The 144,179-nt window shown below is 44.2% G+C and overlaps 1 protein-coding gene and 2 long non-coding RNA genes across 3 annotated transcripts; 1 reads left to right on the top strand and 2 right to left on the bottom strand.

Annotated features, from left to right (window-relative positions):
• Window positions 1–68,099: 68,099 nt before the first annotated feature.
• On the top strand, window positions 68,100–73,512 carry LOC137095499 (uncharacterized). Its single transcript, XR_010908860.1, has 2 exons — window positions 68,100–68,232; window positions 70,841–73,512. It is a non-coding gene; the product is annotated as an uncharacterized lncRNA (long non-coding RNA).
• Window positions 73,513–77,101: 3,589 nt separating this feature from the next.
• On the bottom strand, window positions 77,102–113,063 carry LOC132765497 (synaptonemal complex central element protein 2). Its single transcript, XM_067461933.1, has 5 exons — window positions 113,001–113,063; window positions 93,133–93,210; window positions 91,733–91,802; window positions 78,651–78,772; window positions 77,102–77,440 (listed from the first exon to the last, which is right to left on the bottom strand). Exons 2-5 carry the CDS (start codon window positions 93,157–93,159, stop codon window positions 77,282–77,284), a joined length of 378 nt encoding a protein of 125 aa, XP_067318034.1. The 5' UTR covers window positions 93,160–93,210; window positions 113,001–113,063; the 3' UTR covers window positions 77,102–77,281.
• A 13,300-nt stretch (window positions 113,064–126,363) lies between these two features.
• LOC132780180 (uncharacterized) lies at window positions 126,364–134,673 on the bottom strand. Its single transcript, XR_010908841.1, has 4 exons — window positions 134,402–134,673; window positions 131,357–131,509; window positions 128,716–128,856; window positions 126,364–127,094 (listed from the first exon to the last, which is right to left on the bottom strand). It is a non-coding gene; the product is annotated as an uncharacterized lncRNA (long non-coding RNA).
• Between the last annotated feature and the right edge of the window lie 9,506 nt (window positions 134,674–144,179).

Here is a 144,179-nt window from a genome sequence, read left to right as displayed (position 1 = left end):
GTATCAAGGTTGGTCTTTATCAGTTATTTATATGGCTCGCAGTTGTCTCAGGAAGTTAGTGAAGGTACTGCGAGTCCCATCATCTGTGGTCCATCCTCCTCCAAATTGCACCAGAATGGAGAGTGGGTCATGTGGGCTCTGTGTGCCAAGTTTTGTTCTTGATCAATCATTGGATGAGGGTCACAGTGGTCTCAGAAAGTGAGTTTAGGTACTGCAAGTCCCATCATCCATAGTCTGTTCTCCCCCAAACCTCACCAGAATGTTGAGTTGGCCAAGCGGGCTCTCTGTGCCAAGTTTGGTCTTTCTTGGTATTTGGATAAGTGTCACTGTGGTTTCAGGAAGTGAGTGAGGGTACAGGAAGTCCCATCATCCATCGTCCGTCCTCTTCCAAACAGCATCGGGATGTAGAGTGGGTCATGGGGTCTCGACACGCAGAGACCCCATGACCCACTCGACATCCCGATGCTGTTTGGAAGAGGACGGACGATGGATGATGTGTGTCAAGTTTGGTGTTGATCGGACATTAGATGAGGGCTGCAGCCGTCTTGGAGTCCCATCATCCATGGTCTGTCCTCCTCGAAAGTGCACCAGGATGTAGAGTGGGTCATAGGGACTCTGTGTGCCAAGTTTGGTCTTGATCAGTCATTGGCGAGGGTCTCAGTGGTCTCAGGAAGTGAGTGAAGTGACTGCAAGTCCCATCATCCATTGTCAAATTCTTCCAAACCGCAGCAGGATGTAGAGTGGCTCTCTGTGTAAATTGTGGTCCTGATCCATCATTGTTGGCAGTTGTAATGGTCTTAGGCATACAAATGGTCTGCCGCATACAAACTTTGACTTTTATTATATGGATAGATAGATAGATAGATAGATAGATAGATAGAGATTCCCATCCAAACCCAAGTAACGAAGGTGGAGGCATTACTTTTCATTCAGCTCTCGTACAATGACCTGTGGAGTTATGGTGACCCCAGAAGTTTCATAAGGTTTTCTTAGTCAAGAAATATTCTGAGGTGATTTTGTCAGTTCTTTCTTCTGAAGCACACACACTAAAAAAAATAATCTGGAATCCATTTGTAGTCTCCCATCCAAATAGTACTCAGGACTGATCCTGCTTAGTTTTCAAAATAAGGTGAGATGTTTTGCCTTTAGCCTATTTAGACCACTTTACTGAAAAATATGCTTTGCTCCACTCAGAAAAACTCCCACAATTAAATTTGAAGTTAATACAATCTTGTTAGCAAACCATGAACAGGGGAGTTTTTCTAACCTCCCTACCAGCTATACACGCTTTGTTTCTTCTCCCTTTTTGTGCTATCTGGTTTAACAGAGATCTCTTAACCCATTCATGCCCCCAAAGACTACCCACCCCTGAAGGATACAGCCTCCATAACAGGACTTCCCAACCCCTGTACAGCTGGGTCTGGGAAGGAAATTTGCCTCCTCTCCCGGAGAAGAGGCAGGAAAGTAGATTCGGCTGGATCTACTTTCCAGAGGGGGTGGGGTCAAAAGGCTGGCTTCTGCTCCCTCTGGCCTCACTTCGTAAGAAGACTTCGACGCACCCTCCAGATAGGATTTTTTCCCCCTATGTTCTAGGAATTGTTTGTTTGTTTGTTTTGTTTTGTTTTGTTTTTTTGTTTTTTTGCGTACCCTATACTGTTAAAAGACAGATTGGAAGCTTGGGGGTTTAAATAGGCTACTGCAGAATTGGAAGACATTGACATATTTTGATGTACACTCATAGGCACCCTTGCCGTAGGACAGGAGCGAAAATCCTAATCTGTGCTTCTTATGGACCAGGTGAGGGCGTACGCAAATGGTCTTGAAACGGGAGACTCTGACCTCAATTTCCTTGGGACAGAATTATCCATTGCATTTCTCCACAGGGTCATCCTGAATTACTTTACCCGAAGATCTGGTGTTTCACCCAAATTTAGCCGAGGGGTATCTCGGAAAGGAACGCTACCTTGGCTTTAGCCCTCACCAAATTATTATCTCAATTTTATGTTAGTAAAATTGCAAGTTTGAGGTTTAATTAGGTAACATTAAATAAAGTTGCCCTTAGTTTACTCCATTTATGTGTCTGAATTCCACCAATGATGGAATTGAACCAAACTTGGCACACAGTTCTTCCATGACCAAGAGAAAATACTGGGTTTGGTGGGCAGTGTCCTTTGGTTTTGGAGTTGTAGTTCACCTACATCCTGAGATCACTGTGGACTCAAACAATGATGGATCTGGAGCAAACTCTACATGAATACTCAACATGCCCAAATATGAACACTGGTGGAGTTTGGGGAAAATAGAATCTTGACATTTGGGAGTTGTAGTTGCTGGGATTTATAGTTCACCTACAATCACAGAGCATTCTGAATCCCACCAATAATAGAATTGGGCCAAACCTCTCACACAGAACCCCCATGTGGGCCACAGCAACATGTGGCAGGGGACGCCTAGTAAATAAATAAATAAATAAATAAGGCAGGGCAACTTTCCTTCCTGCAAAATGTCAAAGATGCTCCACACACCACACATACAGTCAGTGTCCAGCCCCACTATTTCACTTCTTTAACTGGCAGCAATTGGGGGGGGGGGGGATTCCCCTCTCCTTCCCATAATTTTTGGCAATGGCATGGTTTGTCCTTATATCCTTCATTATGACCACCGGAGTTACTTAAGATACCACTCCTTCTGTGGTGCTTTCCTCTCCGTCTGCAGAAGAGAATTAGGTTTAAAAACAGGGTTTAAGCTACCACTATTTCTGTGATGCTTTCCTCTCCATCTGCAGAAGAGAACTGGGTTACTTTAAAGACAGGGTTTAAGTTACCACTATTTCTGTGATGCTTTCCTCTCCATTTGCAGAAGACAACTAGGTTACTTTAAATACAGGATTTAAGCTACCACTTCTCCTGTGATCCATCTGCAGAAGAGAGGTGATGAGTGACAGGTGGGCAAGACAAGGCAGGCAGCAGGCAAGGTGGACCCAACAGGCAGGGCTCAGAGGGAGCCATGTTAGGCAAGACCTAAACTGCCAGGTCTCGATGCTAGGGAATTTTGCTGAGTCTTGTGAGTAACCATATCCTTGGTGAGAAAATGCTGAAGAACTTGTGAAACTACAACTCCCACAATCCCATAGCACTGATCTGTAGAGCCATGGCAGTTGAAGTGGTGTCCAAATGCATTAATTCAACAGTGTGGATGATTGTTAATGGAGGAGAAGCAAGCAGTTGGAGGGATGTGCCAACGAAGGACAAAGCTGGAGCTATAGAAACTTTGCTGCAACATGAAAAATAAAAAATGGGGAGGGGGACCCTCTGAGTAATAAATTGTCAACATGTTTCAACAAACTTTGAAAGGGTCAAAAAGAAAAGACAGGAAATGATGACCTTCTTTAGAGAAACAGGGTGAGACACCACTCTGTCTCTGTTCTTTGTTCTTTCACGTGGCAGGGTGGACCTTTTATTTTTCAATCCCACGTGCTGCCACCATTAATTACAGGACGCAAGGCTAGACCAAATCTTCAAGCAGAGTGGCCTTTTTATACCCTCCCAGCACTGGCCACAGGCATGTAGCCGGGAGGGGGGGGGGGCTTGAGGGGCTTCAGCCCCCCCCCCCCCCCGAAATTCTCATGGTGGTTCGCGAAAAGGCCTTACTGGTGCATTATGTAAACTGTTATGTTTATTCATATCATGATCTGATCACCATACTCAATATATCCCATATGCATGGGGGTATTGGGGTAATGATACAAAAGGTTTGCTAAGGCAGACCCTATTTCACTCAGACTCAGCCCCCCCCCCAAAAAAAACTCACTCCCCCCCGAAACGCCTCCTGAAAAAAACTCTCACACACACCCCCGAAACGAAATCCTGGCTATGGGCCTGACTGGCCACCACTAAATATGGGAGACACTCCCTGGTCTCATGACCTGGCTGAAGGGATCTCTTATTTGCTTATCAAATCAGAATACAACTGTTTGGTTTGCTCCTGACACGATAAATAAATAAATCAAATCAGAAATGTAAAATGATCAGGACGGTGACTGGCTGATAGTATGAGCAAAAGAAGACAATAAGGAGCAAAGGTTTGTTTTCTTCTTCTCCTTTCTTTAAAGTTCCTCAAACTGGAAGCAATACATGGTGAGAGGGAGTTGTTTGAAGGTAAAATAGTTACTTAGTTTATTTATATAATTCTTATGATATACTAGCCGTCCCCTGCCAGGCATTGCTGTGGCCCACATGGGGTTCTGTGTGAGAGGTTTGGCCCAATTCTATAGTTGGTGGGGTTCAGAATGCTCTGTGATTGTAGGTGAACTATAAATCCCAGCAACTACAACTCCCAAATGTCAAGATTCTATTTTCCCCAATCTCCACCAGTGTTCACATTTGGGCATATTGAGCATTTGTGTAGAGTTTGGTCCAGATCCATCATTTGGTCCAGATCCATCATTTGGTCCATGAGTTCACAGTGATCTCTGGATGTAGGCGAACTACAACTCCAAAACCAAAGGACACTGCCCACCAAACCCTTCCAGTATTTTCTCTTGGTCATGGGAGAACTGTGTGCCAAGTTTGGTTCAATTCCATTGTTGGTGGGGTTCAGAATGCTCTTTCATTGTAGGTGAACTATAAATCCCAGCAACTACAACTCCCAAATGACAAAATCAATTTTTTGAGTGAAGGACATACATTGGGTTGTTAGGTGTCTTGTGTCCAAATTTGGTGTGAATTCGTCCAGTGGTTTTTGAGTTCTGTGAATACCACAAACGAAAATTCCATTTTTATTTATATAGAAGATGTGTAGTGTTTGGGTTAAACCCCTGTGCCAGCAGGACTGAAGACCGTCAGGTTGCAGGTTTGAATCCGGGGATAGCGCAGATGAGCTCCCTCTATCAGCTCCAGCTCCTCTTGCAGGGACATGAGATAAGCCTCCCACAAGGATGATAAAACATGAAAACATCCGGGCGTCCCCTGAGCAACGTCCTTGCAGAAGGCCAATTCTCTCACACCAGAAGCGACTTGCAGTTTCTCAAGTCACTCCTGACACAACAAAAAAATGTTTTGATATGAGTTTCTCTCAAACTATTCACTTCTTCATAAAAGACTGTTATGTGAATACATAAGAACTGGGTTCAAACTATATTTAACTTCTTTCTTTAACCAATTTCTCAGCTGTTCCTCAGCTTCTTCCTTTCAGACCTTAACTCACTGAAGGAATCCCGCTGGAGCATTGCAGCGCACCCAAATACCTGGGAGTCACTCTGGACCATGCTCTGACCTACAAGAAGCACTGCCTGAATATGAAGCAAAAAGTGAGTGCTAGAAACAATATCATACGAAAGCTGACTGGCACAACCTGGGGATCACAACCAGACACAGTGAAGACATCTGCCCTTGTGCTATGCTACTCTGCTGCTGAGTATGCACGCCCAGTGTGGAACACATCTCACCACACTAAAACAGTGAATGTGGTTCTTAATGAGACATGCCGCATTATCACGGGGTGTCTGCACCCTACACATCTGAAGAAATTACACTGTTTAGCCGATATTGCACCACCTGACATCCGCTGGGAAGTAGCAGCCAATAGTGAAAGGACCAAGGCAGTGACATCTCCAGCTCATCCCCAGTTTGGGTATCAGCCAGCACGTCAACAACTTAAATCAAGAAATAGTTTTCTAAGATCTACAGAGACACTCGCTGGAACACAACAGCAAGCAAGAGTCCAAAAGTGGCAGGCTCAAACCCAGAACCTCAAGCAATGGCTGATACCAAATGAGAGACCCCCCCCCCCCCGGGCACACAGAAAACTGGGCGACTTGGAAGGAGCTGAACAGACTGTGCTCTGGCACCACGAGATGCAGAGCCAACCTTAAGAAATGGGGCTACAAAGTGGAATCCACAACATGCGAATGTGGAGAGGAGCAAACCACAGACCACCTGCTGCAATGCAACCTGAGCCCTGCCACATGCACAATGGAGGACCTCCTTGCGACAACACCAGAGGCACTCCAAGTGGTCAGATACTGGTCAAAGGACATTTAATCAACTACCAAGCTTGCAAACTTTGTGTTTTGTCTGTTTGTTTGTTTTGTTAAAAATGTAATACAACTGTTTGGTTGCTCCTGACACAATAAATAAATAAACTAACTTTCCTGGACTGCCTAAAGCAGCCTCCCCAACTGTCACATAATCTTCAGTTGGGCTTTTCCCAACTGTTGCCTTGCTTCTTCCCCCTTTCAAAACGTGGCACCCGCTCATTTACATATGACCAATTATGTAGCAAATGGCTTCCCCACCAGAAACACAAAATGGCTCTCTGGGCAGCACAAAATGGCTGTTCGCCCGCCCTCTAGGGTAGGTCTCTTATTCACTTTTTAAAATGAGCTAAATTCACTACACAAGGCATTGGAACAGTGGGGGAGGGGAGGTGAAGGAGGCGGAGGGGGAGAGAGAAGAGTGAGGTATTTCCCCCTCTGACCTCACTTTTGGAGGAGGGGCCAGGTGAGAGAGGAAGAGAAGGCAGAAGAAGAGGTGTATGGAGAAGGTGATCTGAAAATCAGCCAAATTCAAGGTGCATCTTATGACCTATAAAGTCCTAAATGGTTCGGGCCCCACCTATCTTCGCGATCGCATCTCCCTCTATGAACTGGCGTGAACTTTAAGATCTTCCGGGGAGGCTCTCCTCTCGCTTCCATCACTGTCACAAGCACGTTTGGTGGGGACGAGAGAGAGGGCCTTCTCAGTGGTGGCCCCCCGCCTCTGGAACGCCCTTCCTGGAGAAATAAGACAGGCCCCATCCCTCCCCTCCTTTCGTAAGAGCCTGAAGACCTGGTGGTTTAAACAAACCTTTGAGAATGACTAGTTCTAGCTCCGCCCCAGATACTGTTGAAATTGGCCATATCTTTTTCTACCAATTACCCAGGTCACTTTCTTCTATTAGGCCCTGGAAATGTACAGCCATAGACTCTACCTAATTTCCCGGGCCCTCTAAAATCGCACCAGCCCAGTCCGGCCTTTTAAACCACCTTGAACAGGCAAGATTATTTTAAATATATCTGCTATTGTGGTTTTTAATGCTTATCTTTTCTTGTTAATTTTATGTTTATGCTATTTTCTTTGTATGTATTGATTATGTTACTTAGAAACTGCTGAATCACCTTGGGGAGATAGAGCGGTATATAAATAAAGTGTTGTTGTTGTTGTTGTAACTAAACAGTACCCGTTCCCACTTTCTTTCATTTTGAGGTTATTTTCGAACCGGGGAAGGGGGGGGTACCATTTTATGCCCTCCAAATGAAACCAAAGGAAGTAAACAATGGATGAAATGGGACAAATGGTTATCACGCACATGACTAGTAAATATGTGTGCACATTGTTATTATATAATACTTTGTTAGGAAGTCAAATGCTTTGATAAAGGCTTTCTGAAATGCCACTTTCTCTCCATTCCATCTTCTCTACATGTGCTCGATGTTCCCACTTAGAACGGTATCACATTTGAATTCTAAAGCATAGGTCCAAGTTTCCCAGAATCCTGCAGAGGCAAACCGAGCCACCCTGTGAGTAGACACAGGCTTTATGAGAGTGGAGGCCAGGGTGTGTGTGGCCATACTCAACCTCTGGCTCAGACTATCCCATGCACCCCTTGGTCTTGCCCCACTAACCATGGAGGATGACATCCAATCCACATGGAAGTAGGCGTTAGCATCCAAAATCTCCTCATTGGGATTTTCTCCAGGTCTACTATCTGTTATGGATTACAATCAAACCAAAGCACTTATTAAACAACTTATTACAGACACAGAGTGCCAACTAGATCTGGCCTCAGTTCCAACCTTCCTTATCAATGAAGAGAGCAGATACCTTCCCTCCCCTATGACATATTTAACAAACGTAGAGGTTCCTATTCATCAAAGGGCTTTCACCCTGGCTCAATGCCACGCTCTCCCATCAGCTGTACTCGAAGGCCGCTACCGGAAGATCCCTTTCCCAGAGAGACTCTGCCTCTGTGACTCGGGTCATGTAGAAACAATAGAACATGTGCTTCTTCAGTGCCCGTTCTACAGGGATATCCGTGCCAGGCTTAATATCTTATCTCTGATATACAAACACCCAGGCCATTCAGGACAATTTTATATCTCCCTGCTACTTGTAGATACTAATTCAACTACAACGTACAATGTTGCAAAGTTCTGTGCAGCTGCATACAAAATCCGCCAGGGCATGACTAGTCCCAAAAGTTAACTGCGTGTCCAGTAATCATCTTCCCTGAATCTATAATTTGGTGATGGATCTGTGCATTGTATGTCTTTACCCTGTTTCCCCTTCCGCTCCCTCACCCATATCGTGGTTCAGTAGTTATATTTATATTTATGTTTTTAATTTACTAAACGTACCAAGTTTGTATGAAAATGTGACTTCTATTTCCTGTGCTGGTCTATGACTGAAATAAATGATTTGATTGATTGAAACCGAGCGATAGGAATTGTGGACCACTGCTTTGGAACTCTAATGTGAAATTGGTCGTATTCCTTCTGTCAAACACACATGACAAGACAATTTTTATGTTGTCTTATGGATAATGTTATATGTTTATTGTCTATGTTTTATTTTAATTGCTTGTATTGTTGTGTTTGGGCTCGGCCTCATGTAAGCCACACCGAGTCCCTTGGGGAGATGGTAGCGGGGTACAAATAAAGTGTTGTTGTTATTATTATTATTATTATTATTATTATTATTATTATAGATCAGAGCAGACTAGAGCTTCCCTATAAGAGACAGGAGAACATCCTTAGGGACAGACAGAAAGAGAATTGGTGTGAGTCTTGAGACAAATTTCACAAATTTCACAAAAATGAGATAAATGAATTCATTTGATCCAGGTAAAAGAAAGACGGACCACTCTACGGCATTATTCATTTTAATCAGCATACAGAGAACAAACTGCTGTTTCTCTTTAATTTTTTCCCTTTTCAATTCACTTGTCAAGTCATAATTCACCCCTTTTCCCACAGATTGGCACATTTGCTTATTTCAAAATCAGATGTTTAGGAACAATTGTTGAAGTTGTCAGCAAGCGTATAATTTTTTTTCAGTATTTGTTTTACTTAGCATTAGTGTACATTAGCATCAGTGAAGGTTATATACACGTTATATATTTTAGATTTTTTTTCCATTATAGTATGAGGAGTTCAGGTAACAATATCAAAATGTGAAAAATTAACGGGTGGCTCGCAACACAAACAGTGTCAGAGAATGATGGCAAACAAGGAAGATATCAGTGTTTACGAGGAGCTGGGCTGCAATTAGGGATACCACCCTGACGGTAAAAATATATTGCAAATGACCCACTGTCCTTTCTACAGAGTTTTTCTGTAGCACAGCCCCACTTATGGAAGATCACAATGGTGCCATCACCTGGAGAAAAAAAGGAAAGTCAGACAGTCAGAAAAGAAAAAGAAAACATTGGATTCATAACACTATGTAACACATTGTGTTATGAATCCAATGAACACTATGTGTTATGAACACTATGTAACACATCCTAATTGGTTCTATAATAAAACATCCTGCAGCACATTTTTCTATAGTTTTTCAGTTATTGTATCTCCCAGAGCTTCGACCAATTCAAAATGTTAGATGTATTGTTGAAGGCTTTCATGGCTGGAATCACTGGGTTGTTCTAGGTTTTTTCGGGCTATATGGCCATGTTCTAGAGGCATTCTCTCATGATGTTTCACCTGCATCTATGGCAAGCATCCCCAGAGGTTGTGAGGTCTGTTGAAACTAGAAAATAGGGTTTATATATCTGTGGAATGGCCAGGGTGGGACAAAGAACTCTTGTCTGTTGGAGCTAGGTGTGAATGTTTCAACTGACATCCTTGATTAGCATTTGATGATCTGGCAGTTTTTTGGTGTGGCTTGTTAGTGCCTGGGGGAATCTTTTGTTGAGATGTGTTTAGCTGTACAAGCTCCCGGTGGTGCAGTGGATTAAACCCCTGTGCTGGCAGGACTGAAGACTGACAGGTTGCAGGTTCAAATCTGGGGAGAGGCGGATGAGCTCCCTCTATCAGCTCATTTGGTATCAGCCATTGGTTGAGGTTCTAGGTTTGAGCCTGCCACTTTTGGACTCTTGCTTGCTGAGCTGTTCCAGCGAGTGTCTCTGTAGATCTTAGAAAACTATTTCTTGATTTAAGTCGTTGACGTGCTGGCTGATACCCAAACAAGGGATGAGCTGGAGATGTCTCTGCCTTGGTCCTTTCACTATTGGCTGCTACTTCCCGGCGGATGTCAGGAGGGTGAAATAACTGCTGGGGTAATAAAGGAGCAAAAGGCTACTCCTTGCTGAAGAATTGGACAGTTGGATTTCTGAGAGGCTTGTGTCTTGAGGAGACTGAAGGTTAGATTATCAAGAAGAATTGGACTAAAAAAACCCAGCCTTCTGCAAGTAAGAAGTCTCCAGTCATCTGGAAGTATCAAGTAAAGAAGGGTGGAGAAGTATTCCAGTCTTCAACCACTGTAAATTGACTCTGTGTTTATATAAATGCTCTGTTTGTCGTGAGTACATTAAAAACAAAAAACTCTGAACGAAATCACAACAAATTTGGCCACAAAACTCCTCAGGAGTGACCATCACTAACAAAAACCATAAACACAAAGCGACAAAGACCGAACGACCCAAAATAGATAAAACAGAATATAGCGCATGCACTACAAATACTCCCTAAGCCCTTTATCAGAGGCTGTGTTACCTGGGGCAGGATCGCTTCAAAAGTACAAATTCAGACATTCTTCATCATTCATCTCACAAACAGCTTGTGTTAGATAGATCCATTGTATGATACCAGCTAATAATGCTTGCAGGTCTAGAAATGTGGAATTACCTTTTTTATGGTATTGCTGTGCTTTCATGCAGTGGAATTCATTTCCTGAACAATCTACTTTGGCTAATCCACAGTCAGAAATGTTGGTGGACAAACAGGTTGGACATTCCTTCCCATTGGGCATGATGAACCCTGGTTGGACTGAAACAAAATAGAAAGAGTTAATCATCTGCACAGGTAAAAGTGGTATGTCTGCTTGAACCCATGAAGCCAGGCTACATGAGCAAATAACCACTAAGCTCATTCTCCAAAATTAGATGAAAATCCCAATAAGACACTAATAGGTAAAGGTAAAGGTTTTCCCCTGACATGAAGTCCAGTCGTGTCCGACTCTGGGGTATGGTGCTCATTTTCATTTCTAAGCAGAAGAGCCGGTTGTCCATAGACACCTCCAAGTTCATGTGGCCGGCATGACTGCATGGAGCACCGTTGCCTTCCCGCCGGAGCGGCACCTATTGATCTACTCACCTATTGATCTACTCACATTTGCATGTTTTTGAACTGCTAGTTTGGCAGAAGCTGGGGCTGACAGCGGAAGCTCACGCCGCTTCCCGGATTCAAACCTGCAACCTTTCGGTCAACAAGCTCAGCAGCTCAGTGCTTTAACCCACTGCACCACCGGGGGCTCTAAGACACTGATAGTGTGTTCAAATATATATGTATCCGTACAGTATGGATTAAAAAGTATATGCAAGATCAGGAGGGTCTGCATTCACACATTATTTCAGAAAGCACAAATTAGTCAAATATATATATACATCACACATGAAAAATGCCAACAGCTACATTGTCGACAAGGAAAAAATGATGCTTTGCTGCAACGGACACCTAAACCGGTGAATTAGTACACATCCAGGCCCTTTTTCTATAGATGGGTATGCATCAAGAAGCATTTGGATGAAAAGCTTGTATGGAGAAGAGCTGTAGGTATCCACCTGTTCTCTGCCTAACATGGAAAAGGTGTGTCTGCCTCTCTGTGTATGTTTGTGTGTCTCTGTGTGTGTATTGGGGGACAGGGGCTTAACAGTTTACACAGAAGGATTTGGCAATAGTATTATCAGTATTATCAGCCTCTGTAACTACATCTGGAAATGGACCTTTTCATGCAGTATTTCAGCCAAAGCACCAGATTATCAGATCAATAATCCCTATACCAGTGGTTCTCAACCTGGGGATCGCGACCCCCAGGGGGGTCATTGGGCCATTTTCTGGGGGTCACGACAGCACCTAGGTTAGCCCCACCCCCTCTTCAAAATGGCTGCTGGCCAAACAGCCAGGTACTCCAGGTCGGCTCCTCCTCCTCTTCCCACAAGGCTGCATGGAGTCAGGAGGAGGAGCTTAGAGGCAAAGGCGCACAAGGGAGAAGGTCCGCCATTTTTTTAAGACCTTCTTGAGCCCTCGCCCCCTGGTGAGCTTGGAAGGGCCAGGGGTTGAGCGGAAGGGCTGGCTTTTGCTGCCCAAGTTTGATCCAGGTCCATCATCGGGGGAGGTTGATTTCTCTGGTGTGGGTGAACTACAACTCACAGAAACTAAGGTCAATTCCCCCCAAAGCCCTCCAATAATCAAATCTCAGCATATTAGTATGTGTTCCAAATTTGGTCCAGTTTACCCTATCATCCCAACAAGTCCCAAATGCCAAGGTCTATTTTTCTCAAACCTCTCCAGTGTTTTATGTTGGTCATGGGAGTTCTGCAGGCCAAGTTTGGTCCAATTTCAGTGTTTTTGGAGTTCAGAATGCTCTTTGATGGCTGGGGAACTAAACATCCCAACAAGTCCCAAATGCCAAGGTCTATTTTTCCCAAACCTCTTCAGTATTTTCTGTTGGGCATGGGAGTTCTGTAGGTCAACTTTGGTTCACTTGCATTATTGTTGGGTTTCAGAATGCTCTTTGATGGCAGAGGAACTATACATCCCAGAAACTCCCAAATACCAAGGTCTATTTCCCCCAAACTCCATCAGTCTTCAGATTTGGGCATATTGAGTATTTGTGCCAAGTTCTGTCCAGATCCATAGTTGTTTGGGTTCACAGTGCTCTCAGGATGTAGGCGAACTACCTCTCCCGTAATTCACTATCAATTCCCCCCAACCTCCTCCAGTATTTTCTATTGGTCTTTGGGGTTCTGTGTGCCAAGTTTGGTCCAGGTCTGTAATTCGTGGGGGTCTCAGTGGTCTGTGGAAGTCAGAGCTGCATCGGTTGAAGGTACTGCAGATCCCATCATCCAAACATATTGGGTTTTTTATTAATCACTATGCTTTAATTATGTTCAATTTGTAACAATGAAAATACATTCTGCATATCAGACATTTACATTACAATTCATAACTGTAGGAAAATTACCGTTATGAAGTAGCAACGAAAATATGGTTGGGGGTCACCACAACATGAGGAACTTTATTTAGGGGTCACAGAATTAGAAAGGTTGAGAACCACTGCCCTATACAAAAGAGTCGTGTTAATGTGCCTATTTATCATCTTGTGGCAATGATGCGAACTCTCTCCAGCCAATAAGGAGTTAATCTCCTGCTTAGGTTGGCAAAAATGTTACATAAGATCAAAGGGGAAACCATTTGCCAACTAGGTTTGATGGGATGATGCTATTTGTCCATTATTTCAAGCTTCCCTGTTGAGATCATTTTGGTAAGGTAAGGATTTTTGTTATCTTACCCTATCCTGTGACTAGCTTTCTGTGAATTCCAATGTGTTTGTTTCTCTAATACTGCAACTTTCCAAGCAGTGTTTGGAGAAGGACCATACAAGATATGATGCATTGCTCCTAGACCTGATTAAATCTTTCATGTTTGGAATAAAACCTAAACTCTCTGTAAGGTCTTTGAGGTACCATTGAGTATGAGAGTAGGAGTGGGAATATTCTGTTGGCCAGCTCTGTATCCTTTGCCCAAAGCTCCACCTAGAGGCGGCCCTAGGTAATTTTCAATGGTAAGCAAACAGTATTTTGGCGCCCCCCCCCCCCCCCCAACCAATCATTGATATATATTTTCTGTTCGTCGTGGGAGTTCTGTATGCCGTATTTGGTTCAATTCCATCATTGGTGGAGTTCAGAATGCTCTTTGATTGTAGGTGAACTATACATCCCAGTAACTACACTTGCCACACTTGCTCCCTTGCCTGGCCCTCTTTGGGTCCAGAGGCATGCCTGAAGACTCCCGGCGTGTGCACCAAAATCACCTCTTCTCCTGACTTTCTCCTCAGCCATTGGGACCGAGAGAGAGAGAGAGAGAGGTGGAGATGCCCACCTTTCCTGAAGGTAGGCACAAAAACAAAGGAGGGAGCGGAGGTGGGAGGTACCTCCAGCCGGAGGGGCTCTCTCTCTCTCTCTCTCTTGGTCCCAGTGGCTAAAGAGGCGACTTTTGGTGTGCACGCTGGGGTCTTCAGACATGCCTCCAGACCTGAAGCAGGCCAGGCATGGCGGCTCCGCCCCTTGGCCCACTCGTGGATTGGGGAGAGGAGAGGAGGCTGGTGGAGCGCCGGGGGATCAGGAAAGGGAGCCGGTCATGGGGAAAGGATCCAACGCGGAGAACGATTGAGCGCCGGCTCTGCTTGCGCACCCGGTGGCCGGGTGGAGCAGGAACGAGAGGGGCTAGGCGAGGCTCAAGGGCCCGGCCCTTGAGGATCACCTGGCAGCGAGGCAAGAAAGCCGAGGCTCCCCCCGGACTGCTAGGGCTGTTGTGAGCTGAGGGGGCGCTCCTCAAGTGGCGGTCGAGGAGCATTTACAGAGGCGCCTCTGTACCCCTGGCAAAAAAAAGTGTTCTGCGACCGCTTACTTCACGTAATGGACGAGCCGCCCCTGGCTCCACCTAAAGCAGAGATGGGAATTGCAGAGCCCACCTTTCATTACTCAACCTGATTCCAATGCCCTGCAAACTTTTGCCCAGCGACTCCTGGAGAGCTGCAAAGTTAATGTATAGGGTACTTACATCGAGGACGACGATACTTGCATAACCATCCTTCACAACAAAGGATACTTGTCCGTTCATATCTCCCTTGACCCATATTCAGATACTGAAATGGCGACTCGCAAATACTTGTGTTCTCACAGTTTCTCATTGACACAAATTCAGGTTTTCCCCCTGCAAATAAGCAATTTACTTCCTTAAACTGGGAAAATATCCATTCTCATTTGTTCATGCCTCCCTGGAATCAATCAACAAAAAATCTCATTCCATGTATCTGTTATTTGTCTGGCTAACTCTCCCTGCCCTCAAGCAGCAAATAATGCATTTTACTTCATTCCCCAGACAACATTGCCATGTGCATGTTAATGGAAAACTATAGCTAGAGCTCTGTGACTCCATAACACCCCCTTCCTCGTCATCAGGCCCCCGCACAGCCATGGCTGCATCTTTCAGGAGTTTCAAAGCTGCCTGGAGGAGGAATGGGGCAGACACAGGTGAATACTTGCTTTGCATTATTGAACAAAAGAACACTCACAAGCAAATATGAATTACTAATTAGCATATTAATGTCATTTTCTTACCAGCATTTCAGCACTACACTACGATCTTAACAATTTCACCTCACTTCATTCTTTTATTGAGTCTAAATATTTTACTGAAATATCAAAAACTCATTTATCTCAACAAAACACTTACTAAATGTATGTTCAATTAATGCTGTAATGCAGACTTGAAGGTCAGCTCTACATCTCGTTTTCCAAATCGTATAACATTCCGGTCCTTCATCATTACAAACGTCACAAAACAGAGAATTAGCTGAAAAACAGAGAAAGAAAACAGATCTGTATCCGCCTGTACAGATGTGTATAATTCTTGTTTTCTTCTGCTTTTTCCTTGCAACAACGTAAGTCTTCCTCAATAGGGTTAGATGTTGCAATGTCTATGGACTGTATGAACTACAAGTTGTAATTAACAAACTGCAGTGTAAATCTTTTTAACAGTGAGTAAAACTTTGCTATTTATGGCCATAAATATTTAGAGAAAGCCATCAGATTCCAATAACAATATATCACTTCCAATACTTTCTGTATGAATTATAATCTCCAGTTGAAGCATCAAATTATGAAAAGTACTGAAATCTTTGTAGGCTCCTGGGACATTAAGAAAAATAACAATCTTTTTTTAATTTAAAAAAAAGATGTGAAACCCTTCCCTTTACCACTCCTTTGAAGTGCGAGGATGAGGAAAAATCCCAGAAAAGTCTTCACGATGATGGGAAACATCCTAGGAGAAGCAAGGTCAGAAGGATATCTGATTAAGTGATATGGTATCAGCATTAGGTGGCACACCACAGTTCCCTTCTACCATGGGGGAGGCTAGTGTTTATTCATCATTTCCTCCCTCTGCTTCCTGCAGGTGCTTCTTCCACCTACTTTTCCATCCCCATTCTTAGCTATATTAAAAACTTTTTGCATGTGCCTTACAATGACCTGTGGAATTATGGTGATCCCAGGAATTTCATAAGGGTTTCTTAGTCAAGGAATACTCAGATGTGGTTGTGCAGGTTCCTTCTTCTGAAATATACTCTAAAGCAGTGGTTCTCAACCTGTGGGTCTCCAAATGTTGTGGCCTTCAACTCCCAGAAATCCTGACAGCTGGTAAACTGGCTAGAACGTCTGGGAGTTGTAGGCCAAAACACCTGAGGACCTACAGGTTGCGAACCACTGCCTTTAAGAACCTGTGATTCATGGGTAGTCTCCTATCCAAGTAGTACTGAAGGCTGATCGTGCTTAGCTTCCATGATCATGTAAGCCATACCAAAACAGAACGGTCCTTTCACATCTTAAGGATGCAACCTCTTTAACTGGGATTTTGCTAAGCACATCTATATGCCCAAATTGGAGTTACATGCATTCAGAACTTTCTTGCATTCCATGTCTTCCCCTGTTGCAAGACTGTGTTAGCAGACAGGTATGTGATTGTTTAGCCATCTAAAGCAGTGGTTCTTAACCTGTGGGTCCCCAGGTGTTTTGGCCTACAACTCCCAGAAATCCCAACCAGTTTACCAGCTGTTAGGATTTCTGGGAGTTGAAGACCAAAATATCTGGGGACCCACAGGTTGAGAACCACTAATCCAATGGTTCTCAACCTGGGGGTCCCTAGATGTTTTGGCCTACAAATCCCAGAAATCCCAGCCAGTTTACCAGCTGTTTCTGGGAGTTGAAGGCCAAAACATCTGGGGACCCACAGATTGAGAACCACTGCACTAATCTAAAGGGTGATAATTCAATAGGGTAACACATGGGGTGCCTGAACATCTAGCTACAGATACAAGAGAAAAGATTGCATTCCTAGGTGTGCCCTTCAAGAAGATACTGGATGGTCCCCACGACCCTTGCAGTTTTCCAAGCTAGGAAAATGGAGAGAACAACAGCCTGACACATTCACAGGAACAGAGCCCTATAGTGATAGTAGGGAAGCAGGATTTCATCCAGGGCATACCTTTCCAGTTGTATTTTTCCAGCAATCAGTCAATCTAGAAGTTAAAGAAAGTTGGCTTAAACCGAGTCAGAACAATGATCTACCAAACCCAGGAAAACCTGGGTTTGCATCCACGTGTGGCACATTTTTCTGGCATACTTTTACAAGGACTATTTGCCCACTTTCCTCCCCAACTCCCCAAACCCTCTTAGCATCCCAGATCCTAAAATCAAGTTTTAAACAGCCAATATTTCTCCCTTCCCTTACTGATTACATTTATGAAAAATTGAGTGAGCTTACGCCTCAAAATGGTCTCAGAGGAAGGGATGATAAAAGAAATAGACACCTTACCACTTAGCACTTCCTAACTGGGCAAATCCAGACCTCTGTGTTGCAAGTCTCTCAGCCCACCTGCAACCAAGGACCAGAGAGTGCCAGGAGCTCTCCAGCCTCAACTTGCTTCTTCAAGGGCTCTGTCCCAAAGGAATCAAATTCCGATGTCCAATTACAATTAATCTGAGAAATCACGTGTTTTATTTGTCATTATGATTCTTTGTCGTAGTGACAAAGAATGAAGAGCTTGCAGAATTAAAAGTCTGTTTTTAGGATCTAGCTAGACATGCAAGCCAGGATTCTGCATATCCTGGCTTGCATTCACCGAGTATAAGAGTTTTGAATGCGGAAGTGGCTGGCTTGAGTAGGCAAGTATGTGCTCCCTTGGCCATTTAAGGGAATGGTAATTCAGTAAGGTAAGGCACTGAGTACCTGAGCAACATCTAGCTACAGATACAGTAGAGTCTTACTTATCCAACCTTGGTTTATCCAACATTGTGTATTATCCAAAGCAGTCTGCCTCCTGTCCGGATCCTTGGATGAGGGAAGTGGAGTGTATATTTACCTGTGGAATAATGTCCAGGGTGGGAGAAAAAATAACCCTTGTCTGTTATGGTGCTAAATTCACAAATACAGTAATTATTACATAATGTTACTGTGTATTGAACTGCCTTTTCTGTCAATTTGTTGTAAAACAAGATGTTTTGGTGCTTAATTTGTAATTCATAGGCTTTTTCTTAATCTCTCCTTATTATCCGACATTTTCACTTATCCAATTTTTCTGCTGGCCCATTTATGTTGGATAAGTGAGACTCTGCTGTATAAGGAAAGAAAAAAGATTGCATTCCTAGATGCTCCCTTCCAGAATCTGTTGGATGTTTTGCAGTACCCTAGAAAGGTGAGAACAACAGCCCAATATAACTACAGTGATAGAAGGGAGACAGGATTTCATCTAAGGCATTTCTACCTTTCTAGTTGAATATGTCAAGCAATCAATCAATTTAGAAGTCAAAAGAAGCTGCTTTAGATTAAGTTATAAAGTTCTATCAAATCAGTACAATCCATGACACTGGGGAGAACAGTATGGCCCAAAGGCCACATGTAGGATGCACCGCACCACTACACGGCACTGATATCCCTGCTTTCCCCCCAATATCTCTTTGCAACCTAGATTCCAAAATAAAGCCTAAAGCATCAAATACTTCTTCATTTGCTTATTGATTAAATTTCTGGAAAAGTGAATAAGCTTATACCTGGTAATAGTCTCAGGGTGAGGGAGGATCAAAGAAAGGGACATCTTATCACTTGGCACCTCTTAGATAGGCAATTCCACTCCTTTATGGTGCAGATTTTATCTGCCCACCTGCAACCAACAACCACAGGTGCTGTCCAGTTTCATCTGGCTTCTTAAAGTGCTGCTTTCTCCCACTCTGGACATTATTCCACATTATTGTAGTAGAAGTAAGGGAATGGAAAGCATACATTCATGCTTTCCATTCCCTTACTTCTACCACAATAATGTTCCACATTAAGTCTAAAAACTAAAAAGAGTAGTTTAAAATAAATGTGGAAATTGAAATCCAGTAAAGTCCTCCTGCGTCATCTGATGGGCCCCTTTATACATTGTTTCCTTTCTGTATTAAGAGTGTTTACAAAAGGGTGGTGGCAGCAGCAGGGGTGGTGGTGGAATCCAATACAATCCAAGACATGATTAGTGTAGATCTGACCACCATTTTAGGAAAAGAAACTTTTAAATTGATGCACAGAATTCACGAAGCTTGGAAAGTTGGGGGGAGGGGATCAGGAAACATCACACTCATCTGCAGCATAATCTATCTATACATATAATAAAAGTCTATGTTTGTATATATGTGGAGGTGTATGTGGCAGCTTTCTGATTGGCTGCCATTTTCACAGGCCACTGTGACCAGCACGGGTGACGGACTTGGACCAAACTTGGCACACACAACCCCCATGACCCCCCTTACGTCCTGGTCAGAGTTGGGGGGAGGATGGACAATGGATGATGGGATTTGTAGTACTTTCAAACCCTACAGTTCCCACAGGCCACTGTGGCCTCCAACAAAGAAAGATAAAGACCAAACTTGGCACACAGAGCCCCCATGACCCACTCTACATTCTGGTGCAGTTTGGAGGAGGATGGACCAAGGATGATGGGATTTGAAGTACCTTCACTCACTACGCAAGACTGCTGCAACCCACATGTAATGACTGATGAGGACCAAACATCACACACAGAGCCCCCATGACTCACACTACATCCTGGTGCTGTTTGGAGAAGGATGGACCATGGACGATGGGACTTGCAATACCTTCACTAACTTCCTGAGACCACTGCGAGCCATATAAATAACTGATAAAGATGAACCTTGGCACACAGTGCCTTTTTCAAATAACCCAGGCACCGCTGGGTCCCCAAGCTAGTTAATAATAAATATAACACTTTACCAATACCCCCAGTAGTGCAGCAGGTTGAACTGCTGAGCTGAACTTACAGACCAAAAGAATATATGACTTAAGAGTTTGTGTGATTCTTGAGAAATCCTTCTCAGTTATTTCTCAAAAATATAAATTCTTTATTTGTTCTTTTCTTGGTAAAAAAAAATTACAGGCATCTTGATGGTGTTGCACATTTTAATCAACGGAGATAGGCATTCAAATAATATTTTTCTCTCTCAAAACTTTTCTATTGACTTCCACACAATGTCAGAACGTATTCCTGTCCCCATAGATTGGTACATCTTCTTATTGCAGGTAAATACATGGTTAGGAACAAATTTTGAATGTGACAACAAATGGTGTTAGGGTAAAAATTGGAGAGAAATTTGAATTATTGGAATGCTTAACATAATGCTATTAAAATCAGCTTTTTCGTATCAAAACAACTCGAGAAACTGCAAGTCATTTCTGGTATGAGAGAATTGGCTGTCTGCAAGGATGTTGCCGGGGACGTCCGGATGTTTTATCATCCTGTGGGAGGCTTCTCTCATGTCCCTGCATGAGGAGCTGGAGCTGACAGACAGGAGATCACACCGTTTCCCAGATTCGAACCGCCAACCTTTTGGTCAGCAGTCCCACCAACACAAGGGTTTAACCCATTGCACCACCAAAACCAGCTAAATACTGAAAAGTCTGATAAATGACCTAACCCTGCAAACTCCATATTTCAATTGCCTTGGCAAAATTCCATTCCCATTTTTCAAGCAATTTTTGTTTTGCTTTTAAAACATGATTTACTGGTAATCTCAGGACTAAAAGTGATGAAGGCATGATGAAAATACATAATACACATATTGAAAAATATATATTGGATGTAACCGTATTAGAAATAAGAATTAGAAAATATATATGAAATCACAAAGGGGTATGTATATGCATGAACTTCACTTCACTTAAGAAAATATTCTCTTCCTAAAAGCTGCAAATTACATGCCACAAAGAGGCCAGGGTCTATGGAAAGGAATGTCTAAGGCTTCTGGCAAATATCAAGAGACCCATCTCATATTAAGCAGGGCTTATCATAAGATTAATGATGTAGCCTGACTACCAAGAAGCCCTCGTACCAGGAAAGCACTTATCTTAAGATGGCTGGAAGTTCATGCCATCAGTAGACACTCTGACGCTATGGGGTACAGGATGGTCCGCTAATAGTAGCTCTTTAGATAAAGGTGCTTATTGGAAGATTAAAGGTGTTGAAGTTAAAATATGCTATTGAAGACAATGCAAAAGTGGAATTTTGTGACACACATTGTGCTGCTTGTGTGATGTATGAATATAAACCAAGGCAATTCCTTTGTTCATCATCCTATTTTCCGGAATACCATCAGGGTCCATCTCCGGTTGGCGCCAACTGATAATAAACCGTGCTTTTACAGACCTCAGGAACTCTCTTTTCCTCAAACCTTCTCCCTGATATTTCAAAAGAAGCTACATTTTCAAGCCCCTAAAGCACTGGTGAAAACATGTATCAATATTTAGACCATTGACAGGAAAATTGTAGGCCAACTTGTTAATACATTTATTTCTCATTCTTTTTTCTTTCTGTAGCATGTAAAGTGTGTGGATTTCTTTTCTTAGTAGCAGTTTTATTAGTTTGTAGTATAGGAGCCCCTTGTGATGCAGCAGGTTAAACCGCTGAGCTGCTGAACTTGCTGACTAAAAGATTGACAGTTGAAATCCGGGGAGCGGGGTGAGCTCCCACTGTTAGCCTAGCAGTTCGAAAAGATGCAAGTGTGAGTAGATCAATAGGTACCACTTTAGTAGAAAGGCAACAGAGCTCCATGCAGTCATGCTGGCCACATGATCTTGGAGACATCTACAGACAATGCTGGCTCTTCGTCTTAGAAATGGAGTTGAGCATCATCCCCCATAGTTGGACACGACTAAACTTAATGTCAGGGGAAAACATTCACCCTTTACTAGCATAGGTTAGAAGTAGTCATCATTATGTATTCACATTACTTATTGGTCTTTTTCAAGTTCTGTATGTGGATTGTAGTCTATAAAATTAAAATATGTTTTTGAAACAGGTGAACTGCAATGCAAAGTCAGTTCAGAGTCAGAGTATTGAGAGGAGCTAGGAGAACTTAGCCTGTAGGAGAAGCTGGGGTGCATTCAGTTTTAGTAATTTCAGTTCCATGGCTTATAAAGTATGTTCCACCCTTCATTGAACAGAGATGTGTAGTAACACAGCCCTTCTTGTAGAATTCTGTAGCATAGAAACCTAGTAAAGAAAGTCAAGGCAGTCAGTCAGAAAAGGTTCCATAACCATGTCTCTCTCACAGAGATTTATAAAATTGCATCTTTCTGAAAAGCAATTAGATTCAATTTATTTGCCCTCATCCAGTCTTTTTCTAATGTCATCCACTGGTTTAGAACCAGAATAGCTGCTTTGGCTTTGGGTGGAAAGGATTACTAGAGTTGAGTGTCATCTCCATGTAGTTTCATGTAGATGTTAAACAGCATGGGCAACATAAAAGAACCTGGAGGGATGGCCAAAGGCTCAAATAGGGATTACCCAACACCACTTTCTAGGGACCCTTCCACACAGCCCTATAGCCCAGAATATCAAGGCAGAAAATCCCACATTATCTGAGTGTGGACTCAGATAACCCTGTTCAAAGCAGATACTGAGGGATTTTCTGCCCTGATATTCTGGGATATAGGGCTGTGTGGAAGGGCTCTAGGTTCCCCCCATGGTGAGAACCTGGTGTAGACCAGGCATAGGCAAACATTTTTCCATTTGAGTCTCATGCTGAAAGACTGAAAGGGTGGGCAGAGGGTGGGGCATTCTGCCATGATGGACAGGAGGAGGCATGCCTTCCCAAGTAGCAAAACCCAATGGCATATTAGGGATGCTCACAGAGGGAGGAAGGGAGCCAATGGAGGGTGAGGATGGTGTGGCTTTGTGAGTGTGGGTGTGTTGTGTCGGAGTGAAGTCTCCTTCGGGCTCCTCTCTGTCTCCCTCCCCATCTATCCAGCAAATTGAACCTGCAGCTTGTCCTTCTTGCGCTGACAAAAAAAGCAGCAGTTAAAGGGGAGAAAGTGGGCACAAGGGCAGGCGGTATGTGCTGAGAAAGAAGCCGCTTGCTCCTCCTTGCCTCTCCTCCACAATGCTTCCAGAGACTCTCCATCTCTTGGCAGCCACATGATTCTGCCTCAGCCCTCCTCTCAGCATGGGGATGTGGAGGGCCATTTTATCTGCATGCTGAGAAAAGAGCTGAAGCAGACGAGGAAAGTGCCCATGGGGCTGCATCCAGCTTGCAAGCCTGGGTTTGCCCATGTCATCAGGTAAACTAGTGGTTCCCAACCTGTGGTGTACCCAGATGTTTTGGCCTTCCAGAAATCCTACCAGATGGTAAACTGGCTGGGATTTCTGGGAATTGTAGGCCAAAACACCTGGGACCCACAGGTTGAGAACCACTGAAGCAAACACTAGCCCAAGTTGGGTCAAATTGGCTTTGAGCCAACATTGTTCTAGTTTCCATCTCACTTGCTTCATCGCCACACAATTCCCTAGAAAAACAGGGGATTGGTCTGACTCCACCCTGTAAGAGGAGATGCTCAGGAGCAATTGTGTCTACTGCCCTATTTGTTTCTCCATTTTAGAGTTCAGACACATCTTTAACAGAATCACCTGCAAAGTTCACAAGAAAATCCCCAAGAACCATCAGGATTCCATCCAGATCCATCAGCCTCCTGACGCAGACCATCGTAATTGGTCCCCCACCCTGATAGAAGTTTTTAGTCCCAGTGAGTCTAATACTGACCATGTGATGACCATGACAATCAAACTGCAAGTTCCACTGTAAAAAAGTTGCTTCTTCATCAAATGCTTTGTTAACTGAGGCACACCTGCATAAAATGTACCAGTTCAGAGTTTCTTCATCATTGTCCTCACAAGCATCTTGTGTTCAATAGGTCCGCTGTGCATCACCAGATAATAGTTACATACAAATCTTGACATTTGGAATTACCTAGACTACGTTTTTCCACTACATCAAGGCAACTGGTCTCGTCTCCTGAACGATCTACCATTCCGGATCCACACGGAGAATACTGACTGCCAACACAGGCCGGGCACTGCTTCCCATTGGATTCAATGAACCCTAGTGGGACTGAAACCATACAGAAAGAGCAGGTAAATGTGGCATCTGTGGTTAATCCTTTCAAGTCAGATTACCATGAGGTATACTCAAAATGGATAGGCATGCAGCATGGATTCCAAAGCATATGCATGACCAGGACGGTCTGCTTCTACAAATTATTCGAAAAAGCACAAATCATCCCAAAACCTCAGATGAAACATATGTCACTCCTCAAAACAGCAACAGCTTCCTTGTCCATAAGGCAAAAAGGTAGCTTAGGTCTAGCAAACATTCAAAACTGATGGAGAATGCAGAAACTTCCAACTCTTTTCCTAGACGCACATGTAGCAACAGGCATCTGGATGAAAAAAATGTTCAAGTATGGATAGAGAGATAGAGACTTCCCTTTGCTCTCTGCCAATATGGAAAACTTGTGTCTATGTGTGTTTATTAGGAAATGGGGGGCTGAATAGCTTACCAGGTAGAATTTAGAACAAGTAAGAGCAGGTGCAGCTATGCCTAGCTACATCTGTAACTGTGGTATCTTAGCCAAAGTTCCAGATTGCCAGATCAATAATCCTTCCACTGAGGAATTTTAACCTGTTCTTGTAAGCCGCTCCGAGCCCCAGGGGAGTGGCGGCATATAAGTTTGAATAATTAATTAATTAATTAATTAATTGTGCGAATGTTCCTATAAATTATGTTGTGGTTATGAGGCAAGTTATATCCAGATAACAAGGAGTTAGTGTGCTACTTAGGGTGGCAAAAGGTTACATAAGACTTAGGAATCCATCATTGTTGAGTCCACAGAGCTCACTGGATTTAGGTGAACTACAACTCCAAAACTCAAGGTCAATGCCCACCAAACCCTTCCAGTATTTTCTGTTGGTCATGGGAGTTCTGTTTGCCAAGTTTAGTTCAATTCCATCATTGGTGGAGTTCAAAATGTTCTTTGATTGTAGGTGAACTATAAATCCCAGCAACTACAACTCCCAAATGACAAAATCAATCCCCTTCAACCCCACCAGTATTCAAATTTCGATATATCGAGTATTTGTGTCAAATTTGGTAATATAAACATCTGTTCTGTGATCTGCTCTGAGTTCCCTTCAGGGTGAGAAGGGCAGAATATAAATACTATAAATAAATACATAAATAAATAAATAAATAAATAAATAAATATACTTTAGCCAAGATTCTGTATTATGCTAGACAGCAAAAATCTCTAGCAGCCCAGCATGTACTGTGATGGACATTTGCCAGGAGGGTAAAACATGGCAGAATAATCTAACCGTTCTCTTTTTTTTTGGCCATCAATGACCCTTTATTGAAAAATCCAGAAATGCTAAATCACTAACTTACTTTGATTCCCACCTCCTAGGAAAGACAGTTTGTTCTTAAAGTAATCAGTGAGTAATTTATTTCCTCATATCTCTTTCTGTTGTGTTATTAGAATTAGTATTAGAAAATCATGCACTTTTGAAGGCTATTCACAGTTCAAGATTTATTCAGGACAATATTTACATGTTGCAATTTGGTACAGAATGTAATCTTTTTGCATTTTGAACTGCGTTTCCACTAATTAAAGCAAGCTAAGAACAAAGGTGGAACTAAGAGGAGGAGAGTGAAACTGGGACTTTTTAAAAGCAGCTGGAAATGTGGGAAGGCAGAGGATTAATCAGGAATACCCTTGACAGTTTGGAACAGTTGGAGGCTGTGAATATTCAGCTACAACAAAAAATTGAACTTTTCTTAATGAAATTAAGAACAGCAATCAGAGAAAAGATTTTTATTATCATTTTTTTGTCTACAAATCAAAGCTCTTAGAAGAAGAAAGTGGCTTGTAAAATGTATCAAGAAAAGTATAATTGTATAAAGTTAATTTCTGACAGTTCTAATAATTGCCTAGTGCCCAGTAAACTGGGGCTCTTAGAAAACATAATCTAAAAGGAAATAACTCTGGCAAAACAAACAATCAATGAAAGAAAAGAAGGCATTATTGTAGCCCAAAACCAGTCGGTCAGAAGCTCTTGTCACAATCCAGAAGCTGAAGCGGTGAAGGAATCATTCAAGCAGCAACAGAAGCTGGAGTACAAGTCACCTTAGCAATATTGGTATGAACATTTCCAGAAGTGACTTCGCCTTCTTTTGAGGCACACAGAGCTTCTGTAACACATCCCTTCATGGTGAGGTCAATGACAAATTTACCTGCAAATGAAATTCATGGAAGGTGGTGAGAAAAGGAAGACATAAACAGCTACCCCAAACCAATTCTTCATTCAAGGATGTAGATCAGACATGGGCAAACTTTCTAACTTGGGGACAGCATGGCAGGTCGGAGTGGGGTGGATGGGCCAGGAGGGTTGGGGTTCTCCCAAAGTTCCCTCTCTATTAGGGCTGGGTGGTTTCGTTCGTTAATTTCGTAATTCGTTATTGATTCGTATTTAAATTAGCTTACGATCCGATATTGAGCCATGCAGGAGCAACTAAAAATCAAAACGAATTTTTCAATTTATTTCGTAATTGTTTCGTAATTGTTTCGAAATCGTTTCAAAATCGTTTTGAAATTGTTTCGTTATTATTTCCGTATGTCTGGTGCAAGTTTTATAGTTGTTGTTTGTTTTATCAGTGATAAAAAAAAATTATCACACCAACAGTCAACAACAGAGGGAGAGGGAAGCTTCAGAAGTTCCCCCTGTCCCATTTGAAGGTTTTTTTTAGCGTATTGCGCAATCGCGTCCGCCATTAACGAATCAATTCAAAATTTACGAAATTTTGTAAATAACGAAATTTTTAAAAAGAAAAATTTGGAATTCTTTTAAAAAACGAAATGCAATGGACCCCCTAAAAACGAAACGAGTTTAGAAACAATGTTTTCCGTTGTTACCCAGCCCTACTCTCTATCCTTTCCTCCTCTTCCTCTCCTCTTTTGGACACAGAAAGTGAAAGAAATATGGGAACCGTTTGGATCCCAAAAGGTTTGGCCTTGGTCAGGATGAGATGGTGCATGGGAGAGAAAAAGTGTATCCATTAGAACCCATCTTGCCTGCTCCTGATATGTAATCCTAGAATCCTAGAGCTGGAAGAGACCCCCACGGACCCTCCAGTCCAACCCCCTGCCATGCAGGAAGGCACAATCAAAGCATTCCCAATAGACAGTAAAGCCCCCAGAAGAGGAGATTCCACCACACTCCGAAGCAGCCTATGCCATTCCCCAGGAAATTCTTGCTAATCTTTTCAGTTGAATCTCATTCCCTGCCATTTGAACCCATTGCTTCCTTGTGCCCTGGTCTCTAGAGCAGCAGAAAGTCAATTTTTCCCCTCCCTCTTCCTCCTCAATGGGACACGCCTTTAAATCTAGAAACATGATTCTGGTGTTCCCTCTCTACCTTCTCTTCTCCCAGATAAACATCCCCAGGAGGAAAGGAAAAAGAGAAGGAAGGGAAGGGAAGGATGGGAGGGAGGGAGGAACGAAGGAACAAAGGAAGGTTGGAGGGGAATGGGGGGAGGGCGGAAAGAAAGAAGGAAGGAAAGGGGGGAAGAAAGAAGGAAGGGCAGAAGGAAGGAAAAAAGGGTGGAAGGGAAGGAGGGAGGGAGAAAGAAGGAGGTAAGGAAAGAAGGGAGTGAGGGAAGTAGGTTAGGAAAGAAAGAAGGATGGAAGAATAAGATGGTGAGAGAGAGAGAGAGGAAGGCCACTCTGGCCCCAGGCCTGGGTTTCCCCGTACCTGATGAAGACATGACAATGTGAAAAACCCACATCTCAATCAGTATGGAAGTGTTTAATGGCTATTTAATCAAAGTGGAAAGGAAAGAAACCACTTGGGGTGGATGACCAACATCCGGGTTAATCAAGAGTAGTGATGTTTGGGAGGGAGATTAAATTAATGAAGTCTCCCACAGGAACTACGAGGACATCTAGAATGTCTCCACATTTGACATCATAGTGGTGGCATAGGAGAAGGTCCTCACATTGATGGCATAGGTGCAGATAAATGGAAATCCCCATAGATACCAATTTCTGGGGAAAATAAATCATACATCACACAATGTAACATGACTTTTGTTTCTGCATTATAAATGCCATTTTCAAATTGGATTTATCATATGAACATGAAAAAAATTTATTAAACTCCAACAGTTTTTGTGGGACATCCTGGAGCACATTTTGCTATAGTTTTTCATTGAATATCTCATTGAGTCTCAACCCATTCAACATAGTTTGTGGAAACCACAAAAACAAAGTTTATGGGGTTTAACAACTACTTTCAAAGTAAGTGCCTAACATCTATTTTCTGATGCCATCAGTATTTTATTCTTGCCGATCTGAAATTCAGAAATTACCGTATGTTACTTTTTCCACCATGTCAAGGCAGTAGTTCTCAGGTCCAACACAATCCACCACTTCTGTTTCACACCCATAGGGTGAGAAGGAAAAGCAGGCTGGGCATTGCTTCCCATTGGGTTTGTGCATTACTGGCGCCACTGAAACCAAAGAGAAAGAGCTGGTGAGGTGATCAGGCAGGTGGAAAGATGATGCCTGGTGCAATGAAGCTGGGCTGCTAAGAGCAGGTCAGTGCCCACTTCAAGCTGCTCAAACTTTTGTAATGGTACTCTGGTTGATTAGTGGAATAGGGGAGGTTTCAGCTCTACAAGCATGATGAATATTCTTTATTTCGCCAGCCCCCAAGGAGTAATCCAATTTCTGAAACACTTTTTGGCAAACAATATGCTTTTGTATTTTACAACACCATAAAAATGCCGAAGGTCAAAGAAAAAGGAGAAAATACTACAATCAAAACAGCTCGGCATCATAGTGGATGAAGCAACAACACCCTCATGTAGCCAGAATCGAGCATAACCTCCAGGTGCTGAAAATGGAAAATGCCAAAATACCTCTGTCTGTCTGTCTTGTAAGTCTTAAAAACAGCATTTAATGTTTGCCGTGTATGTGTGCATTGTGATCTGCCCTGAGTCCCCTTCAGCGTGAGAAAGGTGGAATATATAAATAGTTCATTTTATAAGAATTGATAGGGTGAATAATGCTGGCAAACACACATTTTGGTCTCTCAAACATTAGACTTGTTTCTGGGTATATTTGACTTACTGATTTCAGAGGTGACATCAGTTTTCCCCTATTAGCTCTAGTTACGGAAATACAGAACATATGCCATCTACCATATGTCAATTCTGTAGCTGTGTATAAGTTTGTGTGTGTGTGTGTGTGTCTATCTATGAAATGTATTCATTTACTGTATTTTTGTTAATCTGATTTTTTAATTTGTTGCACTCTGCGTCAAGTCATCAGAAGAGGTAATCAATTAAAAATTGTTGTTGTTGTTGTTATTCTTACCAGTCACCAGCTACCTGCTAATAGAAAATCATGACAACAATATCTAAGAAACTACAGCTGATGCAATCTATACAACTTTTAATCGTGTCAGGAGCGACTTGAGAAATTGCAAGTCGCTTCTGGTGTGAGAGAATTGGCCGTCCGAATTGCCTAATTACTACTTTTGATGCCTAATTACTACTGTGACTCTTTGCACTGAAGTTATGTGCTTTGGAAGTCTGTTTTTGTTCAATAAAGCTGTGTTTTGAACTCTTATCTTGTGTTTGGCTCTAATTGAGGCTTCTGGGTTTTGACAAAGAAGAAATAGAAGAAGAAGAGAAAGAAGACGGAAATACAACAGAAGAGGAAAGAGAACAAAAAGAAGAAGAAATATGCTAGATGTCTTAAAATTCCAATTCTTCTCTGGCCAGGTGCCAGAGCCTGCTGATGCAAGGATGTGTTGGTAAGAGGGGTGGGATTGCCCCTGCTCATGCTTCCACCTCCTTTCTGACCCAACCAGAGTGTCCCGCCAGTCCAGATGCCTCACAGGTGCGCCCGCTCAGCTAGGGAGACAGGGGTAGACCGCGAGCCCCCATCCCACGTTCCGATGGAGCCCCATGTCATCACGGTGGCCACCGGCAACGAAAAGGCCCTGGCCAAGTGCGACAAGTACGTGCAAACTGAGGGGCTGGATCCAGATGGGAAGATTGCCTCCAAGCCGATTGAGGTAATGGTGGTCAAGGGGGGAAAGCATAGAGACAGTTGAACATCAGCCCGACTGGGAATGGGGAGTTTGTCTGTCAAGAAAGCCCCAGAGCCTCTGCCTTAATGTTAAATTTGTCTTGATAGACCTCTGTTTGTCTTACTTGCTAGTATGGGTGTGTGTGTGTGTGTTGCCAACTACGTCTTTGCTTTTCTTCCTCCTCTGCTTGAAAGTTTGGATCTGGAACTTCCCTTTGCCTTCCCAGATTGAACTAATGGAAATGTACCAATTACATTTAGAGCTGGAGAACAAGCTGCATCGAACAAAAGACAGCAAAAGGGAGGCCCACCTGAAGTGGCCAAAAGAATTTGTAAGTGCCGCTGAGGGAGGCCTCTTCTGAAAGGGAAGGAGCCCCTCCTCACCTGCCATCAGGCAGTCCTAGGAGTGGGTGAGAAGGGTTTGCTCCCTCCCTCCCCCCCTCCCTGTGGGATACACCATTGTTGGGTCCAGTCAGACCCTGTGTATGCTGGGGGGGGGGGGTGCTCTAACACTCCTGGATTCATCTAAAACTCTACACCAAAGCCCATCCTGTGTTTTGACGATTCGTGAGCTCAAAGCATCGCGTAGAATCATCCTGGAGGATGTAGCGAGTTCCACCCATACTTCCATAGGGGGGGAATATTCCCAGAGTCAGTGAAATCAAGCCTGTGAGAAAGGGGGGAGGGAGCGTTGAGGCTGCGATGGGGGCTCTTCTTGAGTCCAATCCTTCTGGAGCGGCAGTGGGTGCTGTGGGGAGGGGTTTGTTTTTGATTCCTAATTGCCTAATTACTACTTTTCATGCCTAATTACTACTGTGACTCTTTGCACTGAAGTTAAGTGATTTGAAAGTCTGTTTTTGTTTATTAAAGCTGTGTTTTGAACTCTTATCCTGTGTTTGGCTCTAATTGAGGCTTCTGGGTTTTGACAAGAAGAAATAGAAGAAGAAGAGGAAGAAGAAGATGGAAATACAACAGAAGAGGAAAGAGAACAAAAAGAAGAAGAAATATGCTAGATGTCTCAAAATTCCAATTCTTCTCTGGCCAGGTGCCAGAGCCTGCTGCTGCAAGGATGTGTTGGTAAGAGGGGTGGGATTGCCCCTGCTCATGCTTCCTCCTCCTTTCTGACCCGACCAGAGTGCCCCGCCAGTCCGGATGCCTCACAGGCGCGCCCGCTCAGCTAGGGAGAGGGGGGTAGACCGCGAGCCCCCTTCCCACGTTCCGATGGAGCCCCATGTCATCACGGTGGCCTCCGGTAACGAAAAGTGTGACAAGTACGTGCAAACACAGGCGCTGGATTCAGATAGGGAGATTGCCTCCAAGCCGATTAAGGTAATAGTGGTCAAGGGGGGAAGCATAGAGACAGTTGAACATCAGCCCGACTGGGAATGGGGAGCTTGTCTGTCAAGAAAGCCCCAGAGCCTCTGCCTTAATGTTAAATTTGTCTTGATAGACCTCTGTTTGTCTTACTTGCTAGTATGTGTGTGTGTGTGAGTCTGTGTGTGTGAGTTGCCAACTACGTCCTTGCTTTCCTTCCTCTTCTGCTTGAAAGTTTTGGATCTGGAACTTCCCTTTGCCTTCCCAGATTGAACTATTGGAAATGTACCAATTACATTTAGAGCTGGAGAACAAGCTGCATCGAACCAAAGACCGCGAAAGGGAGGCCCAGCTGAAGTGGCCAAAAGAATTTGTAAGTGCCGCCGAGGGAGGCCTCTTCTGAAAGGGAAGGAGCCCCTCCTCACCTGCCATCAGGCAGTCCTAGGAGTGGGTGAGAAGGGTTTGCTCCCTCCCTCCCCCCCCCTCCCTGTGGGATACACCATTGTTGGGTCCAGTCAGACCCTGTGTATGCTGGGGGGGGGGGGGTGGGGTGCTCCAAGACTCCTGGATTCATCTAAAACTCTACACCAAAGCCCATCCTGTGTTTTGACGATTCGTGAGCTCAAAGCGTCGCGTAGAATCATCCTGGAGGATGTAGCGAGTTCCACCCATACTTCCATAGGGGGGGAGTATTTCCAGAGTCAGTGAAATCAAGCCTGTGAGAAAGGGGGGAGGGAGCGTTGAGGCTGCGATGGGGTCTCTTCTTGACTCCAATCCTTCTGGAGCGGCAGTGGGTGCTGTGGGGAGGGGTTTGTTTTTGATTCCTAATTGCCTAATTACTACTTTTCATGCCTAATTACTACTGTGACTCTTTGCACTGAAGTTAAGTGATTTGAAAGTCTGTTTTTGTTTAATAAAGCTGTGTTTTGAACTCTTATCCTGTGTTTGGCTCTAATTGAGGCTTCTGGGTTTTGACAAAGAAGAAATAGAAGAAGAAGAGGAAGAAGAAGATGGAAATACAACAGAAGAGGAAAGAGAACAAAAAGAAGAAGAAATATGCTAGATGTCTCAAAATTCCAATTCTTCTCTGGCCAGGTGCCAGAGCCTGCTGCTGCAAGGATGTGTTGGTAAGAGGGGTGGGATTGCCCCTGCTCATGCTTCCTCCTCCTTTCTGACCCGACCAGAGTGCCCCGCCAGTCCGGATGCCTCACAGGCGCGCCCGCTCAGCTAGGGAGAGGGGGGTAGACCGCGAGCCCCCTTCCCACGTTCCGATGGAGCCCCATGTCATCACGGTGGCCTCCGGTAACGAAAAGTGTGACAAGTACGTGCAAACTCAGGCGCTGGATTCAGATAGGGAGATTGCCTCCAAGCCGATTAAGGTAATAGTGTTCAAGGGGGGAAGCATAGAGACAGTTGAACATCAGCCCGACTGGGAATGGGGAGCTTGTCTGTCAAGAAAGCCCCAGAGCCTCTGCCTTAATGTTAAATTTGTCTTGATAGACCTCTGTTTGTCTTACTTGCTAGTATGTGTGTGTGTGTGTGTGTGTTGCCAACTACATCCTTGCTTTCCTTCCTCCTCTGCTTGAAAGATTTGGATCTGGTACTTCCCTTTGCCTTCCCAGATTGAACTATTGGAAATGTACCAATTACATTTAGAGCTGTAGAACAAGCTGGATCGAACAAAAGACCGCGAAATGGAGGCCCAGCTGAAGTGGCCAAAAGAATTTGTATGTGCCGCCGAGGGAGGCCTCTTCTGAATGGGAAGGAGCCCCTCCTCACCTGCTATCAGGCAGTCCTAGGAGTGGGTGAGAAGGGTTTGCTCCCTCCCTCCCCCCCTCCCTGTGGGGTACACCATTGTTGGGTCCAGTCACACCCTGTGTATGCTGGGGGGGGGGGGGCGGTGCTCTAAGACTCCTGGATTCATCTAAAACTCTACACCAAAGCCCATCCTGTGTTTTGACGATTCGTGAGCTCAAAGCGTCGCGTAGAATCATCCTGGAGGATGTAGCGAGTTCCACCCATACTTCCATGGGGGGGAATATTTCCAGAGTCAGTGAAATCAAGCCTGTGAGAAAGGGGGGAGGGAGCGTTGAGGCTGCGAGGGGGTCTATTCTTGATTCCAATGCTTTTGGAGCAGCAGTGGGTGCTGTGGGGAGGGGTTTGTTTTTGATGCCTAATAGCCTAATTACTACTTTTCATGCTTAATTACTACTGTGACTCTGAAGTTGCTTTGAAAGTCTGTTTTTGTTTAATAAAGCTGTGTTTTGAACTCTTATCTTGTGTTTGGCTCTAATTGAGGCTTCTGGGTTTTGACAAAGAAGAAATAGAAGAAGAAGAGGAAGAAGATGGAAATACAACAGAAGAGGAAAGAGAACAAAAAGAAGAAGAAATATGCTAGATGTCTCAAAATTCCAATTCTTCTCTGGCCAGGTGCCAGAGCCTGCTGCTGCAAGGATGTGTTGGGAAGAGGGGTGGGATTGCCCCTGCTCATGCTTCCTCCTCCTTTCTGACCCGACCAGAGTGCCCCGCCAGTCCGGATGCCTCACAGGTGCGCCCGCTCAGCTAGGGAGAGGGGGGTAGACCGCGAGCCCCCTTCCCACGTGCTGATGGAGCCCCATGTCATCACGGTGGCCTCCGGTAACGAAAAGTGCGACAGGTACGTGCAAACTCAGGCGCTGGATTCAGATAGGGAGATTGCCTCCAAGCCGATTAAGGAAATAGTGGTCAAGGGGGGAAGCATAGAGACAGTTGAACATCAGCCCGACTGGGAATGGGGAGCTTGTCTGTCAAGAAAGCCCCAGAGCCTCTGCCTTAATGTTAAATTTGTCTTGATAGACCTCTGTTTGTCTTACTTGCTAGTATGTGTGTGTGTGTGTGTGTGTGAGTTGCCAACTACGTGCTTGCTTTCCTTCCTCTTCTGCTTGAAAGTTTTGGATCTGGAACTTCCCTTTGCCTTGCCAGATTGAACTATTGGAAATGTACGAATTACATTTAGAGCTGGAGAACAAGCTGCATCGAACAAAAGACCGCGAAAGGGAGGCCCAGCTGAAGTGGCCAAAAGAATTTGTAAGTGCCGCCGAGGGAGGCCTCTTCTGAAAGGGAAGGAGCCCCTCCTCACCTCCATCAGGCAGTCCTAGGAGTGGGTGAGAAGGGTTTCCTCCCTCCCTCCCCCCCCTCCCTGTGGGGTACACCATTGTTGGGTCCAGTCAGACCCTGTGTATGCTGGGGGGGGGGGGGGGGAAGGTTGCTCTAAGACTCCTGGATTCATCTAAAACTCTACACCAAAGCCCATCCTGTGTTTTGACGATTCGTGAGCTCAAAGCGTCGCATAGAATCATCCTGGAGGATGTAGCGAGTTCCACCCATACTTCCATAGGGGGGGAATATTCCCAGAGTCAGTGAAATCAAGCCTGTGAGAAAGGGGGGAGGGAGCGTTGAGGCTGCGAGGGGGTCTCTTCTTGATTCCAATGCTTTTGGAGCGGCAGTGGGTGCTGTGGGGAGGGGTTTGTTTTTGATACCTAATTGCCTAATTACTACTTTTGATGCCTAATTACTACTGTGACTCTTTGCACTGAAGTTAAGAGCTTTGAAAGTCTGTTTTTGTTTAATAAAGCTGTATTTTGAACTCTTATCTTGTGTTTGGCTCTAATTGAGGCTTCTGGGTTTCTGACCCAACCAGAGTGCCCCGCCATCCAGATGCCTCACCGGCGTGCCCGCTCAGCTAGGTAGAGGGGGGTAAACCGCGAGCCCCCTTCCCACGTTCTGATGGAGCCCCATGTCATCACGGTGGCCTCCGGTAACGAAAAGTGAGACAAGTACGTGCAAACTCAGGCGCTGGATTCAGATGGGGAGATTGCCTCCATGCCGATTAAGGTAATAGTGGTCACGGGGGGAAGCATACAGACAGTTGAAATATTCTTGTTTATATAAAGTCCAAGGTCTAACAATGACACATTTCTTGTCTTTCTTCCTGTTCTATGGTTTCTTTGGCAGGACTTGGGTTTCTGCTTCCAATGGTGTTTCTGTGCCTTCCTTTGAAGCCAAGAGAGTATGACTGCATGGCTTCCAGACCAGAGCAGATCTGATGATGACTTCTAGTTTGTTAGGCCATGAAGGCTCCAAGCAGGACCTGGAGGGCCTTTCTCTCAGGTACAGAAGACCATGTGACATAGCCCCCTTCAGAAGGGCCCCAGGCACCACCAGCCCAAAGGCATAAGGTCTGAAAAAAATGGAGACCTCCAAATGCAGGCTTCCTAATATACTGGCAAAGCTGGAAAGCTGAATGCGAGGCCTAGAAGAAGATGGAGCCTCCCAATATTTGCCATTACATTTAAAGCCTACGACCTTTTAAAGCAATCCCAAATTATCATAGTTGTTATATACCTGAAAATATTGTAAATTATATTTGTATGGAGTTTTTTTGGGATTGCAGTCCCCCCAGATGGATGAGGCTTGGCATAAGATAAAACCACAGCCCTGAAAGACATGCCAGGATATTCACCACAATGAATATAAGTTATATAATGAAGATTTATATTTAATCTGAGTGTATGTATCTTACTCTATGGCTGAGAGAGCGCGACTGCTTAACTTTTGTGCCTTTCAGGGGGTGAGATTATGAGCCTGAGCAAGCAAGGCCTGGTAACTCCTGTAGAACACTGTAGAAAATGGCACCCCCTGAGCCAGCAAAGCAAATAGCCTCTTTCAGGAGGGGCACCCCAACATGAGGTGAAAATACAGGCCTGAATGCCACAGCCAGCATACCTGGAACCCACCCAAACCTGGGAATTGGCCACATAATCAAGATTTGTGCTTCCAGTGGTGTTTCTGTGCCTTGCTATGAAGCCAAGGGAGGATGACTGCATGGCTTCCAGAACAGAGCAGATCTGATTCTTGTTTATATAAAGTCCAAGGTCTAACAATGACATAGCCTCTTGTCTTTCCTGGTGTTCTATTGTTTCTTTGGCAGGACTTGGGTTTGTGCTTCTAATGGTGTTTTTGTGCCTTGCATTGAAGCCAAGAGACTATGACTGCATGGCTTCCAGAACAGAGCAGATCTGATGCTGCCTCCAAGTTTGTTAGGCCATGAAGGCTCCAGGCAGGACCTGGAGGGCCTCTCTCTCAGGTACAGAAGACCATGTGACATAGCCCCCTTCAGAAGGGCCCCAGGCACCAACAGCCCAAAGGCAAAAGGTCTGAAAAAATGGAGACCTCCAAATGAAGGCTTCCTAATATACTGGCTTCCTAATATACTGGCAAGGCTGGAAAGCTGAATGCGAGGCCTAGAACAAGATGGAGCCTCCCAATATTTGCCATTACATTTAAAGCCTCAAGACGCCTGCTACAAAAGAGAACCCCCCTCATCAAATTTAATGGCTAGAGCTTAAAGCTTAACATGAGGCTAAAGCTTAACTCCTAACACGAGACATGCAATAAAATGTAGGCCTCAGAATGTGGTGACACAGTTAATGTGTGGAGTTGCCTGTTCCTTCCTGGGGCTGTTTTTTGCTGAAATATTTTGGGCTCGGCCTTTTGTAAGCCGCACTGAGTCCTGCGGGAGATGGTAGCGGGGTGTAAATAAAGGTTTATTATTATATTATTATTATTATAATCAAATCTATAACTGTGTTCACATTTCACAAAACATGTTGATTAGAATAAGAGATACCGCATTTTGAAATATCGTTTATACACATACACTTCAAACTGGCATATCTAAAAATCAAGATCAATGACCCATAAATACTATCAAGTTTTTTGAAACTACATAAAATACCTTTAATCTGGTACCTAATTATTTGGAAATTATTGATAGTTTAGGGGAAATGAAAATATAAACTTTTAAAGCAATCCCAAAGTGTCATAGTTGTTATATACCTGGAAATATTGTAAATTATATTTGAATGGAGTGTTTTTGGGATTGCAATCCCCACAGATGGATGAGGCTTGGCATAAGATAAACCCACAGCCCTGAAAGACATGCCAGGATATTCACCACAATGAATATAAGTTATATAATGAAGATTTATATTTAATCTGAGTGTATGTATCTTACTCTATGGCTGAGAGAGCACGACTGCTTAACTTTTGTGCCTTTCAGGGGGTGAGATTATGAGCCTGAGCAAGGAAGGCCTGGTAACTCCTGTAGAACACTGTAGAAAATGGCACCCCCTGAGCCAGCAAAGCAAATAGCCTCTTTCAGGAGGGGCACCCCAACATGAGGTGAAAATACAGGCCTGAATGCCACAGCCAGCATACCTGGTACCCACCCAAACCTGGGAATTGGCCAGATAATCAAGATTTGGGCTTCCAATGGTGTTTCTGTGCCTTGCTTTGAAGCCAAGAGACTATGACTGCATGGCTTCCAGAACAGAGCAGCTCTGATGCTGCCTTCTAGTTTGTTAGGCCATGAAGGCTCCAGGCAGGACCTGGAGGGCCTCTCTCTCAGGTATAGAAGACCATTTGACATAGCCCCCTTCAGAAGGGCCTCAGGCACCAACAGCCCAAAGGTATAAGGTCTGAAAAAAATGGAGACCTCCAAATGAAGGCTTCCTAATATACTGGCAAGGCTGGAAAGCTGAATGCGAGGCCTAGAACAAGATGGAGCCTCCCAATATTTGCCATTACATTTAAAGCCTCAAGACGCCTGCCACAAAAGAGAACCCCCCTCATCAATTATAATGGCTAGAGCTTAAAGCTTAACATGAGGCTAAAGCTTAACTCCTAACACGAGACATGCAATAAAATGTAGGCCTCAGAATGTGGTGACACAGTTAATGTGTGGAGTTGCCTGTTCCTTCCTGGGGCTGTTTTTTGCTGAAATATTTTGGGCTCGGCCTTTTGTAAGCCGCACTGAGTCCTGCGGGAGATGGTAGCGGTGTGTAAATAAAGGTTTATTATTACATTATTATTATTATAATCAAATCTATAACTGTGTTCACATTTCACAAAACATGTTGATTAGAATAAGAGATACCGCATTTTGAAATATCGTTTATACACATACACTTCAAACTGGCATATCTAAAAATCAAGATCAATGACCCATAAATACTATCAAGTTTTTTGAAACTACATAAAATACCTTTAATCTGGTACCTAATTATTTGGAAATTATTGATAGTTTAGGGGAAATGAAAATATAAACTTTTAAAGCAATCCCACATTATCATAGTTGTTATATACCTGGAAATATTGTAAATTATATTTGTATGGAATGTTTTTGGGATTGCAGTCCCCCCAAATGGATGAGGCTTGGCATAAGATAAAACCACAGCCCTGAAAGACATGCCAGGATATTCACCACAATGAATATAAGTTATATAATGAAGATTTATATTTAATCTGAGTGTATGTATCTTACTCTATGGCTGAGAGAGCGCGACTGCTTAACTTTTGTGCCTTTCAGGGGGTGAGATTATGAGCCTGAGCAAGGAAGGCCTGGTAACTCCTGTAGAACACTGTAGAAAATGGCACCCCCTGAGCCAGCAAAGCAAATAGCCTCTTTCAGGAGGGGCACCCCAACATGAGGTGAAAATACAGGCCTGAATGCCACAGCCAGCATACCTGGTACCCACCCAAACCTGGGAATTGGCCAGATAATCAAGATTTGGGCTTCCAATGGTGTTTCTGTGCCTTGCTTTGAAGCCAAGAGAGTATGACTGCATGGCTTCCAGAACAGAGCAGATCTGATGCTGCCTTCTAGTTTGTTAGGCCATGAAGGCTCCAGGCAGGACCTGGAGGGCCTCTCTCTCAGGTACAGAAGACCATGTGACATAGCCCCCTTCAGAAGGGGCCCAGGCACCAACAGCCCAAAGCCATAAGGTCTGAAAAAAATGGAGACCTCCAAATGAAGGCTTCCTAATATACTGGCTTCCTAATATACTGGCAAGGCTGAATGCGAGGCCTAGAACAAGATGGAGCCTCCCAATATTTGCCATTACATTTAATGCCTAACAAGACGCCTGCCACAAAAGAGAGCCCCCCTCATCAAATATAATGGCTAAAGCTTAAAGCTTAACATGAGGCTAAAGCTTAACTCCTAACGCGAGACATGCAATAAAATGTAGGCCTCAGAATGTGGTGACTCAGTTAATGTGTGGAATTGCCTGTGCCTTCCTGGGGCTTTTTTTTGCTGATGTATTTTGGGCTCGGCCTTTTGGCCTTTTGTAAGCCGCACCGAGTCCTGCGGGAGATGGTAGCGGTGTGTAAATAAAGGTTTATTATAATTTTATTATTATTATCAAATCTATAACTGTGTTCACATTTCACAAAACATGTTGATTGGAATAAGAGATACCGCATTTTGAAATATCGTTTATACACATACACTTCAAAATGGCATATCTAAATATTAAGGTCAATGACCCATACATATTATCAAGTTTTTTGAAACTACATAAAATACCTTTAATCTGGTACCTAATTATTTGGAAATTACTTGATAGTTTAGGGGAAATGAAAATATAAACTTTTAAAGCAATCCCACATTATCATAGTTGTTATATACCTGGAAATATTGTAAATTATATCTGTATGGAGTTCTTTTGGGATTGCAATCCCCCCAAATGGATGAGGCTTGGCATAAGATAAAACCACAGCCCTGAAAGACATGCCAGGATATTCACCACAATGAATATAAGTTATATAATGAAGATTTATATTTAATCTGAGTGTATGTATCTTACTCTATGGCTGAGAGAGCGCGACTGCTTAACTTTTGTGCCTTTCAGGGGGTGAGATTATGAGCCTGAGCAAGGAAGGCCTGGTAACTCCTGTAGAACACTGTAGAAAATGGCACCCCCTGAGCCAGCAAAGCAAATAGCCTCTTTCAGGAGGGGCACCCCAACATGAGGTGAAAATACAGGCCTGAATGCCACGGCCAGCATACCTGGTACCCACCCAAACCTGGGAATTGGCCAGATAATCAAGATTTGGGCTTCTAATGGTGTTTCTGTGCCTTGCTTGGAAGCCAAAAGAGTATGACTGCCTGGCTTCCAGAACAGAGCAGATCTCTGCCAGCCTGCCTTCCTCCCTTGTCTCCTCCCCTGGCTTTGCCTGGTTTTGACTTTTTGAAGCTGTGAAAGGACATCCTCTTAAACTTCTTTTAACTGTTACAGGGCAAAGCCAAAAAAGCAAAGAAAGAACCAAATTCCCTTGTAGGAATGGTCATTAATATTTCAATAAAAGGCAAGACACAAAGTTATAATAAACTGGGTTAAGGCCAGTGTGATTCGCTTTATTTTCAGTTCAATTGCTTCCTTGATAGGACTTCAAGGTGATAGGACTTGTTTGGCCCCTCCCCCACCCTGTTTCTTTCACCGCTAGGCATGTTGGCTGTGGGGCCTTTCTGCCCTGGCTCAGCGCTTATGGATCTGGCCTGCCTGTTAGGCCAAGCGCTGGCGGCACACCCTCCATCCACCCTTAGGAGCTTCTTGGCTGGCCTCCTGATTGCCTGATGATGCCAGTTGCTTGTGGACAGGACATCACTGTGCACGTGGCAGTCGGCCATCTTGGCCCCAGCAGCCATTTTATATACTGAAGCCATCTATAGCCCCATGGCTGGCAGCCATTTTATGGTGGTTGACTGACACCGAGACAGCCACTTAATTACACAGTGGCTGCACGACCTAGGCTGTTTTGGACAGCACATAGATGAAGGTGAATCACACCAATTACTCACCAGGTTTTTACTGTTTTAAGTTATGAATAAATTAGCCACAACGCATGTTACTATCGTTTGTCACAAATGCATGTTGGTTTTATTTAAAAACACATTAATAAACCCTTGGGCTGTGAGGACTGAAGACCAACAGGTCGCAGGTTCGGATCTGGGGAGAGGCTGATGAGCTCCCTCTATCAGCTCCAGCTCCTCATGCGGGGACATGGAAAAAGCCTCCCGCAAGGATAACAAACATCAAACCATCTGTGCCTCCCCTGGTCAATGTCCTTGCAGACGGCCAATTCCTTCTGTGGCTAACTAAGGTTTTATTTCTAATTTTATTTATTTATTTGTTTATTTTTAACCATTTTTACAACACAATGTCAACAATAATGACTGTTGTCATTATATGGGATTGTGGCGCAGCTGGCTGAGTGTCACCTGCATTAAGATCACTCTGACCAAAAGGTCATGAGTTCGAAGCCAGCCCGGGTTGGAGTGGGCTTCCAACCAATTGTGTAGCCTGTTGTTGACCTTTGCAACCCAAAAGACAGTTGCATCTGTCAAGTAGGAAGATTAGGTACCACCTTGTGTGGGGAGGCTAAATTAATGAGGCCATAAAAAAGACTCCAGCAAAGCACTTCAGCAAAACCATGAGGGGAATGCGGAAGTACTTTCATCAGTGTCGCAGATGGACGATGAAAGCGACAGCTCCCCTGGCAGCCAAGAAAAATTAAATAGCCTCTGTGTATGTCTGTATACGTTGTATGTCAAATTGGCATTGAATGTTTGCCATATATGTGTACATTGTAATCTGCCCTTAGTCCCCTGCGGAGTGAGAAGGGCGGGATGTAAATACTGTAAATAAATAAATAAATAATAAACATACACAATATTATAAAATAAATAAAGTTACTCCTGGTCACTGAAGCCATTCCATATGCTGTATCCATTGCACCGAGCTCCAGGATAACCCAAACAGCAAAGTAAAAGTACATTTTATTTTGGAAAACATTCAGTCCATCTGCGTCCATTGAAATAAATCACCACTGGTGACCCTGGAGCCTCAAAGGCCATCACTAACATGTTGTCTCTAGCCCTGTCTCCAGGAGGAGACAATATTGAGTTTTAAATTTATTTTAACCAGCCAAAGGTCAGCTCTGGTCAAATATATCACTCTGACCAAATGGGGCGACCGTGTGTGTGTGTGAGATGACATCACAAAACAAAAAAGGCTTGGCCTGACGCTACAACTTTAGAACAATTTTCCTTTTTTGTTTAATTAATCTATAAAAGTCACTGAGGGCGTGGTTAAACAAACTAAATGTATGAGGCCTCCCATTCTCATTAATTATTGTCATTAGCCCATGGTAGTCTTAGGCAACTGAAAGTTGTTAACAGAATCCAACTAGACATATATAGGACTGATCTCAGTTAACTACATCATGGAAATCACCAGATAGTATTATAGAGCTTTATGGCTGACATGTTTTGAAGTGTCTACTTCAGAGCTTATAAATATGTGTGTGTGTATGTGTGTGTGTGTATAATAAGTATCCCGTACGTCCTGGAAAGGGGAAAATGTTAATTAATTTTAAATTTTGCAGATCAGGCTTTATCTGAAATGGAAACCATAACGAAAAACCATTAACAATTAGCAAGCTGTGGCCATATTATGTAGCCTTAAATCATTTTTCGATTGTATCGGCCCCATAGCTGGGGGCCTTCACAAAGGGAAGAAGGATCAGGGCTCTCTCTTAGTAATATAGTGTCTCCTGGGTTGAGGAGTAAGCCCCAGAACAAGGGCTAATGACTGAGAAATCACGATTTCTAGTTGCGAAGTCTCACTAATCTGAGTATTTGCAACCCGTTGCCTTTGGCACCAGGGCTGTAGTGGGAAAGCAATTATCGCAAGGAGTGTCATTGCAGTAATAGTTTGTATATAGTGCCTATCATATGTCTTTTTTGCATTTTGTTAATCAAGCAATAGGTGTTAAAGCACCCAAGCTGTTTAAACAAGCTCTGAACATGAGTGGGGCCGCCCGCTGAACGGAATAACACCAACATGTTTGGTGATTGGAGGCTGTTTTGGAGATGCCCGGTCATCGATTCCTTGCCGTGGGTGGCATGTTGGTGGCGATGTCCAGAAGCTGGCTAAATCAAGATGGGAGCCAAGTGTTTTTTGTACTGACCCAAGATAAAGGGGGCTCACTGGCTATACAGTGGTTTGACTTGAAACAGATGGTATCCATCTTTCTGATTTTACCAACACGTGTGGTGTTGGGAGACGGTTTTGAGATGTCCCGGTCATCGATGATTCCATCGATGATTGGGAGGTGCTTCATCTTCATTGCTACTTCATAACTGTGATTTTGTATCAACACCAGTGGTCCTCATCCTTCCGAATGCCGCGACCCCTTAATACAGTTCCTCATGTTGTGGTGATCTCCAAACATCTATATCAGGGGTCCTCAAACTAAGGCCCGGGGGCCAGATGCGACCCTCCAAGGTCATTTACCCGGCCCTCACTCAGGGTCAACCTAAGTCTGAAACGGCTTGAAAGCACACAACAACGACAACAATCCTATCTCATGGGCCAAAAGCAGGCCCACACTTCCCATTGAGATACTAATAAGTTTATATTTGTTAAATTGTTCTTCATTTTAATTATTGCATTGTTTTAAAGTGATTTTTGCACTACAAATAAGATATGTGGTATGCATAGGAATTCATTCATGTTTTTTTCAAATTATCATTTGGCCCTCCAACAGTTTGAGGAACTGTGACCTTGGCCCTCTGTTTAAAAAGTTTGTGGACTCCTGATCTACATAAATAAAAATGTAATGTTCGTTTGTGGGATTAACATAACCCAAAAAACACTGGACTAATTGCCACCAAATTTGGACACAATACACCTACTACCCCAAGGAGTGACCATCACTAAAAAAAATGGATTTTCTAATTTGGGAGTTGTAGGTGCTGGGATTTATAGTTCACCTACAATCAAAGAGCATTCTGAACTCCACCAATTATGGCATTGAACCAACACGTGGCACACAGGACTCCCATGACCAACAGAAAACACTAGAAGGGTTTGAGGGGCATTGACCTTGAGTTTGGGAGCTGTAGTTCACCTACATTCAGAGAGCACTGTGGACTCAAACAGTGATGGATCTGGACCAAACTTGGCATTATTTTCATTGCTACTTCATAACTGTGATTTTGAATCTACACTAGTGGTCCTCATCCTTCCGAATGCCGCAACCCCTTAATACAGTTCCTCATGTTGTGGTGACCTCCAAACATCTATATCAGGGGTCCTCAAACTAAGGACCGGGGGCCAGATGCGACTCTCCAAGGTCATTTACCCGGCCCTCACTCAGGGTCAACCTAAGTCTGACTTGGAAGGGGGCGGTGCCCGGCTCCAGGCACTGGCCTGCCCCCTTCCTCATTCTGAAACACAACTTCGAGGGAGGAGGGCGCGCAGAGGTCTGTCCCGGGGCACGTGGGAGGGGGCTTGGTGGCTCCCCCCGGTTGCCCTCTCTGGCCCAGCTTGGATCCGCTGCCTGGGTGGGAGGTGGCTTGGCTCCCAGTCCCCGTCGCTTTCTCCTCCTCAAGGTGGCCTTTCTCCATTATCCCTCCTTATTCCTTTCTAGTGAGGGCTTGCTGGGGCTCGGCCTTTCTTCCACAGAGGAATGCTTTTGTGGCCTGCAGGCCAGGCTGTCCCACTCGGGGTGTTGCGACAAAATGGAGGCCTGGGGGCGCGACAGGCGTGTGCCCACAGCCAAATGGCTGCGTTGAGCCATGACCGGTTTGCCTGCCTGTTTGGTGGCCACCTCTGCTACCTGGCTGGCAGCCATCTTAGCCACATGGTCGGCTGCTATTTTGATGGCATGGTCGGCAGCCATTTTGACGGCATGGTCGGCAGCCATTTTGATGACATGGTCAGCAGCCATTTTGACGACATGGTCAGCAGCCATTTTGTCTCGGGACCAGCTGCCAATGTATTATATAGACCGGATAGCCGCCTCCCCCCCCCCCCCCCCGTTTCTTATTACCTCTGATAGTTGAGTTTTCTGTTCTGAATGTAGTGTCAATTGGCCCAGAGTTTTGTAAAGTATATAAACTTTATATACTCAAACAATCATTACAATTTTGTTGATATAGATATATAATTTTAAACAACAATGATACAAATAAGTCATAAAGGCTGAGGCCTAGGCCTGGAGTTTACATTTTAAGATATATTTGTCAAAATATAGCTTCACCATGTTCCACAACCCATAACAAATCGGGCAATGCGATATTATAATTACAATAATATTATTATTATAATAACAATAATATAAACAAATACGGGAGAGTTTGATCAATATGGATACCAAAACTCCAGTATTCTTGCCTCATAACTGATTCCCCCCCCCCCCCCCCCCCGTTGCCTAATATATGGATACATCCATAGATGGGTGATAAGACAAAACGGTGGGTGAAATCGACGGGGTTTTTTGGATCTTAAGAGATGCAAGCTCAAATCCAGTTATTACACTTTAACGTTTGGATTAAAGCCCCCGGGGGCACAGCGGTTTAAACCCCTGTGACGGCAGGATTAAAGACCGACAGTTTGAAGGTACAAATCTAAAGAAAGCACTGATGAGCTCCCTCTATCAGCGTTACCTCCTCGTGCAGAGACATGGGACAAGTCTCCTACAAAATAATAATAATTAAAAAACAACAACATCAGGAGATTACATCCAAACATTAGAAAAAACTTCCTGACTGTGAGAGCCATTCATCAGTGCAACTCTGCCCTAGAGTGTGGTGGAGGCACCTTCTGTAGAAGCTTTTAAACAGGGGCCATTGTGCTTAAGACCAAGCTATATAACCTGTTTTAATTTGTCCACAACTGGTGCATGTTTCACTGGGATTATTCCTGGATTTTGCATAAACCAGTTACTCAAACAAAAACTAACAAAGATTAAAAAAAAATAACTGGATTGTATTGCCATGCCCTAAAAGTTTTCTCTCTCCTTTTAGAGGCTGCTATGTCATCTAATCTGCTTGAAGAGGCTGAACAACTGGAGCAAGAAGCTCAACAATTAATACACAAAATCAATGAGGATCGGAAGAAAGATCATGAGTTCATGATTAAGTTCAGAGAAAATCTTTGGATAAAGGTAAAGTGATATAGTTATAATGCACAAGTTGCATTCTTATTAATTGGGAAGAATAACTACAAGTCCCCTAAATTATTGTATTTTCTTCCTATTTCCTAGTGTTCTGAGTTGGCTTCTTGTACTTAAGCAATACTGAAAATTCAATAACGCCAAGTATTGTAGAAGAAATTAGTCACCAGAATCTTTTACTTGCTCATAAAATCTTTTTCCCAAAAATTCAGATATGGTTGCATCTTTCCCATTTTCCACACTGAAAATCTTTTCAGCATCCATCCTATTTCCTCTTTTCAGTATGTTCTTTAATATAATTTGACTTTTTTCATGTAAAGAAATGTTCAAATGTTCTTTCTGGCATTTGTATTACACTATGTAACACGATTTTTGTTCCTGGGTTATAAATGTAATTTCCTAATTGGTTCTAACATAAAAATATGGAAAAGTTTATTAAACTGTACAAACTTTGTTTTTGCGGAACATCCTGCAGCACATTTTGCTATAGTTTTCCAGTGACTATCTTGCAGAGTCCCAACCAATTCAACATAGTTTGTGGCAGCCACAAAAATGAAGTTTCTGGAGTATAACAACTTATTTCAAAGTAAGCACCATACAATTAAAAGGGAAAGAATACTTTCAAACCAGGAATGGAATTTTTCGAATTTATTTTCATAGTATTACTACTCCCCTTGCTCTCTGCTCAGTTTCCTTTTTTCCCTTCTGGTGACTTGAAAGTTACACCACAGGAGCTGCTAAGTCTATAAATATCAACCTTTGCACTGTTTCAAAGGACACGATTGGTGGCTGGATTCTAACTGCACCGCTGCTCCTTAAATTTCCAGTCATTCCACTGATGTATGGTCGTAACTATTCATTGTTGTTATTTGTCCAAAAGTGGACCTCAAGTTATGTATGGGACATCTCCAAGAACCATAGTTCATGACGATGAAAAATCATGGCTGTAAATTACTTGATTATGTCAAACACCCTGTAATGCGGTATCCCTCATTTCCTAATATTGCACCATCATCTTTTCGAACAACTCACACTGTCTCATGTCATTTTATGATATTTACTCAATGTAGCCATTACTAAATTCTCATATGGTTATACGTGGATATGTTTGCAAGTGTTGAGAAGTAAAATTTGTCAAAGTCTTTTAACTTAGGACAAGCCCTTCATAAAGGGTTAGGAAAAAAGGAGAAACACAAGGTGAGTTTATTTGCTGACAACACACTGCTATTTATAGAAAATATAGTAAAGAAAATGGATAAAATAAAAGATCATTTGGAGATATTTGGGAAAACAACAGGCTTACAAGTTAATTGGAATAATTCAGAAATGATGCTACTCAACTATACAAAGGAAGAAGAAGAAGATTTTATAGAACAGAGTAAAATGGGAATAAGAATTAAGAATAATTAATTAATAATTAATTAATAATTAATAATAATTAATAATAATTAATTAAGAGTCGCCCCCGGGCTGAGAACAGCGGTATATAAGCAAAGTAAATAAATAAATTAAAATACCTGGGAGTAATAATAACAAAGTATTTAAAAGAAATGGAAGAGGTAAATGTAGTAACACTGAGGAAAGTGGTTCAGAAAAAGTTAATAGAGTATGAAGATATACGCTTATCTTGGTTTGGAAGAATAGCATTCGTAAAAATGAAAATACTTCCAAAGATAAATTTTATATTTAGGATGCTGCCACTTCAAATCACAGAAGAAGAACTTAATAGATGGCAAGAGATGATAAACAAGTACTGCAATGGTAGTAAAAGAAATAGATTAAATAAACAGTTATGGTATAGATCTCAAAAAGAGGGTGGACTAGCACTACCTAATATTAAAAAATATTATGAAGCAAGTAGATTAAGATTGGCTATAGAAGGAATGGTTAAAAAAGAGGTAACAGATTGGCTTAGTAATGACTCAGAAGAAGTGGAAGAGGAAATTTGGAATATATTTTTTAAACAGTTCACAAGAAAAGAAATTAGGGAAATCAGAAACCCAATGCTGAGCAATACATTAGAAGTATGGAACAAATATAGGAGAAAGTTAATAACGGAGCGGTCAATTATAACCCCAATTGTAATGGAAAAGAAGTTTCCAAAAAATCTAAAAAAAAGTAATGGATAAAACGTTAAGGGGAAAAAATCTAGATAAGATATGGGATTGGATAAAGGTGGGAATGAAAAAGGAAATGATTATGGAAGAGTTTAAAGAAATAAAATTGACATGGTTCCATTATATACAATTAGAACAATGGCTCAAAAATTGGGGGAAAAATAATAAAAATGGAAGCAAACTTAACCAATTTGAACAAATAATATAGAAGGGAAGGGTTGTAGAAGAGCATGAAAATTTGAGAGGAATAACTACTAAAATATATAAGATAATAATTGAAATAAAGGAAGGAAATACAAAAAATAACATCCTTAAAGAGGTTTGGGAAGAAGATTTGGGGATAAAAATAAATGAAACAGAGTGGCAACAATTATGGGGACAAAGACATTTTAAAAACCTATCAATACGGGTTAAAGAAAATTATTATAAGCTAATATGGAAGTGGTATTTGACACCAGTAAGAATAGCATATATAAATAAAAATAATTCAAAAAAATTGCTGGAGAGGGTGTCAAGAACCAGGAACATACATACATATGTGGTGGCAATGTAAAAATGTAAATAATTTTTGGGAGAAAGTATTTAGAGAAATAGAAGATATAATGAATATGAAAATTGAGAAAAGTCCTAGTATAGCCTTATTATCACTATATAACAATAAACAATTGAAAAAGGAGGATAAAGAAGCGATAACAAACTTATTAACAATAGCAAGACTGCTCATAGCAAGGAACTGGAAAAAAAGAAATAAATATACAAATAGAGGAGTGGTACAAGGAAGCATGGAAACTGGCAATAAATTACAAGCTTACATGTATATTAAAAGTTTAAAAAGGTATATGGAAACAAAGTGATTTTGATGTTGTATGGGTTAAATTTGTTGTAAATGGTTTAAAAAACAAAGAAGGAAGGTTACTGCCACAAGAAGAAATGAGATTTTGGACAGATGATATGTAAAAGTTATTATTATTATTATTATTATTATTATTATTATAACTTTATTTTTATCCTGCTAGCATCTCCCGAAGGATTCGATGCGGCTTACAACAGGCCGAAGCCCAATACAATACAACAGTACAATATCTAGCAAATAAACAGTTAAGCAGAAAAATAAAACAGTAGCAATACGACAAGACTATTAAAAACTGAGTCGGCCAGAGTAAGGGTACAGGGTTAAAAGTGCTGGTGTATCGGAGGGGTGTGGGATTATAATATAAGTGCGGTGTGCAGTGTGCGGTGATTTCGGTACTAAAGTGCTTCTGGGATTTGGTACTGGGGGATTCCTAATCGGAAAAGGCACATTGGAACAGCCAGGTTTTCAAATTCTTTCTGAAGGCTGCCAGTGTAGGGGCTTGTCTGAGGTCTTTCGGGAGGGCGTTCCAGAGGCGGGGGGGCTACCACGTAGAAGGCCCTGTCCCGCGTCCCCACTAATCGCGCTTGTGACGCGGGTGGGATCACAAGTAGGGCCTCTCCAGATGACCGGAGTGAGCGTGTGGGTTCGTAGACAGCGATGCGGTCACGCAGGTAGGGTGGTCCCAAACCATTCAGGGCTTTGTAGGTAAGCACCTGCACCTTAAATTGGGCTCGGAAAATAAACGGCAGCCAGTGGAGCTTCTTGAACAGGAGGGTTGACCTCTCTCTGTAATGGGCCCCAGTTAACATCCTGGCTGCTGCCCGTTGGACCAACTGAAATTTCCGAGCCGTTTTCAAGGGCAGCCCCACGTAGAGCGCATTGCAGTAATCCAGTCTAGAGGTGACTAAGGCATGGACCACCCCGGCCAGATCAGCCTTAGCGAGGTACGGACGTAGCTGGCACACAAGTCTCAGTTGTGCAAAAGCCCTCCCGGTCACCGCCGAAGCCTGAGCCTCAAGCGTGAGCGATGAATCCAGGAGGACTCCCAAGCTACGGACCTGTGGCTTCAGGGGAGTGTAACCCCGTCCAACACAGGTTGCCACCTATACCCCGATCTGGTTTACGATCGACCAGGAGGACCTCTGTCTTGTCGGGATTAATCTTCAGCTTGTTCGTCCTCATCCAGATAGACACAGCGGCCAGGCACTCGTCTAGCACCCGAGAGGCCTCCTTGGAATTGGGTGGAAAAGAGTAGTAGAGTTGTGTGTCATCTGCGTAGAGATGGCACCCAACTCTAAAACTCCAGATGACCTCTCCCAGAGGTTTCATGTAGATGTTAAAGAGCATGGGAGAAAGAATAGAGCCTTGCGGGACCCCACAGGTCAAAGGCCAGGGATCCGAGCAGGCATCTCCCAGCTTCACCATCTGAGTTCGTCCCTCCAGGAAGGACCGGAGCCAAGTTGTGGCTTGAAATGGGGGGGAGGGGAGCAGAGTGGTGGGGAAAAAAAGGGGGGGGAATGCTTAAGCAGAAGAATAAGATATATGTTAAAGAGGGTGTTGAATAATATGTAACTGCTATAAACAAATGTATAATAAATGTAATCATTATGATAAAATAATAAAAAAAATTTTTTTAAAGGACAAGCCCTTCATAAAGGACTTTAAAAAAAAATCTTTAGCTCTCATTAATTCTTCTCTTTTTTCTGAAAGGTTTCAAGCTTGGCTGAATATTTGGAAGAACGGCTGCTTGACAATAATATGAAGCTCGTTCAGGACAAACTCCAAGTATTTTGTAAGAAGATGGAGGTGATCAAGGAGATTGAGGCTGAGCTTAGTCAAATCTCTTGAAACATTGGCTAAAGACCTGTGTGACTGAACTATGATAACATACAGAAAAGGGGGTGGGGGGAGATACAAACAACAAAAACATTTGAGGCCATGTGTTATTTGGCAAATAAAAGACATCTATTTGTAACGTATGTTTATTTAGGGAAATAAATATTCAGAACTATTTGAAATTAAATAAATATTTCTAATGTTGACTATAAGCTTCCAATTATTTTGTTACTTCAACTTCTCAAATGTGTACATTTGTTGGCGTTCATTGATTCTGAGAAACAACAAATATGAAATAGTTTATCTGTAAACTAACAGGTGCAAGCTCTCATTGCCGAATATTAAAATCATGCAATCACATATTGTATAAAATGCTACAAAACAGTGATCTAACAAACATCAAGTATTCAGAGAACTTCCAAACTTCGCTAAGTTAAATTCAGGGAACTTTGATTCAACTTTTAAAAGCTTGTGATAGAATGAGGATGCTATTGGTGTATTGCTATTACATTCACAATAGAGTCCTTAGTTATAGATCATTAAGGTCTTGGAAATGTGGTTGCCAACTGATTTTATCAATAATCACAGGTTTGTCCAAAACAACTGCTTCCACATGCATACTAGACAACAGTTTAGTCTTCATTTAGGCTGGCCAATAAGATGACTAGAGCTTAGATCAGGGGTCCACAAACTTTTTAAACAGAGGGCCAGGTCACAGTCCCTCAAACTGTTGGAGGGCCGGATTATAATTTGAAAAAAAACATGAATGCACGCTGCACATATCTTATTTGTTGTGCAAAAAACACTACAATACAATAATTAAAATGAGGAACAATGTTAATAAATATAAACTTATTAGTATTTCAATGGGAAATGTGGGCCTGTTTTTGGTTGATGAGATAGGATTGTTGTTGTTGTGTGCTTTTAAGTAGTTTCAGACTTAGGTTGACCCAGAGCGAGGGCCGGGTAAATGACCTTGGGGGGCCGCATCCAGCCCCCGGGCCTTAGTTTGAGGACCCCTGGCTTAGATAGTATTTTACCATCTAATGCAGCTGAACTGAGTATAAACCATTGTTCTGTAGCTTTGCCATAAAAACGCTGTAACAGTGGGTTGTTGTATATTTTTTTGGGCTATATGGCAATGTTCTAGAAGTATATTTATTTATTTATTTACTGTATTTGTATACTGCCTTTCTCAGCCAATTGGCGACTCATATGCTGTAACAACTATTCTATAATAGCAGCAATTACTAGTAGTGCTTTACAAAATTTTATTTCAAAATATGGTCTATCTATATCCAAAGGTGCTCACGATGCAAATAATCCAATTCAAACAGTAAAACAATGTAAAATCAAACCATACAGCTAAAGAATGCATTTGCTTTAGCAGGCTGTAAACCTTTCATCAAATACAGATGACCTACATGTCAGCCTATTACATTGTACTACTTCCTTTGCTGTCTCTCTTTTTTCAGATCCGGCTTTTAGATATTTGCTTCCAGTTATAGACTGGTAAAAGGCCTCTTTCTACCATTAATCTGCGACTTTGTCGCTACTCCTGCATCTTTAGTTACTTTTTGCTTAGAACTGCAGCAGCATAACTGATGAACTCACCTTTTAACTTCTCTTCATTCAGTTCCTTTTCCCATGGGGGGGGGGGGGGATTAATTACTGTCTCCCTCAGTGTTAAGAAACAATTGAAAACCATAGCCTTTAGGACGCAGATTTATCTAAGGAGTAATGGGGGATCACTTCTGTAGCAATGCTACTGTACTAAACAGGATGTATACACAAAAAGTGAGCTTATAGGAGACATTTGCTGAACAATACATTCTTCTTAGTAAAAATCATACAAGGTTCTTGTATGATGGTATGATTGTTGTATGACACCAACAGACAAAAGCAAAAATTCCACAAACGCCAAAAGCAACAGCCGAAACCAGAACTGGATACATCATGGACCATCATCAACCTGACAGACAGACAACTCTCTGAAGACCAAGTATCCATACTAGCGAAAGGAGGAAACTTTGCTGTAACCGTCACCAGGATCCCAGTAGAAAACATCATTGCCAATGTTGAATCAGCAATTTATCGCCTCCCAGAGGAAGAAGCAGAAGAAGTACAAGCGGAAGCAGCAAGGATCCTGAAAAAGGCAAAACTTCCCTCCAGTAATATTACAAGGAAAGAAAGACAAGCCATCAGAGAGCTCAATTCAGATCCTGATATCCTCATTATGCCAGCAGACAAGGGGAATGCCACAGTAATCATGCATACAGAACAATACAAGGAGAAGATCAGAAAACTCCTGGACCCTACTATATACAAAAAACTCAAGCAAGACCCAACTTCCAAAATAACCAGGAAAACCAACACTCTGATTAAGAACTCCTCAATCAACTTTGACATACGACAACAGCTATGTAAATCAGAAGCCCTTCCGCCCAGGCTTTATGGACTCCCAAAAATCCATAAGGACTCCACCCCACTCAGACCCATCGTGAGTGCCATTGGATCCCCCACATACGACCTAGCAAAATTTCTTGCGGCACAGTTACAAAGCCACATTGGGCTCACAACACACTACACCAAGGACTCAGCCCACTTCATAGAAAAAATCAGCAATCTCAAGCTAAATACCAACGACAAACTGATCAGCTTCGATGTGGTATCTCTATTTACCATGGTCCCGGTAGCAGACATCATGGCACTCATCACGGCTCTGTTTCACCATTGCCTCACCACCAGTTACTTTCAGTGGGACAATGAATTCTACGAACAGAGAGATGGAGTAGCTATGGGGAGCCCTCTCAGCCCGGTCATAGCTAACTTCTACATGGAACACTTTGAAAAACAAGCCCTGGAGACAGCAACCAAAAAGCCCACGATATGGTTCAGATATGTGGATGACACCTTCACCATTTGGAGCCATGGAGAAGAAGAACTCAACAGGTTCCTGGACCATCTTAACAGCATCCACCCAAAAATCCAATTCACAATGGAAAAAGAAAATGAAGGAAGACTGCCTTTTCTAGATGTCCTAGTCATCCGCAAACCAGATCAATAATTGGGTCACACCGTCTACAGAAAACCCACACACACAGATAGATATCTACATAAAAACTCCAACCATCACCCAAGTCAAAAAAGAAGCACCATTAAAGCCTTGGCAGACCATGCAAAAAGAATCTGCGAACCCCACCTCCTCCAAGATGAACTGAACCACCTCAACTGGGCTCTCCAGGCCAATGGATACTCCACCTCAGACATCAGAAGAGCTGCAAGACCAAGAACAAGCCACGAGAGTAAAGATGAAGATCCACCCAGAGGAAAAGTGTTCCTGCTATACATCAAGGGAACCATTGACCGCATAGGGAAGCTGATGAGGAAACATAACATACAAACAATCTACAAACCCACCAAGAAAATCCAACAAATGCTACGTTCAGCAAAGGACAAGAGGGATCCTCTCACCTCTGCAGGAGTCTACCATATACCATGCAGCTGTGGACAAGTCTACATAGGGACCACCAAACGCAGCGCCCAAACACACATCAAGGAACATGAAAGGCACTGCAGACTACTTCAACCAGAGAAGTCAGCCATAGCAGAGCACCTGATGAACCAGCCTGGACACAGCATATTATTTGAGAACACAGAAATGCTGGACCACTCCAACAACCACCATGTCAGACTACACAGAGAAGCCATTGAAATCCACAAGCATGTGGACAATTTCAACAGAAAGGAGGAGACCATGAAAATGAACAAAATCTGGCTACCAGTATTAAAAAACTCTAAAATTACAATAGCAAAACAGCAGAGAGGAAACAACCAGGCACAGATTAACACCTCTCAACAGGAGATTTTCCCAGGCTCACGCAGGCCTTCAAATGCTAATGAAGGTGGTCAGCTGAAACATTCACACCTAGTTTCAGCAAGGAAGAGCTCCTTGCCCCACCCCAGCCATTCCACAGATATATAAACCCATTGTCCTAATTCCAACAGACCTCACTACCTCTGAGGATGCTTGCCATAGATGCAGGCGAAACGTCAGGAGAAATGCCTCTAGAACATGGCTCTATAGCCCGAAAAAACCCACAAGAACCTAGTGATTCCAGCCATGAAAGCCTTCGACAATACATTGGTATGAATTGTCAACTTGCCCAAATGTGAACCCTGGTGGAGTTTGGGGGAAATAGACCTTGACATTTGGGAGTTGTAGTTGCTGGGATTTATAGTTCACCTACAATCAAAGAGCATTCTGAACCCCACCAATGATAGAATTGGGCCAAACTTCCCACACAGAACCCCCATGACCAATAGAGGATACTGTGTTTCCTGATGGTCTTTGGCGACCCCCAGGTTGACAAACACTGATCTAAGAGGCTTTCTCTCCCTGACCAAGTGAGGGAGAGAGAGGAATTGCCCCTCCCCCAAGAAAGACAAGGGATGGTTCCAGAAAAGTGGGCTCCTCATTCAGGACCTGGACATCGAGGGAGACAGACCTGTTGCCAGCCACAGGTCTGCCATGAGCCCTTGGGGGGGGGAGGGGTTCTGTTCTTTCCCCACCTCCCTCCCTCCAAGGCTCCCCCACCCCGCTCCCCCCCCTCTTTTTTTTCTCAGGTCGTGGCGTCTCGGGCGGGGGGGAGGTGGGAGGTCGGGACGCGGCCTTCAACTGCAAATCGCTTCTGGTGTGAGAGAATTGGCCGCCTGCAAGGACGTTGCCCAGGGGACGCCCGGATGCTTTGATCTTTTACCATCCTTGTGGGAGGCTTCGCTCATGTGCCCGCATGAGGAGCTGGAGCTGACAGAGGGAGCTCATCCGCCTCTCCCCGGATTCGAACCTGCGACCTGCCGTTCTTCAGTCCTGCCAGCACAAGGATTTAACCCACTGCGCCACCGGGGGCTCCTAGAACTCCCATGACCAACGGAAAATGCTGGAAGGCTTTGGTGGGCATGGACCAATATTTATTTATTTATTTATTTATTTACAGTTCTTATATTCCGCCCTTCTCACCCCGCAGGGGACTCAGGGCGGATTACGGTAAACACATATATGGCAAACATTCAATGCCAGTTTGACAAACAACATTTAACAGACAAAGGCTATTTAACTTTTTTTTTTTCTGGCCGCCAGGGGAGCTGCTGCTTTTCATCGTCCATCAACGACACCGATGAAGTTCTTCCGCATTCCACATTCCCCGGAGTCTTCTTTCTTTATGGCCTCATAAATTAGTTAAATTTAGCCTCCCACACAAGGTGGTCCCTTATTTTCCTACTTGACAGATGCAACTGTCTTTTGGGTTGCAAAGGTCGACAACGGGCTACACAATGGCTGGACACCCACTCCAGCCCGGGCTGGCTTCGAACTCATGACCTTTTGGTCAGAGTGATCTTAATGCAGCTGACACTCAGCCAGCTGCGCCACAATCCCGGTGTAAAATCATACTACGTATTTTTGACATTAATATTGAAATCTGAAATATATACAGAAAGTCTGTATGGCCATCTGTCGGGGGTGCTTTGAATGGGGTTGGGCGGGATGGCCCACCAGGTCTCCTCCAACTCTAGGATTCCATCTTCGGGAGTTGGCCTGCCACAACAGAGCCTTTCCTCCTCAACCAGTGGTTCTCCACCTGTGGGCCTCTCCCCAGGTGTGTTTTGGCCTCCAACTCCCAGAACTCCTAACAGCTGGGAAACTGGCTAGGATTTCTGGGCGTGGTAGGCCAAAACACACCTGGGGAGAGACCCACTGACACCGGGATTGTGTCAGTGGGTCTCTCCCCAGGTGTGTTTTGGCCTACCACAGCTGCATTAAGTGTCAGCTGCATTAAGATCAATCTGACCAACACGTCATGGGTTCGAAGCCAGCCCGGGTTGGAGTGGGTTTCCAACCACAAGAAGGCGCAGAGCCAACCTTCAAGAACGGGGCCACCACAGGGAGCCCACGACATGCGAGGAGAGCGGAGGAGAGTCCGCCACTGACCCCCTCCAGCTTGCCACCTGAGCCCAGTCACAGGAGACGCCAGGGAGGACCTTCTCACAGCCACACCGGAGGTACCGGTGGAGTTCAGAATGCTCTTTGACTGTAGGTGAACTATAAATCCCTGCAACTACAACTCCCAAATGTCAAGGTCTATTTCCCCCAAACTCCACCAGTGTTCACATTTGGGCATATTGAGTTTTCATGTCAAGTTTGGTCCAGATCCATCATTGTTTCAGTCCACAGTGAGCACTGGACGTAGATGAACTACAACTCCCAAACTCAAGGTCAATGCCCATCACACCCTTTATTATTTTCTATTGGTCATGGGAGTTCTGTGTGCCACGTTTGGTTCAGTTCCCTCATGGGTGGAGTTCGGAATGCTTTTTGATTGTAGGTGAGGCTGAGAGTGTGTGACTCATCCAATGTCTTTATATGTTTGAGCGGGGATTCTAACTCTGTTGTAGTTGTTGTTGTTGTTTGCCTTCAAGTCATTCCTTGGTTTGCCTCTGAGGCTGAGAGTGTGTGACCCATCCAATAGCTTTCTATGCTTGAGCGGGGATTCTAACTCGTTGCTGTTGTTGTTTGCCTTCAAGTCATTCCTTGGTTTGCCTCTGAGGCTGAGAGTGTGTGACCCATCCAATAGCTTTCTATGCTTGAGCGGGGATTCTAACTCGTTGTTGTTGTTTGCCTTCAAGTTATTCCTTGGTCTGACTCTGAGGCTGAGAGTGTGTGAACCGTCCAATGGCTTTCTATAGTTGAGCGGGGATTCTAACTCTGTAGTAGTAGTAGTTGTTGTTGTTTGCCTTCAAGTCATTCCTTGGTTTGCTTCTGAGGCTGAGAGTGTGTGACCCATCATTGTGTGAGCCCACAGTGCTCTCTGGAGGGAAGTAAACCAGAACTCTCAAACCCAATGCCCACCAACCCTGTCTCATGTTTTCTGTTGGGTCAAGGGAGTCCTGTGTGCCAGGTTTGGTTCAATTCCATCATTGGTGGAGTTCAGAATGCTCTTTGATTGTAGGTGAACTATACATCCCAGCAACTACAACTCCCAAATGACAAAATCAGGGGTTTTTTTTAGTGATGGCCACTCCTTGGGTCAGTAGGTGTCTTGTGCCCAAATTTGGCGACAATGCGTCCAGTGGTCTTTGAGTTCTGTTAATCCCACAAACAAACCTTTCATTTTTATTTCTGTAGATGATGATGATGATGATGATAAACCTTATGTTAATAATAGTAATACTAGTGAATGCATAGAACCAGGTTGTGGGAAGGGGCCCCCAAGGCGATCCAGGCCCACCCCCATGCCACGACCCAGCTCATTCTCTGGGGCTTGGCAGCTGGTTCTGTGCTGAGTTCCTTGAGAGAGGAGAATGGGGCCAGGGAAGCCCCAGAGAGTCCCATCATTCCTTACAGGTCTGCTCCTATGGAGAGCAGAGATGCCGTCATGGAGGAACATAGGCCTTGCATTGGTGGCATCGAAGGACTTGATGGTTGATTGACAAGGTGTCAACTGAGGCCTTATCCAAGGCTGTGGCCTTATCCAAGGTGTGAGACATGGATCTGAGTCAGTCTACCTGACATTGAACTACTGGCCAACTACACCACATTTGTTGCTGTGAGTTTTCTGAACTGCCTGGCCGTTTTCCAGAAGCATTCTCTCCTGATGTTTCGCCTGCATCTGTGGCAGCATCCTCAGAGGTTGTGAGGTCTGTTGGAAACTGGCAAGGGAGGTTTATATCCCTGTGGAATGAGGTCCAGGGAGGGAGAAAGGACTCCTGTCTGCTTGAGGTTGCAAGTGTGATGGTTGCAATTAGCCCCCTTGATTGGCATTGAATAGCCTTGCAGCTTCAAAGCCTGGCTGCTTCCTGCCTGGGGGCGGGTTCTTTCTTGGGAGGTGCTAGCTGGCCCTGGCTGGAAGTCTTCTCTTTTTGAGTGTTGCTCTTTATTCACAGTCCTGAGATTAAAGAGGAACACTGACAAAACAGGGGAATTCCTGACGTGAAACAATCAGGGCCAGCCAATGCCAGGATGGCCCGTCGGTTTCCTGGAGGTCCCAAGGGATGACCGCAAGAGGTTCCCCAGGTCGGCCATAGCAGAGCACCTGAGGAACCCACCTGGACACAGAAGATTATTATTTGAGAACACAGAAATGCTGGACCACTCTCACAACCACCATGCCAGGCTACACAGAGAAGCCACTGAAATCATAGAATCATAGAATCAAAGAGTTGGAAGAGACCTCATGGGCCATCCAGTCCAACCCCATTCTGCCAAGAAGCAGGAATATTGCATTCAAATCACCCCTGACAGATGGCCATCCAGCCTCTGTTTAAAAGCTTCCAAAGAAGGAGTCTCCACCACACTCCGGGGCAGAGAGTTCCACTGCTGAACAGCTCTCACAGTCAGGAAGTTCTTCCTCGTGTTCAGATGGAATCTCCTCTCTTGTAGTTTGAAGCCATTGTTCCATTGCGTCCTAGTCTCCAAGGAAGCAGAAAACAAGCTTGCTCCCTCCTCCCTGTGGCTTCCTCTCACATATTTATACATGGCTATCATATCTCCTCTCAGCCTTCTCTTCTTCAGGCTAAACATGCCCAGCTCCTTAAGCTCTCTACTTTGCTCTTAGCACTGGCCCGCCCCCTTCTTCATTCTGAAGCTGAATGTGGACCAGGGAGGACACTCAAGGTCTGTCTCTGGGCTCTTGGGGGGTGGCAGCTCCCTTGCCTTGGCGCCCCCACCGCCTCTTTGGCCCTGAATCAGGATCCCCTCCCCCAGGTTGTTCCCCTGGCCTGGGGGTTGATGGTTTAGCAGGGCTCTGCCAGCCTGCCTTCCTCCCTTGTCTCCCCTGGCTTTGCCTGGTTTTGACTTTTTGAAGTTGTGAAAGGACATACTCTTAAACTTCTTTTAACTGTTACAGGGCAAAGCCAAAAAAGCAAAGAAAGAACCAAATTCCCTTGTAGGAATTATCATTAATATTTCAATAAAAGGCATAGAATCATAGAATCATAGAATCTAAGAGTTGGAAGAGACCTCATGGGCCATCCAGTCCAACCCCCTGCCAAGAAGCAGGAACATCGCATTCAAATAACCCCCGACAGATGGCCATCCAGCCTCTGTTTAAAAGCTTCCAAAGAAGAAGCCTCCACCACACTCTGGGGCAGAGAGTTCCACTGCTGAACGGCTCTCACAGTCAGGAAGTTATTCCTCATGTTCAGATGGAATCTCCTCTCTTGTAGTTTGAAGCCATTGTTCCACGTCCTAGTCTCCAGGGAAGCAGAAAACAAGCTTGCTCCCTCCTCCCTGTGGCTTCCTCTCACATATTTATACATGGCTATCATATCTCCTCTCAGCCTTCTCTTGTGCAGGCTAAACATGCCCAGCTCTTTAAGCCGCTCCTCATAGGACTTGTTCTCCAGACCTTTTATCATTTTAGTCGCTCTCCTCTGGACACATTCCAGCTTGTCAATATCTCTCTTCAATTGTGGGGCCCAGAATTGGACACAATATTCCAGGTGTGGTCTAACCAAAGCGGAATAGAGGGGTAGCATTACTTCCTAAGATCTAGACACTATGCTCCTATTGATGCAGGCCAAAATCCCATTGGCTTTTTTTGCTGCCACATCACATTGTTGGCTCATGTTTAACTTGTTGTCCATGAGGACTCCAAGATCTTTTTCACACGTACTGCTCTCGAGCCAGGCATTGTCCCCCATTCTGTATCTTTGCATTTCGTTTTTCCTGCCAAAGTGGAGTATCTTGCATTTGTCACTGTTGAACTTCATTTTGTTAGTTTTGGCCCATCTCTCTAATCTGTCAAGATCGTTTTGAATCCTGCTCCTGTCCAATTTGGTGTCGTCTGCAAACTTGATGATCCTGCCTTCTAACCCTTCATCTAAGTCATTAATAAAGATGTTGAACAGGACCGGGCCCAGGACGGAACCCTGCGGCACTCCGCTCGTCACTTCTTTCCAGGATGAAGAGGAAGCATTGGTGAGCACCCTCTGGGTTCGTCCATTTAACCAATTACAGATCCACCTGACCGTAGTTTTGCCTAGCCCACATTGGACTAGTTTCCTTGCCAGAAGGTCATGGGGGACCTTGTCGAAGGCCTTACTGAAATCCAGGTACGCCACATCCACGGCATTCCCCGCATCTACCCAGCTTGTAACTCTATCGAAAAAAGAGATCAGATTAGTCTGGCATGACTTGTTTTTTTATAAATCCGTGTTGACTACTAGCAATGACCGCTTTTGTTTCTAAGTGTTTGAAGACCACTTCCTTAACAATCTTTTCCAGAATCTTGCCTGGTATTGACGTGAGGCTGACCGGACGGTACTTGTTTGGGTCATCCTTTTTTCCTTTCTTGAAGATTGGGACCACATTGGCCCTCCTCCAATCTGCTGGAACTTCTCCCGTTCTCCAAGAACTCTTAAAGATGGTTGCCAATGGTTCCAAAATGACTTCCGCTAGTTCCTTCAATACTCTTGGGTGTAGTTGATCTGGCCCTGGGGACTTGAACTCATTTAGAGCAGCCAGGTATTCCTGGACGACTTGTTTCCCAATTTGGGGTTAGATGTCCTCAAATCCCTCATCCACTCCGTCTTGCTGAGGTTGAAGATGACTTTCTTTTTGTGAGAAGACTGAGGCAAAGAAGGTATTAAGTAATTCTGCCTTTTCCCTATCCCCTGTCAGCATTGCCCCATCTTCTCCTTGAAGAGGCCCTATTGCCTCCTTGTTTTTCCTTTTTCTACTGACATAAGAAAAGAATCCCTTTTTATTGTTTTTAATGTCCCTGGCAAGCCTGAGCTCGTTTTGTGCTTTAGCCTTGTGGACCTTTTCCCTACAGGTGTTGGCTATTTTTTTGAATTCTTCTTTGGTGATTTCTCCCTTTTTCCACTTCTTGTGCATGTCTCTTTTGTGTCTTAGCACAGTTAGAAGTTCTTTGGACATCCATTCTGGCTTCTTTGCACTTGTCCTATTTTTTCTTTTTGTTGGCACGGTTTGCAACTGCACCTTGAGTATTTCACTCTTGAGAAACTCCCATCCATCCGTAACCCCCTCGTCTTTTAGTATCTGTGTCCACAAAATGCTGCTCAGTGTTTCCTTCATTTTTTGGAAATCAGCTCTCCTAAAGTCCAAAATGCGGGTTTGACTTGTCTTAGTTTCGACCTTTCTTTGTACCTCAAATTGCAGGAGCACATGGTCACTTGCCCCTAAGGATCCTACCACTTCAACCGCATCAATCAGGTCCTCCGCATTTGTTAGGATGAAATCAAGAGTAGCCAATCCCCTTGTTGCCTCTTCTACCTTCTGGACCATGAAATTGTCTGCAAGGCAAGCGAGGAATTTGTTGGACTTTGTACTCTTGGCCGAGTTTGTTTTCCAGCAAATATCGGGATAGTTGAAATCGCCCATGACTACTACATCTCTACTCTGTACCTGTTTGGTCAACTGTTGGCAGAAGACTTCATCAAGTTCTTCCTCCTGGCTTGGAGGTCTGTAGTAGACTCCTACAACAAGATCTTTTTGAGTCCCAGTTCCCTTGATTCTTATCCAGATGCTTTCAAGCTTGTTTCCTGGATTGCTGTCATGCATTTCTTCTGCAGCATAAGAGTTTTTGACATATAAGGCTACTCCGCCTCCTCTCCCCTTTGTTCGGTTTCTGTGAAAGAGGTTATAGCCCTCGATGTCTACTTTCCAGTCATAGGAGTCATCCCACCAGGTTTCAGTGATGCCTATGATATCATATTTGTGGTGTCGTGCTGAAAGTTGGAGTTCGTCATGTTTATTTCCCATGCTCTGTGCATTAGTGTAAAGACATGTGAGCCCCTTAGATCTTCCCCTGAGCTGATTAGTTGGGATTATTGTGCTTTCGGTACTTGGTCCTTTTTGTGTTTGTGCAGCCCTCCGTTTAGCCTTCTGGCGGTTCCCTGACATTGTGGGTAAAGTAGTGTTTGCAAGGCTGCTGTCCCCCTCCCCCAGTGGGCCTAGTTTAAAGTGCACCTAATGAGGTTTGCAAGTCTGTGAGCAAAAAGGTGTTTTCCTACTTGTGTGAGATGCACCCCATCCCTTGCCAGTAGGCCATCCTCCTGGAAAAGCAGGCCATGGTCAAGGAAGCCAAAGCGTTCCTCCTGACACCATTTTCTAAGCCAGTCATTGACCTGTACTATTTTTCTGGCCCTTGTAGGACTGTGTTTTATGACTGGGAGGAGGGATGAAAAGACCACCTGTACATTACATTGCTTTAGCTTTGTTCCTAGAGCTCGAAAATCATTTGTGATCTTTTGAACAGTATGCCTAGCAGTATCATTGGTTCCTACATGAATCAACATGAGGGGAGGACGGTGATGGGGCTTGAGGAGCCTGGTGAGCCTCTGAGTGATATGGTGTATTTTTGCCCCCGGTAGGCAGCATATTTCTTGAGCCATCCCATCCGGTCTGGAAATGACGGCTTCCGTTCCTCTAAGGAGGGAGTCGCCTACTACCAAGACCTGTTTACTTTCAGGATTGGCAGGGCCCCTTTTGCGCATTGTAGTGTGTAGGTCCCCAGAAAAGTGATCCTGTTGGTGTGAATTGTGTAGGTGTAAAGTGTTGTCCTCCTCCTCGACATCCCCAGTGCATTCATCAAGGACAATCCATTGAGATTCGTCCAAGAGCCTAGCGTTCTCCTGTATGTGTTCCTGTTGCACCTGGTCTATGGTTGGGGATGGCACACCTGCATGATTGTGTAAGTGTGAATGTTGTGAAGTGTTGTCCCAAACAGGGCTATCCCCCTCACACTGGTCAAGGACGAGCCACTGATCAGTATCTAAGCCATTCTGGTCTTCCTCAATGTGTTGTGTTTCTTGGTCAAGTGATAGCTGTGTGAAAATGTGGAATCTATTGTGTAACTGCAGCTGAGAAGAAGTATTCTAAGGAGGCTTCCGGGTCCTATGTCTCTTTCTAAGGGTGACATTCCTCCAAGCCTGAGGGTTGTCCACATCTGAGGTGATCTCCTCTTAAACCTCCCCATAATGTTGATGTGATATGGGCTGCGTGTCTAGGACAGCATGCTGTGTGGTGTCTAAGAACGGCTCGAGTTCCTGAATGCCCTTAAGGGTCTTAATACGGTCCTCGAGTTGTCGGATCCTGTGTTCCATGTGAGTGATCTGTTTACACTTGGGGCAAATATAATTGAGTAATTGTAGTGTGAAAAAGCTGAACATGCCACAGCTTGTGCATGAGACTGGAAGTTTTTGTGTTTGTTCCATCTGGGGGTTGCTAATTACCTCCTCTTGGTGTGTGTTTTATGTTGTTGTCTGTATGCAGGGGTGAAAGTGTAGGTTTATATAGGGTAACCAGGAAGCAGAACAGGAAGCCCCGCCTCTCAAACAAAGCAGTTAATTTTTAAACACAGGAAGCTCCACCTCTCAAACAAAGCAGTTAATTTTTAAACACTCACTCACTCAGATTTCTAGTGCCCTCTAAGACAAAGCTTATCCTGAAGCAGAAGGGAACAAAATGGATTCTGCTTCCTCAACTTCTGTGGGAGCCCAGCTGCCCCTTGACTTCAGACCCTGGTTTATATAGGGTAACCAGGAAGCAGAACAGGAAGCCCCGCCTCTCAAACAAAGCAGTTAATTTTTAAACACTCACTCAGATTTCTAGTGCCCTCTAAGACAAAGCTTATCCTGAAGTAGAAGGGAACAAAATGGATTCTGCTTCCTCAACTTCTGTGGGAGCCCAGCTGCCCCTTGACTTCAGACCCTGGTTTATATAGGGTAACCAGGAAGCCAAGACATAAAGTTATAATAAACTGGGTTAAGGCCAGTGTGATTCGCCTTATTTTCAGTTTAATTGCTTCCTTGATAGGACTTCAAATGTAGTAGGACTTGTTTGGCCCCTCCCCCACTCTTTTTCTTTCACCGCTAGGCATGTTGGCTGTGGGGCCCTTCTGCCCTGGCTCAGCGCTTTTGGATCTGGCCTGCCTGTTAGGCCAAGCGCTGGTGGCACACCCTCCACCCTTAGGAGCTTCTTGGCTGGCCTCCTGGTTGCCTGATGATGCCAGTTGCTTGTGGACAGGACATCACTGTGCATGTGGCAGTCGGCCATCTTGGCCCCAGCAGCCATTTTATATATTGAAGCCATCTATAGCCCCATGGCTGGCAGCCATTTTATGGTGGTTGACTGACACTGAGACAGCCACTTAATTACACAGTGGCTGCATGACCTAGGCTGTTTTGGACAGCACATAGATGGAGGTGAATCACACCAATTACTCACCAGGTTTTTAATGTTTTAAGTTATGAATAAATTAGCCACAACGCATGTTACTATCATTCGTCACAAATGCATGTTGGTTTTATTTAAAAACACATTTATAAACCCTTGTGCTGTGAGGACTGAAGACCGACAGGTCGCAGGTTCGGATCTGGGGAGAGGCTGATGAGCTCCCTCTATCAGTTCCAGCTCCTCATGCGGGGACATGGAAAAAGCCTCCCACAAGGATAACAAACATCAAACCATCTGTGCCTCCCCTGGTCAATGTCCTTGCAGATGGCCAATTCCTTCTGTGGCTAACTAAAGTTTTATTTCTAATTTTATTTATTTATTTGTTTATTTTTAACCATTTTTACAACACAATGTCAGCAGTAATGACTGCCATTATATGGGATTGTGGCGCAGCTTGACGTGGTTTTAAAAAGAGAATTTTCAGATATTTCCCCAATGCCCATATGTCATGATTTACTGCCATATTGGCCTATTTCTGCAGTAGGCCTTTGTTCACAAATCCAAAATCCAAGAGCAGATTGCCCCTTCCCAAGGAGGGCGAGGAAGGACACCACAAAAGTTGAATCTTTAAAACTGCAAAATGCTATTTATTGCGCAGCTGAAGCAATAGTGACAAACATGCATATAGAAATGCAATAAAGGGGTTTGTCCAACCTAAAGTTGGTTGCATTGATTATTTATGACTTTCATTAAAACAGTTTGATTGGTACATAGAAATCAATCATCTCATTGGTTCCCAAAGACAAATCATTTCATTGGTCTTAAGTTAGCTATGCAGTTGTTCATTAGTTGTTTATGATTTTGATTGACATTATAGCACACGTGGGATCCTAACAATGGCACAACTATAACATAACTATGGTCCATTGTTCTCTGACCATGACTGTATCTTATCTTATCGTTTTTGCCCCTACATTTTCTGGAGGTTCCACCGAGATATTGCATATTTGAGGGCGTTCTTTTTGGAAGGCACTAGCCAAGAGAGGCATTTGGGGCCTCCGGCTCAGGTGCTTATCTCTTGGCGGCAAGAGAAGGGAAGGAGTCATCTGTGTGTGAGCTTGGGCCCAGCCGCCGGATTCTCCATCTTTTGGCTTGCCGCCCAAGAGTGGGCCGAGACCGGTTGAATTACTGCAAAAGCTTCGGGGAAGGGTAAGTATGAGATGAATTGAATTGTTGATTTTGTTGAAACCACATTCATATAGTTAGCAGGAAGTTTCTAGTATCTGCAGTAAAAAAACAACCTTTGGACTGGAGTGTGGGGGAGAGTGAAATCGGATGCTCTGACTTCACTTCCCAGAGAAACAAACTTTTAGTGCTGGCTGGAGAAAAAAAAAACCCTCAAAAAATCCAACAAGCAAAACCCAGCCGAAATCCTATAGAAACGTGGGGTGAATGGCCACTTGTGTGTGTGTTTCCATGTGCGCAAGGCTGTCTTGTCTTCACACCACCTGTCTATATGTCTTGTTTCCACACTTATGTGTGTGTGTGTGTGTGGGGGGGGGGGGGGAGAGATTTAAGATTGATGTGATGTCGAGTTAAAAATGACAAACTGCCTATGCTGATGTTTTTTTTTACTAATGTTGATGTCTTAAACTTTTGTGTTGAAATGTATTGCAAATGCTGAGATTTCAAATGAACTAACAATATTCAAACCTTGCAAATGTTATTGATAAATTGCATTCATCTGTATTGATTTCAATATTATTGTAAACTGTTAAATTGTGTTGAGGTGCTGATTTGGTTGCAAAGGTTCTGTGTTGAATCTGAATGTGCCTTCTGAGGCTGGAGAGGGCTTCGCCTCAGTGATTCTGAAAAGGAAAGAAATGAGAAAAGCTGTTTTGATGTTGTGTTGTGTGATTTGAATTTTCTGCAAAAAGCTTTGGATTTCAGTTACCTGTTTGAAAAGGAGAGATAGTATTTGTGTTTCCTTGAGTCAAAGGTGACAGGAGCAGTGAGAATTTATAAAAGGCATGATTCTTGTATTTTTAGCCCTCTGTAGCTTCCACAAGCTCCAAAGTGGCTTCTGTTGCACAGTAGCACTGGCTTCCTTTTACCATCGAAACCCCAAGGAAGTCACCTACAGACGCAGTCAGTCAGTATGGGACTTTGGACTAGAGCTGTGTGGGAGAGTGAACAGATGCCTCTGAAGAATCAATTCCCGATTTGAGAAAAAGATTTGAGAAAATTATGTGATACTCCCTGGGAATTGTCAATTGTGTGAAATTCCCTGGAAACTAGGTTCTGTGAGACCTTGTGTTGTTGGAGGTATTTGTGATGTGCACATGTGATCTTGAGTGAGTGGCAGCAAAGATTATCTATGTGTTGTAACACTGGGTTGAGATTTGTGCAAGCACCGCTGTGTCAAAGAATGAGTACTTGATTTAGTTTTCCAAGAGTGCTGAATGAAAAGATTTTAAAGAGAAACTGAGAACTGTTTTGTGTAGATGGATTATTGTTGTTTTAAATGGGGACTCGTTCAAGTGCTTGGAAGAAGATAGGAATGTGGAATACAATGATGTGTCAAAAGAGAGCTTTGTGTCCTGAACTTTGGCATGGAAAAATATATAAAAAGTAAGACTGCCTGAAAAGTTGACAGGTGATTTGGCTATTTTGACCTTGTATGTGTGCCAAAATGATACGGGACTCAGTTTGAAATTCTGTGTATTCCATTGATGAAATGAAGGCTGGGAGCGAGAGACACTCAGACATGTTGAGTTGAAAAGTAAATATAGAATGTTAATTGTGGGAAATGAATTTATGTTCGAAATGTGTCTTTTTGATATTTAGCAACACACCCCTAATGCTGCAATTTGAAAAGCTGTGTTCTTAAAATGTAAGAAGAATGTGTATTATGACAAAATGGGTGATCTTTAAAAGTTTGATGTTTTCAATAATTGTTTTGAATTTTTATGTTTATGCGGAAGCTGACCTCGGGAAGCTTGTTTGTGTACGTGCGTGCGTGTGTGTGTGTGTGAACGAGGTTTCTCTCTTTGTGTGTGAATGTGTAAAAGGGCCTAACCACTAATCACTAACCAGCTGTATGTGTGTGAATTTGGAGAATGAATATTATGCGATGTGACATTTTCTGAAATGGTTAAAATCCTGATTTGTTCTGTGTCTATGGGGAAAAAATGAGTCTTGCATTATGAATATGTATCTTTTGAAAACATGAAAATTTGCCCGCACGGGCTGTATAAATAACTGTGTGGAGAGAAAAAAGAGCAAAAACCTGATGTCAAGGGTTTTTATGTCAAGGGTTGTGACTGGCCAAAAGAGTTTTTCAAGCACTGAAAGAGGCCAGGGCACATCAAAATGAAAATTTGAAGACTGATAGAAACTCATTGTCTGTGTTAAAAAGGTTTAAAAGCAGGCTGTTTAAGAACTGTTAGAATCTGATGTTTTACAATGCCCTGAATGTACGGTATGTTATAGAGATAAGAATTTAGATTGATACCAGCCAGGATGAGATCAAATGAAATGGATTGACTGTGTTTTAAGAGTGCATTTTTAACACTGAAGTTCTAACTCTATTTTTTGCTCAAGAAAATGGAAATAATTCTTATGTTTAAAGCAACTATATGTCATGAGAGAGTGAAATCATGTGCAGGAGTTTTAAAATGTTTTTTTAAGAGCTGTTTTAAAATGGATGGTATGTGGAGGGCTCTCGCTTTACAGAGCCAGAAGAGAGATAGCGAGAAAAGAACATGGTGTTCTCTTGCCTCTCTCTGGCAGAAGAGAGAACAATGGTTATGAATGGTACATTTTAAAAGTATCTAATACCGTTTTGGATTTTTGTGTTCAAATTTATGAATGCTTACCAGAGCTCCTTGTAGCTTTCTGGTTCAAAGGGGAAAATGCTTCATTTTGCCCTCCCTTCTCTATGAACTGCTGATGGACCTTAACTCCTTGCAGGTTGGGACATTTTGAGGCTTGTGCCGAAAGGGGAAAGTTACATCTGTGTGTGGACAAAGTTTAAAGTTTGGGTTGTTATAAGTTTTTCAGGCTGAGTGGCCATGTTCCAGAAGCATTCTTTCCTGATGTTTTGCCTGCATCTATGGCAGGTATCCTCAAGTTGCCCCGGTGGCACAGCGGGTTAAACCCCTGTGCCGGCAGGACTGAGGACCGACAGGTTGCAGGTTCGAGTCCGGGGAGAGGCGGATGGGCTCCCTTTGTCAGCTCCAGCTCCCCATTGCGGGGACGTGGGGGAGGCCTCCTACAGGGATGATAAAAACATCAAATCATCCGGGCGTCCCCTGGGCAACGGCCTTGCAGACGGCCAATTCTCTCACACCAGAAGCGACTTGAAGTTTCTCAAGTCGTCCCTGACAAAAGTTTTATTTTGTTACCCAGCAACCTTTTCTTGGAAAGAGGCACAAGATTTGTGTCTAAAATTGTTTTGTGCCAGAAAGTTTTTGGTTAGAAAATCTGATTTTGTCCCAGAACAACAGCTTAATAGAGGTTGTGGAATTTATAAATGCATTTTCTTTTGAAGGAGAATCCAACCCCTCCTTCCCTATCCTCTGTTGTCATTGGAGGATGGCCTTTTCTTCAGATGGCTATGAAATGACTATAGTACTTTTATGTTAGAAATAACAGAACTCTTTACATTGTTTTTGTTTGATATTTACTTCAAAAGAAAACTTATAATTGATTTTGACAGCAGAATTGATTTTTTATGTGGATACAATAACGTTGGACATGAGTTATAGTTCTTAGACCAAAGTGACTAACTTCACAGCTTTTCTTCAAACATAGGGCAAAGTACCTCTACAAATTTTGCTACTTTGGCCCAAATTCCTCTACAAAAGTTATTGGAAGAGGTAATTCTGGAACGGGACATTAGAACAGGTAGATAGGGCAGCTTGCCCAGAGATTTTTGCCAGATTTAAGAGACAATGCCTAGCAAAAGGCCCCAGAGATTTTTGCCAAATTTGAGAGACATTGCCAGTAAACAGCTCAAGAAACATTTTACAGTTTACTGTTTTGATTAAATTGGAAAAGCAGGTCGCAGATGGAATGGGCAACCGAAAGTGCCAGTATACATTGCTAAAGGATTACCTACAGCAGATGGATGGAGAAACTATGAGATAAATCGTGGAGAGGAACCGTGAGATGAATCGTGGGAAAACCCGTGGAGAACTGTTTAAAAAGGATGAAGTTTGGTCGAGAAGACTTCGGAGTGGGAGATCGTAGAGGCCCGCCAATGGATGTAGAAGCGAAGGATGTTGATGGACCTGACAACAGAACTGGCCAAAAAGACTTCAACAGATGGGTAATCAGTATCCCCCTCCCCCTTTTCCTCTCACTATCTTTCTGCTTATCTCTTTCAGCTCCTGAGCTCCTGTATGGGACCCCATTCCTAAAATTGGATGAGACCCTGTTCCTAAATTGGATATCCGAAAGGCACCACCGTCAGCCTGGAAAGCCAAGCCTACCCGAACCACCACCAACTGGGTAGAGCGAGACCTGAAAGGCACCACTGCCAGCTGGAAAGCCTAATGGGAGTCCAAAACACAGGAGCCAAGCCCACCCAAACCAGGAGTGCAAAATGCAGGAGCCAAACCACCACCAACTGGGTAGGATGAGCTAAAAGACTTGTGAGATATGAAGATTTTATTTTACAGACTTTCCTGGATACAGACTTTCTTTACACAAAGACTGATCTTAGAGCTAGACTTTGCTAGATACAGAGACTTTTTGGACTTAGAGACTTTCTTCATTTTACCTGGAATTTAATAGACTCATTTCTTCAATCAAGAAGGGGAACAAACCCCCAGTTTCACTCAGATTGCTTTTGTATGCCGGAGACTGAAAGGACATGAAAGTTGGATACAGATGTGTGCGGCCACGTTTGGGCCTGACAAGGACTGGATTTGATACATATGTGCATGGCCACATTTGCGCCTCTGGCAGCAAGAACTGGACTCGATCAAAATTTTACTGAAGACTATATCCTTTCTCAAATTGAATGATTTCTGTTGCTGAATTGTTAAAGTGGTTATTGTCACCATTTAGTTTTGATCGCTAGCTTGATAAGCTTTCATTTGTTTGTGCTATTTCAGCCAAGTGTTTAGAATTATGTTTCGGAAAGAGACAGAGATGATGTCATTGACAGCCTGATGCCACCCCCATTACAGCAGGATGGGAGAAGGACACACTCCACCAGTTGGTAAATGCCATTGCAGAAAAATTACAAGCACGGGACTGTTGAGTATGTTACTTACAATCAGCCCGCTTTCCAAACACCACACAACAGACAACTGATCATACAGATGACCCCAGTTAATTCATTTTGAAGAAGGGGAGGTCTTCACCTCCCTTGTCCCTTTGTACACCTTTGTGCACCACTTAGCTCAGCCCAAACATCACTTACAAAGACATCTTACTATGACCATGCCCCATGTCCAAATGGGACAATACCCTAGATGTGACATTACTGTATTCCTGTCAGATATACAGGACACAGACATATACAACCAAACAAACGTTGACATGTGCAGACAATTCCGCATTGCATTGCAACATGCATACAAAGACGCTGGCAAGATTGGCCAAGACACTATTGTATTTGCAGAAGTTGGGCAGGAAGGGAAGATACTGCCCCAGTCTGGAATGGCACATGTACAACTGAAATCCCTGATTCTTGAGAGACTGAGATTCTTTGATATACAACAGCCACTTGGGGCATGAGACAAAACAAGATGGATGGGCCAGAGTTTAAGGAGCACACAGTGACACAACACTGACAATACAACATACTTGACAGAATCACAAAGAATTGGTGCAATCTTGTTTCCATAGATTGGAATAGCACTAACTGGCGCATTTCAGCGCAACTAGATAAACTGGCAAACTACACAATAAAAGGATTGGAATCCCTCCAAATAAGACACCCAAATACAACACAGATTGGCAGTAGATCACCTGTTCAGAGAAGGAGGTCTATGCAGTTTGTTGCAAAATGAGAATGTTTCCAAGACACACCAAATAGTCAACACAATCAGTATCACATACACTGAAGACTCAGATTGGCAGGGGTGGCTCACATAATGGGTGCTTGACTTGCAATGGTTAAAAGATTTAGTCATGTCTGAAATTGCAATTATCATGATGCTGTTGATATTTTTGTGTTGCTTCACTTTGATAACATGTGCTTGTAGAGTTATGCTGCCCTCAGCCTTGGCCCCTAAAAAGATTGAACAGATAGAACTCTTGGATGTCAACCCAGTTAGGATGACAACAGAATGTACATCCTTAGGGTGAAAGAAACATCCCAAGTGGATACAAATGATTGGTCAAAAATAAAGGGTCATTGTGCAGCAATAAGATTAACTGCTTCTTTGCTCTGCTTTTGTAAAACCTGCTTGATTTGCTTCGCTGAAAAGATTTCATCTCAGCAAAAAGAAAAGGCGGGAATGGAGGGGACATGGTTTTAAAAAGGGAATTTTCATATATTTCCCCAATGCTCATATGTCATGATTTACTGCCATATTGGCCTATTTCTGCAGTAGGCCTTTGTTCACAGAAAATGCTGATTGTTTGAGAAATCAGTGCTCCAAAGAAGAAGTTACTATTCAAGGGTAACAACATATCCGGACAAAACCAGCTAGCTGTTTGCTAGATAGAACCCCCAAGTTTCCCAGTCGCTCTGAAGCCATGTTTGCAACAGACTAACAGATAAGATACAGTCATGGTTAGAGAACAATGGACTATAGTTATGTTATAGCTGTGCCATTGTTAGGATCCCACGTGTACTATAATGTCAATCAAAATCATAAACAACTAATGAACAACTGCATAACTAACTTAGACCAATGAAATGATTTGTCTTTGGGAACCAATGAGATGATTGATTTCTATGTACCAATCAAACTGTTTTAATGAAAGTCATAAATAATGCAACCAACTTTAGGTTGGACAAACCCCTTTATTGCATTTCCATATGCATGTTTGTCACTATTGCTTCAGCTGCGCAATAAATAGCATTTTGCAGTTTTAAAGATTCAACTTTCGTGGTGTCCTTCCTCGCCCTCCTTGGGAAGGGGCAATCTGCTCTTGGATTTTGGATTTGTGGATTATCTTTTTGGTTTTTGCCCCTACACCACGACATCTTTTCAAAAATGTGTGTCGTGTCCACATAAATATCCAGACAACGGCGCGTACGACAATGGCCTGGTATGCCTGGGAGAAGGACACCTCTCTCTCCCAGGCCTGTCCTACCTGCAAAGCCTTCTCACCACGAACGAGAAAAAAGAGAGAGCTGCGTTGAAAGGCCTTCTTGCCTCCTAAGCCGGGAGAAGGGAACTGGCCCCAGGCAAACTGGATGGGAAAGAAGTCTGAATCAGCGGTCAAGAAAAAGGAAATAATTAAAACTAAGAAGGCCAGACCAATTAAGCTCGGGGAGGGGGCTCTGAAAAATTAAACTAAAATTAAATTAAATTAAAATTAAAAATTAAACCATATACACCTCCTGTCACATCAGCACTTTTAATCTTGTACCCATTGCTCTGGCCCGGCCCAGTTTTATTGTGTTTACTGTATTGTGCCTGTTGTTTATTTTGCTTTATTCTGTTTTTAATTGTTTGATTTGCTTAGATTGTATTGTTGTGTTGTGTGTTGAGGCCTCGGCCTGTGTAAGCCGCATCGAATCCTTCAGGAGATGCTAGCGGGGTACAAATAAAGTTTAATAATAATGATAATAATTAATAAACTGATTTGGTCATGTGGGAGTTGTAGTTGCAGGGATGTATAGTTCACCTACAATCAAAGAGCATTCTGAACTCCACCCATGATGGAATTGAACCAAACGTGGCACACAGGACACCCATGACCAACAGAAAACACTAGAAGGGTGTAGTGGGCATTCACCTTGAGTTTGGGAGTTGTAGTTCACCTACCTCCAGTGATCACTCTGGACTCAAACAATGATGGATCTGGACCCAACTTGGTATGAATACTCAATATGCCCAAATGTGAACACTGGTGGAGTTTGGGGGAAATAGACCTCGACATTTTGGAGTTGTAGTTGCTGGGATGTATAGTTCACCTAAAATCAAAGAGCATTCTGAACTCCACCCATGATGGAATTGAACCAAACGTGGCACACACAACTCCCTTGACGAATAGAAAATAATAAAGGGTGTGGTGGGCATTCACCTTGCGTTTGGGAGTTGTAGTTCAACTAAGTCCAGTGAGCACTCTGGACTCAAACATTGATGGATCTGGACCCAACTTGGCATGAAAACTCAACATGCCCAAATGTAAACACTGGTGGAGTTTGGGGGAAAATAGACCTTGTCATTTGGGAGTTGTCGTTGCAGGGATGTATAGTTCACCTAAAATCAGAGAGCATTCTGAACTCCACCCATGATGGAATTGAACCAAACTAGGCACACAGGACACCCATGACCATCAGAAAACACTAGAAGGGTGTGGTGGGCATTCACCTTGAGTTTGGGAGTTGTAGTTCACCTACCTCCAGTGAGCACTCTGGACTCAAACAATGATGGATCTGGAGCCAATTTGGCATGAATACTCAATATGCCCAGATGTGAATACTGGTGGAGTTTGCGGGAAATAGACCTCGACATTTTGGAGTTGTAGTTGCAGGGATGTATAGTTCACCTAAAATCAAAGAGCATTCCGAACTCCACCCATGATGGAATTGAACCAAACGTGGCACACAGGACACCCATGACCAACAGAAAACACTAGAAGGGTGTGGTGGGCATTCACCTTGAGTTTGGGAGTTGTAGTTCACCTACCTCCAGTGAGCACTCTGGACTCAAACAATGATGGATCCAGACCCAACTTGGCATGAATACTCAATATGTCCAAATGTGAACACTGGTGGTTTGGGGGAAATAGACCTCGACATTTTGGAGTTGTAGTTGCAGGGATGCAGTTCACCTAAAATCAAAGAGCATTCTGAACTCCACCCATGATGGAATTGAACCAAACGTGGCACACACAACTCCCTTGACGAATAGAAAATAATAAAGAGTGTGATGGGCATTCACCTTGAGTTTGGGAGTTGTAGTTCAACTAAGTCCAGTGAGCACTCTGGACACAAACATTGATGGATCTGGACCCAACTTGGCATGAAAACTCAACATGCCCAAATGTAAACACTGGTGGTGTTTGGGGGAAAATAGACCTTGTCATTTGGGAGTTGTCGTTGCAGGGATGTATAAAGGTAAAGGTAAAGGTAGTCCCCTGACATTAAGTCCAGTCATGTCTGACTCTGGGATGTGGTGCTCATCTCCATTTCTAGGCCGAAGAGCCAGCATTGTCCGTAGACACCTCCAAGGTCATATGGCCAACATGACTGCATGGAGCGCCATTACCTTCCCACCGGAGCGGTACCTATTGATCTACTCACATTTGCATGTTTTCAAACTGCTAGGTTGGCAGAAGCTAGGGCTGACAGCGGAAGCTCACGCCGCTCCCCGGAATCGAACCTGCGACCTTTTGATCAACAAGCTCAGCACCTCAGTGCTTTAACCCACTGCGCCACCGGGGCCCCCGCAGGGATGTATAGTTCACCTAAAATCAGAGAGCATTCTGAACTCCACCCATGATGGAATTGAACCAAACGTGGCACACAGGACACCCATGACGAATAGAAAATAATACAGGGTGTTGTGGGCATTCACCTTGAGTTTGGGAGTTGTAGTTCAACTAAGTCCAGTGAGCACTCTGAACACAAACAGTGATGGATCTGGACCCAACTTGGCATGAAAACTCAACATGCCCAAATGTAAACACTGGTGGAGTTTGGGGGAAAATAGACCTTGTCATTTGGGAGTTGTTGTTGCAGGGATGTATAGTTCACCTAAAATCAGAGGGCATTCTGAACTCCACCCATGATGGAATTGAACCAAACGTGGCACACAGGACACCCATGACCATCAGAAAACACTAGAAGGGTGTGGTGGGCATTGACCTTGAGTTTGGGAGTTGTAGTTCAACTACCTCCAGTGAGCACTCTGGACTCAAACAATGATGGATCTGGAGCCAATTTGGCATGAATACTCAATATGCCCAAATGTGAACACTAGTGGAGTTTGGGGGAAATAGACCTCGACATTTTGGAGTTGTAGTTGCAGGGATGTATAGTTCACCTAAAATCAAAGAGCATTCTGAACTCCACCCATGATGGAATTGAACCAAACGTGGCACACAGGACACCCATGACCAACAGAAAACACTAGAAGGGTTTGGTGGGCATGGACCTAGAGTTTGGGAGTTGTAGTTCAACTACGTCCACTGAGAATTGTGGACTCAAACATTGATGGATCTGGACCTAATTTGGCATGAATACTCAGTATGGCCAAATGTGAACACTGGTGGAGTTTGGGGGAAATAGAATCTTGACATTTGGGAGTTGTAGTTGCTGGGATTTGTAGTTCATCTTGATGGTTTTGTAGCATTTTATACAATATGTGATTGCATGATTTTAATATTCGGCAATGAAAGCTTGCACCTGTTAGTTTATAGATAAACTATTTCATATTTGTTGTTTCCCAGAATCAATGAACGCCAACACATTTACACGTTTGAGATGTTGAAGTAACAAGGTAATTGCAAGCTTATAGTCAACATTAGAAATATTTATTTAATTTCAAACAGTTCTGAATATTTATTTCCATTCTAAATAAACATGTTACAAATTTCATGAATTAGAATCAGCATTGGTTTTTTGTATCTTGTTTCTTCCTTTTTTCTGTATGGTTTTTTTTCTGTATGGTTCAGCCTGACCATACAGGTCTTTATTCAATATTTGAACCCATTTGTCTGAGCTCAGTCTCAATCTCCCTAATACTCTCCATATTCTCAAAAAACTCTTGGAGATTTTCCTGAATGAGCCTCATGCTATGGTCATAAGCGTTAAGCAGCCTTTCTTCTGACTCTTCTAATAAGCTTGAAACCTTTCAGAAGAAAGAGAAGAATTAATAAGAGCTAAAGATTTTTAAAAAATCCTTTATGAAGAGCTTGTCCTAAGTTAAAAGACTTTGACAAATTTTACTTCTCAACACTTGCAAACATATCCACATATAACCATATGAGAATTTAGTAATGGCTACTTTGAGTAAATATCATAAAATGACATAAGACAGTTTGAGTTGTTAGAAAAGATGATGGTCTAATATTAGGAAATGAGGGAGACCGCATTACAGGGTGTTTGACACAATCAAGTAATTTACAGCCATGATTTTTCAACGTCATGAACTATGGTTCTTGGAGATGTCCCATACATAACTTGAGGTCCACTTTTGGACAAATAACAATGAATAGTTACGACCATACATCAGTGGAATGATCAGAAATTTAAGGAGCAGCTATGCAGTTAGAATCCAACCACCAATCATGTCCTTTGAAACAGCGCAAAGGTTGATATTAATAAACTCAGCAGCTCCTGTGGTGTAACTTAACTCACCAGGGGAAAAAAAGGAAATTGAGCAGAGAGCAGGGGGAGCAGTTATACTATGAAACTAAATTTGAAAAATTCTGTTCCTGGTTTGAAAGTATTCTTTCCTTTTTAATTGTGTAGTACTTGAGTTGTTATACTCCAGAAACTTCATTTTTGTGGCTGCTACAAACTATGTTGAATTGGTTGGTACTCTACAAGATAGTCAATGGAAAACTATAGCAAAATGTGCTGCAGGGTATCCCGCAAAAACAAAATTTGTGCAGTTTAATAAACTTTTCCATATTGTTAGAACTAATTCGGAAATTACATTTATAATCCAGGAATAAAAATTGTGTTACATAGTGTAATACAAATGCCACAAAGAACGTTTGAACATTTCTTTACATGAAAAGAGTCAGATTATATTAAAGAACATACTGAAAAGAGGAAATAGGATGGACGCTGAAAAGATTTTCAGTGTGGAAAATGGGAAAGATGCAACCATATCTGAATTTTTGGGGAAAAGATTTTATGAGCAAGTAAAAGATTCTGGTGACTATTTTTTTCTAAAATACTTGGCGTTATTGAATTTTGAGTATTGACTAAGTACAAGAAGCCAACTCAGAACACTAAGAAATAGGAAGAAAACACAATAATTTAGGGGACTTGTAGTTATTCTTCCCAATTAATCAGAATGCAACTTGTGCATTATAACTATATGACTTTACCTTTATCCAAAGATTTTCTCTGAACGTCATCATGAACTCGTGGTCTTTCTTCCGATTCTCATTAATTTTGCTTATCAGTTCCTGAACTTCTTGCTCCATATCTTCAATTATTGAATTCTTTCCTATGGTTGGAAAAAAGTAAAAATAGCATTTGAACTGTGTGTGTGTGTGTGTGTGTATTCTTGTAACAACAGTACGTTCAAAAGTAACACACCTATTATTTCCCAACAGAGGCAGATTTTGACATTTTAATACAGGGTGAGGCAGCATAACTTCCTTTTCAAAAATGCGAGCCATTCTGTCGGTTGAAGACGTAGCGGAGAGCTAGTGGTCTTGTTCGAGAGGCGGGAGTATAAAGTCTTGTCCTGACACAGTTCAGTCGCCATCATGCGTTGGAACAGTGAGGAGCGTGCTTTTGCCATTGAGGCCTACCTTTCGAGCGGATTTGGAGTGGCCGGCTCGCTCTCCAGATTTGGCACCTTGTGATTTTTTTCCCATGAGGTTTTTTGAAATCCCGTGTTTATGTGAACTGTCCAAGGAGCCTACAAGATTTGAAGACCAACATCCAGGAAGAAATTGCCAACATAACGCCTGCTATGCTGGCAAGAGTCATAACAAATGCCAGAAATCGGTTTACTCAGTGTATGGAGAAAGGAGAATGGCGGACATCACCTACCTAATTTGATCTTCAAAACTATGTTTAAAAAAAGGTTATATATGTGCCTACATTATAAAAAAAAATCTGATTCATACAATTGGTTTTATTAAGTTCTGAATAAAGGAAATTATGCTGCCTCACCCTGTATTTCGCAGACTACAGCCAGAAAATCAGAAGACGTTTACTTCTTGGGAGGAGAGCAATGACCAATCTTGATAAAACAGTTAAGAGTAGAGACATCACACTGGCAACAAAAATCCGCATAGTTAAAGCAATGGTATTCCCCGTAGTAACCTATGGATTCAAGAGCTTCACCATAAGGAAGGCTGAGCAAAGGAAGATAGATGCTTTTGAACTGTGGTGTTGGAGGAAAACTGAGAGTGCCTTAGACCGCAAGAAGATCAAACTAGTCCAGACTCCAGGAAATAAAAGCCCAACTAATCACTGGAGGGAAGGGTATTAAAGGCAAAGATGAAACACTTCGGCCACATAATAAGAAGACAGAAAAGCTTGGAGAATGATAATAATGCTGGGGAAAATGAAAGGAAAAAGGAAGAGGGGCCGACCAAGAGCAAGATGAATTGATGTTATCCTTGAAGTGAGTGGCTTAACCTTGAAGGAGCTGGGGGTGTCGACAGCCGACAGGGAGCTCTGGTGTGGACTGGCCCATGAGGTCACGGAAATGACTGAACGAATAAACAACAACAAATATCTCTGTCTCAATAAATAAAGTCATTTTCTAGTATGTTGTAAGTGTAATGAAATAGGTGAATATGGTCTACATTAAGAATCCAGGATGTGATTTCCTTTCAACCATTTCTATGCTGTCATGCGAAAAAACTCGGAATGATTTTAAAGGAATCGTGCAGCAACCAAAATAGTCAAAAGTTTAGAAGCAAAGCAACTTAGGAAACTGGGTATGTTTAGCTTGGAGAAAAAACGTCTGAGAAGGAACTTGACAGCTGTGTTGAAATATTTGAAAGGTGTCACTTTGATAAGGGGTCAAGTTTGTTTTCTGCTGCTCTAGAGACTAGGACATGGAGCAACAGATTAAAACTTTAGGAAAAGATATACCACCTAAACATTAGGAAGAACTACCAGAGGGTAAGAGCTGTTCCGGCAGTGGAATAAGCTGCTGTCTTGGAGTGTGGTGGAGTTTTTTCCTCTGGAAGATTTTAAGCAGAGACTGGATGATTATCTGTTGGGGGTACTTTGATTTTGTTTTGCTGCACAGCAGGGGGTTGGACTGGATGGCCTTGTGGTCTCTTACAACTCTATGATTCTGTGATTCTAGGAAAACCCATGTATTAAGTGAATCTAACAGCTAACTATCACTCTTAGCTACTTTTCCAGAGAATTTACCTCCCACACAGGCCCCATCTACACTGCCATATAAAATCCAGATTATCTGCTTTGACAATCTGGATTATATAGCAATGCAGTAGGGACCATGATCTCACTTATAGGTTCTCTTACATTTATTAATTGATGTACCACTCATACATTCAAATTGCCACATTTGTTAATTATTCAAAATTAAAATGTCAGTTTTCTGATCATTTAAAAAATCTTAACAGATCATCACTTTATGCACTTCTTTGTACATTAGAGGAAAATGGGCTATTTGATTTCTTTTGTTCAGCCCCTTCAAACAGAAATTCCTCATTAGATGGCATAGCAGCCTCTAAAAGGAGAGAGAGAACTTTTAGGGCATGGCAACACAATCCAGTTCTTTTTTTTATCTTTGTTATTTTTTATTTGAGTAATTGGTTTATGCAAAATCCAGGAATAATCCCAGTGAAACATGCACCAGTTGTGGACAAATTAAAACAGGTTATATAGCTTGGTCTTCAGCACAATGGCCCCTGCTTAAAAGCCTCTACAGAAGGTGCCTCCACCACACTCTAGGGCAGAGTTGCACTGATGAATGGCTCTCACAGTCAGGAAGTTTTTTCTAATGTTTGGATGTAATCTCCTGATGTTGTTTTATTATTATTATTATTATTATTATTATTATTATTATTATTTTGTAGGAGGCTTGTCCCATGTCTCTGCATGAGGAGCTAACGCTGATAGAGGGAGCTCATCAGCGCTTTCTTTAGATTTGTACCTTCAAACTGTCGGTCTTTAATCCTGCCGTCACAGGGGTTTAAACCGCTGTGCGACCGGGGGCTTTAATCCAAACGTTAAAGTGTAATAACTGGATTTGAGCTTGCATCTCTTAAGATCCAAAAAATCCCGTCGATTTCACCCCCCATTTTGTCTTATCACCCATCTATCTATGGATGTATCCATATAGTGCACAACGGGGGGGGGGGGGGGGATTCAGTTATGAGGCAAGAAAACTGGAGTTTTGGTATCCATATTGATCGAACTCTCCCGTATTTGTTTATATTATTGTTATAATAACAATAAACGTTTGGTGGGGACACGAGACAGGGCCTTTTCTGTGGTGGCCTCCCAACTCTGGAACACCCTTCTGTGGTGGCCCCCCGACTCTGGGACACCCTCCCCAAAGATCTTAGACAGGCAGTCTTCAGAAAGAACTTGAAGACCGGGCTGTTCCGATGTGCTTTCCCAGATTAGGAAATCTCCGATACCAAGTCCTATAAGCACTTTATTAGAACTAAGATTGTTGTACATCACACTCTGCACTTGCCTATAAGCCTTATATACCACCTGTCACATCAGCACTTTTAATCCTGTACCCATTACTCTGGCCCGGCCCAGTTCTATTGTGTCTTAGTGTATTGTTTAATGCTTGTTGTTTATATTGCTTTAATTGTTTTTAATTTGCCTTAGTTTTTGTATTGTTATATTGTGTGTTGAGGCCTTGGCCTTTGTAAGCCACATCGAGTCCTTCGGGAGATGCTAGCGGGGTACAAATAAAGTTTAATAATATTAATAATAATAATTAAGCTCGGGGAGGGGGCTCTGAAAAATTAAACTGATTTGGTCATGTGGGAGTTGTAGTTGCAGGGATGTATAGTTCACCTACAATCAAAGAGCATTCCGAACTCCACCCATAATGGAATTGAACCAAACGTGGCACACAGGACACCCATGACCAACAGAAAACACTAGAAGGGTGTGGTGGGCATTCACCTTGAGTTTGGGAGTTGTAGTTCACCTACCTCCAGTGATCACTCTGGACTCAAACAATGATGGATCTTGACCCAACTTGGCATGAATACTCAATATGCCCAAATGAAAACACTGGTGGAGTTTGGGGGATATAGACCTTGACATTTGGGAATTGTAGTTACTGGGATTTATAGTTCACCTACATCAAAGACCATTCTGAATGACAGAACTGGGGCAAACGTCTCACACAGAACCCCCATGACCAACAGAAAATACTTAAGGCCATCCAGTCCAACTCCCTTCACCAGAGAAGAAAACGTAATCAAATCCCTCCTGACAGAGAGCCATCCAGCCATAAATACAGATAGATGTGATTCACAGATAACGTATGATAGATTTGAAAGGGGCCCTTAAAGAAGGACAATTACATGTTGCATGTTCCAGAGTAGGCAAACCAAACAATCTCTACGTCAACATTGTCAAAGAAACAGCAAGAAATACACTCTACGTGGGGTTGCCTTTGAAGACTGCTCGGAAACTACAGCTAGTCCAGCGAGAAGCAGCCAGATTGCTCACCGGAGCGACGTACAGGGAGCATACAACCCCCCTGTTGCGCCAGCTCCACTGGCTGCCAATCCAATTCCGAGCACAATTCAAAGTGCTGGTTTTGACCTACAAAACCCTATACGGTTCCGGCCCAGTGTATTTGTCCGAACGGATCTCCCTCTACGTCCCATCTCGAAGCTTAAGATCTTCTGGGGAGGCCCTGCTCTCGACTCCGCCACTGTCACAAGTGAGGCTGGCGGGGACGAGGAGCAGGGCCTTCTCAGTGGTGGCCCCCCACCTGTGGAACTCACTCCCCGGGGAGATTAGATCGTCATCCTCCCTCTTGGTGTTTAGGAAAAAACTGAAGACCTGGATCTGGGATCAAGCCTTTGGTCATTCTGACAGTTAACTGAAGGTTCTGATGATAGACAAGGACAAATGGAATGGTTTGGATATATGGACTCTGAACTCTGAGCATGAGATTGTTTTATGATTTTATTATGTACTGATGTTTTTAATTAATTGTTGAATTGTTTGTATTTGTACTACTTGTGAATTGCCTTGGGCATCTAATTGTGCCCCCACTGTAAGCCGCCCTGAGTCCCCCCCGGGGTGAGAAGGGCAGGGTATAAGTAAATGAAATAAATGAAATAAATAAATACAATAGGCACAATGGGTAAAAGAAAGGCGGATTCAAAGCGGATTCCAAACTCAGGCAAGATAAGAAAGAAACAGACTGGGTTGTTGTAGGTTTTTTCGGGCTATATGGCCCTGGTCTAGAGGCATTTTCTCCTGACGTTTCGCCTGCATCTATGGCAAGCATCCTCAGAGGTAGTGAGGTCTGTTGGAAGTAGGAAAATGGGTTTATATATCGGTGGAATGACCAGGGTGGGACAAAGGACTCTTGTCTGGTGGAGCTAGGGGGTGAATGTTTCAACTGTTCACCTGGATTAGCATTTGATGGCCTGGCAGTGCCTGGAGCAATCTTTTGTCGAGAGGTGATTAGATGTCCTTGTTTGTTTCCTCTCTCTTGTTGTGCTGTTGTAATTTTAGAGGTTTTTTTTAATACTGGTAGCCAGATTTTGTTCATTTTCATGGTTTCCTCCTTTCTGTTGAAATTGAGAAGACAGAAATCCTGGACCACTCTCACAACCACCATGTCAGACCACACAGAGAAGCCATTGAAATACACAAGCAGGTGGACAATGTCGCAGTCTCCCCAAGGACGGCTCCAAAGGCAGGCTGCTCCTGGACATGGAGGCTCTGCCATGGGTCTCTCCTGTCTCTACCATGGATGTCGGGCTCTCCTTCATCTCAAGGGCACTTGGACACCTGCACTTTGGCCCCTTGAGGCGCTCTGGGGGGAAAACAGACTTCACATAGGCGAGTTCCTGGGATGTATAGTTCACCTACAATCAAAGAGTACCAACGATGGAATTGAACCAAACATGACACACAGAACTCCCACCACGTACAGAAAATATAGACCAGTGATTGGTTGGGGGGGGGGGGGGCGGAGGCGCCAAAATACTGAAAATTACCTAGGGCCGCCTCTTCCAGAGAGGACGTTTCAGGCCCCCGTTCCCCGCCCCCCCCCCCGCCCCCGCCCCAAGGGCTGCCCAACTCAGCCTGTGTTCGGGTCCCTACGGTCAAGAGGGGCCAAGGGGAGGAGACCACCCCCATCAAGGCAACGTACACAAATAGATAATAATCACTATCCTAGGACTCCCAGAATAGGGAACTAACATACATTCAAACTTGATTAAGTTTAAAGGTATTTAAAAATGTCATCATTAAAGTGCCAATGTGAAATTTCCAACCACAAAAATGAAAAATGAAAAAGGGAGGGCTCTGCGGGAGTGCCTCCATGACGGGGAGCCTTCCTCTATCTGCAGGAAGGAGGCCATACCCCATGGTTGGACACAAGCCAAAGAGTCTAGAGCTAGTCTAGAGCAAAGTCTGGTGATCTCAAAAATAAAATCATGAGAAAGGGTTGGTTTCTAATCTATTGAATTGTTGTAAGTAATATATGTAAGTGTTGGTTTCTAATCTATGTAATTCCTTTCTGCTTGTGGGTAAACACTATTTCTTGTTGTTTCTTTGTCAGTGTTGACGTGGAGATTGTCTGGTTGGCCTACTCTGGAACATGCAACATATAACTGTCCTTCTTTAGAGGTCCCTTTCCACTCTATGATGCTATATCTATCTTCTATATAAATAAAAATGTAATGTTCGTTTGTGGGATTAACAGAACTCAAAAACCACTGGGGGAATTGACACCAAATTTGGACAGCATACACCCAACAACCGAATCAGGGGCGGCTCGTCCATTACGGGAAGTAAGTGGTTGCAGAACACTTTTTTTGCCAGGGGTGCAGAGGCGCCTCTGTAAATGCCCCTCGACTGCCACTTGAGGAGCGCCCCCTCAGCTCACAACAGCCCTAGCAGTCCGGGGGGAGCTTCGGCTTTCTTGCCTCGCTGCCGGGTGATCCTCTTCCCAAAGGGGCCGGGCCCTTGAGCCTCACCTAGCCCCTGTTGTTCCTGCTCCACCCGGCCACCGGGTGCGCGAGCAGAGCCGGCGCTCAATCGTTCTCTGCATTCGATCCTTTACCGTGACCGGCTCCCTTTCCAGATCCCCCGGCGCTCCACCCGCCTCCCCTCCTCTCCCCAATCCACGGGTGGGCCAAGGGGCGGAGCCGCCGCGCATGGCCCGCTTCGGGTCCGGAGGTGTGTCTGAAGATCCCAGCATGCGCACCAAAAGTCACCTCTTCTCCTGACTTTCTCTTCAGCCATTGGGACCAAGAGAGAGAGAGAGAGAGAGAGAGAGAGAGAGAGAGAGCCCCTCCGGCTGGAGGTATCTCCCACCTCAGTTCCCTCCTTTGTTCCTACCTTCAGGAAATGTGGGCATCTCCACCTCTGTCTCTCTCTCTCTCTCTCTCTCTCGGTCGCAATGGCTGAGGAGAAAGTCAGGAGAAGAGGTTACTTTTGGTGCACACGCTGGGGTCTTCAGGCACGGCTCCAGACCCAAAGCGGGCCAGGCAAGGGAGCAAATGCAGCAAGTGTAGTTACTGGGATGTATAGTTGACCTACAATCAAAGAGCATTCTGACTCCACCAATGATGGAATTGAACCAAATATGGCACACAGAACTCCCATGACAAACAGAATATATATATATCAATGATTGGTTGGGGGGGGGGGTCGCCAAAATACTATTTGCTTACTGTTGAAAATTACCTAGGGCCACCTCTGAACCTAATGTATGTCCTTCACTCAAAAAAATTGTGATTTTGTCATTTGGGAGTTGTAGTTGCTGAGATTTATAGTTCACCTACAATCAAAAAGCATTCTGAACTCCACCAATTATGGCATTGAACCAACACGTGGCATACAGGACTCCCGTTACCAACACAAAACACTAAAAGGGTTTGGTAGGCATCAACCTTGAGTTTGGGAGTTGTAGTTCACCTACATCCAGGGAGCACTGTGGACCCAAATAATGATGGATTTGGCACAAATACTCAATATCCCCAAGTAGGAACACAGATGGAGTTTGGGGAAAATAGACCTTGTCATTTGGGATTTGTAGTTACTGGGATTTATAGTTCACCTATAATCAAAGAGCATTCTGAATCCCACAAACGACAGAATTGGAGCAAATTTCCCACACAGAACCCCCATGACCAACAGAAAATACTTAAGACTCGAATAACCTCGAATCTATGATAACCTCGAATCTATGATAACATGTTGACATAACAAAAGTTGGCTTCCTCTTAGGTAATACAATTGTTGTATGACACCAACAGATAAAAACAAAAATTCCAGAAACGCCAAAAGCAACAGCTGAAACCAGAACTGGATACATCATGGACCATCATCAACCTGACAGACAGACAACTCTCTGAAGACCAAGCATCCATACTAGCGAAAGGAGGAAATTTTGCTGTAACTGCCACCAGGATCCCAGTAGAAAACATCATTGCCAACGTTGAATCAGCCATTTATCGCCTCCCCGAGGAAGAAGCAGAAGAAGTAAGAGCGGAAACAGCAAGGGTCCTGAAAAAGGCAAAACTTCCCTCCAGTAACGTTACAAGGAAGGAAAGACAAGCCATCAGAGGCCTCAACTCAGACCCTGAGATCCTCATTCTCCCAGCAGACAAGGGGAATAATGCCACAGTAATCATGGATACAGAACAATACAAGGAGAAGGTCAGAAAACTCCTGGATCCTACGATATACAGAAAACTTAAACAAGACCCAACTGCCAAAATAACCAGGAAGTCCAACACTCTGATTAAGAATTCCTCAATCAACTTCGACATACGACAACAGCTTTGTAAATTGTAAGCCATTCCACCTAGGCTTTACAGACTCTCAAAAATCCATAAGAACTCCACCCCACTCAGACCCATCGTGAGTGCCAGTGGATCCCCCACGGACGACTTGGCAAAATTTCTTGCTGCACGATTACAAAGTCACATTGGGCTCACCACACACGACATGAAGGACTCAGCCCACTTCATTGAAAAAATCAGCAATCTCAAGCTAAAGACCAACAACAAACTGATCAGCTTCGATGTGGTGTCTCTATTGACCATGGTCCCTGTAGCAGACACCATGGCACTCATCAACCAGAGGTTCCCAGAAGACATCACAGCTCTGTTTCACCATGGCCTCACCACCAGCTACTTTCCATGGAACTATGAATTCTACGAACAGAAAGATGGAGTAGCGATGGGGAGCCCTCTCAGCCCGGTCATAGCTAATTTCTACATGGAACACTTTGAAAAACAAGCCCTGGAAACAACAACAAAAAAGCCCACTCTATGGTTCCGAGATGTGGATGACATTTTCACCATTTGGAGCCACGGAGAAGAAGAACTCAACGGGTTCCTGGACCATCTGAACAGCATCCACCCAAACATCCAGTTCACCATGGAAAAAGAAAATGAAGGAAGACTGCCTTTTCTAGATGTCCTAGTCATCTGCAAACCAGATCAACAATTGGGTCACATCGTTTACAGAAAACTCACACACAGAGATAGATATCTACATCAAAACTCCAACCATCACACAAGTCAAGAAAGAAGCACCATTAAAGCCTTGGCAGACCGTGCAAAAAGAATCTGCGAAGCCCACCTCCTTCAAGATGAACTGAACCACCTCAACTGGGCTCCCCAGGCCAATGGAGACTCCACCTCAGAAATCGGAAGAGCTGCAAGACAACTGAGCCACGAGAGTCAAAACGAAGATCCACCCAGATGGAAAGTGTTCTTGCCAGACATCAAGGGAACCACTGACCGCACAGGGAAGCGGATGAGGAAACACAACATACAAACCACCTGCAGACCCACCAACAAATGCTTCGTTTAGCAAAGGACAAGAGGGATCTTCTCACTTCTGCAGGAGCCTACCGTGTACCATGCAGCTGTGGACATGAAGTCTACAGAGGGACCACCAAACGCAGCAGCATGGCCCAGACACGAATCAAGGAACATGAAAGGCACTGCAGACTATTCAACCAGCGAAGTCAGCCGTAGCAGAGCACCTGAGGAATCAACCTGGATACAGCATATTATTATTTGAGAAGACAGAAATGCTGGACCACTCTCACAACCACCATGTCAGACTACACAGAGAAGTCATTGAAATCCACAAGAAGCATGTGGACAATTTCATCAGAAAGGAGGAAACCATGAAAATGAACAAAATCTGGCTACCAGTATTAAAAAAACTCTAATATTACAACAGCGAAACAACAGAGAGTAAACAATCACGCACATCAAATCACCTCTAAAAAAAACACATTCCCCCAGGCACTTCCAAGCCATTAAATGCAAAGCAAGGTGGTCAGTTGAAACATTCACACCTAGCTCCAGCAGACAAGAGTCCTTTGTCCCACCCTGGTCATTCCACAGATACATAAAACCATTTTCCTACTTCCAACAAAACTCTCTACCACTGAGGATGCTTGCCATAGATGCAGGCGAAACGTCAGGAGAGAATATGCCTCTAGAACATGGCCAGACAGCCCGGAAAAACCTACAACAACCCAGTGATTCCAGCCATGAAAGCCTTCGACAATACAGAATTATATCTATCTATATCTGTGGCTGGCTGGCTCTTTGTCAGGAAGGCTTTGATGTTTCCTTGCCCATGTGAAGGGAGTTGGATTGGATAGCCATCAGGCAGCATTTCTCAACCTGGGGGTTTGGGGGGGTCACGAGGGGGTGTCAGAAGGGTCGCCAAAGACCACCAGAAAACACAGTATTTTCTGTTGGTCATGGGGGTTCTGTGTGGAAGGTTTGGCCCAATTCTATCATTGGTGGAGTTCAGAATGCTCTTTGACTGTAGGTGACCTATACATCCCAGTAACTACAACTCCCAAATGTTAAGGTCTATTTCCCCCAAACTCCATCTGTGTTCATATTTAGGCATATGGAATATTCATGCCAAGTTTGGTCCAGATCCATCACTGTTTGAGTCCACAGTGCTCTCTGAATGTAGGTGAACTACAGCTCCCAAACTCAAGGTCAATGCCCATCAAACCCTTCTGTTTTCTGTTGGTCATGGGAGTCCTGTGTGCCAAGTTTGGTTCAATTCCATCGTTGATGGGGTTCAGAATGCTCTTTGATTGTAGGTGAACTATAAATCCCAGGACCTACAACTCCCAAATTACAAAATCCATTTTTTTTAGTGATGGTCACTCCTTGGGGTAGTAGGTGTATTGTGTCCAAATTTGGTGGCAATTCGTCCAGTGGTTTTTGGGTTATGTTAATCCCACAAACGAACATTACATTTTTATTTATATAGATCAGGGGTCCACAAACTTTTTAAACAGAGGGCCAAGGTCACAGTTCCTCAAACTGTTGGAGGGTCGGATGATAATTTGAAAAAAAACATGAATGAATTCCTATGCATACCACATATCTTATTTGTAGTGCAAAAATCACTTTAAAACAATACAATAATTAAAATGAAGAACAATTTAACAAATATAAACTTATTAGTATCTCAATGGGAAGTGTGGGCCTGCTTTTGGCCCATGAGATAGGATTGTTGTCGTTGTTGTGTGCTTTCAAGTCGTTTCAGACTTAGGTTGATCCTGAGTGCAGACCGGGTAAATGACCTTGGAGAGTCGCATCTGGCCCCCGGGCCTTAGTTTGAGGACCCCTGATATAGATGTTTGGAGGTCACCACAACATGAGGAACTGTATTAATGGGTCGTGGCATTCGGAAGGATGAGGACCACTGGTGTAGATGCAAAATCACAGTTATGAAGCAGCAAAGAAAATAATGTGATGGTTGGGGGTCACTGTATTAAGGGCTCGTAGAATGAGGAAGGATGAGGACCACTGGTGTAGATGCAAAATCACAGTTATGAAGTAGCAACGAAAATAATGTGATGGTTGGGGGTCACTGTATTAAGGGCTCGTGGAATGAGGAAGGAAGAAGACCACTGGTGTAGATGCAAAATCACAGTTATGAAGTTATGGTTATAATAATAATAACAACAACAACAACAACAACAACAATACTTTATTTATATCCTGCTACCATCTCCCCAAGGGACTCGGTGCGGCTTACATGAGGCCGAGCCCACAGTACAACAATATAAGCAATAACAACAATACAAGCAATTTAAAACAACAAAACAATAAAACAATAACAGAAGCATTATCAAATAGGACAACACACTTTAAAATCTATGGGTAGGCCAAATGTAATTAAAATTTTAAAAAAATGATGCTGGACATGTGATGGGGTGGTTTGTGGAAACATACAAGCAGACCTAAAACAATATAAAGTGCTTTGGAGGACAAAGTGCTATGGGATCATTATTCTGGGAAAGCACTTGAACAACCACGTCTTCAAGCTCCTCCTGAAGACTGTCAAGGTTGGGGCATGCCTGATGTCCTTAGGGAGTGAGTTCCAGAGTCGAGGGGCCACCACAGAGAAGGCCCTGTCCCTCGTCCCCACCAATCGCCCTTGCGATGCAGGTGGGAGCGCGAGCAGGGCAGGCTCTCCAGATGATCGAAGAGATTGCGTGGGAGATGCAGTCACGCAGGTAGGCGGGTCCCAAACCGTTCAGGGCTTTGTAGGTGAGAACCTGCACCTTGAATTGGGACCGGAAAATGAATGGTAGCCAGTGGAGCTCCTTGAACAGGAGGGTTGACCACCAAATTACAGTATGAAGTACAGTAGCAACAAAAATGATGTGATGCTTGGGAGTCACCACAACATGAGGAAGTGCATTAAGGGGTCGCGGCATTCGGAAGGCTGAGAACCACTGATATAAACCATATAAAAGCAATAGAAGAGGGTTTCGCAAGACCAGTCACTCTCATTGCTATGGTATAGTAACGGAGAGGCCATGGGCCATATTTGTGTCCTTGTGGACCACGGGTGGTCCATGGACCACAGGTTGGAACCACTGTTTTACGGCATCAGAGGATTCTCTGATGCTGAGGTTTCCTGGTCTTGACTGAGGCGGCAGCTCGTGCGCCAAAGTTGGTAAGCCTCAAAACCTGGACAAATTTGGTGTGGCATATACATGTCAATTCATTTTGAAGAATTGTGTGGCATTTTCAGCTCTGAGTTCCAAACTCCTGCAGGCCATGAAACTAGACTTCCTGCCAGTGCTGAGCACACACAAGATCTAAATATGCAGTGTTCGTATTCCGCATTCTGATCAAGATTCGGCCACAAATGTTCTGGGAGCTTGAGGAGGAAGAGGAGGAGGAATCTTGGTTTTTAAAACCTTGGAATATCTGCAACAGAAGCAACATACCTTTGTTCCTATGGACAAGGTCTTCCACCAAAGGCTGAGCAACCACATCAGAGGCCTCTTGGAAAGAATCCTGGACATGGAGAAATCAGAAAACAGCTCTGAAGGGAGAGACAAGAGGCGATTTTGCAGCTGCTCTTCAACGACAGGTTCCCTCCTCCTCCTTCCAACGAAGGAAGTCCTAGGCAGCCTTTCCCTTTTGCCCAAGAAGTCCCCAAAGGGAGCGAGCTGCCTCCACGGCAATCTCTCCACATCTATCTAAAACCAAGGTGAGTCACTTGTCCCATTCATTCTCCCAATGGTTGGACTTCTTTTGGTTTGGTTTGGGGGGTCTTGGGGTATCACTGCCTCAGCTAACAAAGCTATCAAGTCAAACCAGTGACAAAACAGGCGTACCAAAGCAAAACTAATGAAGAAACGTCAACACTCATCTACTCGTCTAATCGACAGACCTCTCCTCCTTCGGATGCTTTTGTAGTTCTGACTAGTCTCAAAGGGCCCCTGCCCTGGTGGCACAGCAGATTAAACTGCTACGCTGCTCAACTTGCTGACCCAAAGGTTTGAATCCGGGGAGCGGGGTGAGCTCCCACTGTTAGCCCCAGTTTCTGCCAACTTAGCAGTTCAAAACGATGTGAGCAGATCAATAGCTTCTGTGGGAAGGTAACAACACTCCATGCGGTCATGCTGGCCACATGACCTTGGAGGTGTCTATTAGAAATGGAGGTGTGCGGACACAACTACTATCCACTTAATGTCAGGGGAAACCTTTACCTTTCCTGGGCTCTCTTTAAGAATGATTATATAATGACACTTCTACCTTTAATGACATATTGATAACTTATAAATCCCACAATGAGTCCACTCCCCAGTCTATCAATAAATGCTGTATGTTACTATTGTTATTGTTTATTGCTTATTGTGTATTTTTGTTTCTGAGTTTTATTTTATTTTAATTGTTGTATTGATTATTTGTTATTGCCTTTGTTTATTGATGTGCCGTGGGCTCGGCCTCATGTAAGCCGCTCCGAGTCCCTTGGGGAGATGGTAGCGGGGTACAAATAAAGTATTATTATTATTATTATTATTATTATTATTATTATCCCCACTCTCTCTCTAAGGCAGACCAATACTTCTCCTCCATCAGCCTAATCAATTTATTGATCTTCATCATTTCACAAATCCTCCTTGGCCATTGCCATAAACTTCAGGCATTTCTTTCCCCTTCAGAAACTGCACATACCATCAACTTGAGCTTCTTTGAAAGACTCCCTCTTGCCACCGCAATGTGCCCCCTCAAATGGTAATCCATCACCTCGGTTTCCCCAAAGAAAAGAGGCTCCAAGGAAACGCCAAGCAGATCCCAAACTTGAACTCAGTTGCCTCAACGGTGCAGCAACCCTTACCTCTTGGTATTCTCCACTGTGCGCCATGTGGATGGATGAACCTGGATGGTTGTCCGGCACACTCACGCGGCAGTTCACCTAATGGGACAAACAGATGGAAAACATCAAGGCTTCAACGTGGAAAGCCTTGCTCTGCCAGGCAGGTGAATCAAAGTCTGATTTCCCCCCATGGAAAGTAGGTTTCTGCCTGGGGACCCTGCAACTGTTTAAGAGTCCAATCCCAGGAGAACCTCTAAGCTCCGAGCATCTTACCAAAACTGAATTAAACAAACATGACTAAACAAGAGGGAAATGCAGGATCTCTTTGCAGCCACCACCACAGAGCAAGGTGTGATCATTTGAGTTTGAGACATGGCGTGACAGAAGGAGCCCCGTTGGGATCCCAGGCACCTTCTGAAAGGGCCAGGCTCAAAAGGGGCTTCCATATTACAGAGGTGATTACAACCAAGGAAAAAGCATGCAGCAGTGCAGCTGGCCCAAACTCAAGAAACAACCAGTCCTGCTTCCAAAAGGTTAACAGGAATATAATCCAGATTAGTTGGAGAAAAGAAATGAATCCAACCAAGCGTTCTGAGGCAAAACGAAAGGGACAGGACACCATCAAGATGAAGCGCCTCCCAATCCCCTTGTTTTCAGAAAATATAATTTAACTAAATTGTTTGCCTGCTAACCCCCGAAATAACGAGACCACACAACAATATTTGGATTTGAAATATGGGCAACTTTTATTAATTGTTACCTGTTTAACTTTGACTGGATCTCAATTTTATGGATCTTGAACTTGGTGGCAAAGCCGAGGTAGCGTCTCTGTCCAGCCTACCTCTGGGTTAGTTAGGGTAAAACACCCGGGTCCCCTGGACACCCAATCCATGTAACCTCTGAAGGAAATGTGTAGAAGTCCCTCTCAGAGTATCGGAGACCATAATCTCTCTATTTTTAGGCCATTATAATTCCCTTCACCTAATCAAATTGAACCTTAGGTGAGTGTTTTAGTTAATGGCCTTCACCCCTGAAGGGTGTGTCTTGGGCGTACACCAAATTATTAGTTTTTCTGAATTATTTATCGCCACGGATTGGGGGCAGATGTCTATTTTGCCCCCATCCCCCACCAAGTCCTGACCACAGCTCCAAAAACCAGCCTCTAATCACCAAACGTGTTGGTAAAATCAGAAAGATGGATATAATCTGTCTCGAAAATTGGGTCTTATTATTAGTCAAAATACTATGTAGCCAGCGAGCCCCTTTATATTTGGTTTGTCACAAAAAACACCTGGCTCCCATCTTGATTTAGCCAGCTTCTGGACATCACCACCAACATGCCATCCAGGGCAAGGAATCATTGATGACCGGGACATCTCAAAACCGTCTCCCAACACCACACGTGTTGGTAAAATCAGAAAGATGGATACCATCTGTCTCAAGTCAAACCACTGTATAGCCAGTGAGCCCCTTTATCTTGGGTCAGTACAAAAAACACCTGGCTCCCATCTTGATTCAGCCAGTTTCCGGACATCGCCACCAACATGTCACCCACGGCAAGGAATCGATGACCGGGCATCTCCAAAACAGCCTCCAATCACCAAACATGTTGGCGAAATCAGAAAGCTGGATACCATCTGTCTCGAATCGAACCACCGTGTAGGTAGTGTCCCCTTTTTCTTGGGTCACCACAAAAAAATACCTGGCTTTTATCTTTATTCAGCCAGCTTCCGGACATCACACCAACATGCCACCCACGGCATGGAATTATAGTTGACCAGAACATCGGATGGGGATTCGCCCCTAGCTGCAACAATAAAGGGATACAACCGTCCCAACATCAGCCTCTTGCATCTCTTCATTCACTTGTGACCATTAATAGGCCCTAAATGGTCATCTAGGGGACTCCAGTGAGCTTGATACTTGTCCCTGTGGGCATAGCAAAAGCACTATACCAAAAGGTGAGGGGACCTCCATACGTGACCAAAGCCCCTGTTCATGAAACCAGTTGGTTGTTAGAAGAAAATGATATGAATGGGTTTCACTTGTGACTCTCTCGGGGTTGAATCGTATTCCCGCCTGATCGGTTAACATTTGGGCGGCCCCGATGGATATAAATATATCTCAAGTTGTGTCTCTCAAGCCCATAAAGAAGGGCCTTAATGACCATTGTCCAACATTAATATTTGTCAGCCAGCAAATATCATGGTAAGAAAAGGAGCTGTCACAAAATAAAAACCATTTGAATAGATTGGGTAATGGCCCTAAGCGAGTAGGTGCTCGTGACGCATCCGTCACTGGATGGTGGAGCCCTTTGTCCCTTGCATGTTTTATGGGTTCTGACCAAGATCTGTAATGTTTAGAGCTTTCAACTTAATAGTGACCGTGACCAAGCTCATAGTGAGCAATCGGTCTTTGGTAGAGCCACCCAATTGAATATTTAAAGTATAACACAAAGGGGGATACCATCCCCAGCTACTTCCCAGACTATTGGCCAGGCATGTAAGGCATCAAGGTTCGAGGCTCTTTTCTCCTATATTATCTGTTTTAGAAGCTGACCGATGCCCAACAACTCCTAGGGAGGATGAGCCCAGGCACCTGCGGCCACTTAATCATCACACACTCAACCAGCAGGTGCACTCAGCCCAGCTGAGCTGATCCCAGCTCCCAGAGCTCACGGTCTGTCGACAAGACATTGTCGTCCAGTGAGACAACCACATCCACAGGTACCTCATTCTTAGACATACAGCTTTGAGACCAAAGCCCGATCCAGCAAGGCATGGCCAGACAACCTCTAGTGGCTAGGTTAATGACAACAGATAGCCGCCCTTCATAGGCACACTGAAACATAACACTGCCAGTTTTAACAGATAACATTCCAGAGACTATCAGAGAGGCCACTCCCCTAGGGAATATGGCCAGTGTGTTTTGGTTCAAACCATAATGTATTGTGCCTTGATAACTTATCAAAATACAGAGTTCTCTCTAAACAAATGTTATTCCGTTCAGCGGGCGGCCCCACTCATGTTCAGAGCTTGTTTAAACAGCTTGGGTGGTTTAACACCTATTGCTTGATTAACAAAATGCAAAAAAGACATATGATAGGCACTATATACAAACTATTACTGCGATGACACTCCTTGCGATAATTGCTTCCCCACTACAGCCCTGGTGCCAAAAGCAACGAGTTGCAAATACTCAGATTAGTGAGACTTCGCAACTAGAAATCGTGATTTCTCAGTCATTAGCCCTTGTTCTGGGGCTTACTCCTCAACCCAGGAGACACTATATTACTAAGAGAGAGTCCTGATCCTTCTTCCTTTTGTGAAGGCCCCCAGCTATGGGGCCGATACAATCGAAAAATGATTTAAGGCTACATAATATGGCCACAGCTCGCTAATTGTTAATGGTTTTTCGTTATGGTTTCCATTTCAGATAAAGCCTGATCTGCAAAATTTAAAATTAATTAACGTTTTCCCCTTTCCAGGACGTACGGGATACTTATTATACACATACACACACACATATTTATAAGCTCTGAAGTAGACACTTCAAAACATGTCAGCCATAAAGCCCTATAATACTATCTGGTGATTTCCATGCTGTAGTTAACTGAGATCAGTCCTATATATGTCTAGTTGGATTCTGTTAACAACTTTCAGTTGCCTAAGACTACCATGGGCTAATGACAAAAATTAATGAGAATGGGGGGCCTCATACATTTTCGGATATAAAGATTGGCCCATTGCATCGTCATCTCACGTTGCCTCCTTCAGTTTGACAAACCCGTCGGCAGGGTTTATATATTTAGTTTGTTTAACCACGCCCTCAGTGACTTTTATAGATTAATTAAACAAAAAAGGAAAATTGTTCTAAAGTTGTAGTGTCAGGCCAAGCCTTTTTTGTTTTGTGATGTCATCTCACACACACACACACGGTCGCCCCATTTGGTCAGTGATATATTTGACCAGAGCTGACCTTTGGCTGGTTAAAATAAATTTAAAACTCAATAGCGTCTCATCCTGGAGACAGGGCTAGAGACAACATGCTAGTGGTGGCCTTTGAGGCTCCAGGGTCACCATTGGTGATTTATTTCAATGGACGTAGGTGGACTGAATGTTTTCCCAAATAAAATGTATTTTTTACTTTGCTGTTTGGGTTATCCTGGAGCTCAGTGCAATGGCTGCTGCCAATCAATACAGCATATGGAATGGCTTCAGTGACCAGGAGTAACTTTATTTATTTTATAATATTATGTATGCTTATTATTTATTTACAGTATTTACATCCCGCCCTTCTCACTCCGCAGGGGACTATGTACACATATATGGCAAACATTCAATGCCAATTTGACATACAACGTATACAGACATACACAGAGGCTATTTAATTTTTCTTGGCTGCCAGGGGAGCTGTCTCTTTCATCCTCCATCTGCGACACTGATGAAGTACTTCCGCATTCCCCTCATGGTTTTGCTGAAGTGCTTCGCTGGAGTCTTTTTATGGCCTCATTAATTTAGCCTCCCCACACAAGGTGGTACCTAATTTTCCTACTTGACAGATGCAACTGTCTTTTGGGTTGCAAAGGTCAACAACAGGCTACACAATTGGTTGGAAGCCCACTCCAACCTGGCTTCGAACTCATGACCTTTTGGTCAGAGTGATCTTAATGCAGCTGACACTCAGCCAGCTGCCCCACAATCCCATATATTGACAGTCATTATTGTTGACATTGTGTTGTAAAAATGGTTAAAAAAAGCAAATAAATAAATAAAATTAGAAATAAAATCTTAGTTAGCCACAGAAGGAATTGGCCGTCTGCAAGGACGTTGACCAGGGGAGGCACAGATGGTTTGATGTTTGTTATCCTTGTGGGAGGCTTTTTCCATGTCCCCGCATGAGGAGCTGGAGCTGATAGAGGGAGCTCATCAGCCTCTCCCCAGATCCGAACCTGCGACCTGTCGGTCTTCAGTCCTCACAGCCCAAGGGTTTATAAATGTGTTTTTAAATAAAACCAACATGCATTTGTGACGAATGATAGTAACATGCGTTGTGGCTAATTTATTCATAACTTAAAACAGTAAAAACCTGGTGAGTAATTGGTGTGATTCACCTTCATCTATGTGCTGTCCAAAACAGCCTAGGTCGTGCAGCCACTGTGTAATTAAGTGGCTGTCTCGGTGTCAGTCAACCACCATAAAATGGCTGCCAGCCATGGGGCTATAGATGGCTTCAGTATATAAAATGGCTGCTGGGGCCAAGATGGCCGACTGCCACGTGTACAGTGATGTCCTGTCCACAAGCAACTGGCATCATCAGGCAACCAGGAGGCCAGCCAAGAAGCTCCTAAGGGTGGATAGAGGGTGTGCCGCCAGCGCTTGGCCTAACAGGCAGGTCAGATCCATAAGCGCTGAGCCAGGGCAGAAAGGCCCCACAGCCAACATGCCTAGCGGTGAAAGAAACAGGGCGGGGGAGGGGCCAAACAAGTCCTATCACTTTGAAGTCCTATCAAGGAAGCAATTGAACTGAAAATAAAGCGAATCACACTGGCCTTAACCCAGTTTATTATAACTTTGTGTCTTGCCTTTTATTGAAATATTAATGACCATTCCTACAAGGGAATTTGGTTCTTTCTTTGCTTTTTTGGCTTTGCCCTGTAACAGTTAAAAGAAGTTTAAGAGGATGTCCTTTCACAGCTTCAAAAAGTCAAAACCAGGCAAAGCCAGGGGAGGAGACAAGGGAGGAAGGCAGGCTGGCAGAGCCCTGCTAAACCACCAACCCCCAGCCCAGGGGAACAACCTGGGGGAGGGGATCCTGACTCAGGGCCAAAGAGGCGGTGGGGGTGCCAAGGCAAGGGAGCTGCCACCCCCCAAGGGCCCAGAGACAGACCTTGAGTGTCCTCCCTGGTCCACATTCAGCTTCAGAATGAAGAAGGGGGCGGGCCAGTGCGGAGAGCAAAGTAGAGAGCTTAAGGAGCTGGGCATGTTTAGCCTGAAGAAGAGAAGGCTGAGAGGAGATGTGATAGCCATGTATAAATATGTGAGAGGAAGCCACAGGGAGGAGGGAGCAAGCTTGTTTTCTGCTTCCTTGGAGACTAGGACGCAATGGAACAATGGCTTCAAACTACAAGAGAGGAGATTCCATCTGAACACGAGGAAGAACTTCCTGACTGTGAGAGTTGTTCAGCAGTGGAACTCTCTGCCCCGGAGTGTGGTGGAGGCTGCTTCTTTGGAAGCTTTTAAACAGAGGCTGGATGGCCATCTGTCAGGGGTGATTTGAATGCAATATTCCTGCTTCTTGGCAGAATGGGGTTGGACTGGATGGCCCATGAGGTCTCTTCCAACCAAGCTTTGAAGTTGCAAGGCTATTCAATGCCAATCAAGGGGGCTAATTGCAACCTTCACACTTGCAACCTCAAGCGGACAGGAGTCCTTTCTCCCTCCCTGGACCTCATTCCACAGGGATATAAACCTCACTTGCCAGTTTCCCACAGACCTCACAACCTCTGAGGATGCTGCCATAGATGCAGGCGAAACGTCAGGAGAGAATGCTTCTGGAAAACGGCCAGGCAGTTCAGAAAATTCACAGCAACAAATGTGGTGTAGTTGGCCAGTAGCTCAATGTCAGGTAGACTGACTCAGATTCATGTCTCACACCTTGGATAAGGCCACAGCCTTGGATAAGGCCTCAGTTGACACCTTGTCAATCAACCATCAAGTCCTTCGATGTCACCAATGCAAGGCCTATGTTCCTCCATGATGGCATCTCTGCTCTCCATAGGAGCAGACCTGTGAAGAATGATGGGAGCTGCAATCCGCAACACTCTCTGGGGCTTCCCTGGCCCCATTCTCCTCTCTCAAGGAACTCAGCACAGAACCAGCTGCCAAGCCCCAGAGAATGAGCTGGGTCGTGGCAGGGGGGTGGGTCTGGATCGCCTAGGGGGCCCCTTCCCACAACCTGGTTCTATGCATTCACTAGTATTACTATTATTAACATAAAGTTTATCATCATCATCATCATCTACAGAAATAAAAATGAAAGGTTTGTTTGTGGGATTAACAGAACTCAAAAACCACTGGACGCATTGTCGCCAAATTTGGGCACAAGACACCTACTGACCCAAGGAGTGGCCATTACTAAGAAAACCTGAGTTTGTCATTTGGGAGTTGTAGTTGCTGGGATGTATAGTTCACCTACAATCAAAGAGCATTCTGAACTCCACCAATGATGGAATAGAACCAAACCTGGCACACAGGACTCCCTTGACCCAACAGAAAACATGAGACAGGGTTGGTGGGCATTGGGTTTGAGAGTTCTGGTTCAGTTCCCTCCAGAGAGCACTGTGGGCTCACACAATGATGGGTCACACACTCTCAGCCGCAGAAGCAAATCAAGGAATGACTTGAGGGCAAACAACAACTACTACTACTACAGAGTTAGAATCCCCGCTCAACCATAGAAAGCCATTGGATGCTTCACACACTCTCTGCCTCAGAGTCAAACCAAGGTATGACAACAACAACAGAGTTAGAATCCCTGCTCAACCATAGAAAGCCATTGGATGGGTCACATACCCTCAGCCTCAGAGGCAAACCAAGGAATGACTTGAAGGCAAACAACAAGAATGAGTTAGAATCCCCACTCAAGCATAGAAGGCTATTGGATGGGTCACACACTCTCAGCCTCAGAGGCAAACCAAGGAATGACTTGAAGGCAAACAACAACAACTACAACAGAGTTAGAATCCCCGTTCAAACATATAAAGCCATTGGATAGTTCACACACTCAGCCTCAGAGTCAAACCAAGGTATGACAACAACAACAGAGTTAGAATCCCTGCTCAACCATAGAAAGCTATTGGATGGGTCACATACTCTCAGCCTCAGAGGCAAACCAAGGAATGACTTGAAGGCAAACAACAACAACAAGAATGAGTTAGAATCCCCACTCAAGCATAGAAAGCTATTGGCTGGGTCACACACTCTCAGCCTCAGAGGCAAACCAAGGAATGATTTGAAGGCAAACAACAACAATGAGTTAGAATCCCCACTCAAGCATAGAAGGCTCAAACATATAAAGACATTGGATGGGTCACACACTCTCAGCCTCACCTACAATCAAATAGCATTCTGAACTCCACCCATGAGGGAACTGAACCAAACGTGGCACACAGAACTCCCATGACCAATCTATATCTGTATCTATCTATCTATATATCTATCTATATCTATACATATAATAAAAGTCAAAACTTGTATGTGGCGGATGTGTGGCGGTGTGGCGGGAGGAGTATGTGCCAGCGTTTTGATTGGCCAGCCTGAAAGTTCCAACATTCGGATTGGCTGCCGCAGTGGTGCTATTTGCATATGGTCTCTGATTGGCCAGCTTCAAGAGGAGCTCCTGGTGGAGAAAAGAGTTCATGGAAGAAACGGGGACATGAGAAGGAAATTTGCATATGGTCTCTGATTGGCCAGCCTGAAACCCAACATTCCGAGATGACAAAGAGAGGAAAGGAAAGGCCGGGGGCTGGGTCAGAACACTCCCAATACAGACCGAAATAGGCACACAGAGCCCCCATCACCCACTCTACATCCTACTGCAGTTTGGAGGAGTATGAACCATGGATGATGGGACTTGCGGTACCATCACTCACATTCTGAGATCGCTGTTAACCTCATCCAATGACTGATCAGGACCAAACTTGGCACATAGACCTCTCATGCCCCACTTTACATCCTGGTGTGGTTTGGCCGGGGATGGACCTTGGATTATGGGACTTGCAGTACCTTTGCTCAATTCTTGAAACCACTGCAACCCTCATGCAATTACCAATAAAGACCAAACTTTGCACACTGAGTCTCCATGACACACTCTACATCCTGGTGCGGTTTGGGGGAGGATGCACCATGGACGATGGGACTTGCAATACCTGCACTCCCTTCCTGAGACCATTACAACTGCCAACAGTGATAGATCAGGACCACAATTCGCACAGAGAGCCCACATGACCCACTCTACATCCTGGTGCAGTTTGGAAAAATATGGAAATGGATGATGGGACTTGAAGTCACTTCACTCACTTCCTGAGACCACTGAGACCCTCGCCAATGACGGATCAAGACCAAACTTGGCACACAGAGTCCCCATGACCCACTCTACATCCTGGTGCACGTTTGAGGAGGACAGACCATGGATGATGGGACTTCAAGTACCTCCACTCCCTTCCCAAGACTGCTGCAACCCTCATCTAATGTCCAATCAAGACCAAACTTGGCACACAGAACACCCATGACCCACTCTACATCCTGATACTGTTTGGAGGAGGGTTGACCATGGATGATAGAATTTGCAGTACATTTACTCACTGAAACCACTGCGACCCTAATCCAATGACCGATAAAGACCAAACTTGGCATACAGAACCGCCATTACCCACTTTCTCTAATAACCCGGGCAGCGCCGGGTCCCCAAGCCAGTATATAATAAAGAAGAGTGCTTCTTTGTATCGGACAGAGGAATTGTGGAGGGAGGGCGGACGGTGATGTGGCAGCGTTTTGATTGGCCAGCCTGAAAGTTCCAACATTCGGATTGGCTGCCGCAGTGGTGCTATTTGCATATGGTCTCTGATTGGCCAGCTTCAAGAGGAGCCCCTGGTGGAGAAGAGGGTTCATGGCAGAAACGGGGCGTGACAGAAGGAAATTTGCATATGGTCTCTGATTGGCCAGCCTCAAATCCAACATTCCGAGATGACAAAGAGAGGAAAGGAAAGGCCGGGGGGGCTGGGTCAGAACACTACCAATACAGACCGAAATTGGCACACAGAGCCCCCATCACCTACTGCAGTTTGGAGGACTATGAACCATGGATGATGGGACTTGCAGTACCACCACTCACCACATTCTGAGACCGCTGTTAACCTTATCCAATGACTGATCAGGACCAAACTTCGCACAGAGACCTCTCATGACCCACTTTACGTCCTGGTGTGGTTTGGCCGGAGATGGACCGTGGATTATGGGACTTGCAGTACCATTGCTCAATTCTTCAGACCATTGCAACCCTCATCCAATTACCAATAAATACCAAACTTGGCACACTGAGTCTCCATGACGCACTCTACATCCAGGTGCAGTTTGAAGGAGGATGCACCATGGACGATGAGACTTGCAATACCTGCACTCCCTTCCTAAGACCATTATAACTGCCAACAATGATGGATCAGGACCACAATTTACACAGAGAGCCCGCATAACTCACTCTACATCCTGGTGCGGTTTGGAAGAATTTGACAATGGATGATGGGACTTGCAGTCACTTCACTCACTTCCTGAGACCACTGAGACCCTCGCCAATGACTCATCAAGACTAAACTTGCCACATGGAGCTTCAATGACCCACTCTACATCCTGGAGCAGTTTGGAGGACGACAGACCATGGATGATGGGACTTCAAGTACCTCCACTACCCAAGACTGCTGCAAAACTCATCTAGTGACCAATCAAGACCAACGTTGCCACACAGAGCTCCAATGACCCACTCTACATCCTGCTGCAGTTTTGGAGACGGGTGGACCATGGATGATGGAACTTCCAGTACCTTCACTCACATTCTGAGACCTCTGCAAACCTCATCCAATGACGGATCAAGACCAAACTTGGCACATAGACCTCTCATAACCCACTTTACGTCCTGGTGTTGTTTGGAAAACTTTGGAGATGGATGATGGGACTTGCAGTACCTTTGCTCACTTCCTGAGACCACTGAGACCCTCGCCAATGACTAATCAAGACTAAACTTGGCACATGGAGCTCCAATGACCCACACTACATCCTGCTGCAGTTTGGAGGAGGACAGACCATGGATGATGGGGCTTCAAGTACCTCCACTCCCTTCCCAAGACTGCTGTAACCCTCTTCTAATGACCAATCAAAACTACACTTGGCACACAGAGCCCCCATGATCCACTCTACATCCTGCTGCAGTTTGAAAGGGGATGGACTTTGGATGATGGGACTTGCAATACCTTCACTCACTTACTGACACCACTGCCACCCTCATCTAATGACTGATAAAGACCAAACTTGGCACACAGAGCCCCCATGACCCACTCTATATCCTGCTGCTGTTTGTAGGAGGATGGCCCATGGATGATGGGACTTCAAGTACCTTCACTCACTTCCTGAAAATAATGCAGCCGTTATCCAAAGACCAATAAAGACCAAACTTGGCATACAGAACCACCATTACCCACTTTCTCTAATAATCCGGGCAACGCCGGGTCCCCAAGCTAGTATATAATAAAGAAGAGTGTTTGTTTGTATCGGACAGAGGAAGGACATAGGGCGGTGTATGTGGCAGCGTTCTGATTGGTTGCCGCTGTGGTGCTATTTGCATATGGTCTCTGATTGACCAGCTTCAATAGGAGCCCCTGGAGGAGAAGAGGGTTCATGGCAGAAACGGGGCATGACAGAAGGAAATTTGCATATGGTCTCTGATTGGCCAGCCTCAAATCCAACATTCCGAGATGACAAAGAGAAGGAAAGGAAAGGCCGGGGGATGGGTCAGAACACTACCAATACAAACCGAAATAGGCACACAGAGCCCCCATCACCCACTCTACATCCTACTGCAGTTTGGAGGAGCATGAACCATGGATGATGGGACTTGCAGTACCACCACTCACATTCTGAGAACGCTGTTAATGACTGAACAGGACCAAACTTCGCACAGAGACCTCTCATGACCCACTTTACGTCCCGGTGTGGTTTGGCCGGAGATGGACCGTGGAGTATGGGACTTGCAGTACCATTGCTCAATTCTTCAGACCATTGCAACCCTCATCCAATTACCGATAAAGACCAAATTTGGCACACTGAGTCCCCTTGATGCACTCTACATCCTGGTGCGGTTTGGGGGAGGATGCACCATAGACGATGGGACTTGCAATACCTGCACTCCCTTCCTGAGACCATTGCAACTGCCAACAGTGATGGATCAGGATCACAATTCGCACAGAGAGCCCACATGACCCACTCTACATCCTGGTGCAGTTTGGAAAAATATGGAAATGGATGATGGGACTTGAAGTCACTTCACTCACTTCCTGAGACCACTGAGACCCTCGCCAATGACGGATCAAGACCAAACTTGGCACACAGAGTCCCCATGACCCACTCTACATCCTGGTGCACGTTTGAGGAGGGCAGACCATGGATGATGGGACTTCAAGTACCTCCACTCCCTTCCCAAGACTGCTGCAACCCTCATCTAATGTCCAATCAAGACCAAACTTGGCACACAGAGCCCCCATGACCCACTCTACATCCCAATGCTGTTTGGAGGAGGGTTGACCATGGATGATGGGACTTGCAGTACCTTTACTCACTTACTGAAACCACTGTGACCCTAATCCAATGACTAATAAAGACCAAACTTAGCACACAGAGCCCCCATGACCCACTCTGCGTCCTCCTGCAGTTTGAAGGTTTGACTTTGGATGATGGGACTTGCAGTACCTTCACTCACTTACTGAAAATACTGCCACCCTCATTCAATGACTGATAAAGACCAAACTTGGCACACAGAGCCCCCATGACCCACTCTATATCCTGCTGCTGTTTGGAGGAGGGTTGACCATGGATGATGGGACTTCAAGTACCTTCACTCACTACCTGAAAACAATGCAACCGTCATCCAATGACCAATAAACACCAAACTTGGCATACAGAGCCGCCATTACCCACTTTCTCTAATTACCCGGGCAGCGCCGGGTCCCCAAGCTAGTGTATATAATAAAAGTCAAAACTTGTATGCGGAGGACAAAAGTGTGGCGGGAGGAGTATGTGCCAGCGTTCTGATTGGCTGCCGCTGTGGTGCTATTTGCATATGGTCTCTGATTGGCCAGCTTCAATAGGAGCCCCTGGTGGAGAAAAGAGTTTATGGCAGAAACGGGGACATGAGAAGGAAATTTGCATATGGTCTCTGATTGGCCAGCCTCCATTCCAAGATTCCGAGATGACAAAGAGAGGAAAGGAAAAGGCCAGGAGCTGAGTCAGACAATTAACAATACAGACCAGACTTGGCACACAGAGCCCCCATGATGCACTCGACATCCTACTGCAGTTTGGAGGAGGATGAACCATGGATGATGGGACTTGCAGTACCATCACTCACATTCTGAGACCGCTGTTAACCTCATCCAATGACCGATCAGGAACAAACTTGGCACATAGACCTCTCATGACCCACTTTATGTCCTGGTGTGGTTTGGCCGGGGATGGACCGTGGATTATGGGACTTGCAGTACCTTTGCTCAATTCTTGAGACCACTGCAACCCTCATCCAATTACCGATAAAGACCAAAACTTGGCACACTGAGTCTTCATGACGCACTCTACATCCTGGTGCAAGTTGGAGGAGGATGCACCATGGACGATGGGACTTGCAATACCTGAACTCCCTTCCCAAGACCATTACAACTGCCAACAATGATGCATCAGGACCACAATTCACACAGAGAGCCCGCATGACCCACTCTACATCCTGGTGCAGTTTGGAAGAATTTGACAATGGATGATGGGACTTGCAGTCACTTCATTCACTTCCTGAGACCACCGAGATCCTCACCAATGAGTGATCAAGACCAAACTTGGCACACATAGTCCCTATTGCCCACTCTACATCCTGGTGCACTTTCGAGGAGGACAGACCATGGATGATGGGACTTCAAGTACCTCCACTCCCTTCCCAAGACTGCTGCAACCCTCATCTGATGTCCGATCAAAACCAAACTTGGCACACAGAGCACCCATGATCCACTCTACATCCCAATGCTGTTTGAAGGAGGACGGACGACGGATGATGGGACTCCAAGTACCTTCACTCACTCCCTGAAACCACAGCGACACTTATACGAATACCAATAAAGACCAAACTTGGTACAGAGAGCCCCCTTGGCCAACTCAACATTCAAATGAGGTTTGGGGGAGAACAGACTATGGAGGATGGGACTTGCAGTACCTAAACTCACTTTCTGAGACCACTGTGACCCTCATCCAATGACTGAGCAAGAACAAAACTCGGCACACAGGGCCCTCATGACCCACTCTCCATTCTGGTGCAGTTTGGAGGAGGATGGACCACAGATGATGGGACTCGCAGTACCTTCACTAACTTCCTAAGACCACTGTAAGCCATATAAATAACTGATAAAGACCAACCTTGAGACCCAATTCCTTTCTCAAATAACCCGGGCAGCGCCGGGTCCCCAAGCTAGTATATAATAAAGGTGAAAGTTTGTATGTGGAGGACAAAAGTGTGGCGGTGTGGCGGTGTATGTGCCAGCATTCTGATTGGCCAGCCTGAAAGTTCCAACATTTGGATTGGCTGCCGCAGTGCTGCTATTTGCATATGGTCTCTGATTGGCCAGCTTCAAGAGGAGCCCCTGGTGGAGAAAAGAGTTCATGGCAGAAACGGAGACATGAGAAGGAAATTTGCATATGGTCTCTGATTGGCCAGTCTCAAATCCAACATTCCGAGATGACAGAGAGGAAAGGAAAGGCCGGGGGCTGGGTCAGAACACTACCAATACAGAACAGACTTGGCACACAGAGCCCCCATCACCCACTTTACATCCTACTGCAGTTTGGAGGAGTATGAACCATGGATGATGGGACTTGCAGTACCACCACTCATATTCTGAGACCGCTGTTAACCTTATCCAATGACTGATCAGGACCAAACTTGGCACATAGACCTCTCATGACCCACTTTACGTCCCGGTGTGTTTTGGCCGGGGATGGACCATGGATTATAGGACTTGCAGTACCTTTGCTCAATTCCTGCGACCAATGCAACCCTCATCCAATTACCGATAAAGACCAAATTTGGCACACTGAGTCCCCTTGATGCACTCTACATCCTGGTGCGGTTTGGGGGAGGATGCACCATAGACGATGGGACTTGCAATACCTGCACTCCCTTCCTGAGACCATTGCAACTGCCAACAGTGATGGATCAGGATCACAATTCGCACAGAGAGCCCACATGACCCACTCTACATCCTGGTGCAGTTTGGAAAAATATGGAAATGGATGATGGGACTTGAAGTCACTTCACTCACTTCCTGAGACCACTGAGACCCTCGCCAATGACGGATCAAGACCAAACTTGGCACACAGAGTCCCCATGACCCACTCTACATCCTGGTGCACGTTTGAGGAGGGCAGACCATGGATGATGGGACTTCAAGTACCTCCACTCCCTTCCCAAGACTGCTGCAACCCTCATCTAATGTCCAATCAAGACCAAACTTGGCACACAGAGCCCCCATGACCCACTCTACATCCCAATGCTGTTTGGAGGAGGGTTGACCATGGATGATGGGACTTGCAGTACCTTTACTCACTTACTGAAACCACTGTGACCCTAATCCAATGACTAATAAAGACCAAACTTAGCACACAGAGCCCCCATGACCCACTCTGCGTCCTCCTGCAGTTTGAAGGTTTGACTTTGGATGATGGGACTTGCAGTACCTTCACTCACTTACTGAAAATACTGCCACCCTCATTCAATGACTGATAAAGACCAAACTTGGCACACAGAGCCCCCATGACCCACTCTATATCCTGCTGCTGTTTGGAGGAGGGTTGACCATGGATGATGGGACTTCAAGTACCTTCACTCACTACCTGAAAACAATGCAACCGTCATCCAATGACCAATAAACACCAAACTTGGCATACAGAGCCGCCATTACCCACTTTCTCTAATTACCCGGGCAGCGCCGGGTCCCCAAGCTAGTGTATATAATAAAAGTCAAAACTTGTATGCGGAGGACAAAAGTGTGGCGGGAGGAGTATGTGCCAGCGTTCTGATTGGCTGCCGCTGTGGTGCTATTTGCATATGGTCTCTGATTGGCCAGCTTCAATAGGAGCCCCTGGTGGAGAAAAGAGTTTATGGCAGAAACGGGGACATGAGAAGGAAATTTGCATATGGTCTCTGATTGGCCAGCCTCCATTCCAAGATTCCGAGATGACAAAGAGAGGAAAGGAAAAGGCCAGGAGCTGAGTCAGACAATTAACAATACAGACCAGACTTGGCACACAGAGCCCCCATGATGCACTCGACATCCTACTGCAGTTTGGAGGAGGATGAACCATGGATGATGGGACTTGCAGTACCATCACTCACATTCTGAGACCGCTGTTAACCTCATCCAATGACCGATCAGGAACAAACTTGGCACATAGACCTCTCATGACCCACTTTATGTCCTGGTGTGGTTTGGCCGGGGATGGACCGTGGATTATGGGACTTGCAGTACCTTTGCTCAATTCTTGAGACCACTGCAACCCTCATCCAATTACCGATAAAGACCAAAACTTGGCACACTGAGTCTTCATGACGCACTCTACATCCTGGTGCAAGTTGGAGGAGGATGCACCATGGACGATGGGACTTGCAATACCTGAACTCCCTTCCCAAGACCATTACAACTGCCAACAATGATGCATCAGGACCACAATTCACACAGAGAGCCCGCATGACCCACTCTACATCCTGGTGCAGTTTGGAAGAATTTGACAATGGATGATGGGACTTGCAGTCACTTCATTCACTTCCTGAGACCACCGAGATCCTCACCAATGAGTGATCAAGACCAAACTTGGCACACATAGTCCCTATTGCCCACTCTACATCCTGGTGCACTTTCGAGGAGGACAGACCATGGATGATGGGACTTCAAGTACCTCCACTCCCTTCCCAAGACTGCTGCAACCCTCATCTGATGTCCGATCAAAACCAAACTTGGCACACAGAGCACCCATGATCCACTCTACATCCCAATGCTGTTTGAAGGAGGACGGACGACGGATGATGGGACTCCAAGTACCTTCACTCACTCCCTGAAACCACAGCGACACTTATACGAATACCAATAAAGACCAAACTTGGTACAGAGAGCCCCCTTGGCCAACTCAACATTCAAATGAGGTTTGGGGGAGAACAGACTATGGAGGATGGGACTTGCAGTACCTAAACTCACTTTCTGAGACCACTGTGACCCTCATCCAATGACTGAGCAAGAACAAAACTCTGCACACAGGGCCCTCATGACCCACTCTCCCTTCTGGTGCAGTTTGGAGGAGGCTGGACCACAGATGATGGGACTCGCAGTACCTTCACTAACTTCCTAAGACCACTGTAAGCCATATAAATAACTGATAAAGACCAACCTTGAGACCCAATTCCTTTCTCAAATAACCCGGGCAGCGCCGGGTCCCCAAGCTAGTATATAATAAAGGTGAAAGTTTGTATGTGGAGGACAAAAGTGTGGCGGTGTGGCGGTGTATGTGCCAGCATTCTGATTGGCCAGCCTGAAAGTTCCAACATTTGGATTGGCTGCCGCAGTGCTGCTATTTGCATATGGTCTCTGATTGGCCAGCTTCAAGAGGAGCCCCTGGTGGAGAAAAGAGTTCATGGCAGAAACGGAGACATGAGAAGGAAATTTGCATATGGTCTCTGATTGGCCAGTCTCAAATCCAACATTCCGAGATGACAGAGAGGAAAGGAAAGGCCGGGGGCTGGGTCAGAACACTACCAATACAGAACAGACTTGGCACACAGAGCCCCCATCACCCACTTTACATCCTACTGCAGTTTGGAGGAGTATGAACCATGGATGATGGGACTTGCAGTACCACCACTCATATTCTGAGACCGCTGTTAACCTTATCCAATGACTGATCAGGACCAAACTTGGCACATAGACCTCTCATGACCCACTTTACGTCCTGGTGTGGTTTGCCCGGGGATGGGCCGTGGATTATGGGACTTGCAGTACCATTGCACAATTCTTCAGATCACTGCAACCCTCATCCAATTACCAATAAATACTAAACTTGGCACACTGAGTCTCCATGACGCACTCTACATGCAGGTGCAGTTTGAAGAAGGATGCACCATGGACGATGGGACTTCCAATACCTGCACTCCCTTCCTAACACCATTACAACTGCCAACAATGATGGATCGGGACCACAATTTACACAGAGACCCAGCATGACCCACTCTACATCCTGGTGCGGTTTTGAAGAATTTACAATGGATCATGGGACTTGCAGTCACTTCACTCACTTCCTGAGACCACTGAGACCCTCGCCAATGACTAATCAAGACTAAACTTGGCACATGGAGCTTCAATGACCCACTCAACATCCTGGTGCAGTTTGGAGAAGGGTGGACCATGGATGATGGAACTTCCAGTACCTTTACTCACATTCTGAGACCTCTGCAAACCTCATCCAATGACGGATGAACACCAAACTTGGCACATAGACCTCTCATGACCCATGTTACGTCCTGGTGTTGTTTGGCACACAGAGCCCCCATGATCCACTCTACATCCTGCTGCAGTTTGAAAGGGGATGGACTTTGGATGATGGGACTTGCACTACCTTTACTCACTTACTGACACCACTGCCACCCTCATCTAAAGACTGATAAAGACCAAACTGGATCTCCTCGACGGGATTGCTGGGGGCAGCGCCATGGAGGGTGGCCACGGGACCAAAGTCTCGGGCACGCAGTTCTAGCCCTGGATCCACTCGGCTGGATCGCTGGGGGCGGCGCCATGGAGGGCAGCCTGGGGACCTAAGTCTCGGTGCGCAGCTCTTGCCCTAGATCCGCTGAGCGGGATTGTTGGGGGCAGCGCCATGGAGGGTAGCCACGGGACCGCAGTCTCGGGCAAGCAACTCCAGCCCTGGACCCCCTGTGTGGGATCACCAGAGGCGGTGCAATGGAGGGCAACGACGGGACCGCAGTCTCAGGTGCGCAGCTGTAGCCCTAGGCCCGCAGAGCGGGACTCTTGGGGCATTGCCAGGGAGCCAAAGACCCGGGCGCGATGATCTGGCCTGAGCCAGCACATAAGGTCTCGATGAGAACGGCAGCGGCAAACAAACCGCGACAGCCAGGTCCCTGAGCCGCAGTCTCTGCGAAGCCCGGCAACGCGCTCCCAACCGTGGAGAGCGTGGACGAGAAGAGGCTGATGTGCGACATAGCAATATCAGCCACCAGGTGGTGCAGTTGGAAGAGCATTTAAAGCAGCATTTCAGGGAGCAACTAGTTGCCCCTTTAGCTCAGGGTTTTTCTCCTCACGAACGACAATGAGGGTATCATATGTCTCTCTGAGGCACAGAAGGGAAAGGCAAGCCCAGAGATAGACATAGCGCACCCATTCAAGCCAAACAATTGCCCCCCCCCCCCTCACAAGAGGCGGTAAACACCCTTACCGGCCTGATACGTAGTGCAGTCCCGGCAAAAATCAAAACCAGTAACACAGTTTAACAATAAGAATAGAATGATAGTAATAATAAAGAAGAGAGGGGCTCCATAAAAGACTGCAGTAACCGCTCAGAAGCCGGCAGGGGGAGCAGGGTTTCTCTGCACTCTAGACGGAGGCTGAGAAGCGGCTTGCGAAATGGCACTAGATGGAGTTCCCGCCTTTTTAATCAGGCTCTGGTTAGGCTGAGGGCCCTGGCGGCCATCTTGGCGGCCCTTGTTCCTCAGTTTTTTCGCCTACTTTTTGAGGGGAGCACCCTGACGCCGCAATTAGCCAGAAAGGTAAGTGCAAGAAATCGGCAGACATTGGCTGCTTGGGAGTAGAAGGGGCTTTACATATAAGGCCACCTTAAGCCTGGACTCACTATTATTATTATTATTATGAGGTGTGAAGGCCCTGCAAACGGGGCAAGCCAAGCAGAGGGAATACCCATTAGTGTGAGGTAAAACATTGGGGCAATCGGCGCACTTTCAAAGAAATGGAAGCCCTGCCTATTAGGAACCAGTTAAGGATCAATGAAGAATCAAAGAATAGCAAAACGAACCAGAATAGGAGCAATCCAGATAATACAGAGCTCGCACTAAGGTTCTCCCAGCTGATGCCCAAGCGGCGGATAGAGGACTGGTGGCTGGCCCCGCCCAGGGGCCTTATATACTCGAGGATGGGCGGGGCCAGGCGGGGAGTAAAAATGTCTTTTTATATTCTAGAACAGGGGTCCCCAAACTAAGGCCCGCGGGCCGTATGTGGCCCCCCAGGGGCATTTATCCGGTCACCGTGCCCTGAAGGGCTGCCCCTCCCAAGGGCAGCAAGAAAGGGCCGGATAAATGGGCGCCGTCAAAGCCGGAGGGAGAGCTGGGCACCGGTGTCTGGGGGAGGAGGAGGAGCAGGAGGCTGGGGAGGAGGAAGAAGCAGAGCTGGGCTCCCCTTCTCCACTCGGCCCTCCTGGCTTTAGCTCCCGGCAGGCAGCTCACGCTGGGCTGGTCTAGCAGCATTGCCTGCTCTGGGAGTTGGAGCAGTCGCTTATCTACGCTGCCCAGGCAGCAGCGCCCCTTCTCCTCTTCTTTCTCCAGCTAGCCATCGAGGAGGAGGAGGAAGAGGAGAAGGGGTGTTGCTGCAGTTTCTTCTCTTCTTTCTTCTCTTCCTCTTCGATGGCCAGTTGGAGGAAGGAGGAGGAAGAAGAGAAGGGCCGCTGCTGCCTTTCTCCTCCCTCTCCTCCAACTGACCATTGAAGAGGAAGAGGAGAAAGAAGCGAAGAAACGCAGTAGCGTCCCTTCTCCTCCTCTTCTTCCTCCTCCTGTTCCAGCTGGCCATCGAGGAGGAGGAGGAGGAAGAGGAGAAGGGGTGTTGCTGCAGTTTCTTCTCTTCTTCCCCCTCTTCCTCTTCGATGGCCAGTTGGAGGAAAGAGGAGGAAGAAGAGAAGGGCCGCTGCTGCCTTTCTCCTCCCCCTGCAAAAAAGTGGGGAGGGGAATGGAAGTGCGGAAGAGAGCCCCCTCCCACAATCAAGCAGCTGCCCCCCTGCAGCCACAGGTCTGCCATGAGCCCTGGGGGGGGGGGGGTTCTGTTCTTTCCCCACCTCCCTCCCTCCAAGGCTCCCCCCCCTCTTTTTTTTTTCCGGGACTTTTCCCCTCCTCAGGTCGTGGCGTCTCGGGCGGGGGGGGGGGGGGGGGAGGCGGGAGGTCGGGACGCGGTCTTCAACTGCAAATCGCTTCTGGTGTGAGAGAATTGGCCGCCTGCAAGGACGTTGCCCAGGGGACGCCCGGATGCTTTGATCTTTTACCATCCTTGTGGGAGGCTTCGCTCATGTGCCCGCATGAGGAGCTGGAGCTGACAGAGGGAGCTCATCCGCCTCTCCCCGGATTCGAACCTGCGACCTGCCGTTCTTCAGTCCTGCCAGCACAAGGATTTAACCCACTGCGCAACCGGGGGCTCCTAGAACTCCCATGACCAACGGAAAATGCTGGAAGGCTTTGGTGGGCATGGACCAATATGGCCATCTGTCGGGGGTGCTTTGAATGGGGTTGGGCGGGATGGCCCACCAGGTCTCTTCCAATTCTAGGATTCCATCTTCGGGAGTTGGCCTGCCACAACAGCCTTTCCTCCTCAACCAGTGGTTCTCCACTCCTAACAGCTGGGAAACTGGCTGGGATTTCTGGGCGTGGTAGGCCAAAACACACCTGGGGAGAGACCCACTGACACCGGGATTGTGGTGCAGCTGGTTGAGTGTCAGCTGCATTAAGATCACTCTGACCAACACGTCATGGGTTCGAAGCCAGCCCGGGTTGGAGTGGGTTTCCAACCACAAGAAGGCGCAGAGCCAACCTTCAAGAACGGGGCCACCACAGGGAGCCCACAACATGCGAGGAGTGCGGAGGAGAGTCCGCGACTGACCCCCTCCAGCTTGCCGCCTGAGCCCAGTCACAGGGGACGCCAGGGAGGACCTTCTCACAGCCACACCGGAGGCACCGGAGGAGTTCAGAGTGCTCTTTGACTGTAGGTGAACTATAAATCTCTGCAACTACAACTCCCAAATGTCAAGGTCTATTTCCCCCAAACTCCACCAGTGTTCAAATTTGGGCATATTGCGTTTTCATGCCAAGTTGGGTCCAGATCCATCATTGTTTGAGTCCACAATTCTCACTGGATGTAGGTGAACTACAACTCCCAAACTGAAGGTCAATGCCCATCACACCCTTTATTATTTTCTATTGGTCAAGGGAGTTCTGTGTGCCACGTTTCGTTCAATTTTATCATTGGTGGAGTTCAGCATGCTCTTTGATGTAGGTGAACTATAAATCCCTGCAACTACAACTCCCAAATGTCAAGGTCTATTTCCCCCCAAACTCCACCAGTGTTCACATTTGTGCATATTGAGTTTTCATGCCAAGTTCGGTCCAGATCCATCATTGTTTGAGTCCACAGTGCGCACTGGACGTAGGTGAACTACAACTCCCAAACTCAAGGTCAATGCCCATCACACCCTTTATTATTTTCTATTGGTCATGGGAGTTCTGTGTGCCACGTTTGGTTCAGTTCCCTCATGGGTGGAGTTCAGAATGCTATTTGATTGTAGGTGAGGCTGAGAGTGTGTGACCCGTCCTTGGTTTGCCTCTGAGGCTGAGAGTGTGTGACCCGTCCAATGGCTTTCTATGGTTGAGTGGGGATTCTAATCCTGTTGTTGTTGTAGTTGTTGTTTGCCTTCTAGTCATTCCTTGGTTTGCCTCTGAGGCTGAGAGTATGTGACCCATCCAATGGCTTTCTATGGTTGAGCAGGGATTCTAACTCTGTTGTTGTTGTCATACCTTGGTTTGCTTCTGAGGCTGAGAGTGTGTGACCCATCATTGTGTGAGCCCACAGTTCTCTCTGGAGGGAAGTGAACCAGAACTCTCAAACCCAATGCCCACCAACCCTGTCTCATGTTTTCTGTTGGGTCAAGGGAGTCCTGTGTGCCAGGTTTGGTTCAATTCCATCATTGGTGGAGTTCAGAATGCTCTTTGATTGTAGGTGAACTATACATCCCAGCAACTACAACTCCCAAATGACAAAATCAGGGGTTTTTTTTAGTGATGGCCACTCCTTGGGTCAGTAGGTGTCTTGTGCCCAAATTTGGCGACAATGCGTCCAGTGGTCTTTGAGTTCTGTTAATCCCACAAACAAACCTTTCATTTTTATTTCTGTAGATGATGATGATGATGATAAACTTTATGTTAATAATAGTAATACTAGTGAATGCATAGAACCAGGTTGTGGGAAGGGGCCCCCTAGGCGATCCAGGCCCACCCCCCTGCCACGACCCAGCTCATTCTCTGGGGCTTGGCAGCTGGTTCTGTGCTGAGTTCCTTGAGAGAGGAGAATGGGGCCAGGGAAGCCCCAGAGAGTGTTGCGGATTGCAGCTCCCATCATTCTTCACAGGTCTGCTCCTATGGAGAGCAGAGATGCCATCATGGAGGAACATAGGCCTTGCATTGGTGACATCGAAGGACTTGATGGTTGATTGACAAGGTGTCAACTGAGGCCTTATCCAAGGCTGTGGCCTTATCCAAGGTGTGAGACATGGATCTGAGTCAGTCTACCTGACATTGAGCTACTGGCCAACTACACCACATTTGTTGCTGTGAATTTTCTGAACTGCCTGGCCGTTTTCCAGAAGCATTCTCTCCTGACGTTTCGCCTGCATCTCTGGCAGCATCCTCAGAGGTTGTGAGGTCTGTGGGAAACTGGCAAGTGAGGTTTATATCCCTGTGGAATGAGGTCCAGGGAGGGAGAAAGGACTCCTGTCTGCTTGAGGTTGCAAGTGTGAAGGTTGCAATTAGCCCCCTTGATTGGCATTGAATAGCCTTGCAACTTCAAAGCTTGGTTGGAAGAGACCTCATGGGCCATCCAGTCCAACCCCATTCTGCCAAGAAGCAGGAATATTGCATTCAAATCACCCCTGACAGATGGCCATCCAGCCTCTGTTTAAAAGCTTCCAAAGAAGCAGCCTCCACCACACTCCGGGGCAGAGAGTTCCACTGCTGAACAGCTCTCACAGTCAGGAAGTTCTTCCTCGTGTTCAGATGGAATCTCCTCTCTTGTAGTTTGAAGCCATTGTTCCATTGCGTCCTAGTCTCCAAGGAAGCAGAAAACAAGCTTGCTCCCTCCTCCCTGTGGCTTCCTCTCACATATTTATCCATGGCTATCACATCTCCTCTCAGCCTTCTCTTCTTCAGGCTAAACGTGCCCAGCTCCTTAAGCTCTCTACTTTGCTCTCCGCACTGGCCCGCCCCCTTCTTCATTCTGAAGCTGAATGTGGACCAGGGAGGACACTCAAGGTCTGTCTCTGGGCCCTTGGGGGGTGGCAGCTCCCTTGCCTTGGCACCCCCACCGCCTCTTTGGCCCTGAGTCAGGATCCCCTCCCCCAGGTTGTTCCCCTGGGCTGGGGGTTGGTGGTTTAGCAGGGCTCTGCCAGCCTGCCTTCCTCCCTTGTCTCCTCCCCTGGCTTTGCCTGGTTTTGACTTTTTGAAGCTGTGAAAGGACATCCTCTTAAACTTCTTTTAACTGTTACAGGGCAAAGCCAAAAAAGCAAAGAAAGAACCAAATTCCCTTGTAGGAATGGTCATTAATATTTCAATAAAAGGCAAGACACAAAGTTATAATAAACTGGGTTAAGGCCAGTGTGATTCGCTTTATTTTCAGTTCAATTGCTTCCTTGATAGGACTTCAAAGTGATAGGACTTGTTTGGCCCCTCCCCCACCCTGTTTCTTTCACCGCTAGGCATGTTGGCTGTGGGGCCTTTCTGCCCTGGCTCAGCGCTTATGGATCTGGCCTGCCTGTTAGGCCAAGCGCTGGCGGCACACCCTCCATCCACCCTTAGGAGCTTCTTGGCTGGCCTCCTGGTTGCCTGATGATGCCAGTTGCTTGTGGACAGGACATCACTGTGCACGTGGCAGTCGTCCATCTTGGCTGCAGCAGCCATTTTATATACTAAAGCCATCTATAGCCCCATGGCTGGCAGCCATTTTATGGTGGTTGACTGACACCGAGACAGCCACTTAATTACACAGTGGCTGCACGACCTAGGCTGTTTTGGACAGCACATAGATGAAGGTGAATCACACCAATTACTCACCAGGTTTTTACTGTTTTAAGTTATGAATAAATTAGCCACAACGCATGTTACTATCGTTTGTCACAAATGCATGTTGGTTTTATTTAAAAACACATTAATAAACCCTTGGGCTGTGAGGACTGAAGACCGACAGGTCGCAGGTTCGGATCTGGGGAGAGGTTGATGAGCTCCCTCTATCAGCTCCAGCTCCTCATGCGGGGATATGGAAAAAGCCTCCCGCAAGGATAACAAACATCAAACCATCTGTGCCTCCCCTGGTCAACGTCCTTGCAGACGGCCAATTCCTTCTGTGGCTAACTAAGATTTTATTTCTAATTTTATTTATTTATTTGTTTATTTTTAACCATTTTTACAACACAATGTCAACAATAATGACTGTTGTCATTATATGGGATTGTGGCGCAGCTGGCTGAGTGTCAGCTGCATTAAGATCACTCTGACCAAAAGGTCATGAGTTCGAAGCCAGCCCGGGTTGGAGTGGGCTTCCAACCAATTGTGTAGCCTGTTGTTGACCTTTGCAATCCAAAAGACAGTTGCATCTGTCAAGTAGGAAAATAAGGTACCACCTTGTGTGGGGAGGCTAAATTAATGAGGCCATAAAAAAGACTCCAGCAAAGCACTTCAGCAAAACCATGAGGGGAATGCGGAAGTACTTTAATCAGTGTCGCAGATGGACGATGAAAGCGACAGCTCCCCTGGCAGCCAAGAAAAATTAAATAGCCTTTGTGTATGTCTGTATACGTTGTATGTCAAATTGGCATTGAATGTTTGCCATACATGTGTACATTGTAATCTGCCCTTAGTCCCCTGCGGGGTGAGAAGGTTGGGATGTAAATACTGTAAGTAAGTAAATAAATAAATAAATAATAAGCATACACAATATTATAAAATAAATAAAGTTACTCCTGGTCACTGAAGCCATTCCATATGCTGTATCCATTGCACCGAGCTCCAGGATAACCCAAACAGCAAAGTAAAAATACATTTTATTTTGGAAAACATTCAGTCCATCTGCGTCCATTGAAATAAATCACCACTGGTGACCCTGGAGCCTCAAAGGCCACCACTAATATGTTGTCTCTAGCCCTGTCTCCAGGATGAGACGCTATTGAGTTTTAAATTTATTTTAACCAGCCAAAGGTCAGCTCTGGTCAAATATATCACTCTGACCAAATGGGGCGACCGTGTGTGTGTGAGATGACATCACAAAACAAAAAAGGCTTGGCTTGACACTACAACTTTAGAACAATTTTCCTTTTTTGTTTAATCTATAAAAGTCACTGAGGGCGTGGTTAAACAAACTAAATATATAAACCCTGTATTGTATTGTAAACCCTGCTGACGGGTTTGCCAAACTGAAGGAGGCAACGTGAGATGACGATGCAATGGGCCAATCTTTATATCCGAAAATGTATGAGGCCCCCCATTCTCATTAATTATTGTCATTAGCCCATGGTAGTCTTAGGCAACTGAAAGTTGTTAACAGAATCCAACTAGACATATATGACTGATCTCAGTTAACTACAGCATGGAAATCACCAGATAGTATTATAGGGCTTTATGGCTGACATGTTTTGAAGTGTCTACTTCAGAGCTTATAAATATGTGTGTGTGTGTGTGTATAATAAGTATCCCGTACGTCCTGGAAAGGGGAAAACGTTAATTAATTTTAAATTTTGCAGATCAGGCTTTATCTGAAATGGAAACCATAACGAAAAACCATTAACAATTAGCGAGCTGTGGCCATATTATGTAGCCTTAAATCGTATTGTCGAAGGCTTTCATGGCTGGAATCACTAGGTTCTTGTGGGTTTTTTCGGGCTATAGAGCCATGTTCTAGAGGCATTTCTCCTGACGTTTGTCTGCATCTATGGCAAGCATCCTCAGAGGTGGTGAGGTCTGTTGGAATTAGGACAATGTTTTTTTTTAATACTGGTAGCCAGATTTTGTTCATTTTCATGGTCTCACAAAATCTGGCTACCAGTATTAAACAAAATCTGGCTACCAGTATTAAAAAAAACTCTAAAATTACAACAGAAAAACAACAGAGAAGAACCAACCAGGCACAGATTAACACCTCCCAGCAAGAGATTTTCCCAGGCTCAGACAGGCCTTCAAATGCTAATGAAGGTGATCAGCTGAAACATTCACACCTAACTGCAGCAGGGAAGAGCTCCTTGCCCCACCCCAGCCATTCCACAGATATATAAACCCATTGTCCTAATTCCAACAGACCTCACTACCTCTGAGGATGCTTGCCATAGATGCAGGCGAAACGTCAGGAGAAATGCCTCTAGAACATGGCTCTATAGCCCAAAAAAACCCACAAGAACCTAGCCTTAAATCATTTTTCAATTGTATCGGCCCCATGGCTGGGGGCCTTCACAAAGAGAAGAAGGATCAGGTGTGTCTCCTGGGTTGAGGAGTAAGCCCCAGAACAAAGGCTAATGACTGAGAAATCACGATTTCTAGTTGTGAAGTCTCACTAATCTGAGTATTTGCAACCCGTTGCTTTTGGCACCAGGGCTGTAGTGGGAAAGCAATTATCGCAAGGAGTGTCATCGCAGTAATAGTTTGTATATAGTGCCTATCATATGTCTTTTTTGCATTTAATCAAGCAATAGGTGTTAAAGCACCCAAGCTGTTTAAACAAGCTCTGAACATGAGTGGGGCCGCCCGCTGAACGGAATAACATTTGTTTAGAGAGAACTCTGTATTTTGATAAGTTATCAAGGCACAATACATTATGGTTTGAACCAAAACACACTGGCCATGTTCCCTAGGGGAGTGGCCTCTCTGATAGTCTCTGGAATGTTATATGTTAAAACTGGCAGTGTTATGTTTCAGTGTGCCTATGAAGGGCGGCTATCTGTTGTCATTAACCTAGCCAGTAGAGGTTGTCTGGCCATGCCTTGCTGGATCGGGCTTTGGTCCCAAAGCTGTATGTCTAAGAATGAGGTACCTGTGGATGTGGTTGTCTCACTGGACGACAATGTCTTGTCGACAGACCGTGAGCTCTGGGAGCTGGGATCAGCTCAGCTGGGCTGAGTGCACCTGCTGGTTGAGTGTGTGATGATTAAGTGGCCGCAGGTGCCTGGGCTCATCCTCCCTAGGAGTTGTTGGGCATCGGTCAGCTTCTAAAACAGATAATATAGGAGAAAAAAGCCTCGAACCTTGATGCTTTACATGCCTGGCCAATAGGCTGGGAAGTAGCTGGGGATGGTATCACCCATTGTGTTATACTTTAAATATTCAATTGGGTGACTCTACCAAAGACCGATTGCTCACTATGAGCTTGGTCATGGTCAGAGGCGGCCCTAGGTAATTTTCAAAGGTAAGCAAACATTATTTTGGCGCCCCCCCCCCCCAACCAATCGTAGAAGGTAGAGGTGAATAAAAGAGTTACCTTACAAACCAGAAATTTACTTACAACATTATGTTCATATAGTTACATTACCTAGAATAACACAAATTAACTTTTTTTAGAATGCAAATATTTTATTAAACTTAGCAACAATTTTAAGTTTTTGTTGTTTTTTTTGGTCTACAAGTACTACACAAAGGTTTATTGGTCATGCTGTCTCTTCAAAAGATTTTTCAGACTAGGGTCTTGCTAATAACAGAGAACTCAAACCCATGCTTGTTGGGTCTGTAAATCAGATTTGTTTTGGAGAACGCAGCCCCAGGAGAATAGACACCTCCTTTTTAAGAAAGCGAACTCTTGTCCTTCAAAAGTGCCATGCCAGCCTGGACCATTGCAATGGGTGTGGCAACACAGCCAGCATCTGGCCCCTTCACTTGACTGGATACTTTAACATCCAGTTTTCTTTAACACAAATAAACTTGAACACTTTTAAAATTAAAAAGATATTTTTCTGGCTTTCAATTTTGAAAACTCGTGTACTATTATATCTGTTTCCATTTCATCCAACAAGCCATTTTCAATGGCCAAGGTTGCTAGTCCACTCAAGCGCTCTTGAATCACAGTTGATCTTAAGTACGTTTTTATAAGTTTTAATTTTGAAAAACTCCTTTCATCGCTGGCCACAGATACTGGAAGTGTTAACAGAATTCTCAATGCAATATCAACATTTGGGAAAGTATCCACATAACCACGTTTGGTTATGAAAGACAACGCTTTAGCTGGATGACTTCCAGGGGGCAGCATAGTTGCAAATATTTGTAGCTCTTCAAACAGTTCATCACCGTTCACATCACAGTCTTCTCCATCAGCCAAAATGGTTTGAAGGTGTTGACAGGCATTCTTCAATTCTGTTTCATTCAAACTTTTCCCAAGGCTTGAAATATCATACTGGGATCAGATCTTGGGATATAGGGCCTGTCTGGAAGGGCCCCTAGACCCCTTCTACACTGTCCTTATAACCCAAGATCCGATCCCAGGTTATCTGCTTTGAACTGGATTATATGAGTCCACACTGCCAGATAATCTGGGATAAACAGAAAACCTGGGATCAGATCTTGGGATATAGGGCCTGTCTGGAAGGGCCCCAAGACCCCTTCTACACTGTCCTTATAACCCAAGATCCGATCCCAGGTTATCTGCTGTGAACTGGATTATATGAGTCCACACTGCCAGATAATCTGGGATAAACAGAAAACCTGGAATATGAGGATTTAAAGATTGAACTGCAAAGACTCTGGCACAAGCCAGTCAAATTGATCCCAGTGGTGATCGGCACATTGGGTGCAGTGCCTAAAGACCTTAGCCTGCACTTAAAAACAATCAGCATTGACAAAATCATGATCTGCCTGCCAGCTGCAGAAAGCCACCTTACCCCAGTACGCATTATTCACCTATACATCACACAGTCCTAGACACTTGTGAAGTGTCCCATGTGTGATCCAATACAACTTTCTGCCCCATATAACAACAACAACAAACCCACAAACAACAACGGTAAGTCAAAGTTATAGCAGGTTCCCTCATCCTTTCTGCCCCATATAATACTAAAATAATAATAATAATACTAATAATAATAAAAAGAAGAAGAATATAATAACAACAACAGTAAGTGGGACTTGGGTGATTTGGACTCCAACTCCCACTATTCCTCGCAGCCTCAGGCCCTTTCCTTGTAAGCAGGTGACTAGAACTGACCTAGCTCCTCGTGCTCCTCCCGGATCTTGAATAGCTGGAGCAGGAGGCACGAGGGCGCCTCGCACACAGCTGCTCTCGCCTCCTCCCGCACGCATGCACGGAGTGGAGGGAAACACCGTCCAACTGTGGGGCGCATGCACAGAGCCCGAAGGGAGGCTGCGGACTCTGTGTAGCCTTCAAGAGGGAGAGGGAGGCAGAGAAAGGTTGCGGAGGGGAGGGGGCATTTACAGAGGCGCCCTTGTGCCTCTGGCAAAAAAAAAACCCTATTCAGCAGCTGCTTACCTAGCGTAATGCAAGAACCGCCCCTGGTCACGGTCACTATTAAGTTGAAAGCTCTAAACATTACAGATCTTGGTCAGAACCCATAAAACATGCAAGAGACAAAGGGCTCCACCATCCAGTGACGGATGCGACACGAGCACCTACTCGCTTAGGGCCATTACCCAATCTATTCAAATGGTTTTTATTTTGTGACAGCTCCTTTTCTTACCATGATATTTGCTGGCTGACAAATATTAATGTTGGACAATGGTCATTAAGGCCCTTCTTTATGGGCTTGAGATACACAACTTGAGATATATTTATATCCATCGGGGCCGCCCAAATGTTAACCGATCAGGTGGGAATGGTTTTACAAATTAAGTACCAAAACATCATGTTTTACAACAAATTGACAGAAAGGGCAGTCCAATACATGGTAACGTTATGTAATAATTACTGTATTTACAAATTTAGAACCAAAACATTGCAATGTATTGAAACAGCTGTGGATCTGGGTGGGAGGCAGACTGCATTGGATAATACAGAAAGTCAGACGACGAAAGGTTGGATAAGCAAGTCTGTACTATATAAGGAAAGATAAAATATTGCATTCCCCAATACCGTAGCACTCTTCCCCCTCGAGTAAAAAGGTGAGAACTACAGACTATTACAGAGGAAGACTATTACAGACTATTATAGTGTCAGCAGGGAGACAGGATTTCATTCAAGTCATATATTTCCAGTTGAATCTGTCCAGTAGTCAATCAATCTATACATTCAAATAACTGAGTCCCAATAATGTTCCATGAAACTCAGTACAATCCATGATATGGAGGAGGGCACAGAATACTTTTATGGGGCATGAACTTCCCACTTTCCTCCCAAACTCCCAAATCCTCTGTACAACCCAGATCCCAAGATAAATTTTAGAACACCAAATACATTATTTATTCCTTTGCTTTCTGTTTAAATTTCAGGAAAAGTGAATGGGCTCACACTCCAAAATACCTTCAGAGAAAGGAACAAAGAAAGTGACACCTCACCACTTGGCACATTCTAGCGGGGCAATTCCAGTCCTTTATAGTGCATAACTTTCAACCTATTTACAACCAAGGACCAGAGGGCACCAGGTGTTCTCAAGCTTCTATTTGCTTCTTAAAGTGCTGCTGTTAATATGAGACTTCTGCAATGAATTTAATGTATTTTATCATTACAATGGAGCTCCTGGTGGTGCGGCTGAGCTGCAGAACTTGCTGACCAAAAGGTTGGGAGTTCCAATCTGGGGAGTGGGGTGAGCTCCCACTGTTAGCCCCAGCTTCTGCCAACCTAACAGTTCAAAACATGCAAATGTGAAATCAATAGGTTCCACTTCTGTAGGAAGGTAATGACACTCCATGCAGTCATATTGGCCACATGACCTTGGAGGTGTCTACGGACTACGCCGGCTCTTCGACTAGACTTAATGTCAAGGGGAAACCGTTACCTTTACCTGTCATTACAATAAAATTATTTCAGTGCACTAAAGTCTTGTTTTGTTTAGTTTTTGGCTGGAAGTAAAAGTAATATTACAAAGAGGAGGAGGTGAAGGAGGAAGAGACACTTTCCTAATGGGATATAAACAAGACTTTGAAAAAATAACTGATTAAACCTGGGTGGTGGATGTGATTGTAAAGGGTGACCAAAACAAAAACATGGCACTGGGATGGAACAGTCAGAACAAGGATCTATTAGTTTGACTTAAATTTGTAGGTTTACACTGGCTGTATCACACAGTTTCAAACCGCAGGAACTACACTGCATTACATGGCAGTATAGATGGGGCTGATGAGAGCTACTGGTGATTCCCACAAGCCTTGGAGTGGACCTGGCATCCTATCCCTAATTTTCACCATTGATTTTTATCTGTGGGATGAGAATTTTTTATGCATTATTTCCCTTTACAAGATATAAAGGACAAAGTACTAGGACTGGGCCTTAGCACAGTAGGCTAACTACCAGCTGCAGTGAATTTTGCCAGCTTAAAAGTTGTCAGTTCAAAGCCCAGGTCAGGGTGAGCTCCTGGCCTTTAGCCCAGTTTCTGCCTACCAAGCTGTTTCGGAAGCAGCAATTTAAGTAGCTAAATAGGTACTGCTTAAATCAGTATTTAAGGCATCCATGAGGAAATGCCAGAAAAATGCCAGTGATTCAATCAAGGAGGAAGTTTTTGACAGGGAAAGTGGAGCAACAACCTCCCCCCCCCCCCCCGCCTCGCCCCATGGCCAGAACCGAGCACAGCCTCCAAGATGCCCAAGATGGGAAAGCCAATATACACCTCTATCTATAATAATAATAATAATAATAATAATAATAATTTAATTGTACCCCGCCATCACCCCCCTGAAGGTACTCGGGGCAGCTAACAAAGCACTCAAGGTGCCACACATAAAATAGAATTACTTATCATTAAAACAAGACATAATTTGACAGGATACACACAATGGACAATATCTATCTATGTACAGTTGTCTGTCTTGATAGTGTATAACAGCATTGAATGTTTGCTGTATATGTGTTCTGAGATCTGCTCTGAGTTCCCTTCAGGGTGAGAAGGGCAGAATATAAATACTGTAAATAAATACATAGATAAATAAATATACTTTAGCCAAGATTCTGCATTATGCTAGACAGCAAAAATCTCTAGCAGCCCAGCATGTACATTTGCCAGGAGGGTAAAACATGGCAGAATAATGTAACCATTCTCCTTTTTGGCCATCAATGACCCTTCCTTGAAAAAATCCAGAAATGCCAGTGCACTAACTTAGTTTGATTCCCACCTCCTAGGGAAGACAGTTTGTTCTTAAAGGAATCAGTGACTAATTCACTTCCTCATATCTCTTTCTGTTGTGATAGAATAGTAGAAAAGCATGCACTTTTGAAGGCTATTCACAATTCAAGATTTATTCAGGACAATATTTGCATTTTGCAATTTGGTACAGAATGTAATCTTTTTGCATTTTGAACTGCGTTTCCACTAATTAAAGCAAGCTAAGAACAAAGGTGGAACTAAGAGGAGGAGAGTGAAACTGGGACCTTTTAAAAGCAGCTGGAAATGTGGGAAGGCAGAGGATTAATCAGGAATACCCTTGACAGTTTGGAACAGTTGGAGGCTGTGAATATTCAGCTACAACAAAAAATTGAACTTTTCTTAATGAAATTAAGAACAGCAATCAGAGAAAATTAGATTTTTATTATTAATTTTTTTGTCTCTGTCAGCTATAAATCAAAGCTACTAGAAGAAGAAGGTGGCTTGTAAAATGTATCAGGAAAAGTAGAACTGTATAAAGTTAATTTCTGACAGTTCCTATAACCCCCTACTGCCCAATAAACTGGGGCTCTTAGAAAACATAATCTAAAAGGAAATAACTCTGGCAAAACAAACAAACAATGAAAGAAAAGAAGGCATTATTGCAGCCCAAAACCAGTCGGTCAGAAGCTCTGTCACAATCCAGAAGCTGAAGCGCTGAAGGAATCATTCAAGCAGCAACAGAAGCTGGAGTACAGGTGGCCTTAGCAATATTGGTATGAACATTTGCAGAAGTGACTTCGCCTTCTTTTGAGGCACACAGAGCTTCTGTAACACATCCCTTCATGGTGAGGTCAATGACAAATTTACCTGCAAATGAAATTCATGGAAGGTGGTGAGAAAAGGAAGACATAAACAGCTACCCCAAACCAATTCTTCATTCAAGGATGTAGATCAGACAAGGGCAAACTTTCTAACTTGGGGGCAGCATGGCAGGTTGGATTGGAGTGGATGGGCCAGGTGGGTTGGGGTTCTCCCCAAGCCCCCTCCCTATCCTTTCCTCCCCTTCTTCTTCTCTTTTGGACACAGAAAGATGGAAACCATTTGGATCCCAAAAGGGTTGGCCTTGGTCGGGATGAGATGGTGCATGGGGGAGAAAAATTGTATTCATTAGACCCTGTATTGCCTACTCTTGATATGTAATCCTAGAATCCTAGAGCTGGAAGAGACCCCCACGGACCCTCCAGTCCAACCCCCTGCCATGCAGGAAGGCACAATCAAAGCATTCCCAATAGACAGTAAAGCCTCCAGAAGAGGAGATTCCACCACACTCTGAAGCAGCCTATGCCATTCCCCAGGAAGTTCTTCCTAATCTTTCCAGTTGAATCTCATTCCCTGCCATTTGAACCCATTGCTTCCTTGTGCCCTGGTCTCTAGAGCAGCAAAAAGTCCATTTTTCCCCTCCCTCTTCCTCCTCAATGGGACACGGCTTTAAATCTAGAAACATGATTCTCATGTTCTCTTTCTACTTTGTCTTCTCCCAGGTAAACATCCCCAGGAGGAAAGGAAAAAGAGAAGGAAGGGAAGGGAAGGCAAGGCAAGGATGGGAGGGAGGGAGGAACAAAGGAAGGGCGGAGGGGAATGGAGGGAGGGCGGAAAGAAAGAAGGAAGGAAGGAGGGGGAAAAGAAAGAAGGAAGGGCAGAAGGAAGGACAAAAGGGTGGAAGGGAAGGAGGGAGGGAGAGAGGGAGGTAAGGAAAGAAGGGAGTGAGGGAAGTAGGTTAGGAAAGAGAGAAGGATGGAAGAATAAGATGGTGAGAGAGAGAGAGAGAGGAGGGCCACTCTGGCCCCGGGCCTGGGTTTCCCCATATCTGATGTAGATGTTGCAGCTTCACGACAATGTGAAAAACCCACATCTCAATCAGTATGGAAGTGTTTAATGGCTATTTAATCAAAGTGGAAAGGAAAGAAACCACTTGGGGTGGATGACCAACATCCAGGTTAATCAAGAGTAGTGGTGTTTGGGAGGGAGATTAAATTAATGAAGTCTCCCACAGGAACTACCAGGACATCTAGAATGTCTCCACATTTGACATCATAGTGGTGGCATAGGAGAAGGTCCTCACATTGATGGCAGAGGTGCAGATAAATGGAAATCTCCAATTTCTGGGGGAAATAAATCCTACACCACACAATGTAATATGACTTTTGTTTCTGCATTATAAATGCCGTTTTCAAACTGGATCTATCATAAGAACATGGAAAAAGTTTATTAAACTCCAACAATTTTGTTTTTGTGGGACATCCTGGAGCACATTTTGCTATAGTTTTTCATTGAATCTCATTGAGTCTCAACCCATTCAACATAGTTTGTGGAAACCACAAAAACAAAGTTTATAGGGTTTAACAACTACTTTCAAAGTAAGTGCCTAAGATCTATTTTCTGATGCCATTAGTATTTTATTCTTGCCAATCTGAAATTCAGAAATTACCGTATGTTACTTTTTCCACCATGTCAAGACAGTAGTTCTCAGGTCCAACACAATCCACCATTTCTGTTTCACACCCATAGGGTGAGAAGGAATAGCAGGCTGGGCATTGCTTCCCATTGGGTTTGTCCATTACTGGCGCCACTGAAACCAAAGAGAAAGAGCTGGTGAGGTGATCAGGCAGGTGCAAAGATGATGCCTGGTGCAATGAAGCTGGGCTGCTAAGAGCAGGTCAGTGCCCACTTCAAGCTGCTCAACTTTTGTAATGGTAGGTAAAGGTAGTCCCCTGACATTAAGTCCAGTCCTGTCTGACTCTGGGGTGTGGTGCTCATCTCCATTTCTAAGCCGAAGAGCCAGCATTGTCCGTAGACACCTCCAAGGTCATGTGGCCGGCATGACTGCATGGAGCATCGTTACCTTCCCGCCGGAGCAGTACCTATTGATCTACTCACATTTGCATGTTTTCGAACTGCTAGGTTGGCAGAAGCTAGGGCTGACAGCGGAAGCTCACACTGCTCCCCGGAATCGAACCTGCGACCTTTCAATCAACAAGCTCAGCAGCTCAGTGCTTTAACCCACTGCGCCACCGGGGGCTCCTTTGTAATGGTACTCTGGTTGATTAGTGGAATAGGGAAGGTTTCAGCTCTACAAGCATGATGAATATTCTTTATTTCGCCAGCCCCCAAGGAGTAATCCAATTTCTGAGACACTTTTTGGCAAATAATATGCTTTTGTATTTTACAACACCATAAAAATGCCGAAGGTCAAAGAACAAGGAGAAAATACTGCAATCAAAACAGCTCGGCATCATAGTAGATGAAGCAACAACACCCTCATGTAGCCGGAATTGAGCATAACCTCCAAGCGCTGAAGTTGGAAAATGCCAAAATACCTCTGTCTGTCTGTCTGTCTTGTAACTCTTAAAAACAGCATTTAATGTTTGCCGTGTATGTGTGCATTGTGATCTGCCCTGAGTCCCCTTCAGCGTGAGAAGGGTGGAATATAAATACTGTAAATAAATAAATAGTTCATTTTATAAGAATTGATAGGGTGAATAATGCTGGCAAACACACATTTTGGTCTCTCAAATGTTAGACTTGTTTCTGGGTATATTTGACTTACTGATTTCAGAAGTGACATCAGTTTTTCCCTATTAGCTCTAGTTACGGAAATACATAACATATGCCATCTACCATATGTCAATTCTGCAGCTGTGTATAAGTTTTCATGTGTGTGTGTGTGTGTGTATCTATGAAATGTATTCATTTACTGTATTTTTATGTTAATCTGATTTTTTAATTTGTTGCACTCTGCCTCAAGTCATCAGAAGAGGTAATCAATTAAAAATTGTTGTTGTTATTATTATTCTTACCAATCACCAGCTACCTGCTAATAGAAAATCATGACAACAATATCTAAGAAACTACAGCTGATGCAATCTATCCAATTTTTAATCGTGTCAGGAGCGACTTGAGAAACTGCAAGTCGCTTCTGGTGTGAGAGAATTGGCCGTCTGCAAGGACGTTGCCCAGGGGACGCCTGGATGATTTGATGTTTTTATCATTCTTGTGGGAGGTTTCTCTCATGTCCCCGCATGAGGAGTTGGAGCTGATAGAAGGAGCTCATCTGCCTCTCCCCAGATTCAAACCTGCTACAATGTTCTGAATCAGCATCCCAAATAATCCCGCGAACAGATCCAAAAATCAAGACAATAATGGTTTTTTGTTGGGCTTTAATTCAAGCTTGAGTTAATAATAAATCTGTCCTTTTCATTTTACCAAAATTCACCCAGGATATTGCATGATTGATTTGCTACCATATCCGATTTCTCCAGATCCATTTTGTCTTTCACGTTTTTCAATATTAGCAATATGTAATGAGACAAGGATAGGATTAGTATTGGGATTATACAATACTAAGTGTATCCTTGCCTCATTTGGGCAGTATTAAGTGTATCCTTGCCTTCTCTGTTAACTAAGGTCCCTTCTACACTGCAATATAAAATCCAGATTATCTGCTTTGATAGTGTGGATTACCTGATTAGATAATCTGGATTATATGGGAATGTAGAAGGGGCTTTAGAGTAACAGCAATCTTGCGCAACCAAACTACATGTATCTGCAGTTTCAGTTGACCAGGATTTCTTTTCCAGCTGTGTGACATTTGGGTTCTCCAACTTTCAAACAAAGACTTCACCCTTTTGATGTCAAACCCTTCACCACATTGTTTGTATAGTATGCCGTTTAGCTTTCCATTTTGTGCATTTTTCCCAAGTACATAATGAAAAATAAAGGCTGTTCTTGTTGTTTTGTTGTGTGCCTTCAAGTTCTATCTCACGTATGCTTTGAAAGAAGGAATCAAAAGGTTCTTTCTAAAGAAAATTTGTTGTTGTTGTTGGTGATGGTGGTGGTGGTATTGTGCACCTTCAAGTTCTTTCTCACTTATGGTGACCCTAAGATGAATCTATCAACTTGGTTTTCTTGCTAAGTTTTGCTCAGAAGATATTTCTCTTTGTTTTCATCTCAGTCTGAAGAAGAGTGACTTGCCCAAAGTATCCCAGTGGGTTTCCATGGTTAAGCAAGGATTTGAACCCTGTTTCATTCAAACCACCCCCAACCTTGTTTTAGCCTCAAAAAATGCTTACAGTGAGGATGGGCTGTTTTGCAGAGATCTCCCACGCAGCAGGCCACACTTGATCTTACATATCTTCCCTTTCCTAAATTCATATAACTTGGTGGACTATCACACACATGAGAGGACTCACACGCCTTCGTCACTGTCTGAAGCAGTTCCCCATCTGCAAAGAACAGGAAAGAGATTGTCACATACAAACCTGGTCCCTTTGTTTCCTCCATGTCAATTGCAAGGAAAATGTCATTCTACATCACCAGTGGAATGCACACTTAATTCCATGCACCAGAACATGCCAAACCACTTTTTCGAGATCGGATCATTTTCTCTAATGATAGGGATGTCTCTGGACACATTAGTGGGTCTGGAATATATGACTATTCAACATATTCAAGCATTGCACTAAAAATATTTTATGTGGGTTTGCTTTTTTATTAATTTACTAGCTGTCCCCTGCCACGCGTTGCTGTGGCCCAGTCTGTGTGTATGTGTTTTGTGTACACACACACACACACACACACACACATACGGGTTTGTACATGCGCTGCAGCATCTTTTTGGTTTTTTTGGCTTTTTAAGTTCATTTCTCTCTGTTTTTCAGTGTTTTTATGAGTGATGGTTGGCCTGATAGGTGTCTTGTATCCAAAGTTAGTATCAAGTCATCTAGTGGTTTTTGAGTTATGTTAATCCCACACATGAACATTACATTTTTATTTATATAGATTAGCTATCCCCTGCCATGCTTTGCTGTGGCCCAATCTGGTGATCTGGAAAATGAAATAATGAGAAAGTGTTGGTTTCTAATATATGTAATTTATTTATGCTTGTGGGTAAACAGTATTTTTGCTGTTTCTTTGTCAGTGTTGATGTCGAGATTGTCTGGTTTGCCTACTATGGAACATGCAACACATAATTGTCCTTCTTTAGGGGTCCCTTTCAAATCTAGGATACTATATCTCTCTGTGTGTGAATCATATATATCTATCTATATCTATGGCTGGATGGCTCTTTGTCAGGAGGGCTTTGATTATGTTTTCTTGCCCTGGTGAAGGGAGTTGGACTGGGTGGCCTTAAGTATTTTCTGTTGGTCATGGCGGTTCAATGTGGGAAGTTTGCCCCAATTCTGTCATTCATGGGGTTCAGAATGCTCTTTGATTGGACTTCCGGTAGCGGCAAGATGGCGGAGGCCACGGTTTGCTGAAGCTCCGCAGCCTGCAGCAACCCCTTTCCACACAACCCTTGGTAGAGCAGGGGGTGCCCCCCCCCAGCACCCCCTAACCTGGCAGCTAGAAGCGGGTGGGCGCTATTAACTCGACCGGGTCAAACAAAGAATGGACATTCAATCTATAATCTACTACAGACACTCACAACTCTGTTGCAACCAGTTTGACCCATTGGGAGAGTTTTGCAGGGCGTGGAAGGTTACCTGGGGAAAGGACGACGGCCGCTATTTTAAACTCAAAAAGAAGAAGAAGAAGAGAACTAGATAAACGAAGAAAGGCTCACCAGGGAGGGTAAGAAAGCTACGAATCTTTTTCTGAATATACCTTGGATTTTCCACTATTTATAAGAACTTTAATTACTACAACTGTATCCGATTATACTTGAAATGTGCATAACGTGCATAAGGACAAAATAATGTCGAAAGGATTATAATATAAGGTAATTATGAAACTGAGAGCCTGGGGGAAGTGGAGCGTTCAACTATAAAGGGAAACAGAGAAATAAAAAAACAGGAGGAAGAAGAAGAAGAAGAGAAACAAGAGAAGAAGTGGAGGAAAGTAACTAAGGGGTAGAGTGGAGGAGCGGAGGAGAAAGAAGAGAAAAAAGGGGAGTTACAGGAGAGTTGCGGAAGGAACGGTGAAACAAAAACAAAGACGAGAGCACGAGAGGTGGAAAGGAGAGAAAAAAGAAAGAAGGAAGGAAAGAAAGGAAGAAAGTAAGGAGAAAGAGGAGAGAGAGAAAATAAAGACACAAAAGTAGAAAGGTCAGCAAAGAGAAACATAGACAATCTAAGCCAGTGGTTCTCAACCTTCCTAATGCCGCGACCCCTTAATACAGTTCCTCATGTTGTGGTGACCCCCAAACATAACCCTAACATTATGAATCGCCATGTAAATAATGATCTTCAGGATGCATTTTCATTCACTGGAGCACATTTGGCACAAATACCCGGTATGCCCAAATTTGAATACTGGTGGTGTTGGCGGGGAGACTGATTTTGTCATTTGGGAGTTGTAGTTGCTGGGATTTATAGTTAACATGTAAACAAAGAGCATTCTGAACCCCACCAACAATGGAATTGAACCAAAGTTGGCACAGAGAACTCCCATGACCAACAGAAAATACTGGAAGGGTTTGGTTGGCATTGACCTTGAGTTTGGGAGTTGTAGTTCGCTTACATCCAGAGAGCACTGTGGGCTCAAACAATGATGGATCTGGATCAAACTTGGCATGGATACCCAATATGCCGAAACGTGAACACTGATGGGGTTTGGGGAAAATAGACTTTAACATTTGGGAGTTGTACTTGCTGGGATTTATAGTTCACCTGCAATCAAGAAGCATTCTGAACCCCACCAATGATAGAATTGGGCCAAACTTCCCACACAGAGCCCCTATGAACAACAGAAAATACTGTGTTTTCTGATGGTCTTTGGCGACCCCTCTGACACCCCTTTGCGACCCCCCCCAGGGGTCCTGACCCCCAGGTTGAGAAACACTGGTTTAAGCAAAATATGTAAAATATGGTAGAATAAACCCCTCACCACCCACCTACCCAAGATCTCCCAACAAGCCAAACTCCCCGCCCCCTTAAAAGACTCTAACCCCGAACAACCCCACAAACTACATCCGGACTGAATCCGGACAACTAAACAACTACAGAAGGGTTCATAAAACTGAGATGCCTAAGGGTTACACGACTGATACAGATGAAAAATAACAACAAACAACAACAAAACACTACAAAATTGCTAAATCCTGCAATTACTACAATCAATAATTACTACAAATTACTACAAATATCTCCCCGCCTCCCCCCTTTCCCTCCGCGCACCTCCGACGATCTTTCGTCACCCCACGCCTCTCCGGAACCCTTCACCGACTCCTTACTTTAAATAAGAACAAGAATCGAAGAAGATAGATCCGAGGAGATCCGAGGAGAAGGGGTAGAGAGGGGAGCGTGAGGACCCAGGTGACGCTCGCCTTCCATCCATATCGAGAGCGTCTCAAACGGCGAACCACGCAGGGCAAGGCTGAACACAGCAGCGGACACTTAACCCAAAGTAGCAAGCCACGCCCGGGAGAACCACGAGGCCGGAGTCGGAATCGACTGAGAGGCCACGCCCAGAGGAGGAGCAGGATCGGAAGAAGGCACGCCCAGAAGAAATACGAAGCCGGGGCCGACTGGAAAGACATGCCCTGACGCGAAGCAAGAACGAAAGGAGCCGAGATACATAGTGCGGGTGGGGAAGAGGACAGAGGTTAAGGAGAGAGAGCTAAAAGAGAGGGGGAAGCCGACAGATAAGGAGGAGGACAGATCTGGAAAGAAAAGACATTAGAGTAAGAACGATAGAGACCACTAGCAGAAGAAACACAATAGAGATATATATATTAGAATAGAGATATATATTAGAATAGAGATATATATTATTAAAAATAGGGGGAAATTAAAAAAAAGAGAAATAAGGAAAGGAGAGATTCACATAGAAGAACATAAAAAGGAGTACCAAGAGAACTACAAGGAATCAGAGATTCAAATAGAATGAGGGGAGAGCTTAAATTAGTCACAAAATAAAAAATGAATCCCGGAATAAGAACAATACTCCATAAAATAATTACGAATCAATTGGCATCAATAGGCATCAACTGATATATATATATATATATATATATATGGGGAAAATAGACAAAAAAAGATAAATAAATAAACAAAATAAATATAACAACATAAACTAATAATATTAAAATTGCGTTTCAGATTCTGATCTGCAGTCCTTTGCTGCCATCACGTGGTCACATAGAGAAGCACACGCTTGCTTTCTAATTCTCATCTGCAGTCCTTTGCTGCCATCAGGTGGCCACATAGAGAAGCGCATGCTTACTTTCTAATTCTCATCGGCAGTCCTTTGCTGCCATCAAGTGGCCACATAGAGAAGTGCACACTTGCTTTCAAATTCTCATCTGCAGTCCTTTGCTGCCATCAAGTGGCCACATAGAGAAGTGCACACTTGCTTTCTAATTCTCATCTGCAGTCCTTTGCTGCCATCAAGTGGCCACATAGAGAAGTGCAGGCTTGCTGCCATCAAGTGGCCACATAGAGAAGTGCAGGCTTGCTGCCATCAAGTGGCCACATAGAGAAGTGCAGGCTTGCTGCCATCAAGTGGCCACAGAGAGAAGTGCAGGCTTGCTGCCATCAAGTGGCCACATAGAGAAGTGCAGGCTTGCTGCCATCAAGTGGCCACATAGAGAAGTGCACTCTTGCTGCCATCAAGTAGCCACATAGTGAAGTGCACACTTGCTTTCAAATTCTCATCTGCAGTCCTTTGCTGCCATCAAGTGGCCACATAGAGAAGTGCAGGCTTGCTGCCATCAAGTGGCCACAGAGAGAAGCGCAGGCTTGCTTTCTAATTCTCATCTGCAGTCCTTTGCTGCCATCAAGTGGCCACATAGAGAAGCGCACACTTGCTTTCTAATTCTCATCAGCGGTCCTTTGCTGCCATCAAGTGGCCACATAGAGAAGCGCACACTTGCTTTCTAATTCTCATCTGCAGTCCTTTGCTGCCATCAAGTGGCCACATAGAGAAGCGCACACTTGCTTTCTAATTCTCATCAGCAGTCCTTTGCTGCCATCAAGTGGCCACATAGAGAAGTACACACTTGCTGCCATCAAGTGGCCACATAGAGAAGTGCAGGCTTGCTTTCTAATTCTCATCTGCAGTCCTTTGCTGCCATCAAGTGGCCACATAGAGAAGCGCATGCTTCCTTTCTAATTCTCATCAGCGGTCCTTTGCTGCCATCAAGTGGCCACATAGAGAAGCGCACTCTTGCTTTCTAATTCTCATCTGCAGTCCTTTGCTGCCATCAAGTGGCCACATGGAGAAGTGCAGGTTTGCTGCCATCAAGTGGCCACATAGAGAAGCGCACTCTTGCTTTCTAATTCTCATCTGCAGTCCTTTGCTGCCATCAAGTGGCCACATAGAGAAGCGCACGCTTGCTTTCTAATTCTCATCTGCAGTCCTTTGCTGCCATCAAGTGGCCACATAGAGAAGCGCACGCTTGCTTTCAAATTCTCATCTGCAGTCCTTTGCTGCCATCAAGTGGCCACTTAGAGAAGCGCACGCTTGCTTTCAAATTCTCATCAGCGGTCCTTTGCTGCCATCAAGTGGCTGCATAGAGAAGCGCACACTTGCTTTCTAATTCTCATCTGCAGTCCTTTGCTGCCATCAAGTGGCCACTTAGAGAAGCGCACACTTGCTTTCTAATTCTCATCTGCAGTCCTTTGCTGCCATCAAGTGGCCACATAGAGAAGCGCACGCTTGCTTTCTAATTCTCATCTGCAGTCCTTTGCTGCCATCAAGTGGCCACATAGAGAAGCGCACGCTTGCTTTCTAATTCTCATCTGCAGTCCTTTGCTGCCATCAAGTGGCCACTTAGAGAAGCGCAGACTTGCTTCCTAATTCTCATCTGCAGTCCTTTGCTGCCATCAAGTGGCCACATAGAGAAGCGCAGGCTTGCATTCTAATTCTCATCAGCAGTCCTTTGCTGCCATCAAGTGGTCACTTAGAGAAGCGCACACTTGCTTTCTAATTCTCATCTGCAGTCCTTTGCTGCCATCAAGTGGCCACATAGAGAAGCGCAGGCTTTAGCCGTGGAGCGCATCTGTGCTGCCATCCTGTGGACGAAGTGGGAAACCACACCTCGATATAATAATAATAATAATAAGGAAAAAATAAATAACAATAATAATAATAGTTAAAAAACAAACAAACAAAATAAATGAATAAATAAGATAAAATAAAATAAATATAAAATAATAATAAAACAAAATAAAACAAAATAGATAAGACAAATAATAAATTGACTCACATCAGAAATGCAAGAAAAAGAGGAATGTGACAACAGAAGAAAGAGAGCCAGAGAAAAATCGCCAAATGACTATGCCCTTTACCTGTGTGAAGCGAAGAAAGCTGTGGACTTAGAGGACAAAAATAAAAATAACTATGGATCAGAAAATTAAATTGTATACTAATAAGGTGTTACTGGGTGACACCTGTTCAGCCCCACAGCCGTTGTCATGTGGTTCAATTGTTTAACATCTACATGAAGCCGCTGGGGGAGATCATTCGGAGTTTTGGACTGAGGTGGACTGAGGTGTTATCTCTATGCAGATGATGTCCAGATCTGTCACTCCTTCCCACCTGTCACCAAGGAGGCTGTCCACCTTAGCTGCTGTGTCGGACTGGATGAGAGCTAACAAATTGAAATTGAATCCAGACAAGACAGAGGTCCTACTGGTCAGTTGTAAGACTGAACAGGGTATAGGGTTACAGCCTGTGCTGGACGGGGTTACACTCCCCCTGAAGACTCAGGTTCGCAGCTTGGGAGTGATCCTGGACTCATCGCTGAGCCTGGAACCCCAGGTCTCAGCGGTGGCTGGGAGAGCTTTTGCACAATTAAAACTTGTGCACCAGTTGCGCCCGTACTTTGGAAAGTCTGATCTGGCCACAGTGGTCCACGTTCTTGTTACATCCTGAATAGACTACTGCAACGCACTCTACATGGGGTTGCCCTTGAAGACAGTTCGGAAACTTCAACTGGTCAGAGCCGCTCTTATCCATACCTGGAACAAATACAAAATCAGACTATATATAAAAAAAACCCCAATGTGGTTTTCACCTAATGAGGCCTATCATAAAAGAGAACTTCCTTGGAACATATGGCTGACATACAACCAACTACTAAAGGTCAGAGGACAGGAAATAATACTTAAGTCACAGGAAGAACTGACCCTGTTGGACTCCTCCATCTCATGGTTTCATTATCACCAAATTAAGCAAAATTTCCAGATAGACAACACAATAGGATATGAAATGAAAAAAAAACACCTTTTGGGAAAAAACACCTTTTGGGACAAATACTAGATTCAGACACAAAAATCATTAAAAAATATATACAACCAACTCCTAATATGGACCACTGAAACGGAGCAAATAAAAAACAATATGATAAACTGGTCAAGAGACATAGGCCACTCCATACCCCTAGCGGATTGGGAAGAAATCTGGCAAAGAAAAATTAAATATACATATGCTACCGACCTTAAAGAAAGTTGGTACAAGATCTTTTATAGATGGTACCTAACACCAGTGATATTATCAAAAATCTCCAAAGATAAATCGAAAGATCGTTGTTGGAAATGTGGGGGGGGGGGGGAGGTGAATTCGTCCACATGTGGTGGAACTGCAGTAAGGTCAAAAATTATTGGTCGCAATTACATAAAAAGATAGAAAAAATCCTAAACATAAAATTCGACCCAAAACAGCAGCAATAGACTTTCCAGTTTAAAGTCTATTGCTACTAGACTTTAAACTGGAAAAAAACGAAGATAAGATATTTTTTCACCTAATAGTAGCTGCGAGGATAACATTAGCAAAAATGTGGAAACCAAAGAAATCCCAACAACGGAATACTGGATAATAAAAATAATGGATATAATAAACATGGACATGTTGACGCAAAGAATCTCACACAGTTTTTCAAAACCCCAAAGAACCAACTGGAGGGTAGTGTTGGACTTTATAAAAGGAGAAAACAAAGAGATGCATATGATAGACCTGTAATGAAAACCCAAGGCCTATACCAATATATAGACAGCGAGTGATGCAAGTAAGGAAATAAATGTATATTTATATGCTGTAGGACAAGTATTTAGACAAGTAGTCAGAAGAACACATTATATGTACAAATATATTAATGTATGAAGATGTAACAAGTTGAGTGCCACCTGGATGAACCTGGAAGTACCTGATCTACCCCACCCCCTACCCCAGTTTCCCCTATTTCTTCCCTTCTCCCCTCCTCCCTCTCCTCCCCTCCCCCCTTTTTTCCCCCATCCCTCCCTTCACCCCACAACTTCCCTGTACTGTCCACCTCCTGTTTGTTTTTAATGCAAATTTGTAAAATAAAAATAATATATATATATATTTTTAAAAAGAATGCTCTTTGATTGTAGGTGAACTATAAATCCCAGTAACTACAACTCCCAAATGTCAAGGTCTATTTCCCCCAAACTCCATCTGTGTTCATATTTGGACATACAGAATATTCATGCCAAGTTTGGTCCAGATCCATCATTGTTTGAGTCCACAGTGTTCTCTGGATGTAGATGAACTACAACTCCCAAACTCAAGGTCAATGCCCATCAATGCCCATGTTAGTCATGAGAGTCCTGTGTGCCACTTTTGGTTCAATTCCATTATTGGTGTTCAGAATGCTCTTTGATTGTAAGTAAACTATAAATCCCAGCAACTACAACTCCCAAATGGCAAAATTGATTTTTTTTTTTTTAGTGATGGTCACTCCTTGGGTTAGTAGGTGTCTTGTGGCCAAAATTGGTGGCAATTTGTCCTGGGGTTTTTGAGTTATGTTAATCCCAAAAACGAACATTACATTTTTATTTATATAGATGTCAGGAAGAGTTTATTTATTTATTTATATGAGGAATCCCAATATACAGATGGGTGGAGACAAAGAATAATAATTGGATGCTATTGGAGAACAGAGCTCCCAGGTGTCTCACAATTGTACTGGGCCTCTGAACTAACTTGTTCATTCCCTGGGTCGAAAACAACATTCAAGTGCTAGTCCATCTTTTATTTTTTGTTGGACTAGAGGCAGCATATTATCTTTGTTTTGACCTCAGCCAGCAAAATGCATCAAATCATCCCTGCACTTACCTATTGTGTTTTCAACCATTATGACTGCACAGGTGTCTTGACCGTCGGCGCAAGTCTCCATGGGACCACTGCAGTTGCTTCCAAGGCCAGTGCAGACTTCACATTCCAAAGCACTGCCTGAGCAAAGGAAAGGAAACCGGGTTGAGATTCATTTGTTCCCATGTATATGGCTTTGTCGTAGCCTAGCATTTCCTCTTTGCTTCATTCAATACCACAAGCCTTAGTTGATATGAGCAATTATTGCTATGTCAATGGAACTTCTTTAAAAATACTATATTGCAACATTTTCCAGAAAGGATCCTAGAATTTTAGAAAAATGTAGGCTGAGAATGAAACTGTGGTCCCATCCACACTGCAATATAAAATCCAGATTATCTTCTATGGATTATACGGCAGTGTAGAGTCATTTATCATTGTTGTTGTTCTACTGACACAAAAACACAGTATGACACAGCAAATGAGATATGTTGGATTTCGTATCACAAAATCACAAGTCGAACACTTCCCAAGCGTCTAGGACTGTGTGATGTATTTAAGAATGATGTGTACAGATCCAAGTTAAGTGGCCTTTTTCCAGTTGACAGATCGTGATTTTGTCAATGTTTATTGTTTCCAAATACCGGCATGGCACCCAGTGTGCCGATTACCAATGGGACCACCTGTACTGGTTTATGGCAGAATCTTTGCAGTTCGATTTCGAGGTCCTGATAATGGCTGAGTTTTTCTTGTTGTTTTTCATCAATTTGACTGTCACCTGATATGGCAACATCAATAATACAAACTTTTTTCTTTTCCTCAGTTGTGAAACAGAGTTATGCCTGTGTTTGTAGTCCATCTGTGCAATACTTTATTATTATTATTATTATTATTATTATTATTATTTTACTGACAGAAAACACAGCAAAGAAGATCTATATGCTGGATTTCATATCAAAAAATCACAAGTCAAACACTTCCCAAGCATCCAGGACTATTATTATTATTATTATTATTATTATTATTATTATTATTATGTTTGTGTTGATTTGTATCCCACTTTTTCTCCCCATACGAAGACTCAAAGTGGCTCACAATTAAATACATTATAATACTAATTAAAATAGATACAAATGTACAAATATTAAAACAGTATTAAAGCCTGTCTCAGCCTTCAAAGGCTTGTCAAAACAGAAAAGTCCTCACTGGTTTATGGAACATTATTAAAATTTTGTTGATGTTTGGCAGTATGTCTCACAGAGATTGGGTTCTGAACATAACTTTGAGGAAAGGAATGATTGCTACCTTAATTTAAGACTAATTAATGTTCAAATGCTAGGAAAATGAATCTTTGGATTACCAGGCTTCCCTTACCCATCCATAGAAGCACAGAGATTAGAAGGGTCTGCAGAATCATGTTGATGAGAAATGATGATCAAAGAGCTGTGAAAGCTGTAAAGAGATTGGGATTCAATATTACTCATGTTCATGAAAGACATCTAAAAATTCTGAAACAGTTAAATAACTGAAAGGCATTTTGAAAAATCACGATTCAAGAAATGGTTCCAGACTGCATTGCTTGGTGACTTGTTCATGTCTAGAACAGATCTTCAGGGTTCAATAGGGGAAAACTAGTCCTGACTTTCTGTTGATTTCTTTACATCTATGTGAACAAACTATTTTTTATCAAAGATGATTTTTTTCAATTGGAGAATAAACTTGTTTTGTCTGGGAAACTCAGGCCTATTCTACACTGCCAGTGTAGACTCATATAATCCAATGCTTTAATAATCTGGATTATATGCCAGTGTAAAAGGACCCTATGTTTCCTAATAAAACCCTAGTATCAGTTGGCAAAGGGAGGACATGCAACTCTCAATCCTTACTTTCCATTAGCAATCTGATGCCGAAAACAACACCTCCACCTAGTGGTAGAAGATTGGGCAAGAGTTCTTGAAAACTTGGTGTGGATCTTCACTGCTGTATAAAATCCAGATTATCTGCTTTGAACTGGATTATTTGGCAGTATAGATTAAGATATTCTGCTTCAAATGAGATAATCTGGATTACCTGCTTTGGTAATCTAGATTATAAGGCAATATAGATCAAGCCTGATTCAGGTTTTTTTTATTTCATTTCAAAAACATTGCACAAATTAGTATAAAACCGATAAAAACAGAAGGAGCACAGGTGGCTAAAAATCTTTTGACCAAAAACGGGCAACAGCAATAGCATTGTCTGTGGTCCCCAACAATTTTTCCTCCGTACATGAGGCAGGGCATAGTGGACAAGTATACAGATGTGGAGTTGTCTTTTCAGGTGAGGCTTTCTAAGGAAATGAAACCCTTCTGTAGTCTAGATTAGAACTTGATACTCAAAATAATTGGGAATTGTAAATGGGAATGTGACTAATATTTGTGTCTTCCATAATGTCCTGCCCTCAATGAGAATGAGTGTCTCAATTTTCAGTTCTCCAACCATTTTTTTTCTCCAGTTAAAGAGCAAAACAAAAACGTGCATATGAAAGTACTACATGGTCTTTGCTCCTGTAAAATATGCTTTTTCAGCTTGGTTGGTACTTGTAAAAGAGACTTCCAAGGAATACATAGAGCTTATTTGGACCATAAAAGGTGAAGACCTGTTTGCAAGAGCCTTTCTCTCTCTCTCTCATCTTTTGCTTTAGTCTAGGGATAAGTAAAATACATATCCAAATGCTATTGGACAACTGATCCCAACAGCCCTAGACAGCATTGCCAATATGTAGAAATTCATAATAGGATAAGAAGCCCAGAAAAATCTGTAGGACTATATGCTTGTCTAACACAGAGGTTCTCAAACTGTGCTCCGCGGAGCCCTCCTTCTTGCCAATCTCTGTCTCTCTGGTCTGTTGCTTCCCTTCCTTCCCTTCCCTTCCTGATATAGCCCTTTGGGGATCGAATTTAAACAATGCAGGCACCCACATGAAGCAACCATTGCAGCATGCTGACCACATGATCCTGGAAACCACATGAACTCCATGTCGAAGCAACAATTGGAGTACAAGGGAGCCATTGCCACCACCGAAAATTATATTTTTCCTGCATGGTGGAAAGGGGTTGAATTAGATGGACTCTGGGGTTTATGCTGCTGCTGCTGCTGCTGTTGTTACTACTGCTAATACAAAGGATGTATGGCCATCTTTTGGGGGTGCTTTGTGTTTTTTTCTGCATGGCAGAAGGGGGCTGGAGTGGATGGCCCCTAGGGTTTCTGCTATCATCACCACCACCACCACCACCACCACTTTTAATATGGATATAAGTGATTTTAATGTCTGTATATATTTATGGTTTTATGTCCCGCTATTGAATCGTTTGCTGTATATATGTTGTCCTCTGCCCTGAGTCCCCTGCGGGGTGAGAAGGGTGGAATATAAATGTTTTAAATAAATAAAATCATAATCATTACAAAGGCTAGATGGCCATCTGTTGGGGGTGCTTTGATTGTGCATTTCCTGCATGGCAGAAGGGGTTAGACTAGATGGCCCTGGGGGTCTTCCACTGAAATACTGTTAAGTTTATGTTGGTTAAAATAGTTCTAGCATAAGCTTCCCTCCATTTCCTCCCCACCTAAGATGTTTTGGGAAATAGAACTCTTATTGTGGTGTTATGGGATCTAAAAGACTACCAAGAAGTTAGTGATCTTTCACATTATGCCCATATAGTTCTATTTTCATAGGGATTGTATGACTGGGGGCCCTTCCACACAGTCCTATATCCCAGAATATCAAGACAGGAAATCTCATATTATCTGAATGTGGACTCAGATAACCCAGTTCAAACAGATATTGTGGGATTTTCTGTCTAGATATTCTGGGATATAGGTCAGTGTGGAAGAACCCTTAGTGTATCCAAGTGAGATATC

The sequence above is a fragment of the Anolis sagrei genome, chromosome Y, assembly GCF_037176765.1.
Source record: "Anolis sagrei isolate rAnoSag1 chromosome Y, rAnoSag1.mat, whole genome shotgun sequence".
Lineage (NCBI taxonomy): Eukaryota > Metazoa > Chordata > Lepidosauria > Squamata > Dactyloidae > Anolis > Anolis sagrei.
The sequence above is the reverse complement of the archived record's forward strand: the minus strand, read 5'-3'. Positions and strand labels throughout refer to the sequence as shown.

What these genes read in the sequence shown, in the direction of transcription:
- LOC132765497 (XM_067461933.1), bottom strand. Translation starts at nt 93,159, where the DNA reads ATGGCGCACAGTGGAGAATACCAAGAG. An exon ending in ACAGTGGAGAATACCAAGAG is followed by an intron (nt 91,803 to 93,132) that starts GTAAGGGTTGCT and finishes CTCCATGTCCAG; the next exon opens with GATTCTTTCCAAGAGGCCTC. An exon ending in CCTTGTCCATAGGAACAAAG is followed by an intron (nt 78,773 to 91,732) that starts GTATGTTGCTTC and finishes TTCCAACCATAG; the next exon opens with GAAAGAATTCAATAATTGAA.